Source organism: Falco punctatus (assembly GCF_963210335.1).
Source record: "Falco punctatus genome assembly, chromosome: 19".
Classification (NCBI taxonomy): Eukaryota; Metazoa; Chordata; class Aves; order Falconiformes; family Falconidae; genus Falco; species Falco punctatus.
The window spans coordinates 6,539,926-6,680,282 of NC_137599.1; the positions used below are offsets into that span (position 1 = coordinate 6,539,926).

The window sequence follows — 140,357 nt, forward strand, 5'->3', positions numbered from 1 at the left end:
ATATATATGTATATGATCAGCTCCTTGGGCTGCATCCTGTTTCCCCCGCTTGCAGTCTCAGGGGTGCTTGCTGGGTGATTGGGTCCCTGTTAGCAACAGAGCTGCTGGGCATGCAGATGTACTGATGCAGGGAGGGCTCCAGACATGGGGACATGAACCTGGATTTGGTGTCTCTGACTGATCTTCCAAGGCCTGACCCCACAGCAAGGGTGCTGGGTGCTTGGTGCATGCTCTGGAAGCTGCATCTCTCCCTTGGGCATCAGACTGAGGTGTTTCTAGGAGTAACGTAGCTGCTCTGGTCTCTTTACACTCAATGGAGAGGGACAGGAATCTTTGGGGGGCAACTTATATCTTAGATGGGCTGAATCATCTCCCAGGAAGAAAGAGGCATTTCCACCCCTTTCTCAGGGGTCTTAAGGCAGACAACCACTCAGGGCAGCTTAGGAGGAGGATTTGTCTTGTGCATGCACCCATATTCACTTATATCACTGAGCCAGGATTTTCCAGGGCAGATAGGATGTCAAAAGCCTGCCCTTTGCTGTACAGCCAATGGGAAAGCCCTTGGAAAAGCCACTGCTCAGCTCAGGGTGCTTGAGCCCTGGAGATTAACCTCTCCACAAGTGGTTTCCCTGGAGCAAAGGGCTGCCTGGGAGGCTCCAGGGAAAGAGCAGCTCCTTTCACACTTGTTTTCACCAGGGAAGTGCTTGTGTATCCTGCCAGAGCATCCCTGCTGATGGTGTAATGCATTCCTGGCCCTCATAGGCTGCATACTGGTGGTCCCAGGGGGATCAGTTCTCCAGTTCAGGCCCCAGAGGTGGTTTTGCTCTGGAGGTCTCTGGTTGCTGTCACAGTTTGAAAAGACAGAGCGCTAATGGGCTTCTTCAGAGGAGTCCTCCTGGGAACAGGGCGAGCAGGGTGCAAGCCTGCTGTGTTTGCAATAGGGCAGAATAAAAAAATTGATGGTGCACCAGCATCCCAGGGATCTAAGTAGAGACCAACCTATTCCCTTCCTCCTACCCACTCTGTCACAGCCTCAAAGGCTCTCGGGAGCAGGAGATGTTGGCAGAGGGGCCTCTGGCACCACTGTAACCTGAGCGATGGTGCTGGCTCTGTTGGGGTGGCTGGTTCCCTGGCAGGCAGGAGCAGATACCAACCCCATCCTTGCATGGGGACAGGCTCCTACAGGCTCACTATGTCCCTCATCCAAGCCAGGTCTCTGAGGCTGCACAGGTGGGTTAATGGAAAACAGCTCGTCCCATGACATCCTTTCTCTTCTTAAGAGATTTATTTAAAACAAAAAAAAAAAACACCCAACCCATTGCCCTCTACCCAAACCCATGAATTCAGAGCTTTCAGTTGGTTTTGGCTAGAGGTCTTTGCTAAGGATGGGAATGCGATCCACTGTGTCAGGTCCTGTCTCTGCAGCTTGAGTGCTTGGCTGGATTAGTCTGTATAAACAATTACCCAAAATGTGGCAGCTGTTCCCTGCTCCGGTTTTCTGATATCCCCCTGGGCTGGTTTTCTGTCTGCTGCCGTTGTTTAGCCCTCCAGCTCTCAGAAAGCTTGCAATGATGATTTTCTGCAGGTTACCCTGGGTCAAAGACAGCTGCTGGACTGTGCATTGCTCTCCTGCGTCTTCTGCTTGTGGGAGGTTTCCTTGGGACACCTGGCACAGGGAAATACAGTGTCGAGGCTGAAGGGTACAGATGGGAGAGCTGGTGGTATGGCTGCTTGTCTGCTGCCATGCAGCTTCATCTCTGGGGCTCTGCACCACAGGGCATCCCTCTGTGGTGCCTGTGCATATGCAGCCCCTGCTGCTTCATCTGGCTCTGCTCACCCTGGTAAAAGCACTGTGACTCCTCATGAACAGGGACTTGCTCCCAGTTTGGATGGGGAGGCTGTGATGAGCAGGTTGAGGTGCTGGGGATAAGAGCCATGCCACACGGCTCAGCACCCAGCCTGCTAGTGCCCTCCTGGAAATCCCATTTCCAGCATCAACAACAAACCCTCCTGGATGCTTTTCACCCCCACAATTGTATTTAGTTAAAAAAAAAAAAAAAAGGAATCTGTGTCATACTTCCATCTGTAAGAAGCTTTGGTGAAAGCTTTACTTGCTCTGTATGGAAACCCTTGAGCCCAAAGCACTTTGAGCAGCGAGTTGTTCTCTAACCACATCTGTCGGGCAGAAAGCAGCTCAGACACATTTCCCCTTGAGGGTAGCCTTCCCCAGGCATCTCCTCCAGCCACTGTCCTTGCCCGGGCTCCTCCAAGGATGTGATCACCATTTCCCTCCTGTGATGCCACATAGGACTCACCTTCAACCCCTCCCAGTTTTGCAAGGTCCTGCTTTCTCTGCAGGCATCAGGGCCAGGGGGTGGGGCAGATGGGGGGTTGCAGTAAAACAGAAAACCTTGGGAAAAACTCCCATGAATGCATCCCCAGGCTGAAAGCAGAGCAACCTGAGAGGGCTTGGTGCATGGGGAAGGGCCTCTCAGTCACGGCAGTTAACCCACGCTCCCTGGGGAGCCATGCGGAGCAGGGGGTTTGGGCAATCTGCTGCGTTCCCAAAGATTTTTAAAGCATGGAGGGGCATTTTGGGAAAAGCAGCAGCTTTGCTCCTGGCTCCTCTGGAAAAAGCATCTCCCCCGACAGCTGCTGGCAGCAGGGATCCCTTCCCCAGGCACAGCTATAAAAAGGAGGGTGTGGGGTCCCCTCCAGGGCCAGGCAGGGGTGACAGCTTGGATGAAACGTGTGTTGCCGACACCCTCCCTGCCAGCCCAACCTTGGCCAGCCCTTGGGGTGGCCAGCTGAGCATCACTGGGCTCAGGGAGCTCTGGGCCATCCCAGCCATCACTATCCGCTCCAGCTGGTGGTGAAGCAGGTGGGGCAGGAGCTGCTGCTGGCCATACCAGTGTCACCAAGCTCTGGGGTCACCATCGCAGCAGCAGAAGGGCACTGGGGAAGGATGGGGGGACATACAGGAGGGAGGAAGGTGACCCCTACCCCAATGCCTGTGTGGAGGCAGAGCTGGCAGTAGTGAGGAGGTCCAGAGAGGTTACATGTGTCTACCAAGGCATAAACCTCTGTAACACCCTGTGGCCCAGCAGGACCCACATTATGGCCAGGGGAGACGCTGCCAGCCCCTCCCAGTGAGACTCCCCAGCCCCACTCCCAGCGCAAGGTGCTGGCAAGTGGTGTTTTGAACAGCTACACTCCCGATATTTATTAGCCCTCATAAAACCTCCATTTAAAGCCCTGGGGGGCAAATCTGGTGCAGCACAGGCTTCCAAGTCGTCACCTGGGGAAGTACCCCCCAGCAGGGAGGTCTGGGTGAAGCTGGGGGGACAGGGCAAGCCATTCCTATCAGGCCAAAAATTCCCTCCAGTCTTTTTTGGCTTTTATTATTTATTTAGCAGCTTTTGTTTAAACCTTTTTACTGCCTATATAAAGAGGCTAGGAGCATCACTCTGCTTTGACAGCCACCAGTGTTCCCGGGACAGATCAGCTCCCAGAGCAGCTGCTCCTGGAGGTGTGAAGGCGATTTGAGCAGGGGGAAGGGACTCGGCTTTGGTCTCTCCTCACCCAAACCCACACACAGCAGGTGGATGGCCCAGACACAGCAGTGTTTGTGAGACCCTGCTGCTCCCAAGGCACGTCCCTGCAAGCAACGGGCTGGGAAAGAGCTGGGGCGGGGGGTGGGTGGGTGTGGGAAGGTCGTCGTCGTCGTTGTTGTCGTCCCCCCCCAGGGTCTGCTTGCACCTGGCTCAGGTCCATCCTGCTACAGGTCCCAGCTGATGCCAAGACACTAATGACCCCCTTATGCTGCCCAGCACCTGACCCTCCCGGCAGGATCTGGCCCCCCAGACCCACCTTTCTGGGCATTCAACATCCCCCCCAGCCCCATCTCCTGCAGCCTCAGCCTCCCTCCTGCCAGACCTGGGGAAATGGTTTAATGAAGGTTCAGCTTCAGGACAGGGGAGAGCAGAGGTCCTTGTGATCCATCTATTTAACTGGCAGTGATCACAAGGCTTAATTGAATTAAATGATTTAAGGATTTCCCTTTTGCTGAAGGGGAGGTGGGGAAGAGCTGGTAGTTGCAACTGTGTTCCAGTTTCATGCAGGCTGCTTGGGACCGGAATGGGTGTTTCCCCATGCTGTAGCACCTTCATGGACCATTCCTCCTTCATCCCAGCAGGAAAAAGAGACTTCATCTTTTGCTTCCGCCCCTGCAAAGCAATGGCTGGTGCTGGGAGAAGCTGCTTGGTCCCATGGATCTGGGTTTGCAAGGTGAGGGCTCTGCATTCCCCAGGCTGCCCCCAGTCCCATTGTTGGCTCTGCCACCAGCCTGCCTGCATGCCCGATTAGCAGCAAACTGAGCCCTATCCCCTAATGCAGAGCTGGGCAATACACCTCAGCTGGGACCAGAGCTCCCAGTGCCTGCTCTCCCTCACGGCTGAGCAGTTTTGTCTGTGAAGGTGCGTGGCCCACTCCTGCCCCCTCCCCTGGCCAGGGTCTGGGGGAGCTGCCCCCTGAAGTGCCTCTGCTGCAGGTTGCACAGCAGTGACCCAAGCTGTGGTCCTCTCCCTGTCCAGAGCACCCACCCCAACCCGGTGCTGTGCCCCCCGCCCCTACCCTGCAGCAATGCGGCACTGGGGGCCGTGCGTCACCTCTCTGGTGGTGAAGGTTCAGGATGTGGCTGGGTCCCCAGAGTCACGACATCCCCATGCTGTGGTAGCAAGGGCTGACCCCGGCGGGGATGTGATGTCCAGCCAGAGTGTCTGGAGGAGCGCATGAATCCAGGCTTTCCCCAGGGCCGACCTCCCCTGCTCTCTCCCCGGGACACACAACCCTCAAAGGTCTGACTTCAATAAACTTCAAAGCCTCTTTCACGGGCAGCCATTAGCTGAAGTGTTTTTTCATCTCCATTTCGTGGTTGGACTTGTTAATTCTGTTTGCTGCTGCCGTTGAGATTTGCCCAGAGTGTGTGGGGCAGGGATGCCGGGGTGGCCGGGGGCACCTCCTGCCTTGCCTGTGGTGGCTTGGCAGCTCTGCCCTTTGCGAAGGGGAGGACGGAGCAGGATGTGGCCTCACCCCGCATGGCTGGATTTGGGGACAGCAAGGAGTTATCCCATGGATGAGAGCATCAAGGGAAGTGGGGAACTGGAGCTGGGGGGATGCCTCCTCTGGAGCCCTCCAAGGCCATCCAGACTCAGCAAATGCCCTATGGAGCAGGATCAGGGCCATGCCTTTGCCCTCTTGGCTTTGGGGATGTTTTCAGTAGCAGCTTTCAGTCAACATGAACTTTGCTGCAGGATCTGGGAGCCCAGTGGCTGGACTGAGCCCTGGGGGCTGCCCCAGCAGACCTCTCCTCTGCCCTGGCCAGCCCCCAGCCCACAAAGAACTGGCTTTCTCAGCATCTTTTCCCTAATACTCTGCGATATGTCTGAGTGCAGCTGAGTTAAGGACAGATTTGTATGGCCCCCAAGCTGCCTCCTTCCCAATATCCAGGAATTAAACATTATGTGTGTCAGTGGGGAATTTAGGGAATCAATTGGCAGACAATTAAAGTGCACTGAAATTTGGGTGTAGGGAGAAATAGGCAGCAAAGAGGTTTAATCTCAGAGAGCTCCTGGTTGTTAACAGTTCCAGGGAATGAAAATGCTGGGAGAGAGCCATGGGGGAAGTAATACCTGGGGAGCAATGGAGATGGATTTGGCAGAGAAAGCCCCAGCCTTTTAGAAGCCGGAGGAGTTAAAGGGAAGGGCTGGAGGTGATGAGGCACTCAGCCCACCGACCGGGTGGCTGCCAAACCCTTCCATGGGCTGCCTGGCCAGGCTGCTAAAGCCAGCATTGTGACAGGTTGTGTTGGTGGGCAAAGAGCAGGGGCTGCATAACCCCCCAATGCCTGTGAACCCATGCCCCCCGACGCCCGCAAGCCTCCTGCTTGGCTCTTGCTGCCAGCACTGGTGGTTTCTGCCCTGACTCACAGTGAAGGGGCCCTGCAGTCTGTCCCGTCCCTCCCAGCACTCTGCCTGCAGGACAAAAGGCAGCCTGGGGCTGCCTGACCTCACCAGCGTTTTGGGGTGGTTTCTTTTCACCGCAGCTTCCACAAAGCGCTGGATTGTTTCCCCCCAGCAGCCACCAGCTCCAACAACATTCCTGCCTCCTCCAAGATGGTAGAAAGTGGGGGGAGGCTTTTTTCCCAAGGAGCTGCTCCAGGGATGGCTCCTGCACCCAGCATTATCCATCCAGCTGATGACTCAGCTTGGTCTGTCCCTGGGTGCTCAGCACAGTATTGGTTGGGGTGAGGGTGCTCTGGCTGCTACTGCTTCTCTGGGGGACTGCACTCACCAGGTGCACATCCTGGGAGGCTGCAGCACGGCATCAGCCCCAGCCCATCCCTCCTGCACAGGCACAGGGATGCTGGGGATGAGCTGACCTTGGCAGGAACAGGAGGACCGTGCCAAGGACAAGATCATGGGTGAGGGACGTGGACATGCACACACATCACCGCAGCCTGGCTCAGCAGTGAGAGGGGACTTGACAACCTTCACCAGGAGGTGATCGATCTGGCAGCTCAGAATAGCTGGGCCAGGCTGGAGAAGCATCCGCTGGGGTCACACAGACAAGAGCAAGCACCTGGGACTAATTACACTAAATAAACGAGCAATTAAGGACATTGCAGTAAGACTAAAACATCCCAGACCTCTACCTGACCTCCTCAAAGTTTCCCTGGAAACAGCCGCTGGGCTGGTGGGTCTGGGATGCTCAGCCTGGCTGTTCCCAGTGGGATAGGGGGCATCGAGGTCACCCTGAGAGTGGAAGGACTGTGGGGCACAGCCATGCAGGCAGCTGCTGGTGATGAGGCAAGTCTGAAGTGCTGTTGTCCCAGGGGCGGATGGGCTGGAGAAGGAGAGAGCACGATTCCTTCCACTGAGGGATGCAGCAGGTGCTGAGCCCAGGCCATCCCGCTGGGAGGATTTCAGCTCGAGTCTGGGTAGCCCCATGTCAGGAACAGCAGTGGGGCTGGCAGGACGGGGCCACGTCGGTCAGGCACCGATGGGATGCTTCAACTGTGTCCCCCCAGACTTGACCCCCACCTTGCTCCCAGCTGTGCAAAAACCACCAGGAAGGCTTTTCCTCCCTCTAAGCACCCCAGCAGCAGAGACCCCCACTGAATCCTGGCCACGTGACCCCCAAAACTGTCCATTTTGCTCATTTTTTTTCCCTGCAAACGAGCCAAGATGCACGCAGCAGCAGCAGCAGCACAGGAACACTGTGCCCACCAAAAAAGCAGCTCCCACCAGCCTCACAGGGGTCCCAGGGCTTCCCTCGCCCCCAGCCTCCGCCAGCCTGGGGTGAATCCCCCTAGGGGCCATGCCATGGCTTTGCCCTCCCGTGCTGCTGTACCAGAGAGGGGCCAGATTCTTCCAGTGGTTCCTGTAATGTACCAGCTCAGATGAAAATGCTTTTAGAGCCCCTGGGTGAAGGGGAGCAGGGGTGGGTGCAGCCAGCCATAAATCCTACGTCAACAGCAGCACAGAGCCATTGATCGCCTGGCCCTGGCAGCACGCGTGGCCAGCGCTGCCTTCAGGTGGGTGCAGTGGGCTGGTGTTGGGGAAACCAAGAACAAGCAAGGGAAGTGATGAACCATGCCAGAAAGGGGAGGGGGCAATTGTCAGCCAGGGTGGGCTGGATGCTGTTCTGGTGTCTGCAGGATCCCCTTTTCCCCCGCAAAGCTGGGAGTGAGAAGGTGCTCATTAGAGGATGCTCTCATGGCTCGGGATACAGCAGTGGTGTGGATCCCTGGGTGGGCGCACCCAGACTGTGGGAAGGGGGAAGCCTCTCCTGGAGCTGCTCTTCATCATGTGATGGTGAATTAATGAGCAGTTAATGAGGAGGTGAGTCCAGCCCCCTTAGCCCTCCTGGCTGCTCTGGGGAGCTATAAGGTGGGTGGGGGCTGATGAAGGTGCTGCAGCAGCATGCAAAACTCCTTTGGGGGTTTGTACAGCTCCTAGCACCCCAGATAATTGATTTTAAGCCTTAATTTAATTAAGGTCCTAATTTTTTGCAGCACCACAAAACCTCATCACATCAGAGGAAAGGAGCAAGGGCTAACAGCATGGTTTGTTGGTGTGCTGGGGCTCAAGCTTCAGGTCAGTGCTGGTGCAGGATGGGGTGCATGAGGCTCACCCCTTCCAGGCTGGGCTTTACCTGCCCCCTCCCCGCTCCACCCTGGTCCATCCAGAGCCTTGCTTGCTCCTCCCCCGCAACACACTTGAGAAGCCAATTTGCTGGGAAGGAAATAAAAAGGTATGCAATTAAAAAGCTAGTAGACACAATGACAGAGGGTCAGCAGTTCATGTGCTAATGCAAGCAGATTTTGTTATGATTCATTAAGTCATTAACTCCCTTTTAATTGGAGCTCCTTTATGGACATGCCATTTTACCTTTGCAGAGAAAACATGGGTTGGAAGTGAAGGGAGGGTGGGAGAGACTCCCTTCACAGCATGTGAGGTACCCCTGTGCTCCAGGGGAGACCCAAATCCCCCCAGGGTTGTGTTTTGGTGCCAGAGACGAGAGCAGCCCATTTATTTTGCAAATTTGGTGCAAGCCATAGGAAGGGGATGGGGAGCAGCTGGGGGATGCAGGGAAGGGAAAGGTGCTGTGGGTTTTGGGGGGCTGAGGTCTTCCCTGGCCTAGTCCCAGCTTCCTTGGGACTGCTGGCTGGCAATTACCAGCCATTGCAGCCTTCCTGGGAGCAGTGTGGGGCTTAATGCAGCCGGTTTCAACTGGCTGCTCGCTTACACCAAGGAGGAAATTTTGTTAAGTGGTGATAACCATCGAGGAGAGATGAGAAACCCTGGCCCCGGCGCCCGCCCTGCTTCTGGGACCCCAGGCAGCAGAGAGCTGGGATGCTCCGGTTCCATCTCACTGGGTGCTGGGGAGCCCAGCATGGGTGGTGCAGCTCACTGCTGCACAGAGCTTGACCCCAGATTATTCCCTGATGGGATTAGGGGTAATCCTGGTTTTCTCTAAACCCTCCAGGACTTTCCATCCCCAAACCTATGGCCTAGCCCCATGCCTGCCCAAAGGTCCCAGCCCCCTGCCTCGGTGGGGGCTGTGTTCCTCTCTGGCGTGTCAGGTGAAATTGCCTGAGTGACAGACAAGCTCAATTCTAAAGCAGATTAATTAAACTGCATTACAGGTCTGTGTGGACAGAGTTCAGAAAGAAAACGGCCTTAATTCGATTTCTCTGATTTGCAAATCGTGGCAGAGAAGTCAGCTGAAATCACATTAAGGCTGTTTCCACTCTGAACTGTGTCCTCGAAGGGGTTTAATGTAGTTTAAATAATTTAATTTAAATGCTTATTGAGACTAACTGGGTTACATGCCGGGTGCGGGACTGGAGCTGCCAGGGCTCGTGCTGGGACCCCTGTGCAGGGCTGAGTGGGTGGGAACGGGACAGCAGCATCAGCCCCATCCTATTGTATGTGAGCTAAACCCATGGTTTGGGTTGGAAAAATCTCATTTCTGCCAAAAGCCATTCTCTGCTTGGGTGGATCTGCCACTGTGTCCCTGCAAATCGATGCCTGCTTTCATGGCCCTGCGTTCCTGGGGTCACTGGCCGCTGAGTGCTTGGATTCTCCACAGTTTGCAAACTTCATGCCATAAATTTTTCAGGAGTGGTGCTGGCCAGCGACGGCCGCTTGCGGACAGCTAGAGAAGAGGAGTCTTTTTGTTCCTGCGCTGCAGTGGCCGGAGCTGGGCCAGTCTGCCCAGCCCTGGCTGCACTGCCTGAGGACAATGAGCCACTTCTTGAAGCTGCCATTTCTTTTCCCAGTGGAGGAATGTCCCCTGAAACACAGCGGATGGCAGCAGCCTCACTAAAAGACTCAAGCGAGGGGTGCAGCTCGCTGCCATCACCCAGCAGTGGGGTCTCAGCCCAGTGCTGTTTTGAGGTGTACCTCCACGGCCACATTTCCTAGGGCATAGGATGCTTCTGGCTGCTTCAGGGCTGCTCAGCCCCTTGCCTCCATCTCAAACCCAACAAGTCACCAGCCATCAAGGCTTTGTGCTGCATCCCTCAGCCCACAAAGCTGGGGATAGTCTTGGTGGGTGGCAGGGACACACACTGGGTCCCCCCACACTATCAAGTAGCATGTCAGCCCATATAGCTGGCATCAGCCCCAGCTGAATCATCTGCCATGTATTTCCCCCACATAGGACCCATTTTTCTCTAGTTTTGCCATACATGTGTCACCACCTCCAGCCTGGTGGCTCCTGGGGCTCCCATATCAAAACCTGGGCCCTAGACCAAAAATCCCCATTGCCATGAGCCTTGTTCATTTTTTTGCATGAATGGGAAACACTCATTTTACACAGCAAGAGAAATGGAAGGGGGCTGCATGAACCCAGCAGCAAATGCGCCCATGACGGCTGCTACAAAATGCAAAGCGCAGGGCAATGCTGGGCAGGGGGGTGTAAAGCTCCATCCCCTGGCTCCATAAATTCCAACTTTAATGATTGAATTGTGCCCTGTGTGAATTTCATGTCAAAAAGGAATAAATCTATTGGTGTTTATAGCCATGGCTTTGTCACCAATTAGGATGTTATTATTGGATTAGATGCAAGTAGACAGAAACCTCCTGGGGCAAAGTCATCCTTGGGGGAAAGCCCAGCGGCTGGTGGAGGATCCACTGGGATGGCATTGGGCTATGGGGGCTGATCCTGCTGGCTGGGCTGGAGGTGGATTCTCCCTGGGTTTATCCCTGTGGGGAGGCACGTAACCGAGGGCAGGCACAGGAGCACCCAAAATTTGACTTTACACTTCCTGCTTGCAGCAGCTGGAGCTTACTAGGATCTGGCCCCCAAATCAGTTTGCAGTGACTCAGGGTTTTGGGAACAGTGATCACAAGGAGGGCCAGGTCCTGGCTCAGGGCAGCTTTTAGGGTTTGGCCATGGCTTTCTGGGGCACCCCCATTTCAGCTGGGCTTCAGGGATGTTCCCCAGCAGGTTCAACTGCTGCTGAACACCTTCACCTTGTCCTGGTCCTCTTTGGCATCTGCTTCCTGGTGTTGCCAAAGCACAAGAGCTTTTGTGGCCTTGAAAGGAGCATTGCTAGACACAGGACAGGACACATCTGTTGCATAGCTGTGCCAGGGGACCTAGGAGGAGGTGACTTTCCCAGGCAGGAGTTGCTCCAGCACGGCCACTCAGGGCTGCGTGCATGGGAATGGAGGGGCACACAGACAAGAGCTGGGGATCAGGGACATAAGCTCAGCTGGGATCTGCCCCCACTTTTAGGGGCCCTGTACATCTCCCCACTCAAAGGGCAGTGCAGGCAGCCAGCAGGCTGCAGCACCAGAACCTCCGTTGCTGGGTTGCTGAGCAGCTCCATGCCTCAGTTTCCCCACAGGGAGCAGAGTAGGGAGTAGAGACCCTCTGAGCTCCCAGAGGGGACGGGACACTCCATGGTGGCTCCTGGGGTCTGCTGGGCCCTGAAGGATGGGGTTCAGCACCACTTTCACCCTGAGATGCTATCAGGAGGTCGTGGCCTGGGGGAGTAATGAAGTGCCCAGTGGTGTCACATCAGAGGGAGAATGCATCAGGGAGGGTCCCTCGGCAGGAACAGGAGGGGCTGCCTCGGGGAAAGGCGACTCCTCTGGGGTCTCTCTGGGCAGAGGGTTTATTGTTGTCCGTCAGTCGCCCCTTTTTTAGCGGGATTCCTGGAGCGTATAGGAGGGTGCTACTTCCCTCTAGCGGCACCAGCCCTCCTGTTCATGGGGTTGCTGAGCCAAAGGAGAGGCTCACGGCGAGGGAATAACGGCCTTTGTCTGCAGCTGGACGGGGACGGCCCTAGGGGGCTGTCTGGCTTCTCATGCCAAGGGGGACGAGGAGTCTGGCGGGTGACTGCCTGGTCCGGGGGCAGTGTCACAAGTAGGCAGGATGCGGCCAGACGCCAGGGGTCCTTCCTCAGCATTGATACCGCTTCATCAAAGCCCCTTTCTACGCCGCTGCACCGCCGGGACCTGCCGCCCCGCTGCCTGGGCACTACCGGGAAAGGTCAGGTCCAGGCCCGCTTTGCCTCGTGACAAGCGAGGAGCGAGCACACGCTGGCCCACTCGTCCTGGCTGTCCGTGAAGCATCTCCGGTCCCCGCAAGCCCCTGTACGGCCCCGGGCGCCCCAGTGCAGCGCCCACGTGGCTTCCTTCCGCTAGGCCTACAGCTCCCAGGAGGCCCTGCGCGCAGAAGAAGCTGCAGCCAATGGAAAACGGCCTTGTTCAGCGCCCCGGCCTCCGCGGGGTACGCCGGGAGTTATAGGCCGCCGGGCAAGGGGCAGCGCCGTATAGAACTACGTGTCCCAGAGTGCCGCGGGGAGACGCGGGCCAATGAGCAGTGGGCGTCTTGGTGCAGCGCTCAGGCGCACTGGGGCCGGTGCCTGGGGATTCATGTGGAGGTCAGGGGCGCTCGCGAGGGGAACGGGGCAGGAGGGTGCGGTGGGGCCCGGTAGGTGTCGGGCCCGGTGCCCGAGCCGCGGCCTGCGGGCGAGCGGGGCCTGGGGTTGCCTGTGCAAGGGGCGAGAGGCCTAGGAGGGAGTGGGAAGAGGGCGGCCTGACGGGGGGGAATCAGGGCAGTGGGAGGTGGCCGGAGCGGGTTCGGGGTGCGGAGGGCCCGAAGCGGGGAGCCGCGGCGGTGCAGAAAGGATGGGGCGAGCTGTGATCGAGGGGCGGGTTGGGGCAGGCGGCATGAGCCTGCGGGGTGCTCGTGGGTGGGGGCGCCCACGTACGCGGGGTGCTGCGGGGTCTGGGGCGCCGAGCCCAGGGAGGAGGCCTGCGGGCTGAGGCAGCTGTTGAGGGGAGAGGCAGGGCTGCTGGTGGGGTGCAGCCACTGCAGGGTGGGGTTTTCGGAGAGGGGGGGTAATCCTTGGCCTGTAGGCATCTGCACGCAGGACTTCCCGGACTTCTTACTTCATAGGGTTTTAATGAGCTGGTGGGTTTTTGCAGGAGGGACGTTTTAAAGGGGCTGGAACTGGACGTGTGAAATGGCTGCGAAGGTGTTTGAAAGCCTTGGGAAGCTTGGCCTGGGCTTGGCTGTCGCAGGTGGAGTTGTCAATTCTGCTCTTTACAATGGTGAGTGGAAGAGCTGACCACTTCAGTTCATATCTTTTTTTAAAATTTTTTTTGTTAGTAACTTGGCTACTCTGTGCTTTTATTGCTTATGACATTGGGGGAAGATAGATGTGAAGCCTTGCTGGGCTGTTCTATACCTTGTATACCTTGTGCCTTGCATGAGCAAGAGGATTGTGAGGTTCTTTCTCTAGAAAGCTGTTAATTAGCTGCTGCCACTGTGAGCAGGTGGAGGGCCAGGAGTGATGGCTACATCTTCTCTTTGCCCTGTTGCTCCAGATATTCTAACTAATTTCACTGGTCTCCTGTAGCAAAAGGCTTTAACCATCCTTAACAGACTGCTTCCATTGAGAAGGTTTTGGTGGTGTGTAGATTCAACAGATAGTGAAACAGTGTTTGATGTGCTCTTTTCTTCTCTAGTTGATGCGGGCCACAGAGCTGTCATCTTTGACCGATTCCGTGGGGTCCAGGATACAGTGGTGGGAGAAGGTACCCACTTCCTCATCCCCTGGGTACAGAAACCCATCATTTTTGACTGCCGCTCTCGCCCCCGTAACATTCCCGTGATCACTGGCAGCAAAGGTGAGTGTTTGGACCTGGCAACCATAAGAAAACCAGATGCTCTGATGATTTTTTTTTTCTTCTGGGCGTTGAAATCCCATGTGTCCCAAGTCCAGTTTGGCACAGAGTCAGGAATGATTTGATCTGTTTTTTTAGTTACAGAATAGATTAAAAGATCCTACCTTTGGTCCTGTAAAAAATCCTTTTAAACATAAAGTCTCTGCCTTTACAGTAGGGCAAGTAATTCCCTAGGTCACTAACAAACTGAAGCTGAAATCTTATCTGTAAGGAGGATTTAGATGCCAAGGTGAAAGGCATAGTAAAAATAATTTGTTTTTTCTGGGAAAAAGAAGTCTGAATGTTTATTCTTTCTCATTTAGTTGCCCTAGAGAGGACAGCTTCAGGAAATCTCCTGCCCCTGTGGTTTGCTACTAAACTCATGGCTTTCTTTGAACAGATCTACAGAATGTGAACATCACATTGCGTATCCTGTTTAGACCAGTGACTGCCCAGTTACCACGGATTTTCACCAGTATTGGAGAGGACTATGATGAGCGTGTCCTGCCCTCAATCACAACTGAAATCCTTAAATCTGTTGTGGTAAGGACAGTATAAGAGCTGCTGGGCTCTGCCAGTCATCTTTCCTCTTTTTAGCAGTGAGGGACCCACCAGCGTGTGGAATATGTTGTGCTTCAGAATAAGGCTTCTCTTTCCAACCCCCAGGCTCTCATCAGACATCCAGAAAAGCTAATCGTAGCTTTTTTGTTTCTTGGTCATTCCTGACTGCTTGGGCTGACTTGATTCATGTTGGATGATCTCTGGATGACAAGAGGTTTATTTGTTACCTGCTCTCAGCTGTTAGCTCTGCTCTTCAGGCTGGGAGTCTCGGGCAGGAGACTGGGCTTTTTACTTCTCACATAATCTTAGATTTCAGCTTACAGAAGATCTCTGGTTTTGGAAGCATACCCAGGGAACTGCCAAAGAATGACTAACCAGTTTTAGTCCAGCTTTTACATTAAGTGCTCAACTGGACAACCTCCCCTTCAGCTTACACTTAAATTCCCAGACATTCAGTCTTTCTCTTACTTCAAATGCCTGGGCAGCTTGGTGTTTGCTAGCTTTGGGAGAGCTCTGGGGCTCACAGGTGCAAAGATGGGCAGGGAATGGAGCATCCATCACTTCTGGGAGCTTTTTTCTCACTGTTCTCCATCCTGATTTCAGGCTCGCTTTGATGCTGGAGAATTGATCACTCAGAGAGAGCTGGTCTCAAGACAAGTGAGCGAAGACCTCACGGAGAGAGCAGCAACCTTCGGGCTCATTCTGGATGATGTGTCCTTGGTAAGAGTTTTCCTCTTTCCATTTTTCTCTTTGGAGTGTGCCCAAATAAGAGCAGTGGAGAAGAGAATTGGTAGGTGGCCAGAGACGAGTGAGCTGGAAGTTTGGACATGTGGACAATGTTTGTCTGCAGTTGCATGGGATGTAGTGGTTACTGGTCATGTCAGTACCTCTGGTTTTGTCACTGGCCTTCTGTGACCTTGAGTAAGCCCTTGAAGGCTCTGCTGTGCTGGCCTTTCAACAGACTTCACTGTTGCAGGGCTTTTACAGTTAAAATGAAAAGTGCTTCTGTGGGTGATGGATCAGGCTGCACATCACTTTAGAGAAGGCAGCTGTTCCATGGGTACCCTGAGACACAGGGAGAAAGTGCTAGGCGTGAGGAGGTAGTGAAAATAGCTGCTTTTGATAGCATCCTTTTTCTGCAAAGTACTAGGTTTTCTCCTGGCTGTGTCTTCTAAAAGACTAATCAAGGAGGGAGCTCTCCTCTCCTATCTCCCTATAAGCTTTATAAATTAAATGTGTTGTAATCTGGCGTGTGCGTGCACCTCTCCCTCTCTCTTCTGGGACTTCCCTCGAAAGCCTGCTTAGAGCAAAGGGCCATATAGGAAGTTTCTGCAGGAAGGTGACCGTATTTCTGCAAAATGTGAGTTACGACTGTTTCTGGTGTTCTCCTGAGCATGCTACTGAAGGAAATTCATCTTTCCCCTGTCCCATCCCAGGAGCCTGCAACTGTCCAAACAGCCCAGTCTTGAGTGCACCAGTGCATACTGGAACATACAAGGTGTAGGAAGGCTTGGCAAAGAACAGGCTTCCCTGCTTTGGGAGGGGAGCACTGAGTGAGTGGGCTGCCCCTGCCAGGTGATGCAGCAGGAGCTGGTGGCAGGGGGAGCATGGTGTGTCTCTGGTGTTACTGGTATGCTGGATTGGAGCTACACTTGTGTATCCCTTGAGACTTCAAAACTGGATGGGGAGGTCTGCTTGTCTTAATTTCTGTTCTTTTAGGAATACTGGCTTTCCATCTCCATTCCACTTTCACTGATACAGGCAGGCTGCCTCCCCCTTGGGGCTTGTGTGGGTCACAGCACTGTAAATTGTCAGCATTGTGGACTTAGCTTGATTTGTGCTCTGCAGACCCATCTGACCTTTGGCAAGGAGTTCACAGAGGCGGTGGAGATGAAGCAAGTGGCCCAGCAAGAAGCAGAAAGAGCCAGATTCATTGTGGAAAAGGTACCTTGTCCTGAGAAACATGGAAATGGTTCCTGGTATCTCCTTTCCCACTCTAGCTTGCAGTGAACATCTCTCACCTGCCCATGAAACCAGGCAGCTGAATGCTTAAGTTGCTTAGGGTCATAATGTTGATACGGTTCTTGGCTCTGGCACATGACGGTTGGATAGATAAAGCATAAAGTTGATGTTGGTTTTTTTTTCTTTTAATAATGTGTCTCAGTCTTACTGGAGTGCTAAACAGAAATGTCCGCATGGAGGAGGTAGGAAACAGCCCTCAGGAGGAAGTGTCAGTTAGAAGTGGGGTTCAAGGTGGAGACTTGCAGCTGAAGGGATCCTGCTGTTTGTGAATTTTAGAGGGTGGACAAAGTTTTGCATGGTGTTTGATATCATGGGCGTGGGGGGCTCTGTCATAGGAGTGTTACTGACTGCATGCCCCAGGCCACATAATCTCTGACCAACCCGGGATCTTGGTCAGCATCCACAGACACAGTTTCATGTTGAAGCACCTTGGTACAGCTGAGAAACATGCCTGTTGAGATTGCAAGAACCTGCAACTACACCCAAAATTAATCTAGTGGATGTAGAAAGATGCATGTAATCAGCCAGGATGATTAAACAGTAGAAGTGTTTATTTGTTTTTAACTCCACTGGTGAAGTTCTCAAATCTTTCATAGACAATTTTTCACTAGCAGTGCCTTTAGGTGGGTTAATGTTTCATGAGGTTAAGACTAAGGCAATTTCAAGATAATTTTTCAGCCTTTTTTCCACAGTAGGCAGAAAAACAGTCTTAACAGGATACAGCTTTAAATTAAAATCACCTTCTGTTGTAGCTCTTGTACTGGGGAAAACAACAGTAGGGTGGCGAAGTGGGAATTTATATTTTAAACATGACAACAGCATCTTCCTTCTCTTTTGGTTGTTTTCTCTGTTGGTTATTCCCCTTTTCATCTGCTTACTTTCAGGCTGAGCAGCAGAAGAAAGCAGCTGTCATCTCTGCTGAGGGAGACTCAAAAGCAGCAGAGCTGATTGCCAATTCACTGGCCACTGCAGGCGATGGTCTTATTGAGCTGCGCAAGCTTGAGGCAGCTGAAGACATCGCATACCAGCTCTCGCGGTCCCGCAACATCACCTATCTGCCCTCTGGACAGTCTGTGCTCCTCCAGTTGCCACAGTGAACCTGGCTCTGCAGCCATAGCTAGCCTGGTCACCTCTACTTACTAGATCAGCCCTTACCAAAAGAATCTTTGCAATTTCCTCATTGGTAAAAGCAGAGGAAATTAAAATTCAACCCATTTTGAATTCTTAATCAAATAAAACTGAACACTCTTGACAGCAAACCTGCATTCCTCCCATGTATGGTCAGAGCAGTAGCTTCACTGACCATTAAGCTAAGTTTGAGAATTGCCCCTTTCCAGGCAGTTTGAGCAACAGGAGCAGAATTTTCACCTGTTCACTCCTGGGATGAATGAGTAGCCCAGGTGACTCCCTGACCGCTAGAGTGCTGTATCAATCAGGTATCACAGCAATGCTTCAGTGCCTTTAGGCTGGCTGAGCCAGGGTCAACAGACTTGCAGGTCCTGGACTACAGAACAGGGATGCTCAGGGCTCACTCAGTCAAGCCAGTCTTTTTTTGCGGGTGTCAGCTGAGAGTAAGAGGACATCTCAGCTGTTAGGGCAGTGGCTCTGCTGAGCCTGTGTGAACAGATAGCACTGATGGCTGGAGGCACAGGTCACGAGTGCATTGAGGCTGGGGGTGAAAACTGCAGAGATTTCACTTTTGTAGTAGATGGATTTCAGGTACAGAGAAGATACTTCCCCTGCAGGAAATACTTCTCGCATATATGCTGGAAATGGAACATCTGCACCTCTTCCCCTGCCGCTGCACACTTGACCTCTTTGCTGCCACCTGCCCTGTTGTGCAGCCTTGGTTCTTTCACCAAGGTCAGTAAAAGTGGCAGTCAGCCTATTGCAGGTGGCACCTGGGACAAAGAAGGGATGACTTGGTGCTCTGTGGCTCAGGCAGTTGGAGGTGGGCAGAATTCTCTGTTACATCAACACTTCTTATTTAGGGAACCTGGACTGTGAGGAGGATGTGATGGATGAGATTGTATAAGCAGCCTTCAATAAATGCCACAGTCCCAAATGTAGTAGTGTGGGGTTGGTTTTTTTGGGCGTTAGGTTTTTTTATTATTGATATCTCAGAAGAACAAAGGTTTGGTCGGTGGAGCAAGACACCTCATACTTGTGCTAATTATTTGGATAAAAGTCACTTAGCACAGGCAAATAGGTATTGCTCCTGACACCTTAAAAGCTCAAAACATGATTCTTAAGCTGAATTCCTGCAACAAGGTAAGGCTGACTTTGCTGAGGTTATTGTGAGGGCTTTTAACTGTTTTCCGTGCATGTTTCAGGCTGTTGGTTACTGCATGTACGTAGATTTTCCAGGGTGCTTATTTGATGCAACACCATGCTACTGGAAAGAAAACGGGTGTATTGTACCAGATACAGCCTACAGTGAGCTTCAAACCTGCTGGCAGCTGTCAGAAGGCACAGTACTAGCCTCGCACACCACTATCCCCATCCTGCAGATAATAGGACACTTGTACGGTGTCTGTTATTTCTGAGCAATGCAGTCTTAGGTGGGTGTCATCACTACCCTGAAGATGTTGAGCTCTTGGGAAAGCTGCTGTTAATGGTGGGCCCATTTCATCATTCGATAGCTGCTTTGAGTTGTTGCCCTCCCCTCAAAATGGAAAGATTGCCTGGTTTTTCTGCTGGACAGAATATGCTCTTGCAGTGATGAGGTGCCTGAGATTGCAAACTATTTTCAGCAGCTGAACAGTCAGGTCCATAACTCCCAAATAACTTCCAGGCCTCTTCCCTCTCCAGTGCTCTTGTTCTTTATTCTTCTGGTTTACCACTTCAGACACTTGTAAAGAAGCTTCCACTTTTCTCCCAAGGCTCTTTTGAAAGCTCCCTTAGCGTTTTCTGCATTTCTTTCAGTTAGTATCATGCACCAGGTGTTGGGCTCAAAACAGTGCATCTGAAATCCCTTCTCAGCTTCTGTGGCTCTGCATTGCTTCTACCCCCAGTTCTGCATTTTCAGTGGTGTGTGGAGTGTTTCCTGGTGCTTTTGCTGTTAGCTTCTCCGGAGGTGGCTGAGGCTCTTTAAGAGTGGCCCCTGGGTCTGACAAATCAGTTTTCTTTGCTGTTGGGTGTAATTATTTTTACAAATGTTCCCTGGCTGTTAACTGCTCCTATACCCTTGCTCCGCCTCACTCAATGCCTAAAGCTGCCATGGAGCTTATCAGACTTCAAAGCTGCTGGTGAACCTATAGCTGTCTTGGTGTGTGCTAGCCAAACCCCTTGTTTGTATTGTGCTTATAGCTGCTCTTCAGCCTTGTAGAGTGTGTGGACCGTGGAGCTGTCTAGCTCCAGATGGGAACAGTGACCCTAAAATCAGGACAAAGTTCTGCATGGGCTGCACAGGGGTAGTGGGTGAGGAAACAGCTGCCTGCTTGCTGGATGGGTACTGCTCAGAGCACTGCACGGTAGTGAGTGGGCACTGCCTGGCATCCTCTTTGATGTAAAAACAAAAATAAGTGTTGTCAAGGGCTGGCCTGCCTGGCACTCCTGGCCAAGGCTGGACTCTTGCTTCCGAGGATGCTGGCCCTTCCCTCTCACTGTTCAGAGGGTATTAGCAGGGTGTGAGCACTGGCTTTCAGCACTGTTACTTGTCAGGGCAATAAATAGAGCTCTAGGCTTGGGTAACATAAGGCAGGCCTCTGCTGCTCGAACAAACAAGGTATCCCCACCCTCTCTGGCATTTCTAACTTTGTTGCTCTTAATAATCAGTAACAAAAACTCGCTCCTGAAAGTGGAGCACAACCTGGGGTGGAGAAATAAGAGAGGGTCAAGGCCTGTGGTTTCATGCTGAGGGCAGAGAAAGGAGTTTTGCTGTGCAGGTCCTGGTCTGCCCTCCCAGAGAACCTGTGTAAGGTATGTGATCAGCCTAGTGCTGTGAATGGTCACCTGCCACCCTGCGGGCCTGTGGAGGTAGGCTCCCAGCTGCAAGGCAGAGCTATTGCAAGGGCTGCCAGCTTCACAACTCTTTTGCATACAAAGGTGCTGGAGATGCTCCAGGAATAGCAGATCTCCCCCTTCACCTTATTCTTGGAGAAAGCAAAAGCGGGACGGTCTTGTGACCACACGTGGAGGAGCAACCTCTGTCTCTGAGATAGTATTCCATGACCACTATGTGCCACATCTTTTGGGTAAGACGCTTCAGCCCAAGGTGAGCTGTGATCAGAGGTGGGAGGCAGCTGGATGATGCCACTGGAAGGGAAGTGGAGAAATGCCAGGTTTTCTGTGAACTGAAAAGCCCATGGGCCCCTGGTCTGGCTGTCATGCCTGGATTCCCACTGTCTGAAATTAATGGCAAAGTCTGATTGAAGAATATCCTCCACTGGGTAGTTACACCAGTTTTCTGTTGTGTGGGCCTTCTGCTACTCACTAGGGATTGCAGCCATGCTAAAACTTTTGCTTTGGGGATGGGGATGCTTTATGTGGTCAGGTTTTCTTCACTTTTGCCACCTATTTGCACAAAACACTTTGAATTTAGTATATTTGACAACTTCTAATCCCCCCATCAAATTAGTTTGAAATTGGTTTTCTCTGGAGAAAAAACAGCATGATCGCATAGAGCCAGTGTTCCCCCAGCAAGGCTGGATGTGTTACTGGGCTGAAGAAAGCACGCACTTCTTTAAGGAACTCAGCTAAAATAGCCCAAAAATTTACTTGGAGAAAGGTTCTACCGTAGACCTTTGCCTGGGTGTTTGCTAGCCAGAATTAAACGTCCTTCTGTCAGGCTCTCCATCCCCAGAGCTGACTTACGCCAGCACCACACCATGTACTCCTGGATCCTTCCATTTTCCAATGGTGCCATTGTTACATTTGGCACCAAAGTCACAGGGCCGGGTGTGTTTTGCACGTGAGTGGCGGAGGCTATAGCTTTGCTGCTAACTCTGACAGACCACATTAGCCAGGAAGGACATTTGCAAAGAGGTCACCTTTTTCAGAGGCAAGATGAATCCATGCTGGAGCAGCTGAGGCTGGCAGGTGGGCTGCTCTCCCACCAGATGGCAGCAGCAATTATCTCCACGTGGGAAGGGCAGCAAGGACCCAAGGGTGTCCCTCAGCCTCCCGAAGGGAGGTCATCCTGCCCTGGGCAGAGGATGCAAGGAGTGGCCATGGACAAGGGCAAAAACAATAGCACAGTCTCCAGGCGAGGAAGAAAAAGCACCAGCTGGCACAAGAGCCGTCAGATGGACAGTACTGCTCAGGAGGGCAGGTACAAGGGTTTAGTCCCCGTGCGGGGCTGTCCTGGTGAACTTCTGATGCCCATTTCACTCTGCTGAGTGTTTCCAGCTCCAGTTTTTAACTCCTCTAACCTAATGCAGCACAATGAAAGGTGCAAATGCCTGTTTCCTTTTCTGTCCCAGGCTGGCTTGGCTTTGCAGCCTGTCTCCTTGCAGCCCTTTGAGCATTCCTCCTTTCCCACCTGCCAAAGGTGGTCCCTGGTTTATTGCTAATTCAGGGTGGACAGAAACAACAGAAGTGTCTAGGCATGACTTCAGAGATGCAAGTTCTTTTAGCTGGACATTAGAAGAGCGTTGAGTCTTTGGGTCCAGAACGTTAGTATGATGAATTCATACTGGAGGACCCAGTGTTGGTAAAAGCTTGGCAGTTTTTAAATCTGAAGCCCCGTAGATTTGTGGCTCCAGAGTGATTAATGCCAGCACAGACTCATAACTTGTATTTCTTGTATTTGTCTAAATACAGCCCAAAACCTAAGTAAGCTACAGGGACCAGGTTTTGGGAAAATTCTGCTGGTAATGGGCAATGTAAGACCTCGTGGGGCAACTAAAGGGCCCTGTATGAGGGGGGCTGAATGCACATCTTGCTTGAGATGGAAGAACAGCAGTTGGTTGCCACCTTCACACATCAGAGCCCTGCAAGCCAAGGTGAAATCTCCCTGCCCACTGCTTTGCCTCAGCTCCAAGAAGACCTTTGGTTTTGTTTTTTTTTCCTTCCTGGGAGACTTTGCCTTATTTCTTCCTTTCATGCTAGTCAAAGAGCTCAGCTCTGCACCAGTCACAGCAGCTGGGCTGGCCCACTAGCAACTTTCAGGCAAACAAGCTTTTGTTCATGATAAACAAACAGGAAACTGCCCGATTTCCTCTGTGTATTCACTCTCTCTCTCTCTGTGCTCTCTCCCTATTTAATAGATAACCAGCCTACCTGACTTGTGAAGGGGAGACCAAAAGCAACCACTTGAAGAGGCACTCTGGAGCAGTTGTAATTTGCAGCATGGCTGTTGTATTGAAATGGGCATCTACTCCCAGACAGTCACTGATGCACCAGAGTTGAAGTCTCTCCAGGTAAGGAAGCTCCCCAAGTTTGTGATAATTTGTACCCTGGAGCAAGCTGGCAGTATGTCTGAAGTGGTTAGAGTAAGGGATAGGGAGGAGTTTCCTTATTGCTTCCTTTATGCTGTTTATATCCAAGTGGATCTAGCAGAAAATGCCTCTGTCCTGAAACAGAGGATGTGGTGGGGTGTGTGGGAGAAAGCACTTGTGGAAGCAGGTAGGAAATAATGTCTTAAGTCAGGCTGGAGCTCAAGCTTGGCTGGAAGATGGGGAGCAACTCTTAGGGCCAAATTTCGTTTAGTTATTCCTTGCCTGGCACCAGGCAGCAACTGGAGGTTGAGACATTGCTCACAGGCCTGTTTTCCACCAGCAGAACTGACCTGACTTCCAGCAAGTCCTGACACTAGTGTAATTCTTGGAGGTAGGTCGGGTTTACTTAGGGATGACTTGATGCTTTGTGGTTTGGTTTGCTACTTGGTGAAGCAGGAGAGGACTGTCACAGTTAGGGAGGTATCAGGGTGACTGACAGGGGACATAAAGTGTACTCTAGCTAGTGGATGCAGAACAAACTTTCAGAGAAAGACAAGCATCTGATGTCTTTAGAAAAATATGGTCTGAGTTCACTTTCCCCATCCACAGAACGCAATAAAAAACGTATCTATGGGGAACAGACTTAGTGGAGCAGACATCCAGTTCTTGCTGAACACATCCAGAGAAAGGAGAGGAACTAGAGAGGCTGGGAAGCTCCCACAGGAGGCTGAGCTCAACTGCTGCTGTAAAAACAGAATCTGGGGTTCCCCACACTGGATATGCACATGATGCTGGTCTGGACTGGGTCAGAGACCTGCAATGAGTTGCCCTTGATCTCTGACAAGCCAAAGCTGTGCATAAGCATGGGAAACTGTGTCCCAAACTGAGCTGCAGGAGGGCAGTGCAGAAGGCAGTGTCAGTGGAAGATGCCAGTGTGTTCATGTCCCCCATGCTGGGAAGGGCAGGAAGGGAGGCTAGAGGAGAGTGTGTGCAGGATGCCCCTGAAGTGGTAGGTTAAAAATATTCAACAGAGGCAAGAACAGGAAGGAAGCAGGGGTTAAGCCTGAACAAGGTGAGTCTGTCCCAGAGACATTAACTCAAATGTGACTTTCATGGGTGTAAGTCTTGCAGTGCCTCTTCTACAAAGCTGGTAAATACAGCTCTCTTTCTCTGACATAGTATTTGCTCCCAAGCACAGCTTTCCGTAGGTGCTTCTCAAACCCAGAGATAAGTTTCTACATAAAAAGCTAGGCTGGAAGATTGGGTCTGAATGGAAAGGACTCTAGGTTAAACACATTCATTCCTCACCAGCCAAGGTACACAGATGCTGCTTGTACTGCTTTGGTAGGGGCTGATGCTGATCTGAGCAGAGGTGCTCTTTAACACAAGAACAGAAATGCCTCGAACAGCCTGCTATGGTGATGCTTCCATTTAACAATTTCCCCAGCACATACTTTAGAACTTCCCTTATGTAGACAGTCTGGGAAGACCTCCTGAGATTACAGCATAACACCAAAGTCAATTAAACTGACAATAAAAGCCCAATTCTGAGAGTTTGCCTCACTTCCATCCTGCTCTTGTCCAACCGCCATATTCCAGAATCTGTATTTTACTTTATTAAAAAAAAAAGCAGCACAAAACCAAGGCTACCCAAAGAGAACTTTTTTTTTGTGGCATGATTTTTATGCAGAGGCTAACAGCTTTGATAACACAGTCATGGTACCCTGCCCCAAGTACACCAAAGAAAGTTATTAACCCACACATGAATCAGCCAGGCTTTTATGTATTACATAAGGATGTTATTGCTGCCCTGCCCAGCCTGAGTTCAAGCCTTTCATGAACAAGGCCCTCTAAAAACACACTGAAACCAGCTGGTCATGCTGGGTCCCTGAATGCTGCCCCTCGGCACCCAGGTGCTTGCTTGCAGCATTAAAATACATACAGGGTGGGTTAAATGTGGGCAGAATTAAAGCTACTGGTACCCCCAGCAGGTACCTCAGACTGCAGGTCTGCTTCTCAGGTGTTTTAGCGCATGTCAACTCTGCCTGTACTCTGCTGCTCTCAAGGTCTGATGTTGGGCCCAAGGAGATAACAGTGGGTATTAGCTCTGATGTATTATTTGGAGGCAGTTAAATCTTTAATTGTGGCCTTACACTGAATTACTGAAAGAGAAGGGAGAATGGGAACAAGAATTTTGTCTGCTTGAGCTTCTACTTTGTTCTGGTATGGTCTCAAAGCCCAACATCTCTGCACTCAGTGGTGGTGGTTCCCCCAGACAGTGCAGGGCTTCCTGTGTCAAGAGGTAGCAGGAAACCCCCTTTGTTTTCCTGTTGCTTCCTCTCCCATTGCTTGAGAGGATCCTAAATTCTGCAGGACACAGCAGGATCCCTAAAAGATAAAGCATTAATCTGAGAGTCAACTGGTTGGGTTACAGACACTGTCAGCAAGGTGCCAGTACCCTGTCTGTGCCCCTTCTCACACTTGGCTTGTTTTCCTAGTGGGGCAGGGCCTGTTCTTTACCAGCATCCTTGAGCAGCACCTAGCTCCAAGGGCCTTCGCCCCTTGAGGAAGGGGAAAGTCCCAATTGCAACTGCATTCTGACAAGTGTCAGGTCATGCCCAGTTCAGGCTGTTCCCAAAACAGAACTGTTACAATGTGGAGGTCTCAGCAAAACATCAAGCATGTGGAGAAGGGCTAGTGCTGTTCACTTGACCCTGCTCAGTGCCAACCCTGCCACCAGCACCTAGAAGGCACCAAGAGTCACCTCTCACCATGGGAGGATGCAGGTAGGACAGCAGGAAGGCAGCCCATCTCCCTGTTGGCTGTGGGAAGAAGAAGGGCTAGAAGGCCTGGTTCACTGGCTGCCAAGTTTCCCAAGAAATCATCACAGCAGGAGTTTGGATGAAGCCAAGAGCCATCACTGCCCGAGTAAAGCCAAGAACTCTTGTAAACTAGGCCCCATCTCTCAGAAGCACAGCTCATGTGGGACTGCAGGCCCCAGACCAGGCAGACATCTTGTACAAGAGGATTCCAGCCCTGGTTTGTTGCCTGAAAGCCATATAAAAGAACCAGAGCAGGTGGATCAGGGATTGCTCAGGAACACCCAGCTTTGCAAAGCCATGAAACCACAGGAAAATTATTGACTGATAAAAGCAGGAGTTCACATCTGATTTTTCTCCTTCCCACGCCATTCTGCAGTTGGTACTAGTGGTTATCTCCACCACAGAGGTCGCTGCATCTCAGCAATACTCATACTCATTGTTTGCTTTCTTAGCAGGTCTAGAACATCTAGTCCCCTAGAAAAAAACCACAAGTGAGTAACGCTGTGTTCCAGTGTGTCTGCAGCCCCTGGCCCATCAAATTCTCATACTTTTATTGTACTTTTCACCCTGAAAGGGCCTAAGCTGCTTAGCAGAAAAAAAGATCTGATTTCCAGGGAGGGACAAAGTCACCTACAGCTGTATGGCTGCTACTTCTGAAGTGAGCTGCAAACAGCTGCTTGCTGTAACAGTGCAGCATTTTAGGGAGGAAATGAAGATCTGTATCACCCGTCACTGGCACTGCATGCAATGAGGAGGACACGAAGGCATTTCCCACACTGGTTGTACTGTAGAAATAAGGAAAATGCCAGAGAGAAGGGGCATGGGAGCCACAGCGTCTTACTGAGCAGGAAACAAAGTGCAGAAAGTTGTGTCTAGAAGTTATACACCAGTGTGAAGGGAAAGCAGAGATGACAGCAAGGAAATCAGAGGGCTGATAAGGATCTGTGGCTGAGGCAGGTGTGTGCTAGGGAGCAGATCATGTACAAGCAGAGATGTGGGGCTGTTCCCGCATTTTTTTTTTCCTTTCCCTCTACCTGGCTGACATGTCTTTTCATGTCAAAAGCTAGATCAAAGAGAGGGCCGTAAACAGCTGAAACAGGCTTCCTTGTGGGAACAGGGCTCAGTGCCACAGCCAGTCTCTCAGCTGGATCCCTCCCTGGGAGCAGCACGAGGAGCTGTCACCCTCCATTAACTAAACACCCAGGGAAGAAAGTGTGTGACTGCTGGGTGTCCTGGGAATTCAGGAGCCAAACCATACAGCAAGGCTAGGAAGGGTCACTCTCCTCTGCAGCTCTCTCTTCCCTAAGCCACCACTGATGCTGATGGGACACAAGCAGGGCCATGAGGACAAGCTTTGTTTTCAGCATGTCAGAAGCCCTTCAGAGTCCAAGGATATTTGTATTTAGTCCTCGATTTTTTTTTTTTTTAAACATCCCTCTGAGAGTCATGGTGTCCACAAGAATGAGGGACTTAACACTTCCTTTTAGTCTCAGTGTAGCTTTCATTTCGAGGGAGTGAAATCATTCTCACTGACATCATCTGAGGATACAGAGCACCTTTATCAGGAAAGGCCCCTGCAATCCTTCAGTAGACATTCAACAGGAGGGGACCCTCTTGCTGTAGGCCTAGGGTAAGGAAGCCAGGTTAGAAGACCACAGACTGCATCAGAGAAGAGGGAACAGCAAAACAGAGATTAAACGCTCTTCTTGCACGTTGGAGAGAGATCATCAAGGCCCTGGCCTACTTGTGCCCCATGGATGGACACCAGCAGCAGCTTCGCCTTTGTGGATGTTGAAACAGTTAATGGCTTTACTCGTCATCTGTGTGTCCACTGTCTCCCAGCATCTCCCAGTTGTCCCTCTGCTGAAGTCCCCCATTTGGAAAAGGGGCTCTGTCACTGCTGTCTTGTTCATTTACCTTCCAAGAAAAAGGTCCCCATTTTTCTTGCGGCCCTTTTCAGGGCAGGAGATTTTATGACATGACATCCTTCACATGCATACAGCTAACCAACAGCAGCACCACACCCCCTGACATCCTCTATTTTTCCTCAGGAAGCTGCACTGCACAAGGCTGTTGGGCTAAGATGGAGTGGTGCCCATGCTCTCAAAGCCCAGACTATCCCTTTCCTTGCCAGCTATACACAGGTCCCAGCAGAGATTAGAACAGCCAGGGGCCTGCTCTGAAAGAGACCAGCTGGTAAGAGCTCCCATGGGGCTGGTCAGAGTGAAATGCACCAGGCTCTCTCTGCTCCTTTCCCATGCCCCCACAGCAGGGGTTGCTTGGGCAAGGAAGAGAACTGGCAACATTGTTCCGATTGTGCCATAAGGCTTCCCCAGCCTACCCAGCCGCTTTTATTTCACTGTCGACTTTGAAAGCCCAATCCCTGCTCTGCACAGGGAGCTCAAATATGGGTTTTATGTTCAATAATCAAGAGCAGGTCAAATACACAGGCATGTAACGTTACATTTCAGGGGAGTGACAGTGTATGGACTTTTCACAGAACCTCAAATCAAGTGCCCTACACTTTTAGGGGGGGCATTTGCAGCAAACAAAGCAGATGAGGAAACAAACCACAGGTAGAGATGGGATTGCAGACAAAAGGTTTTAAATAAGGGGACTACAACAGGAACACAGGTCTGAGTGGGCAAGAGGGAGCCAAAGCTAGAGGGCACAAAAGATTCCTGAAGTCCTTGGGAAGCTACCCAAGAGGCTGGCACCCTTCCCCGTTTTCCTGTTTCTGCTACTCTAATTCTTTTACCATCGCCAAACCTAAACCACAGCAGTGCTCTTCCCTCCTACACAGCACTCAGCAGTGGTTTTCAGGGATATGGTGTAAGCTTCGCAGCTTCCTGGGAGAGGTGGTACCACTGCAAAATGCTGTGCCAGCCTGCAAAGCAGCAGCCCTGACCCTCCCCACACCCTTTTAGAAGCCCCATACCTGCCACCAACTGGGAGCTCTACTAGGAAAAAATATTTTTTTCCTTCTTGTCACATCTCTCTCATACACCAGGCCTAGGCCCTGCAGGTGGGTGTAATCAAGAAACCACAGGCCAGAGTTAAGTAGTTATTAGTATTTTAAGGGGAGAGGAGGGTTTGAACGAGTGGGAGCTGGGGTTTGGCATAATAACAGAAGTGACTGACACCTCTGACAACCGTAAATGAGATGGGACCTTGCTGACGAGGCCTTTATTAAGGACTTACCTGGCTCCTGAGGGGCAGCTCTAGCACCACATATGATACGTAGCCCTTTCAAGGTGCTGCCCATCCGGAGGCCACAGCTGCTCCCTCACGGCAGCCGCTGTGTGAGGCATTATCCTTACTCACCCGTGAGGACCGAGACTCGGCAGCAATCCGGTCCCACGACGGCCGTTCTTCCCCCAGCTGCAGAGCTGCAGCCAGGAGCCTTCACCGCACCGACGAGGACACCCACAGAGAAGGCTGAGGCACGGGCCGGGGTTAGCCGCAGCGCGGCGGAGCGCTCGCCACAGTCTCGCCCGGCTCAGTTGACTGCAATTAGGGCGGCTGCTTTAATTACCTCAGCGGAGTAACGGTCGGCCCCGCGCTCCCTCCACGTGCGCCGCCTCACCTGAGCCCCGCGGGGCGCCGGCTGCCGCGCATGCGCAGCGCGCCTGGCCTCACCTGCGCTCCGCGCTGCCCCCGGCCCGCCGCGGCCGGAGGTGCGCAGCGGCTGGGGAGCGCGGCAGCGGCCGAAGGCGCATGCGCCCCGGGGCTCCCCTCAGCCTATGGGTGTCCCGTCTGTGTCCCCCTCCGCCCTAGCCCCGCGCGCGTTCCCCCGCGCACACGCGCGCGCCCCCCCCGCCCGCGCGCAGCAGTCACCTCCTCGGCGCGCGCCCGCAGCGGCGCGCGCGCGCGCGGCGGAGTCGCGAGACTGGCTGCGGCGGCCACGTAGCGCTGCGGCGGCGGCGGCGGAGGGGAGCGGGAGCCGCGTCCGCCGGCCGCGGCGGGGCCTGGGCCTGAGCCCGAACCAGCGGCTACTCGAGCGCCGCGGCGGCGGCTGAGGGGGCCGAGCGGAGGGAGAGAGGGAGGGCCCCGGCCGCCCTGCCCTCCGCCCTCCCGCCTCGCCTCCTCGCCTGTGCCCCCCTCCCCTCGCTGCCCGGCAATGGAAGGCGGCGGGGGCGGCCCTGAGGGGATCGGCCTGGGTGAGTGCGGGCCGGCCGCTCGGCTGGGGATCCCCTTCCCCCTTCCCTTCGGGCCTGGCGGCAGCCGCCAAATAACACTAGGCCCAGCTCGGGGGCGGGTGACGGAGGGAGCAGGGCAGAGCCGCCTCCCGGCCTGCAAGGGAGAGGGGGTGGCAGGGCAGCGCCGTGGCCGGCCTGCAGCCCCCCACCGGGCAGCATGGGGCGGGCAGGGCACCCCCCAGGCGGCAGGGGCGCAGCCAGAGGAGTCCCCCGCCGGGGGAGGGGGGGCGGCGGGCGAGGAATGCTGCCGGAGGGCCGGGGGATCTGCCCTGGCTGCTGCACCCCGCTGAGAGGGGGCTGTGCCACCTGCCTGGGGGAGGGGAGGGAAGGTGAGTTGCACGAAGCCAGCGTGTGTGCGGGGAGTTCTTGCTGCATTTGGCTGTGCTGGACTGCCTGCCCACACCTCCCTTCCCCTTCTGCCTTTGCTTTCCAGCCCCCTCCCGCGGAGCGGCGGCATGGAGGTGTGGGGGCCACCGGCAGCGCTCTCCTTCCTCCTTGTCACTTGCTAATTGTGCAGCCACGACGGTGCACGGTCCGCGATTGTTAGGAGGGAACGCGGTTCTTAAATGCACTCGCTTCTGGGACTGGAGTTGTCATTGAGTAGGTGAGGAAATGAACTGTTACCTCCTGGAGTTGCGGGTTCTGGGTCCAGGTGCGTGGAGGGAAAAATCAGATGTTTTCTCAGTCTTTTGCTTGGATATTTTCCCCTTCTCTTTGCTCTCAGGACATATGTTGTGGTATGTGCGCCCTCGGGTTCTGGTTTTGATTTTGATTTTTAACTGCCTTCTGTGCAACTTTCGGTCCTGTGGATGTCTTGGTATAGGTATTGTTAGAATGAAAAGATAGCCTTCAAGGTAGTGTATCTGTTTGGTCTTCATAGTATTATATAAGTATGTTTAATCACAGCTGAGTTTTGGCATCTTGGGCGGTAGAAGTGATTTAAGTCAAAGCGAGGCAAGTACTGTAGACATAAAGGATGTGAGGAATGCGCTTTTTTATATTTTCAGAGGATGACCTGAGCTGTATTGTTCTGGGAATGGCAACTGGCACATGCTTTGTTGACAGTGGTGTATGCGCGGTGGATCAAGAGAATGATGGTGCGCGGTATGTGTGTACGTGCTGAATTAAGGAGATGTAATGTGTGAGCATGGATTTATGAAGGATGGTCTAGTGCACCTTGATTTGTCATCTTGCTGATTGACTGCAGCTTGATTGTTTGCCTGTGGAAGTTGGGCACTCTTTCTCTTCAGGAGGCAAATAGGCGTTTTATAGATGCAGGACTGTGGACATTGGTGGTGTTCAAGGGGCTGTGGAGTTGCAAAATGTAGTTTTAAAAGGATCTAGTATTTTATGGTAACAGGTGATTCACATCCTTTACATAAGTCCAGTGTTCTCATCAGGTACCTATCTGAAAACCCTTTATCTGTCTTTCTACCTGCACGTAAGATGCTTCCCCCACCCTCCGCCTTCCTTAATAGAGATTAATCAAGCACTTGCAATGTGGTGGTTGTGCTGAATGCATGAAGAGCCCCATACCTGCCCCAGGCAGCCAACACTTAAATTTAGATGTTGATAATAAAGTTGAGATAAACTCACAGTGTAAATGCGTAGTTGAGGGATAGAAATTTTGAAAGCTTTTCCAGAAGGTATGTATTTGAAAGAAAAGTGCAAAACCATGGAGGCTTTTTATTCTTCTAACTAAGCAATTGCATTTTGTAGGATGTCAGAGACTTAAGATTTTATTTATAATTTTGTCTAGTATTTGCTGACTGGTATTTACAGCTACTTCAGATTTCTGGAGAGTAAATTCTTCAGCAGTTTTGTATGAATGGTTAGGTATATATAAGGGCTATATTGTAAAAGTGGTTTGTCAGGTTATGTTGCAAGTGCGAGATACTGGGATGTTCTGTTCTTACTCACTTTGCCAGAATCATAGAATGTGGAAATTTCAGACTGAGGTGCAATTTCATCTAAGGGTGGAAAGTCTTTGTATGTACCAGAAAGTGCTTCTAGCTCAAACGCACTTTTTCTGGTATCATACCACCTACAGGGTGAGATGTCCATGTAAGAATGACTTGGAAAGAGTCCTTTGAGTTTGTACAACTGCATTAAATAGGTATTTTCAGTAAACCAGATCCCATCTTCCAGTCTTGGTCGTATCAGTGTCTAATGGAAGAGTGGTGTACCAATAGCATGTTTGAGATAGACACAGGTATATTTAAGGTGGTTACAAAACTGCATGTCATCAGTGACCTATTTCTCTGTGGCACACTATATAATACACCTTATCAAAGAATATATTTCTTTCTAACCCCACCAAAGAGAGTCATAATTGGAAGTACCAACCAATTGAGAGGATTTATATGTTCTGTAACAACCTGATTTTTCATATTATTATTGTATTAAAATATTTTTTTAACCATTCTTGGTTACAGCACAGAACAGCTGATCTCTTAATGTATTCTGCTGTGAAACAGTGTTCTCCCTACAAGATCCAGATCTTGGCTTCTAAATGGAAGATGAAATAAATTTTAAAGAATATAATTTTGTTTTTCAAAACAATGCTGGTTTAAATTTGGCTAAATATGTGCTATTTGTCTTTTCAGAATCTTACGATACCAAAGTTTGGGGTGTGTGTTCCCCCCAGTTAGATACAAATACGGATTTTTACGCGGAGGTAATTTCATTATCATGAAGTTATATGCTTTAAATATTAATGCAGTCAAATGAGCAGTTAACTGTTTACAGTTGACAGGAGCCTGTAATGTCTTGAGCTTCCTCAAGCTGAGGAAGCATGGTTGAATTATTTCAGTGTTTTCCAAGAAGAGTGTGTAGTTTTTTCTGTGGATCTAAATGCCTAACTTTCAGCTGTTTCCATTATAAGTATGAGGCTTACATAGTTTTAAAACTTTGCAATAATTCCTTTGCGGTATCAAAACTCTAAATAATCAACATTAAAGGATGTTTTATGTTGAAGTGACAAATTTTATACCGTTAAGAACATTTTAATAAAAACATGATTTGTCCTGGAAGCTGCAAACTCTGTTTAAACATATACGTGAGTGTGAGTAAAGTTATATACCATCTTTGGTCTTTGCAGGCTCTTCACTTTCAGTATTTTACAAAGTTGGTGGGGTTTGCTTATAACTCTTAAGTAGAATTAGTGTAGCTCTCATAACTAGGAAAAGCATGAGAGACAGACTTTCCTAGTTCATTAGAACCTAAACTTCTAGTACCAAATTTCCAAATTACCTTTGTAAATGCTTAATTTTCCAAGTGATCTTAAATTGGCGATTTTTAGGTTGCTCCTCCCTACTGGAAAACAATTGCATAGGGAGTGAAACTCGCTGTAGCTCTGGTGCCAGCAGCTTAAACTCATTAACACTAGCAGCTTGCATTAGCTTGACAGTTTCAGACACCCTTCCCTGAGGAGGTTTCAGACTAGTAGTTTTCACTCAAGAGAAACATTTAGCTATGCTAAGCAACAACCAGCACTTTATGCTGTCTTGTTCGTGTGTTTCTAAGTTTTGAAACTTGTTTCAGTGAAAGAAGTGGTCTTGGGAATGTAATATGAAAGGCAAGTGGGCTTGCTTGAAGATAGGTTACTGGAATTAGGATCCATATTAATATTTGAGACAAAATCTGTTAAGCCAATTCCGTTCTGTCCCAGGTACTAAATAAAGGTGAACAGAAAGTTTTTCAGCTGGAATTTTGGAGGCATATTTGTGGTACCCCTGTGAAGACAGATGGCCTGGTAGGATAAAGTAGTAGAGCTTTTATTTTTTTACAAGCAGAAAGTTTTATAGGTGAAAATTTACAGACAACAGAATGTACAGAAAGTTACAAATATTTGAGTTGGAGCATAGCTGAATCTTGCAGGTGCAGAAAGCTTACTAGAACTTTGCTTTTCCTATGGCTGACTAGTCTCATGGAAGTCAGTAAAAATCTGTTCTGAACCCACAGTTGCTCGCAGGTCATGCTTATTTAAGCCTTTTTAGTACTTATGTGATGAAAAGGGAATTATGGAATGCGTCTTAATACTGTTGTCTGAAGACAAATTACATATGGTGAGAACTGCGAATTTTAATGGTAGAAGGCTGATTATTTCTAATGAAAAGTCTGGTTGCTGTTAGTGCCCAGTATCTTAACATGTAGCTGGTACTGTCAACTAGCTGTGTCACTGTAATATTTCTGGACATTTGCTGAACAGGAGTATTTATGTTTTCTGATTGATGCAGATATTTTTTGCTACATGTGTTCTAAAGAAGCAGCTCTTCTTCCTGCTCATACTAATGTTTTGTTGGTTCTAGCCTTCATAACGAATTACACTATTTTGTGCAATAATGATCCGTAAGTCCAGTAACTTTCCCCTTTTTTTCTTTTTCAGCCTAGCAGATTTGAGGTGTTTCTCAAACGGTGTCAGGTGCATTTTCATTCCTCAGTATGTTTTGTATGCTTTCTCACTGTAGTAGATGCGAGTTCCCTGTTAAGTGACATGCACTATGCACTGTGCTTAGATTTCCTGTGTTTTAACTGCATGTCACTTTATGATGGACATGTTGGGATACTGTGACAACAGCAGGCTTGACATTAAGAAAATAGAAGTTGTGACATACAGCTGTGACTTCAGAAGTCTTTAGCAGGGACAGAAACATACCCTAATAAATCTTGATCGCCTGTGTCATGTAATAGTAAAAATGGCTGCTGAGAATCTCTATTTTGCTTTATTGTAATGTGTGTGTCTTGAACCATTCATTTCACACTTACTAGCTGCAGGACAAAATCTTATTAGTCAGAGTGAAATGCCATGCGGACTGCAGTTTAAAGGTCTGAGAAAAATTATTCCCTGAATGTAATTGAAACTTTTTGCCAGGCAGGTTTTTTAAACACATACCTGGTTGCACTTTTCTTCTTCCAATTGTACTTTCTAAATTTGTTATAATACTTCTGTTTTCTGGTTTGGTGTCCCCTCGCCTTACTGTATTACACTTGTTTTCTACTGCCTTTTAAAAATTTGTTTCCTAAATTATTCTGTTTTCTTTTCCCTCTCTCAGATTTTTATAGCTTTTTCTCTAAGCTGCAGATTTCTTGATGAAGGATCCCACCTTCTACTGATCTTTGATGAATTACCTAGCCCACTTGTGGTGCTATGAAATCATTTAACGTGGTATCTCCTGTGCATGACTGACTTATGTTATCCCACACTCCAAGCACTTTAAATTCAGACAATAAGATGGAGTCAGTTATCCCTGTTGTCAGTGGATATTCTTTTTCCCTTCTCACCCAGCCTTTGCACAAATAACCCCAGTCTTACTGAGATGCTATTCCCTGTCTTGCTTAGGAAGTTAAGTAGCCATTGTTCCTTTTTGTGAAGAGGGAAAATAAGTTTTGGGGTTTGGGGTGTGGTGTTTTTGTGTTTTTTTTTTTTTTCTTCTTTTTCCCCCAGGCGTTCTCCCCCTCATACTGAAACTTGCTGGCTGCTGAAAAGCCAATATCTCATTGCTGAGATTTGGAACTCATGTGCCACTGGGTAGGTCCTGTGGTGGTTTCTGGTACTTCATTCAGACCTTTGCCAAGATGTAGGTTTGACTTGAATCCTGTAACTCTGATCCTGCTGTTTCTAAAGACAGATCTGTGGGTTTAAATTATAAACACTCAGTAAGGAGAGAGAACTTGTATCTAAGAGTATTTTCATAATAATTTGATACTTCTTTTGAAATGAAAGCATGGGCTATGCAAAGGCTGAAGTGATTTGAGAAATTTTCCTGTTTGTTAGATGTTCTTGAAAATACATTATTTTTTCAAGTTAAATTCTTAAGTGTCATCCTCAGATTTTCTTCCCCACAAATCCATTATTGTGCTCCTGGTTCTCTTATGTTGCTATTTTGTGGAAGGTGAAAGCCAGATTGCACCTGTAGAACAAATTGGTTATTTCAGGAAGCAAGATCTTGTAATGGACAGAAGTATTTATGAAGTTGCACGGTGAGCTGGTTCAGAGAACTGATCCGGATGAAAATTTATCACAAGGAATGGTTATTTTCCGGGCAGACTGATTTCCCAAGGCATCTCACCTGGCAACCCATGAGAATGCCGGTGTTGGCATATAAACAGGGAAAAAGTATGCTGCCTCCTTGGGCAGCCACACAGATTTAGATCAGATTAAAATGAACAAGTAACTTTGGCTTTACCTGATAATTGTCCTTACTTTGCCCAGAAGGATTTTTAAATACAAAGCAGAGATAATAGCTGCATAATGAATTAGAGGAAAAACTGGAAATAAAATCCGCTGTATCAGTGGGAAGAGTGTGTATGCTTGAGAATTGCAACTGTAGAACCATGTGAAGGTTGAAATGAACTGCTGCTGTGGTACAGTGTCTGTTTTGATCACGCATAGACTTGCTGAACAGCTTTATATCTCTATGTCTGACTGGTAACTTCAGGGAGAGTGCTGAATGTAGCTTCTACTTGCAGAGGTGGAATATGTGCAAGTAGGAGTTCTGTTGAAGTATTGTTATTTGGTTAGCATTTATTGGAAGCTGATAAATTTGTGTTGTTAAATGTGCTCTGTTAAATTATGTAAGTATTATAAAAGCAAGACTGTCTGTCTTCCCAAAAGTTTACATTGTGCATTGAAAACAAACTCAGTGTGTTAATGTTTCAGAAAATACAGTCGCTCAAAACAAGACAGTATTTGGTAGTGGAAGATAACCATACCAAATGGCTATGTTTAGGGTTTACAGGAGTGTTGTGACACAGTGCAAGAAGAAACGCACAATAATATAGTTTTGGTATTGGCACATTAGACTTTATCAACACTAGATTACTTAAATGCATGCTGGTGATTTGTGCTTGCACGAACACACATACCAGCTTTGTATTAACCATGATTAGCTGAGCTTGATCCAAGTAGTGTCTGGCGATTCAGTAGTTAAAATGCTGCTAGAAGTTGTAAAACTGAAACTCTGCAGGAATGGACATGTGTTTTTATGGGCAGTTTGAAAGGAGATAGGAGGAGAAGCCCAGGTAAGGAAAAGAAGGGAAAGCTCCTTTTACTAATTCTCCATCAGCGCAGCATTTGCCAGTACAAGAGTGGGTGAGTCACGCTCCTAGCTAGTGCATCTGCAACTGCGCAGAGGGCAGTTGTGCAGCTGCTGGAAGCTATTTTGTTGCTATGAAGGGTTTTTAAAAACTTGTTGCTGGTTTCAAAGTCAAAATTATCTAGTGTGTAAAGAGCTCTAAATGAAAAATGGAGTGGATTTTAAACCTATGTGTAAGCACATTCCAATGATGTGAAAAGAACAAACTCTATTTTGGAGAGGTCAAATTCACACTTTGTGAAGTCAAAGAAGATTTTGCTATTTAGATCTTTTTTTCTACTACATACCACACTCAGCAAAGTTCCAAAATATTTAACAGAGTTTTGGTTTTGGTTGTTTTTTTTTTTTTTAGGATAAACTGGTAGACTGGAAATGAATTAAAAATCTTTTTTACAATTACATTGTAATTGTAAATTTGAGGGACCCTGTGAAGTGTGTGTGTAACATCGTGCTCTAAGCTCAGATGAGATTATTTTAAACATTCAGTTATTACAGTGTAAAAGAAAACGGTACAGGAGCACGTTACATGCTGCGATGTGTAGTACAGGCTGGTCAACAAAAAGCTGTAAGCAAGTAAGTGAACCTATCTGAGTTTTCTTAAACTGAACCCTTCTGTAAAAAAATCCAAAACTTGATTTTTGCTTGTATTCTGCGTATTGCAGAGGTCTCTTAGGGTTTGCAAGGAGAGGACGTTAAATCTATTCTGGATATAAAAGTTTATTATTTCTTGCCAAGTTAGTGCTGTCTGAGGAAAACCACCTTTCCTCCAGAATAAATGTCCAGGTGGAAGTCTACCTGTCAACTTTACAGACCATTTGCATTTTTTGAGCTCTCTTAACTGTTCCCTATCTACATATTCAAAGACACAGATGCATATCTATTGCATCTTTCTACACTCTTTATCTCTGGGAGGAAAAATGCTAACTTTGGGAAACAAAAGTACAGATCTTGATGATAGATTTCCTTTTTGTTTTCATACGGCTTTATGTGTAGCCTGTGTTGTTAGTGCAATTACTTGCAATCTTAGAATAAGTTAGTGATGTTTGAAAAGAAGTGCACTTACTTGTATCTGTGAATAGAAATGGATGGTTTAAAGTCTTGGTGTAGTTTTTACTAGCCTTCAAGAAGATACCTGAGCAGATAGTGATGAAAGCAAGAGTTTTTAAAGCAAAAAGGAATCTTGCCACCAAACAAAGAGAAAACTAGGCAATAAAAAGTGATTTGGAGCAAAGTAGCTTAATGGGATGAACAGTTACTCTACAGTATCATAGCAGTGGGTAGTTTTGAACGTCTGGCACATATTTTGATGAGTATATGAATTTGAAGGGACAGATAATCTGTTAATGTGGTCATATAAAGCTTTTTGTTTTGTATATGTGTCTTCAAGTAACCAATTACAGAAAAGTAATAGATGTGAAAGGCGTGTACATCTGTTGACTGGCAACTACCTAGTTTTGTTTTCATCTTGCTTTGAAATACACAGATGGGACACAACAATAGATTTGAATACAAGGAAGTTGCCAATTCAGTCACAAGTGTTTAATTTTTATATATTTAAGGTAGTAGTAAGGTCTTAGACTTTCGAGAGTATATCATGGTGTACTAGAACTTTTCAAGATGTTGCCTTGTAAAAGAGAAATGTTGAGGTTTATGGCTGTCATATCTAAAACTCGTTCACAGGCAATAGAAAGCCTTCAGTTTACTGCAAAAGATGAGGGATTATAATGCTGCTGAATTCTGAAATGGCAACCTCTTAAACTATCTTCTGTGGAGACAGTGCTTGAGAAAAATCCAGATTCACAGTTCTGGAAATCACTGGTTTGAAAGCCTTTGTCCTTCAAACCAGATTTCTAGATACAGCCAAATAATTAATCTTAAGAAATGGAAAAAGCCTGAAGGTTTTTTTATTGTAGTTTATATGTTTTAGCTGCAGGATATTAGTAGAAGGCGTTTTTCTGGAATTGGAAATATGTTCTGCTTCATTTTCCATTAGACTGTTAAATACTTACAGGCAAATAGCCAGCTTCATACAGTGAAAATATGTTGCCTGCTGAGGTAGCAAGATACCTATGATAGATTATTTTTTTTTGACCGTTCCTTTAATAACTGGAAGATGGGACAGGCTAGATGCTGTATTGCATCTTCAGGCTTTCATATACCGCCCCATTAAACGTACTTCTGCCCAGACCTTTACTTCAAGAATTGGACAGTATTTATTTGCTCTCCAGTCTTTTGTTTCCCTGCCAGGACTCGCTGCGGTACTTCCAGCTACTGCCAGCGTTGCTGATTTTTTTTATGATGTGCATGTTGGTTTGCTTAGTTGTACCAAGACTAATCCATTTGAGACAGAGATGCCCAAATATATGGCATAGCTTTAATTTCACCAAAACCCAAGCCCCACAGTGCCACACGCCATTTTAGGTCTTATGAGTTGATGGGAAAATCATCAATCTTTTATGAGTTGATGGGAAGATGTGTTTCAAGTGAATTTTGAACTTGCAGTGAAGAGTTATTATTTTTCTGTTTTTTACAGAAGAGTCCCAGAATCGTGAATGCAGTTTCCAAACATCCTCTTGCTCTGTTATACCATATTCCCAAAGGCTGTGTCAGCTGCCAAAATTCTCCTGATCTAGGAGACAGGATCACTCTTCCCTCCTTCCCTTTGTAGCTCTACTAAGCGGGAACCTATTACAGATACCATCTCTTAGGTGGGTGTTGCAAGCTGTCCCTTGACGTCTAGCAGATGACAGAATAGATCGTTAGTAGCAGTCAGTCTTTATTTTGCATTTACATGGACAAAAGCAGGCTTGAGTACTTGCCCATAGAAATGCAAAAACTGAGGATGTGCTGACTGTGGCTCTGTCTTGAGATAAAACCTACCACTTAAGAACATATTTTCAGGTTTTTTGCATATAAAGCAGCTGAGATGCACAAGAAAGGAGTGATTGTACAATGATATAAATAATTCCCTCTTGTGTTATAGTCCTGATTACTATCCGCTGACATGATGTAACTTGTACCAGATGTGTTTTCCCACTAACTGGGAATTGCTGTGTCTGTGCACTATTCTGTTTCATGCACCTGTTCTTCAGACTGTGCGAGTATATTGAAACTTTTTTTCATGTGCTCTGAAATACTGCTAATGTGTTGAACTGTAGGTGACTGGACCGTTTTCGTTAAACACTGTTTTTTCACGTTTTGGTCTCTGGTTATTTTTTGGTAATATGCTTTTCAGAATTCACTTTATGTAAGGATTTCATGGAGCAGAGTTGTAGTGAGAAAGCATTAATGTTTTCTTATTTTTACGAAAAATACAGCAGAACTGTCTGTTGGGCAGTATACTTCAAGCTAAGTTGTATCTGCAATGCAAATTATGTTTTCCTGATGCATTTTCTTGTATTTCTGTCCTGTTTGCTGATGAAATTGATGACTTGAAATTCATTGATGGGTAACACTGATTAATATTAAACAGAAGCAAAGTAAAAAATCACACTCTTACTTACCTCTGCATTTATCCTTACCAGAACGATGCATTGTCTTTTATCAGCCTTTCAAAATAAACACATGCAAATTTGTCATAGTCCTACTTATGTAGTAATACTACTTATGTATCCAAATAATGTGACTAGTGGGTGTAGATGTGTTTAACTTAATGATAACTTCTCCCTTGGAAAAGGTTGAGCTACACTTGGGCTATGAATTCATGTAGGTTTTAGCTGTACTAGAAGTTTCTACCTGATGAGTAGAGAGGAAGAAGGGAAGCTGGTGTTCCAGTTTTGGTTAGAAATTTGGGTGGTAGCCAGACTCTTAACATGTCCCAGGTTTGGTGTAATGTTGGAACTGTATCTAATTAATCCCCTCAACCAGCAACCATTGCCCTTACTCCTGTTCTGAGTGTAGTTTCTTCCAGAACTACTTGACTAATTTGAAATTGGGACATTATCTTAAATAACGTAAATTAAGTATTTATGCACATGGTTGTTTCACCACTTGTAAACTGTGTGCAAATCTGATTGCCCCAGGACTTAGTGGAGCTGTTGGACTGTAGCTTCCAACCAAAAGGTGTACAGAATCCTTAAAAACTTTAGATTGTTAATGCATATGCAAAATGACATTGCTGACATTGCCTTTAATTATAACAGTTATTTTTTTGTTAACTTTTTCTAACTGTAGTCTGAGCCAAAGTCTTGTTTTATGGAAAAGAAAATTTCAAATGTCAAGATGCTCAAGCTTTGTTTTGGAATATGATTTTATGTATAGCAGTCGATACACCTACATGGCAGAGTGGAAAACCTGTTTATACCTTGCAGTGCCTCTTGACTGTGTCCATTTAAGAGCTGCTGTTAAACTGTGATCTGTCTGCTCTTAAATTGAAGAGAGGAAGAAGAAGTTTTGAGGGTTGTCTGCTGTGAAGTTAAGAGGTCTTGTGTTGTAAAGGAAGTACAAATACTCTGTGATGCTTGTATAAGGTGTGTGGTATTTCAGTGCTGCAGTTAGCCGTGGCTTAGATTATTCCTCTGTGTGTTAGGTGCTGTGTACTTTTGGATAAATAATTTTGTTTTGGTGTCTTGTGAGATATGTTAAGGTTGAGAGCACTTCTTACTGTACCAAGTTGGAAGTGAAATCTAGTACAGATGGCTAGGAAAAATTATATTCTGTGCCTGTCTTGAAAGGCTGTCTTATAGGAAAGCAAGAAAATAGTGGATGGCTAATAAATTAATACATTTTTAATGTTGGACATTGGCAATTGCAATGCAATATCTTCTTTCATAATATTAACTTTTCATGTAAGAAGTAGGTGAGCTGCAGGAAAGCCCCAAGGTTTTAGCCTTCCTTCTCTTTTTCTTTACAGTGTGTGTAAAACTTACTCAAGCAGATGCCTCTGATTTGTGAATTGAAGCATGGGTGTGTTTTTAAAAGGAATTTTCTGGTCCTTACGACTATCTGGGAAGAGTAAGGGAACTTCCAGATGGTAATGAAGTAAAAAATTGATTCAATGCCATCTTTGTGTCAGTAGACAAATCACTGTTGTGCCTGCAGTGCTTCTGGACTTGCCAACCTACAGTGAGATGTGAATTAGACCAGCGTCTGACAATTTTTCAGAGCTAATATAACTTTTATATGGGCAGCATTTAAACTGGTTAAAAATAAAAAAAATTAGGCCACTGTCACATTGACCAGGAGTGGCAGGGTCATCGCTGGTTGTGGAGGGCCCCAGAGTGCCTCTTCTGTGCTTTTATGGGAGCCACTGGAAACATCCAGGCGTAAAGGAAGAGTAGTTAAATGCACAGCTGCGGAGCTGGCAGGCTGTCGGTGATAGCAGGCACACAGCTGTAGGCCATGCAGGGGTCAGGAGCTCATAGGGAACCTTGATATGCAGAAATGACTGTGCAACCATTTCATTTACTGCAAAAGCTGGAAGAAGCAGTGTTTTTCTTTACATCAGTGTTGGTGTCTGGTGGATGCTTGTGAGAAGTCCAGTTGTATGTCCTTGGCACGAAAATAGGAGATAGCAAGACTGTCAATCTGGTCCCTCTCTGAGGGCAAACTGAGGACATGTTGTTTAAAGTCGTTAACTTCTGAGTATATTGCACTTGGTCTGTGCTGATTTCAAGGCATCTGTTGAGTCAAAGTTGGGGCAGGTAATTGTGCTAACACTCTCTGCTCTTAAGTTGTTCTATTTTTAGTACAGTTAATGTGAAGAAATGCGGTTTTTCTTCAGAAGTAGCGAAAGCATTGTATGAAGTGTTGCTCCCACATACGCATGCTTCCTTTGCCAACACATTTGTCTGCAAGTTTGTACTTTTTTCTGGGTTTGAGCCTTCAATATTTGTAGGCTTGCAAACTTTTCTTGTATGATCTTTGATTTCTAAGTGTTGCATATACCTCAGGTTCATTCTGTGCTCATAATAGTTATTCCTAAGGTTTATGTCTTGATAAGCGTCCTCAAAAATTGCTTTGAAATTGTGTATCCTTTTTACATTTTAATCAGAACCTGTATTTCTTAGTTTTGTAGTATGGCTGAAATTCTGTGAGCCCAGGCTGTTTAGCAACTTTGAAAAAAGTGAATTCACCTTTAAAAAAATAGGGGGTGGGGGGTGGCAAAAATAAAACCATCCATATGCTGCTTTCTTACGTTTGGGTTTAGAAATGTAAGGAAAAAAAATCTTGCACTAAAATATTTTGGGCAGCATTAAACTGCTGTCTCTCAGAACTGTTAGTAGTCTAATAGTGTGTTTGTACTAAATGTATAAGGAGGGCTTTGCTTTACCAGCTGTTTGACTGTTAAATAACGTTGTTCGAAAGTTGTCGGTCCCTTGAGGGTAGCAGGCAGTGTATTCAAAGTGAAAGTAGGTTACTGATTCTGCGGAGTGAAGTGGTTTTAAGACCAAATAGCTTTGATAACTGAGAATAAGCCCCTTTGTTGTTTTTATTTGAAGTGGTAGTGTGTTCATACAAAGTGGTTTATTATACAGAATATTTCTTAAATGACTACAGGTGAAATGATGACAGGGTATGTAGAGAATATTTTGAAATTCAGTAAATGGTGGGTGGAGGTAAAGCCCCCTTTTTCTGACAAGTTTTGCTTTTTCTGGCTATCTAGCCGCAGCATTCTGATAGCCTTCCTGATTTACTCGTGTGACTTGTGAGAGATGTTTAATATGCTGAGGAAATAATCGGGTATCATTTTCTACATGACATAGTGATTTTTCTGAGCTGAATATTTAAATAAATTTTGTTGAAGGAAAGCTAAACTGGATTTCATCATGCCTACTGCTTCCTAAGGGCCTTCCTGGGTACCGAGTTGTTTGGCTTGCAATCACAACCAGTTTATTTTATAATATACATTTTTTTTCAATCTGAATATTACTGTGATCACAAGCCAATGTTAACAGCCCATCTCCACTTATCTCCCAGCCCAGCTGGGTCTTGGCACTGCTCTTCCTGCCTAACCTCTGGAGCTGGAGAAATGGGACCCTGCTGTGGATGGAGTGAGTGTGCAGCAGTGGGAATAGACCCTGCTGTTGCAGTGCTGTGAGTCTGTCTGCAGGTCACACTGTCAGGCACTTTCAGGGCGCTTTTTGAGTGTATTTGGAAAGAACTGGAGACCTGTTCAAGAATCTGTTTTAATTAACTTTAAGCTGGTAATCAGATGACTGGTTATCGGTCTGTTGCTTTCCCCAGTGTGTCACTTCACAAAGATTGTAGGGCACAGTTAAGTCATCTTTATTATTCAGGCCTCTGAGACCATTGGTAGGTTCATCTTCTGTTCAGTTAAATTCACTTTGAAGGGGGAAATTTCTGGTGGAAGAGAAAATAGAAACTATTACAATTAAATTGTTTCAAAACACACTTTGATGGAAGTTACAGCATTTGTGGTGTGGAGAGTATTTTAGTTCGGTACGATATGGAAGGAAATTTGTAATAATAATCCATGTCTGTAGTACTGCTTTAGGTTGGTGTTTTTTTTATTGTTGCTCCAAGAATATGAATAACAAAAATGGCTACCAGGTTCTGCAAAATCCAAGTGTTTTATACCTGTCTGCTGGACTTAGCCCAAGCTTATAGCCTCAAGGAATTGTTCAGATTCCAATAGTGGGAATCCAGTTTTCTTTGTATATAGCTGCTTGATCCATCCATTTTCTGTTAGGACCCTTCTCTGTCCTCTAGTCATGGGATGTCTCTTAGGTTCTGTCCTTCATTCTTTTCTGCACCCTCTAGTCACAGGTTTAGCTCTGAATATGCTGTTTGAGTGGGATCCAATGTATTACTGATTTGATCTGCACAGCCAAAAATCTTGGCTTGATGTTGCAATACTGTGCTACCAAAAGGTAATTGTCCTGGTGAAAAATAGATGTGAGAGATTGATTGCTTGTATTCATTAGGGATCATGTGGCATTTTTTGCAAGAGGAAGTAACAGCGACCTGGTCAAATTCCAACTTGGATAACTGCAAATGAAATTTAGATGGGCAAACGTTAGATTGTTTGGCTACTGCATAGAGGAATAAGTAGCTGGGGGAAGGGAGAATGAGACAAAAGAATAAGTGCCTTAAACCAAGAGGCTGTATGAGGGATCTCTGAGGTGGAAACAGGCAGGGGACATGGTGTTCTTAATCTGATTTAGTACTGGACGTTGAAAATGTCTCCATTGAAATTATTCATGCATATCTACATTAATGGAATGTTGTTCGGTATATGTCCCCTTTCTGAGTAAGGATGGGCTCCCTTTGGGAGATAGAGAAGAGCTATTTCTGTGTAGGTGTGCACCTTGTTTGATGGAGATGCCTATGGGAGTAGAGCAGAGTTTTGTGGCTGTTGGTGCTCCAAAGAGTCCAAGAGAAGCACAGATCAGTATCTTGGCCCAGCACCAAGGCTGGTGGCAGTGATCTTTGGTGGGTGGAGGATATCCATTACCTGGATTTCCATATCTCAGGAGTCTAGTACCAGTTCTGATCCCTACAAAAGGTACATGTATTTGTACCTAACTGCTGGTTTTGCTTGAGACAGTGCTATAGGACAGTCCCACCCTAGCAGATATACCTCATAGGTGATGCACCCTGTGCTTTACCTCAGCTGTACACATGCAGAATTTGTTGTCAATTCTAGTGATTTTCTTAATTGATTTTTGTTTTCTCTGTTGTCTTTTGTAGATAAAATGTTCAGCAGTTTGTTGGCAACTTTTCCCAGAAGAATAATAACTACTGCTCTGCTCTTGCCATAATACCAGAATTCTGTGACGTCCGCATCAGTGCTAAACACCAGCAGAGAGTCTTACTTTGTTCATTCTGTGTAGATGGCACAGGCGTCAGTCTTGAAAGTCCATCCTGATTTAAAGCTGCTTACTTGGTTTTCTGGGATTAAAGGTGCTCAATGAGTCAGGGCCCCCCAAATGAGTCAAACAGCCAATTCTTGCCAACAGTTGGTTGAAAACTGTGCTGCACATGTAGCAGGGATGGCGCAAGAGGACAGTCGCCGTGGTCAAGTGCCACCTACATTTTATCATGGTGCCAGCCAGGAACTTGATCTGTCCACCAAGGTATACAAGAGAGAGTCAGGAAGTCCTTACTCTGTGTTGGTGGACAGCAAAATGAGTAAACCACATCTCCATGAAAGAGAGGAGCAGCCGTATTTCAGGGAGAACAGATCGGTAGGAGAGGTCCGGGCTGTGAAGGAAGATAGAGAAAACTCTGACGACTCTGAGGAGGAAGAAGAGGAGGAAGATGAAGTGACTTACAAAAGGGAGCAGATTATAGTAGAGGTAAACCTTAACAACCAAACATTAAATGTATCAAAAGGGGAGAAGGGTGTCCCCTCCCAGTCCAAAGAGACTGCTGTTCTTAAGACCAGCAGTGAGGAAGAGGAGGGTGACAGTGGGGAAGAGGCCACTGAAGACAGTAATGATGATGAGGAAAATGAGAGGCAGAAGAAAAAAGAGAAAAGTGTGGAAAAAGTTAGTGTTGCACAAAGGAGAACAAGGAGAGCTGCATCTGCTGCAGCAGCCACAACTTCCCCATCACCCAGAACTACAAGGGGTCGTAGAAAGAGTTTGGAGCCCCCCAAGCGTAAGAAGAAAACTGCAAAGGAGCCCAAGGCACCTGTGCAGAAATCAAAGTGTGAAGAGAAGGAGACTTTAACCTGTGAGAAGTGCCCCAGGGTGTTTAACACACGCTGGTACCTGGAGAAGCACATGAACGTCACTCACAGGCGCATGCAGATCTGCGACAAATGTGGGAAGAAATTTGTTCTAGAAAGTGAGCTGTCCCTTCACCAGCAAACAGACTGTGAAAAAAATATCCAGGTAGGTTTGCTCACCTGCTTGCCAGATTTCCATACCTTCTGTCGTGCCCTGGATACAGCTAGTGGACACTTCAGAGGGGGAAATCTTTTATGCAGATCAGGTTCTGACCGAGACCTTGTCTCTACGTATCAACACTTCGGTGTCTTCCAACAGAATTAAATTGCAGGGAACAGAGTGTACAACTGACATATGCTTTAGCAGAGTTACTGTAGTATTAAACTATGAGTTGGGGAAAACACAAAGCTACTTTAACAAATGTCAGACTCAAGAGTAACTGGCCTGCAAACAAGCACATCTGCAGTGAAGTACTTTGACAGGTCAAACCATCCTTCTTCAGGTGCTGAGCACCTGCAGCTATCGCTACCTTTAAAGCTTAAAGTTCAAACTCAGTCACAGAGCATGTCCAGGTAAGGTTTCCAGGGAGAACAGAACTATGGCACTTTGCTGGTATTGGAATCAAAAATTTGTAAAATACCAGAGAGGCAAGCAGGTGAGAAAGAAACTAGTGAAGTCAAGATTTGAAGTTGTGTTAAAGTTTAAAGTGAAGTTAGTTTTTAAAATCCTACGGAGGTATTTATATACAGGTAATTTTCAGTAAGCATTCATGTATGCATATGGAAGCATATGGAAGCATATGAATTCAGAGACTAACTCTGTTTGTGAGTCTACCCTTTTCCCACTGTTTAAAGCTGAGTAAATCTCACTGATAATATAAAGATCTCTGGTGTTTCTCACCAGAAGATTTAGAGCTTTTAATTTTATACAACAATGGAAGCCTGTGTTGTAATAGAACCATTTTAAAGTTTAAGTTGTGGAAAGCCTTTCAGAGTTTCTGATTCATCTGTGGTTTGTATTTTGCTCGTAGGCATCTATGTTCTCATGTAACTGGGGGCACTGTTGTTTTATCTGACGATTTGAATGTGCTTTTTTTTGCCTTGTTAAACTAGGCACAGCATTGCCACCTACTTCTGAAATAATCCCACTGCCAGCATGAAGCAGCTTAGGTTCAGCTTTTGTGCAGCTGAAATGTTGAGAGTTTGTAGGGCCACAAGTTTTTTTCTGTCCAGTGAGTTTTCCAGAAAGATTTAAGATCTTTTGTTTATTTGTTTAAATGCTAAACTGAATTGGTATTCAGTTCCCACTGTGTGTGGGACAAGTTGAAATATTTATTGCAATTTCATTTTCCTGTAAGACTCAAATGCAGCTCTGTATAACACTATGCTATTTTTCCTTATGTTTCAGCTCATAGGAGGAAGACTGAAGGAAGGAGTATAATATAAGATAATGAGTCTTGAGCATAGTTATTAAAATACATAAACATGACAGTTTTTGAAATAAAAGCTTCACAAGTTTAGTGTAGGAGAGAACATTTAAATGTAAATCTAAGGAACGTCCTGTCATCCAGGTGGCTCATTCACAGCATAAACCGTTGCGACTTTAAACATGAATTCATGAACAGTTTGAATGTGTGGTATGGAATGGAAAAGTATACTGTAATCCATGCACACACCTGCTTCTAAGGGGTTACATTCCTCTGTCCAAAAGTGATAGAAAAAGAGCTTGTAGAAATTGTGGTTTATTATATCCAGTATGAGAAGAATTAGGTCCAGAAACTTGCTCAAATATTTCTAGTGCCAGAAGCACTGCTAGTCATCTTCAAGTTTTCTGTATAAGCATCTATTCAACAATTATTTTCGTCTGTCCTGACGTTTGGAATGTTTCACCACAGCCTGCTAATTTTTTTTTATTATTATTATTACACTTGGCAAAAGGAGTAAGGGGATATGGAAGTTTTACATTAATGTAGGGTTGAATATATCAAGGGGGATAAGGAGCTTTGTCTAGGGAAAAAAATGGTTTCATTATGCAAGTGGTACTTGAACATGGCTGGCTTCTCTATATTTTTCATCTAAGTGATGGAATATATCTGGTTTTCCAGGTAATTTTCTCTTTTTCATACTTTCAAAGTTAGCACCTTCACAGAATTTCTGTCACCGTAGATTCTCTCTTTAGTAGCTCTCAGTAGTAGTTTTCTAAATTACTTGCTTCTGATTGTCAGTTAAATTGTAGGCTGACCACTTAAAGGACTTGCTTAACCTTAAATCAAAGGATTTTTGATAATTTCATAGCATTGCTTTACTCTCTAGGGTTCCCCCCCTGCCCCCCGAGGGCTATAGTTTGTTCCTCACATGCCTTCAAGTAGGTACTTCTGGAGGCAGGGGCTCTCCTTGGAGTCAGCATGGTGGGCAGTGTACCAGTTTCCAAGCCTGCAGAGATTCAAGCACTGTGGAAGCAGCGTAATTTGTCTGTGCAGAGAACAACTCCATCTTGGCAGAAGTATTTGCTAGTTCTGCAGTGAACAGCTTACAGTCCTTTGAGCGAAGGAGGGTAATCAATAGGCAGAAAAATGGAGATGTACCAGAAACCCCAACAGCTAACAAAATTCACAAGCCACAATTCCTTCCTCTTCACTGCAAAGATGAAAATGACTTGGTATCCTCACATATGTGTCTGTTGTCAGGTTCTGGAATTTTCAAAGTTTTTCAAGGATTTTTTTAATCAAGTCTGTAGCAAGACCTAACTACTGGGGGAGGAAAGACATGTGTGAAGGGCTGTGGATTCTGCTCATCGCTGACTTCTGGACATCTCACTGTAGTTGGGAGAGTTTAAAACATTGTTTGCATGTTGTCATTTTAGACCTACAGTGCTACTGATACGTATAATTGAAGAGTCAGAACACAAAAGACGGAGGTGACAACTTGCTTTGCTGTATGAGCTGGGTACCAGACTCTCCGCATGATCAAGAGCTGCAAGACGGAAGCTGTCTTCTGTGTAGAGCTAAAAGGATGAGAGAGCTTCGAATAGCTCATGGGCTGTTAGACCTGGAGTTTGAGTAGTCACAGTGCTCCTGTGAAAGACAGGGCTGGATGTGCAGATGGGTTTAGGGCAACTTGGTGGTGTTGGCCTCCACCACCTCTGTTGACTTCCCACACCAGCAGCATCAGTGCCTGTGAACCTGTCTTCTTTGTGTTAGCTCCTTGAGGGCTGCGTCCAGCTATGTATGTATGCTGCTGTGTTTTGGAAATAAGTTAGTTCAGTGGCTGTGGTGCTCTTCAGGTGGCACCAAAATACAGTGTATTAACATCCTCTCTAATCTTGCTTGATCTGGGTTTTCTTAGTGTAATTGTTTCACTTGTGAAAGAGTGAATGTAAGCTGAAGTACAGTATACAGCGTTTTGACTTGTTTTGGGCTTCTTTTTTGTCATGCAAGAGGAAGATACCTGGCTTAACTCCACTAACTTGAATCACTGAATCTTTCTAATTTAAACTTCTTTCTATTTATCCCATTCATTCAGTGTGTTTCCTGTAATAAATCATTCAAGAAACTCTGGTCCCTCCATGAACATATCAAGATTGTCCACGGATACGCAGAAAAGAAATTCTCTTGTGAGATTTGTGAAAAAAAGTTCTACACCATGGCCCACGTGCGGAAACATATGGTTGGTGAGTTAGTGATCGGTGCTTCTGTTGGCTCTGCTTCATAATGTGCCTTTGTGGTTCTTAACTCATAATTGGTATTTTGAGCAGGAAAATGATTAGGCAAATTCAGTTGTCTGAGCTTTATCCTTAGCAAAAAGTTTGTCTGTAGTGCTGGGCAGTAAGCAAAATATGCATATATGTACATATATGTATATACTTATAAGCTGTTCAGTAGTAATCATTTTCCTGCTCAGAGTTGCAGGGGAAAATTGGTTGAACTGTTTGCATTTGAATGACCTTCTCTAATGTACTGTTGTGTTGCAGCACACACAAAGGACATGCCATTTACATGTGAAACCTGTGGAAAATCATTCAAACGCAGTATGTCTCTCAAAGTACATTCCCTACAGCATTCTGGAGAGAAACCTTTCAGATGTGAGGTGAGGTGGCAACTGTTAATATGTTTAGATATGGTAGCACAAGATACAAAATTAGTAACACTGTCAGCAGGGAATGTAGGTGGAAACTGAATTGACTGACTTGTAAATGAGGTGCAGTTTCAGAAACATTTGGGGAAAATTCTTCTTTGTGTGGAGAGCACAGCAGGAGTGCAGCTAGCAGCAGTTCAGATAGAAATGTATTTGGTTGCTTTTACTGCTGGCTGTTGTATTTTTCTCAATGAGTACACACTACAGCAGGATTTGAATCTAGTTTTCAGTCAGTGCTCATAGCAAAGCCTAATGCAAATTATGTTAATCCTTCCTGTCCTGCTCAGTAACTTGAAACAGATAAAAGTGGTGACAGTGAAAATAAACAAATTACTGCTTGATTTTCACTTGTGGGAAAAACTGTTGTCCTTGCTGCAAACTATTATCGCCTTGAGATCTAAGACAGTGCTCTGAATTTGCATTTTTTTAAACCATCTGTGTGTGGGAATGGAGGAGAGTATCACTCTGGTGTGATTGTGATTGTAATTTTACGTCTGCCCTCAGGAAGGAGACTGTACGGGACAGACTTACCCGGTCATACATCTGGGGCAGATGATGTCTCAGTCATCTGATAGGGATGCTTGTGGGTATCACATGATGGAGGCAGAGGGGGTGCAGAGCCTTCCTGTTTCCAGGGCAGGTCTGTGGCTCAGCCTGTCCATGAAGTGGGGCACAGCTCTGGCCAGACACATAGTAGTAATGGCAGTAGTGCAGCCAGAGTAGTGTTGGGGATAAGACTTGTAGAGAAAGAAATTACCTCATACTAATAAATCATAGCTGGAAAGCAGACTGGCTTGCTTAAAAACAAGCCTGCCATAGAGCTGTGGTTGGTTTTGCTGTGTGAGTGGAGTCCTCTAGTGGTGGAGGCATGCCGTGGTCCAGGAGAGATCGCTGGCAAAGCTGCAAAACCTCCAAATGATAACTTAAGCCAACAGAACTTTTGTGTTGGCATAACCGTGTCTCTGCCGGGCTTTTGCCAACAGATGTGTCAACTGAAGGCTGTGGCTGTTCCATGCTCCTTGCCGAGGCTTCTGTGCCAGCAGACCTTTTAGTACAGGCCAAATTCAGCTCTCACCAAATAATTCAAATTCTGCATTTGTGTGAGGGTCTCTGTGTGTTCTAATTCAGGTATTCTTTACCCCTCCTTCACATAGTACATTGGAGTGCTGTCTCATGACTGCCTTGATTCCAGATGTGTGATGCCCGAGTATCATGGATTGCTGTTTTTATGTTGCAGAACTGTGATGAGAGGTTTCAGTACAAGTACCAGCTGCGTTCCCACATGAGCATCCACATTGGGCACAAACAGTTCATGTGCCAGTGGTGTGGCAAAGACTTCAACATGAAGCAGTACTTTGATGAGCACATGAAAACACACACTGGTAAGAACTTACCAAAGAAACGAACAAATACCTCCAGGACAAAAACTTTCGTGTACTTCCAGCTTTGTTCCCTTCCTTCGAATTTGGGATCAAAACTGTGATCCTACCTAGAAAATCCAACAGGAAAGGTTATTACATTACTTACCTTATTGTTAAATCTAACTATATGTAGTCCTGTGATTCACTGTGCGGGAAAATGAGAGGTTAGGCTTACTTCCTTGTTATTTTGATCTGAAGGAACTCCTTGCCAAAGCCTTACAAAAGATTGTCTTGTGCATCAAAATCCAAAGGCAAGAAAGCATTTTGTAAAGACTGAGGACTTCTGTGGAACAGCTGTATTTTATTTGCTGAAGGTAGCAGTCACAGTAGCTTTTGTAGGATGCAGTTTGTTTGCATAAGTATGCCGAAGTAAGTATTAGCAGTTGTTCTGTGCCAAACTGATTGACATATCTGTGTTTGGCAGGAGAGAAGCCCTTCATCTGTGAAATCTGTGGGAAGAGCTTCACCAGCCGCCCAAACATGAAAAGACATCGCAGAACTCACACAGGCGAGAAGCCCTACCCGTGTGATGTGTGTGGCCAGCGATTTCGCTTCTCCAACATGCTCAAGGCACACAAGGAGAAGTGCTTCCGTGTTACCAGCCCTGTCAATGTGTCAACTGCTGTCCAGATCCCACTGTCCACGACTTCTCCTGCCACCACAGTCCCTGCTGTAGTGAACACACCCACCACCCCAGCTCCACCTATCAACCTGAATCCAGTGAGCACACTTCCTCCACGGCCCATTCCCCACCCATACTCACACCTTCACCTACATCCTCATCCTCACCATGCACATCATCTCCCGGTCCCACCGGTTCCTCATTTACCCCCTCCTCCAGCTCTTTTTAAGAGTGAGCCTTTAAATCACAGAGGCCAGGGTGAGGACAACTTTCTGCGACACCTGGCAGAAAAAAACAGTTCAGCACAGCACCACTAACATCTTTGCTTCCTGCCAGCTATTTTCCCATTTTATGCACATGGAAACATGCCCTCATGGAAGTACAGAGGGTTAGTTGGTGAGGATCTTTTGTCTTTCTCTTAGCCCCAGCAGATGGTCCTAATTTTTCCCTTGAATCAGTTAACAAACAAGCAAATTCTGTTTTGGATCAGCAGTGCTCATTTGAACCTGGGAACCAGCAGGACTTAAACCCAATTTGCTTGCATTTTACTGGTGGCTTTTATAAATTTCAGATACTGAGACTTGTGGAATTTTATAATTTCATATCAGCTGATGAGGTATGCTTGCTTTTATATCCTGGACTTCTCCTCAAAGAGGAGATAGGCCTGGTTTCCTTTGTACTAATCGGAAAGGCTGTGAGATTAATAATACAGAGCATTAATTGTATCACTGTGTATGGTAATGGATTCTTTTCAGCTTTTGGTGCTGGCTGTGGAGTGAGCCAGCCACGTATCACAGTATATTTGAGCATTATAAAGGAAGACAAAAAAATTTCTTGTTTGTGTAGCTCTCCTAACACACTCTTTATTTTACTACAGAAATTATTTTAGAGTTTTTTGTATAGACCTATTTAGTAGTCTGTTTCTAAAATGAAATGTATTTCAATAAGCGGTGTAATTTTTTCAGTGTAGCTGGACCTATGTTGTACAATAGATAAATTTTTATAATCATCAAAATGTGATTCTTAAAAGATGCATATACTTCTATAGTTAAAGTTATTCTTACAACCATACAACTTAAAAGGTGCTTCAGAGAAGAAAGGAACTCAAGAGGTCTTTGGAAAGGTTGCCTCAAAAGTGATGTTGATTTCAGAACTTTATGTAATTTATTTTAGTTGGGTTTTGGGTGGTTTTTTTGGTTTTGGTTTTATTTTTCCTTTCCTTTTTTAAAATCCTGTGTTTCCCTTTTCACAGTTTCTCTTAAGCTTTTTGGACAAGGATGTTGGGATACCATATTCCTGCTCCACAGGTTTTCTTTAGTTCAGTTGGAATGAGGTATGAAATGGGTTAGAAAGGGAGCCCCTTACATGTAGGGACCCGCCAGTCTGGGAATAGAGAGTCACAAGAGAATAAGAGGTCTGGCAGCAGAGAGGAAGTCAAGTATCTAAAGTCAGCCAAGCATCTTTTCTTTTTGGGTAGGAGAGCCAATTTTAGTGGCTTTTCATGGTATGATTTTAAGTTGGGGATCATATCAGATGCTGCTCTTTGGATTGCTTTTCAGAATTCCTGGAGTTGTTAGGAGAGGGGAATTAAGTGAAATCATAGATGTGGTGTTTCTGACTGGTTGGTGTAAGAGTGAGAACAGAAGTTTGAATGAGAACATGGTGTTTCAGTTGCATTGTTAAGAACATGCTGATAGGACTGTATGTACCATGTGAATCTCTCCCATAAATGTAATGCACATAAAATTATGGGATGATTTCTAGGCATTGTAGTCATACTTTTGGCAAATCTAAGTTTTACAGTTGTATGATAGGAAAATTTGAATTGTAAGCATGTCACTGTTTCATAATCCTGGGAGGCAATGAGGGGGAAGTGACAAGTTTAGTGCAGGGATAATGGGCTGGAATGCCAAATGTATCTGTTTTAATCAGTGAGTAGCTGTTGCTTTTTCAGGTTTGTATTTCTCTTCAACTAAAACTAAATATAGCAGCATTATGCAATCTAGGAACTTGTTGCCCACCTTCAGTGAAGACAGAGGCCCAAGGCAATGTACTGTAAGTCCTCTTTTCCTTAAAATTCCTCTTGTGTGCTGCTTTCTAAATTAAATCCCACCAAACTATACATCCATAGATCCTCATAGGCAGATGTCAAACTTACTGGTAACCGCTTGGTAATGAACTGAGGGTTTGTGGCTAACGGGATTAATTTTTTTTTTCAAGATAGCAAAAATGGTGGAAGTTCGTCCTAGCTCAACTTCCTCAAGATTAATGCTTTTAAGCACTGTGTTTTGAAACACCACGTCCTCTGTTGAGAATTAGCTTCTTAGCTGATGTTTTTCACCATTTTCTACCACCTAATCATTAATGTTGTTTGGTTTTGGTGGGGTTTTTTGGGGTGGTTTTTTTTTTTTCATAACAAGCATAGAAAACTTTAAGAACCAGAAAGGGCAATTTTGGCCCACCAAACCTACTCATTTTTGACTGAGCTGAAACCTCTTCCAGCATTTCTGAAAAATAAACCAATGTTTTTTAAGAATTTTCTCTATAATATTTATATACATCCTCTGACCTTCTAGAAGAAAAAGCCGGTTATAAAAGTGAATTTACACTCATGATTATGACTGTTGTATTTACTGTGGCTGGTCCGCCCCAAAGATTCTATGCATTCCACGTCAAATTTGCAACCTACATTTCTCTTGTGCCACTATTTTATGGTCAGGCCTGTTATTAAATGATTTTTAAATGCTAAAAAATTCTTGGTAAATCAATTGTATTCCAGTTTTGCAAAATGATTTTCTTCTCAATAAATTTACAGTATTAGGCTGCTATTCAGAATTCTAAAATTTGGGACAGTTTTTTTCTATTACTTAATTCATAGCAATGATACACCTTGTATTTTTTCCTTCTAAAACTTACGAACTTCCTTTCTGTGGAAGATTAAACTATCTTACCTGCTTAACAGTCTGTCATAATGTGACATGATGTCAACAGATTCTCCTTATTATCTGGGACAAACATACCAAAAGCTGACATGGTGGTCTAAAGGTGTTGCAGTGTGATATCTTATAAAGTATGTATTTCAGCAAAAGAAGGAAAACGGGCTTTACAAAAGGCAGGAAATTCAAGGCTGAGATTTGCTGTGGCTTCTCACTTCTGCTTAAATTTGCATTGCTATGCACAGCTACATTTTGTGCGACACTAAGGAATATATTCAAGTGTGTTTACTGCTTTCTGCTTATGTTGATAAGCTAAGCGTAATGTTTTGTATTAGCTTTACTGTATTTAGTTAAGGGGTTGGTTTGTGTTGCTGAAGTGCTTCATTCAAGAAAAGCAAAACCAAATTACACCAACTTTGGGTTTGGTTTGAATGTTTCTGGAAAGTGGGACTAAAACATCCTACAGCCCAAGGCAAAGTTCTACTGAATTTTTAACATTACATTTTTTTTTTTTTTGGGGGGGGGGGGGGGGGGCGAGATTCAACAGATTTAACACACAATTGGGAGGTCAGCATTCTAAGAGGAGCAGTTGAAAGGACAGCATCTTTTCTGGAGGAGTTTAAAATGCTAGTCCACTGGACAGTACCTTACCCTTACTAAAGGCATTAGTTGTGTGAGCTTGTTTATTTGTTCAGTGTATTATCTCAGACTAACTTATTTTTCTGGATAAAGGTGTGGTGATTATTGTTTTGTATTTTCATGCCTGCCTGAATTATTACCTGTCCTATTTACATAGCTCAGATACTTCTTAGATGGCCGTATTCGTATTGCTGCACACATCAAAACTTACTGTTGACCACCTTGTATTCCCAACCAAATCTTAAATTATGGACTTCTGAAAGAGTCCTTTAAGTGGAATTCAGACTGGGAAATTAGTTTGTATCTCAACAACGCAGTCCATCTGTATGTTTTTGCTTTGCCCTGTTTGGTCTCTTAAGCATGTAAGTAGCTATTTTCTATTTACTGAAGAGAGGAGCGGTAGAGCTCAGGGCATGCAGTTTAAAAGAGAATGCTTCCCTTTGACAATTTCAGTCAGTTTTAGCCAAGTGAGTGACAGACCAAGTTTACCTCTAAGCGGAAAAGATACAAAATACAAAAAAAAAAGGAAGAGCATTTTTTGTAAATATATTTAATTTTTTGCCTATTTCTTTGCATTGTAACAACCAATGGTGTGACCATCAGTGGGGTTGGGTACCTTTTTTTTTTAAAAAAAATAATTTTGAGAGATACATTATTGTGCAGGGCTGTTTCTATTTGTGCAAAGATAGTGTTGTGTTGACAGTTTTGGGTTTTATTATTACTTGCAGAGTATGTAAGTAAATATGCCTCTGAGAATATGATAAAACAATATGCAACTTACAGTGAGGCACTCAAGAACATTAATAATGTCAAACTTTTTTCACTCTTGGGCCTTCAACTCAGGGTTGTAAAATGTTTAAATCATTATTTTATTGATTCATACTTCTACTGACTAACAGTATTTAAAAACCAAACCAAACATAATGTATAGCTCCACAAGTTTTTACCCATTAGTGAGGGACATCTCGCTTGTAAATAGAAGATGGATCAAGTTTCTGGTTTTAGTGTTTGTCTTTAAACCTGGGAGACATGGCTACCTGAGAGATGATGGAGATGAATTAAATAAATGCTTGCCCATTTTCATGACATAATGAACTGGCAGCTTTTCCAGCCTATTATGTACTACACTGTGATTAAGATACCATAGAATATCTTAAGTTGAAAGTGACCCATAAGGATCATCAAGTCCAACTACCTAAAACTAAACCCTGTGACTAAGAGCATTGTATCTGGCGGCTCCTTGAACTCTGACATGCTTGGTGCCCTGACTGCTTCCCCGGGAGCCTGTTCCAGTGACCAGCCACCTTCTCAGTGCAGAACCTTTTGCTAATGTCCAATGCGAGTGATTGTTAATGGAAAACATTACTTCATTCTTAGGTCTTATCTGCCTCTGAACTTTGAGCTGTACTGTTTTGCAGGAGTGACCATAAAGTTTCTTCAGATCTTTGTCTTTACAGTCTGATCATATTATTTTTTTAACTGGTACAGTTTTTTTGTGCAGTTTCTTTAGTTGGCACAGCATATACTGCTGAGCAGAAGACTTGTGTAGTGTTAGAGCTTGGATGTGATCTTCGGCATCCTGGTTAGAAAAGAACAGAATGGAGTTATGTGTACTTGTTAGAACCAATAGCCACATGTCTTTGAAGGATGGTATTTTTATGTTAAAAACAGTGAGACTGGCAGTACATAGTCTATGAGTAATTATAGATAACCTTATCATGCACCACTATAACAAGTTGGAATTGCCATTTGACCTTTCAGAAGTGAACGTTGTTGGCTACAACCTCATCAGTTTGGAATGGATACCTCTCTAGACTATATAGTAAATATTCAAGTGTTTCAAAAGTAGCAGAAAGGTACATTGAAAATTAACGACTATGAGATGGATTCACTCTTCTGCAGTTTAAATTTGAAAACAGAAATGTCACTGTGTGTGTTTTGACATGGGCATTAAAATTTAAAGTCTTTCGTCGTGCATCACTTGCCATTTGATGGAAGCTGACGTTGCCTTGTACCACAATAGTTATTTTACTTATATGTTGAAAATTATTTTTGTACTATTTCACCATTTGTTCTCTTTTGTAGAATGCTCTTTCCTGTCACTTCACAAGGAGTGTTCTCTTCAAAGGGTGCGGTGAGGAAGAAGGGAGCACTCACTAGCCCAGGAGCTTATGTGTGTGTGAATGAAACTTGGTAATTTTTCTTTTGATATTTAAGGGTGTTAAAATATGGAACTAAATTCAAATTAGTAACTTTCACTGTTTTAGCAGACAGAAGTCAGTTTAAGTAATCCACCACTAGTAAGTGGTGTTGACTTGATGGCTTTAAAAGGTATAAATTAACTTTTATATTTCTATTTTAGCATACTGGTTGTGCTACAAATAAATTGCATGCTGTATGGTACATATATTGGAGATGTGGCCAAATAGTTAAAATCCACCCTTAAAGAGAGAGAAGTTCAACAGAATGGCAAGCATTTGCATTTCTTGTGGACGCTACAGAAAAGGTCTGCCTTAGTGTTCACAGATGTCCTTAATAAAGATTTTTGTCCTGGCAGTGACAAGATAGTTTTGCAGGTTTTAAGCTTCTAATATAATTCTGAATAAGAAATGAGAATTACATTAATTTCATAAATTAAGTACATAAATTGCTGCTTTCCAGTCCACCAAGATACTTTCTGCCTGAGTTGACAGTTGACGTTCAAGTTTATTCTATTGCCTCAAAAGTTTATTGTGGCTCACAAGGGGCACTCACTGATCTCAGAAATAATCAGGGCTTTTTTTGGACAATGCCGCATTCTTCTGTCTCCTTAGCTGTGCCTTTTTAAATGGGGTAAAGGTTTGAGAGGGATTCAGTGGTTTGGGTTTTGGGGTTGTTTTTTCTTTCCTCAATTTTTAAAAACTGGCCTGTCCCTGTATTTTTTTTTTAAATAAAGCCTCTTCTTGAGCTGTTGCTGCTTTTACAGATTGGAATTGGCAAATAACCTTCTGATGAAATGTCTTTGAATATTGGGAATAGCTGCCTTTCTGCTGAGTCATGCCCTACATATATAGTGGATGTATTTTGCAATGCAGGCCATCTCTGTGTACTGAGAACTTAAGTACACAAGCACTGTAGTCAAAGGAGGCTCCCTGAGAACAGCAGCTGGTCTAGATGTTTGCACTCCGTCCTTTTATTTCATCGTATTGCTAAGTATTTTTTTCACCCATGTCTTACCGATCCCTCTAATTAGCATGAAAATGGGTATGTGTGGTATGTGCTTACATTTATACTTCTTATGCTGTTTTCCATGGTCTAAGGCTCTTCACTGTGTACTGCAGCATAAGAGCCTTATAATGCACAGTTGACACACATTTGAAAGTGAGAAATTACATAAAATTTTCCACCAAAACGGTGACACAGCTTTTGTTATAACTCCCTTTCCTGAGAGTGCGGAAGCAGACTAGAAGTTCCCTGTTGAAGTGATCTATTATTATCTTTTAGTTGGAGAACTCTGAACAGGGTAATTACTGTTTTATTTTAGTTGACCTCTACAGCAGTAGCATAGTTCCTTTAGATATTTTTAATCTTGTTTCTGCACAAAGGAGAAATTTGTAGTAACACTGACATGGATCAGTTGAGGATGTCTTTCCAAGAAACTAGGTATCTTTTCCTGAACTGGGTGTCTGGTTTCCTGAAGGGTATTGAAGCCTTTTAAGCTGAAGTGACCAGCTATGGTGTCTTGGTTTAAAGGTTAGTGGAGAAATACCCCTACCCTTTCAGGGACAGTAGGATTGACTGATTTTTCTGATACACTGCAGAACTAAGGTGCTTTTCTAGGATAAGATGATGCGCTGAGTTTAAAGGTACGCACACACGTAGTCTGTTCAGAGGTAATGCTGTAAAAATTACTACCCCTGAAGAGAAGCCAGATATCGATCCTGTTGGACGGGTATACCAAGTTTGTTGAAGTACAGGAATAAATGGTGGTATGGCACTGAGTAATACAGAAGGCTACTGCTTTGGAGGCATGTTTTTGTTTGCATATCACTTAAAACCAGAAGAAATATACAAGATTTGGTGGGAATTCTTGGCTGTAGAAAAGCAGGAGGTTCTTCAAGGGAGCTGCAAGAGAATTACATTTTCTTACCGGTTTACAGTGGAAGGTATATAGGAATGAAACCGTTGTAAGAACAGAGATTTTGTTTCTCCTTGCTGTGTATGATGATCCAGCTGGAAAAAAAGGCTAGCAGAGTGTGTCCAGAAAGCCACTTGGTGTTTCCAGACACATGCAGGCTGTCTTGTTTTTTTTTTTTTTTTTTTCCCCTAATACAACTGGAATTTGAAACCTAAACTTAATTTGTTAAAATAAGAGTTCTAAGAAGTGCTGTTTTCACTCTGGCTGACTTGCTGCTAACATTGAGGGTTACAGCCCTCATGCCGAGAGGGATTTTGTGATGTTGTACCTTTTATTCTTCAGCCTGTAATTCCAAGGTCAGTTGTGGAAAAAACGTTATAGATTTGTTTGTTGTGGGTGGTTTAGGGAGTGGTTTGGTTTTTTTTTGTTTTAAATACAGCAATAACTAGTTAGCAAAATTTCTTGAGTAGTATGGGAAGGTTAAGAAAGTGAGTTGTTGCTCCATTCAAAAGTTGTAATGTAGCATGCTTATGCATAGTAATGATTTTTCCCTATGTGAAACGTACTAAAAGAAGGGGGAAGGATGGGCATGTAGGGAGCTAAAATTTTCCAACTTTCTGCTTTCTCTTGAACCCCCATTGGAATTAATGCATTTAGATTTCTAATGGCAGCTGATACTAGCAAGTAGTAAAAGGAATTAACAAAGTGAAGTCAGGAGAGACCTGCAGCATTGACTTGAAGTAGCCAAAGTGCTGACAGCCCCCCTGCCACAAGTAACATTGATGTGAAAAAAACCAGCAAGGATCTGGAATTGTTGCTTGTATAAGACTTCTTCCTTATTTGAACTGAAAAAAAGTGTTATGGCTAAGTGCTGTTTCTGTTTGCAGTCTTAATTTTGCAATTTAATCTTCAGATTGCCTCAATTCTGTTTTGCCTGTAGTCTGAGAATAATGATCAAGAGGCAATTGATAGTGGAATGTAACTTCGGCCTTCTCAGTCATTCACTTGTGCTGCACGTTCGAGGGGGATGTGTGAGTTAAAACAAAAATGGGTTCTTGTCCATGAATTGTGAGCTGCAGAATTATTCTGCAACCGTGCATTGGCACATCAGAGAGCTTGCTAAATAAAAGACTGAGACAGCATATTACAAAATAGTTTTCAGTTTTGCTTTTCAAACAGGAATTCAGCCCTCCTCCTTCCCTGAGTGGCCTGATGCAGGGCAATGAATCAAAGTGTTGTTTGCATACTTTCCCTGTAAAATACTGGTATGCTTTCATCACTGTGCTTAAAACTCTCAGCCTTCCTCCTGCACCCTGTGAGAATTACTTAATACCTTTACCAGGAAATGGCTTTCTCAATAAGTATCCATGAGCCTAGGAAGTTTATTAGAACAATTCTTTTCTAAAGGAGAACTTACTGTTGCCAGTGGTGGTTACTTGTGGGTCTACTTGAGCAGACCCTGTGATTAAATTTAGTGTCTCACTGTCAGATGAGTAAATATCCCTGTTGTGCAGACGTGGAGCTGAGGGACCTACCTGGCATGATGTAACAGAGTGGCAGCTGAGGTCATAGCGCTCTGTTACTTCTGATCCAGGCTACTGCCCTAACCACAGGATCACCATTTCCCTTTTCAGTTCCTTTTTAGATCTTCTACGTAGTTTCCTCCAAGGTCTTGCAGACAGTAGATCTATATATTATAATAAAGGAGATAAGAATCAGTTGCCTCATTGTGGGTTTATTGAAGCTACTATGTACAGACAAAAAGCTATGAATGCAAAAAATAGCAATTGGGAAATCTTGCTCATCTCACAATGTGCTTCTCATCACTTAAGCTAAGCAGAGAACAGAACATAGACAGTGTTTCAACTGGAGATGTCTCAGAATCATGATACATAAAAGTAGTTCAGACTGAAGAATGATTCCTTCTAAGGCAGCCCAAGCATGAAGGTATCAGCCTTCTGTTAAGCCTGAGATAGCTATCGTTAATAGTCCAAAGCACTTACAACACTTAAAATTAAAGCCTGTATCTTACTCAAACTCTGGTTTGGTAACTATGCTCTGATTCTTACGTAACCTGTGATTCCAGCAGGTTAAGATATCCTGCACCTCCCTTTCACAGACCAGTTTCTGAGGGGTGCTACAAGAAAATGCATTGTGTGTCAACAGAGGTTGAATTTGATATTAGCTGCATAATGACCTGGCTCCCAGGGGCCAGAAGGAGAACTGGAGCACTGAGAAATGATAGCATCTTAAGAAGCATGTTATCTAACTGTTCATTCTAGTTGCAGGTTTGTGATGGAAAATGGTTCATCTGCCATCATCAAGGAGACTGGGGAGTGTGTCAGAATACACTACCTAGAGTCTGTGCCCCTTTCTTTTAGAAATCATATATTCTGTAGAATTGTTAATTCATAGGAAAATTCCTCCTTGACCTGAAATGATGTCTCATGTTCTGTGAAAATTTAAGCTTTTTGTTACTACCAGAAAACAAGTGGATTTTATTATACGATGTCTCGTGGATTTTAATTTACTTGTTTAGGCATGTATTTTCATTCGAGTAATCCATCTGCCTACTGTTTAAAAAAATACAGAAATGAGAGATTGTCACAAAAGAAATTCAGTGGTTTAAATTAATTTAAGCTAATTTAACTTGTGAAGTGTTATGTTACTGCCATAGCTCTTGGCTTTCCCGTCCCACACAGAAATCCTTCCCCTGGGGGCTGCTGTATTGGAGACATCTCCAGACAGACCTGCAGGAGGAAGAGTTTGTGGAGGATGTCATAATACGCATACGTAGCCACAAACCCCGCCCCTAGGCATCAGGTGGAACCTGCGCATGTGGTGCCCGTAGTTTGGGCGGAACACTGCTGCCGCCTAGCGAAAAAGATTGGGTACTGCAACCGCCCGGTGGTAGCGTGCTGCTGCTGTCACCTGGCGGCCAAAACACGGCATGCGCGGCGCCCCCCCCCCCCCCCGGCGTTGCTTGCCGTATATAACGGCATCGCGATCCCGCGCTGCCTGCGGTGTGGTGTTGTGGTGCCCTCTGCTGCCTCCTGGTAAGAGGTGCCGCTGCCATCCCTCCAGGACGTTGCCACTGCGCACTGGGCATGGGAGTACGGAATTACAGCATCGCTGCAGTCCCGGGACAAATGCGGCCGTATTTCGTAATACGCATACGTAGCCACACACCCCGCCCCGAGGCGTCAAGCCGATTCTGCGCATGCACTGCCCTTACTTTGGATGGAGCGCTGCTACCGCCTTGCGGGGAAAAAAAAAAAAAAAATGGGTACTGCAGCCAATCTATCGACCAGACTGCACCGTTGATTACAGGAATGGAATCAATAGGGGAATTCTTCCCAAGGCCCATTAGGAAGTTGTCTAGCTTCACATCTCGGTGGATGAAGTTCTTAGAGTGAATGTATTCAATTCAACTAGTCTAGATATAAGAAGAAAAATTAAAAAATATCACTCGAGAGTCTAGGCATACACTTTTTTCCTTATAAAAACACTAGCAGCATTGTCTTTAACGATAAAAGAGGCAATGAAACTTTTTACTGTAAAATGTAAGGGCATTAAAGAGAACATAATTCGATAGACAATACATAAACCTCTCCAGCTCTTTCCCCGTGTCTATTTTACATTTGTTTCCAAAAACCTTCTCAGGCAATTTTCTTTTGTCTTTGAGCAGTACAACAGACTGTTTGCAAACGGCACAAGTCTGGTTTTTAAAAATCAATTACGACTTTGTAATCACTTTAGGACGGGGCACTTTGTATTTAAAAGAAACAAAACCAACGTTGAGTCTGTTGAGTCTTTCCTTGAACGACACAGGCCTATTCACCTTTAAATTAGAGAAACAACATATTTGGTTCTGATCTCTCAAGGAATCTTTATTTTCCAACAGACTGCACCATCAAGATCAACAAAGCAGTTTCCTACCATCTGGCCAACGAGTAATAGGACTGTCTTGAGACTAAATTTCCTTGAACAAAAACTGAAGAGATCTTCAAGACTCGGTCCAAACGGCTCCATCACCATTACATCGTAGTGTCCTTCAGCTCCACACCACTTAATTGTGGGAACACCCACTAGAAAAAAAGAAACCATTTATTCAGTATAACAATTTGATTTATATAAAAATCTTCAAGGCTCCCAAGATGAATTCTAAGAGGGTCATGACTGTGAATGTTTGTACTCACAGGGAAGCTCAATATTTTATGCAACCTTCAGCCAAGAAAAAGGTGAAGAACTCACCATCGCCAAACACTTCCTCATCTGTAAGCTGCCCATCCTTAGCATAAAGGACTCCAAATTTAAAATTCACAGGTCCCTGAGAAATAAACCCAAATATTACAGGATAGACAATCATCATGCAAAAGACCTAAAATAATGTTTTCTCTAAGGACTTGTACATACATCTTTTGTATACATCCTACACATGGGAATATACACTTCATACCAGCTCCATTACATGCACAAGTAGCAGATACCTAATAATTTACTTTTGATCATAGGTTATGAATTTTATGATATAACTAAGTTGGTCATCTATTAATATGATGTATTATGCTGGTGCTTAAAATGGTTTTCGATCTCATATGTTGCACAGAAATACTACATTTTTTTACTGCAATAAGCAATTGCTATCTAAGTCGTTATACGCCACCAAGTGAGTGCTAGGAGCGAAAAGTTTACATTTACCTCTTGCTCTTCAAGAGCCAATAAATCCTGTAAATATAAATAAAACAGTATCTTTAGCACACTGGTACTGAAGACAGCACAAACCCCCTTGTAACATACTCATATATTTGTTTAATTTCAAAGTAGCCAGTTCAACTGACAAAGACAGCTTCTTTTGTAACTGTAACCCTACTCATCATTATTATCCTGCTACCGAAAGAAACAAACCACTAGCATTTATACGTTAACGACTTATTTTTCCAGAAAAGTAATAAAAAGCCACAACCAAACAAAAAAAAAAAGAAGTCACCTCCTACCTTCTGTATCTCAGGATGAAAAGTTTCCCTAAGGCTCTTCCCAAATTTATCAGGAACTCACAGCACTGAAATGCAAATGAAATACGGCTTTATAGGAGAGCAAGTATAGATTTCAACATTAAACCACTGACTGGCTGTAGTTTGAACAATTCTTTTTGAAATCTGTTCTAAGAGCCTTGCTTACGTGGAATTTTTTGTGGAAAAGCCATTTACTTCCCACAATACTAAACTCTAAGACTTCCTAAACTTCTTTTGAATCTTTAAAAACAGAAATAACTAGGACCCTGCACGGAGATCAGGTTTAAGTGTAGTGTATTTACATATAAAGCACAGAATTTTATTCCATCATCCTTCACTTTGGCTTTGTACATAATCGTGAGCATTTTAGGAAGACTCAATAACCTATTCTATTTCATAAGCTTCTCTTCTATCTCTTTGAAAATAATTCAAGGCATGTCAAATGAAAGATGAGCCGTTCAGCATCAAGCTCACACCCCAAAGATCCACAAGCAAGATCAACTGCCTCAATCAACAGAAATACCTAATCTATAGCATTTCTTCCTAACTCATGTTTCTACATGACTATTATTTTTGCCCATTTTTTCCCTAGCATTAATTTCTGGAGCTGTGCAGCATGCCACGGAGTGCCAAATGCAGTCTGAGGCACACTGAGCTGACACGGAGGTCACATCTGATGCACCTTTCCATCACTAAGCCACCATGCGGACAGGATTTCCCATAGTTCCCTTTGAAAGCAATTAAAACGCTAAAATTAATTTACAAAAAAGCAGGGTTATTGTGTAACTGAAATTCTTTGAGACAGTCTGTACCAGACTCACGCTGGCTGTGAACAGGGTGAAATGGCAAAGGACTATCAGCCAGGCCCAAGGGAAGGCTCAAAGGCTGTAAAAGCTAAAGAATAGTCAGGGAAGGGATTTCAGTCCAAGCCCAAGCGGGCAAAAGGACTTGACATTAGTCCTGCTGCCTGCAGGTGTGTGGGAAAATCACCTTGGGGGGCAGGGGGGGTGGGGAATTCAAGAAAATTGCGTCCTAACAGAAGCGTAGTATTACGGAAAGCTTTTTTAGGGTAAAATACAGCTATGGCCTTCAGGATGGTTGGCATGCACAGAATCTGTATCACCACAGTTCCCTAAGCAGCAGCTCAGCGCAAACGGACAGCAGTGACGGAGGACGCGCTTAAGGCAAAAAGCCAAAAGCAAACCCCTCAAAGACCAGAACCATTTTCAGGAACACAGGAGTTAAGCCTAAAAGTGGCTGAAAGCTGCCTCCTACCTCTTCCCCCGCCACCTTTCCCCCTTCAACATCAGCACATTTCCTTGTGATCCCTTTTCACAAAAAGTTGGAGGCCTGCAGTATCAGCTTGGTACCGAAGCACAATGTGCTTGGTGGCTACATGCTCTCTTAGTAGGCTGACAGCTTCTCCGCACACAACAGCCGAGGCTTCCAGTCTCTCTGGCCTTCCCATGCCCTGTGAAACGTGAGGAAGGCAAAGACCGGTAACATCTCGGGGAGGGTCAGGAGGAAGTCAAGATGCACTACATTTAGAGCCCAACGCGTTACCCAAAGGAATTACCACAGCAGAACAAGAGGCAGGAACGACCGGTAAACAGGCAGACAACATGCACGGCTGCAATACCCGGTCAGACTTGCAGGGCTTCCAGTCACTTCATCCCGCAACTTTGTTTTGAATTTAGTTAAAAGGTAATCAGATTCTTAATGCTCATTCTGCTTTTGTAACTGCTGCAGAAAGGCTAACACGTGGCATTGGCATTACAGTCAGAATTCAAGTACAAAAATCACAGCAAAGCTGTGCCTTGTCAAGTGACTTCCAAAGCAGGCTCTGGAGCCTTTCAACAAGACAGTCAAATCTGGAGTCACAAGAGAGCTGTGCCAGCTCCGCCAGTGTGACTGAGCTCTCTGACAAGTACACCGCCATACAGAAATGTAAGTGGGTTTATGCCTCAGGCTCATTTACAATCTAGAAAAATAATACTGCCTGACTGGATGCGCTGGTTTAAGCGCCCGGCAGGCCTGGCTGCGTAAGCACGAGGGACCAATTCCTCCCCGGCTGTTGCCCAAGCAGCAGCGCAGCACTCGGAAGCAGCGGGCACACGGAGCCTCGCGGGCCCTCGGCAAATACAACAGTTATCCCTCCACAGTCAGCAGTCCGACTCGCAAGCACAACGCAGATGTGGAAAAGAAACATCTTGACTGACCTTCAGCGTAGCTCCCCTTGATTTGTCAATGTACAATTCTGGACGAACCTAGGTTCAAAAACAACAACCACCAAAAGACCCCCGTTTCACTGGGAAGCAAATCCAAAGGCCTCTTCCCCTCGGCTGCTCCGGCCCAGGAGCTGACTGTCACGACACAGGATCAGCGAGACCCCTGAGCTGCTGCCTCCCGACCCTCCCCGGCAGTTAAACGCTTGCCCTTTGCAATACTACTTAGAGACATCAGCAGTCAGGGGCGAGGGGTGGGGATTCCACCGCCGGCTTGCTTTTCCTCCCCTTGCCCGCTCGCAGGGGCTGAAGAGGCTCCCGAGCCGCCCCCCCGCGACAGCGTTACCGCAGCCCCAAGGCAGCCCCAGCCCGCTGCCGCGGCTCAGGCCGGCGGCTGGGGGAAAGACAAAGCCCCGCGCAGAGCTGCGGCGGCTGCGGCGGCTGCCCGGGCACCCGGAGGCGGCGGGGGGGCGGCAGGGCGCCGCGGGCCGACCGCCCTCCCGGGCCCCGCCGCCACAAGGGAGCACCGGGGCCGCCCCGCCGCCGCTCCTCGCCCCCTCGCTGAGGTAGCGGCGCAGCTCCGAGAAAAAAAAAAAGGCAGCACCGCGAGCAGCCCGCTGACCGCCGTCACTGCCGGGGAGACGAGAACCGCCGGCAGCCCCGCCGCGCCCGGGCCGCCCGCCTCAGCCCGCCCGCCTCAGCCCGCCCGCCGCCGGCACCAGGCGCTCCCTGCGCGGCCGAGCGCCGGCCCGCCACGTCCCCCCCCGGCCGGCCGCTGCCCGACGGCCACGCCCGGGCTCGCCCGCCGGCCCCCGGCCGCCCTCAGCCCGACCGCTCACCCAGCGCCGCCGCACGTCCCGGCCCGAAAGGCTCCCGGGCTCCCGGCGAAGGCTCCGCACCGCCACAGCTGCCCCAGGGTGCCGCGCGGGCCGGCGATGAACCCGCCTCCCGGGGCCGCGTGCGCAGTCGGAAACCCCGCCCCGAGGCGTCAAGCAGATTCTGCGCATGCGCTGCCCTTAGTTTGGCTGGAGTTATGGTGCCGTCTAGCGAAAAGAATTGGGTACTGCAGCCGCCCGGTTGGTAGCGTGCTTCTGCTGCAATAAGTATTAATGCCTGGGTTGCGAGTGGGAAAAGGGCAGAGCAATGTGAACCCTGCAGCCTTGGGGCTGCGGTAACGCTGTCGCGGGGGGGCGGCTCGGGAGCCTCTTCAGCCCCTGCGAGCGGGCAAGGGGAGGAAAAGCAAGCCGGCGGTGGAATCCCCACCCCTCGCCCCTGACTGCTGATGTCTCTAAGTAGTATTGCAAAGGGCAAGCGTTTAACTACTGGGGAGGGCTGTTAATCCCAGATGTATCTTTCATGAGCTATCATTTTAAAAGGAGTTCTCAGTGCTGGGGAGATCAGCCAGGAAACAAGTTTCCAAAGAAGGTTGGAAATTTCTGTCTTCTAGTCCTAGGGAAATGAAACTGAAGCCATCTTCTGGTGTGCAGCCCAGCAAGTTCCTGTGAGCCTGTCTGGGAGAAATTAGCACCTAGTTAAAAAGGTGGGAGCGGCAGCCAGGGAGGAGGGTTACAAGAAGGCATCTGCCTTGAGGCTGTGCTAAAGGGAAACTGTAGGTACTTGTTTCTCAGCAGTTCAGCTGAGGGCTGCCTCTAGGAAGAAGGTCCTGGTGCCAGGGCATAATTGTCCTTGGCCTGTTCTTTTTTTTCTTTAGTGACAGAGGGTGCCGAGGGCTGAAGGTACCGGCTGGATGCTCAGTGCCCTTCCATTTCCCTCTGCAAGGGTTTTGGGTGGGTGAGAGAGGCAGGCAGCTGTGACCCGGCTGCAGATGTGCTGGGCATGTCAGCCCGCAGCAAATGTGGAGTCTGACACCTTGTGCCTCGTATGGGACAAGACCCTGCTTGTAAGCAGTTGCTGGAGAAAAGCTGGTGCATAATCAACTTCTACCTTAATTGTCCTGTGCAATGTCATCTGCATCTGGGTTCTATCCGCAGAGCTGAGATGCTGTTTTCCCTGCCTTTCAGAACTGCTACAGGTGCGTGTTTTCAAGATCTGTTGGTCTAGCCAGCATGCTGTAAGGGTGCGGGTAACAAGGTTTGTCAGTAATGCTTCTTGTGCCTTTTACAAGACTAACTTGGTATCATTTTCTACTAAGAAAGCTTATTCTGTGTGCTGCTCAAAATACTGGGCTGCTCAGGCATTAGAGAGAGGAGGGAGAAGCCTCTCCATAGTATTCGCAGCACTGTTGAATGGGAGCTGATTGCTGGCCCTTGTGACTTTGTCTTTTCCCGAGGAAGTATTGCTGGCGGGTAGAAAAGTTGAGTCCCTGTGAGATCAAACAGCTTGCTGCCTGGACCCTGGCAGAGCTGTAATTAGATGAGTGCAAATTTTTGACCTTCAGTGTCATCCTTGGTCTGTCTTATGTGCTGCTTCTGGCTTGGGGGGTGGGGCAGGGGGGGAAGTACTTATTTCTGTCTGTAGGATAGAGGAAAAGGTGGTGGCTTGGTTAAGGCAATTGGGAAGGCTAGTGCTATGTTTATGGATAGTTGGGTAGTGGGAGTGAATGTGTATGGTAGTAGGCCTAGGAGGTTGATTGTAAGGAGTAGTATTATTAGGGATGTGAGGATTAGCGCTCATTTGTGGCCCTTTTTATCTAGGGGTGTTATTAGTTGTTTTGTGATTAGGTGAATTACTCACGATTGAAGGGTGGTGAGGTGGTTGTTGATTCATCGGGTGTTGGGGGAGGGGAATAATAGAGTGGGAAAGAGAATAGAGAGGAGGGCTAAGGGTATGCCTATTAAATAGGGGCTTGAGAATTGGTCAAAGAAGATTAGGTTCATGGTCAGGTTCAGGGGGTGGATTTGTCAGGGATTTGTTTGGGGGGTGGTTGATGGGGGTGAATGGTAGGAGTTTAGGTTGGATGATTAGTGAGAAGATCGTTCAGGTGGCAAGCATGGTTAGGAATCATGGATTTGGGTTTAGTTGGGGCATGTCATTAAGGAGGGGTGGGTTGTCCTCTTTCTCTAGCTTAAAAGGCTAGTGCTGGTACATAGCTTGTCAATGATTAGGATGATAGGAGTGTGGATCAGCGTTCGAAATGGGCTAGGGGGGTTGATTCTACCACGATTGGTATGTAGCTATGGTTGGCTCCACAGATCTCTGAGCATTGGCCGTAGAAGATGCCCGGTCAGGTTGTGATGAAGGATGTTTGGTTAAGTCATCCTGGGATTGCGTCAGTCTTTACCCCCAGGGATGGGACAGCCCATGAGTGGAGTACGTCGTTGGCGGCGATGATAATACGGATGGGGGATTCCGTTGGGATTACAATGCGATGGTCTACTTCTAGTAGTCAGAAGTGCCCTGGAGGGAGTTCTGTGGTTGGGATTATGTAGGAGTCGAATATTAGGTCTTTGAAGTCTGTGTGTTCATAGGCTCAATACCATTGGTGTCCGATGGCTTTCAGAGTTAAATCGGGCTTGTCAATTTCGTCTATTATGTATAGAATTTGTAGAGATGGTAGGGCGAGTAGGATGAGGATGATGGCGGGTAGGATTGTTCAGATGAGTTCTACTTCTTGTGCATCTACGGTGTTGGAGGATAATTTTTCTGCTAGTATAAGTGTCAGCAAACAGAGAACTAGGCTGCAGATTGCAAGTGCAACTATTAGGGCGTGGTCGTGGAATTCTACGTGTTCTTCTATGATCGGTGAAGAGGCATCTTGGAATCCGAGTTGGGATTGGTTGGCCATGGTAGGGGTGTACAGGGGTTTCACCTTTGACAAAGCTGTGTAATGGGTTTACTAACATTTACTAACACTCCATAAGAAAGAAGCATAAGTGGTTTGATGCAGTTGGCTTGAAACCAGCGTGTGAGGGTTCGATTCCTTCCTTTCTTGGGTTTGGACAAAGGTTGGTTCTTCAAAGGTGTGATAGGGGGGTGGGCAGCCATAGATTCACTCAATGTTGGTAGCGGTTAATTCTGTTTGGAGGACTTTTCGTTTTGCTGCAAATGCCTCTCAGATGATGAATATTAGTAAGATTACGGCTGTTATTGAAATTCGGGAGCCAATAGAGGATAGGGTGTTTCATAGGGTGTAGGCGTCGGGGTAGTCTGAGTAACGTCGTGGTATGCCGGCTAGACCTAGGAAGTGTTGGGGGAAGAATGTTAGGTTTGCGCCTGTGAATATAATTCTGAAGTGGGTTTTAGATCATGTGGGGTGGAGGGTGTATCCAGTAAATAGCGGGAATCAGTGGGTAAATCCAGCTAGGATGGCAAATACAGCTCCTATTGAGAGGACGTAACGAAAGTGGGCAACTACATAGTATGTGTCGTGTAAGGCAATGTCTAATGAGGAGTTTGCTAGTACAATACCTGTTAGTCCTCCAATTGTGAAGAGGAAGATGAAGCCCAAGGCTCACAGTATCAGTGGACCTCATTTGATGGTGCCTCCGTGTAGTGTGGCCAGTCAGCTGAATACCTTAATGCCGGTTGGGATGGCGATGATTATAGTGGCGGAGGTGAAGTATGCTCGGGTGTCTACGTCTATTCCTACAGTGAATATGTGGTGGGCTCGTACGATAAAGCCCAGGAATCCAATCGATAGTATAGCTCAGACTATTCCTATGTAGCCGAATGGTTCTTTTTTGCCTGCGTAATACGTTACAACGTGTGAGATGATTCCAAAGCCGGGAAGGATTAAGATGTAAACTTCTGGGTGGCCAAAGAATCAGAACAGGTGCTGGTAGAGAATGGGGTCTCCTCCTCCAGCGGGGTCAAAGAATGTAGTGTTTAGGTTTCGGTCGGTCAGTAGTATGGTGATGCTGGCGGCCAGGACTGGAAGTGAGAGCAATAGGAGTACGGCGGTGATGAGTACGGATCATACGAATAGGGAGTTTTATATTGCGATAAGGCAGGGGGTTTTATGTTAATGGCTGTTCTGATAAAGTTGATGGCCCCTAAGATGGAAGGCACACCTGCGAGGTGTAGGGAGAAGATGGCTAGGTCTACTGAGGCGCCAGCATGGGCTAGGTTGCCTGCTAGGGGCGGGTATACGGTTCATCCTGTTCCGACTCCAGCTTCTACTGTGGAGGACGCTAGGAGCAGTAGGAAGGACGGAGGAAGTAGTCAGAAACTTATGTTGTTTATGCGGGGGAATGCTATGTCTGGGGCTCCAATTATAAGGGGGACTAGTCAGTTTCCAAACCCTCCGATTATAATGGGTATAACTATGAAGAAGATTATTACGAAGGCATGGGTGGTGACGATGACATTGTAGATTAGGTCGTCTCCTAGGAGAGTTCCTGGTTGGCCAAGTTCTGCTCGAATAAGGAGGCTGAGGGCGGTACCGGCTATGCCTGCCTATGCTCCGAAGAGTAGGTATAGGGTGCCAATGTCGTTGTGGTTTGTTGAAAATAGTCATCGGTTGATGAAGGTCACGGGTAAGATGGCTGAGTGTTTAGGCGTTAGGCTGTAGTCCTTTTTACAGAGGTTTATTTCCTCTTCTTATTGACTCTGTGGTGAAGTTCATGTTGAGTTGCAAACTCATTGATGTACACTGAGAGTGTGCCAGAGTCCGGTAGACAGAAGCTTGTTGGTTTGAGCATCTAGCTGTTAATTAGAAGTTTATGGGATCGAGGCCCGTCTGTCTAGGCTTATCGCGGAGGCCCTAGCTTAATTAGTGTATCTGAGTTGCATTTAGATGGTGCAGGTTTAGTGTCCTGCGGGCCTTAGTGGTGTGGGCAGAAACTAAGAGGATTTAACTCTTATTTAAGGCTTTGAAGGCCTTCGGTTTGGTAGGCAGGTTATCCTAAGTTTCTTAGGTAATGGTCAAGATCGCGGGAGAAAGGGGGAGAAGGAGGACTGACAGGGAAATTAAGGTAGCAATTGGTGTGCCTGTGGATTTGTTATTGTATCATTGTTTTATGAAGTTTGTAGTGTTTGGTGGGAGTGTGATTGTGGAGCAATATGCAAGGCGTAGGTAGAAAAATAAACCTAGTAGGGAGAGTATTGAAATAACTACGGCTGCGGTTGATATCTCTTGCTTAGTTAGTTCCTGGATAATGAGTCATTTTGGTAAAAAGCCAGTGAGTGGGGGTAGGCCGGCTAGGGATAGTAGTGCTAGCATCAAGGATGCGTTTAGTGATGGTATTTTTGTTCAGGACATTATTATTATGGATAGTTTTGATGAGTTGGTTGTGTTGAGGGCTAAGAAAATGGAGGCGGTTATTATGGAGTATAGGTAGAAGGTTATTATTGTTAGCTTGGGGTTGTATATGAGGATGATGGTTATTCAGCCTAGGTGGGCGACTGATGAGAAAGCTAAGACTTTTCGGATTTGTGTTTGGTTAAGTCCTATTCACCCTCCGATGGCTGCGGATGCAATGGCCATGGTTGTCAGTAGGAGTGGGTTCAGTGAGGGGGGCAGTTAAGAAAAGAATAGTGATGGGGGGGAGTTTTATTAATGTAGAGAGGAGTAGGGCAGTGGTTATGGGTGAGCCTTGTATGACCTCTGGAAATCAGAAGTGAAAGGGTACTAGGCCTAGTTTTATTGCGATTGCTGTAGTTAGTAGTAGGGAGGCTGTTGGGTGGGTTAGTCGGGTAATGTCTCATTGTCCGGTGAATTGTGTGTTGATTGTGCTTGAGAAGAGGATTAATGCAGAGGCGGTTGCTTGGATGAGAAAGTATTTGATTGCAGCTTCGATAGCTCGAGGGTGGTGTGATTTTGAAATGAAGGCGATAATGGCAAGGGTGTTGATTTCTAGTCCAGTCCAGACTAGTATTCAGTGGTTGCTTGAAATTGTGATGGTTGTTCCTAGTAGAAGGCTTAAGGAGAATGTTAGTTTTGTGAGGGGGTCATTTAGTGGAGGAAGGGGTTAAACCATCAATTTCGGGGTATGGGCCCGATAGCTTTTGTTTAGCTGACCCTACTAGGAAGTAATATAAGGGGAGTATGGAGGGCTTTGATCTCTTCTGTGCAGGTTCAATTCCTGTCTTCCTAAGGTTTTGCAAGGAAATGAGAGGGTTGGTAGACCTCTGTGTTCACTTTATCGTAGTGACCCTTAGACATTCAGGCACATTTCCTTATGTGGGGGTGTTTTTAAGTGGGGGGGAGACCTGCGTAGCAGATTGGTATGCTAGTGTGTCAGAGACATAGGGCTAATGTTAGTGGTAGGAAGTTTTTTCAGAGAAGGTGTATGAGTTGGTCATAACGAAATCGTGGGTACGAGGCGTGGACTCAGAGGAAGCCAGAGGAGAGGAGGAGGGTTTTTGTGGCAAGGATTATTGGGAATAGTTCTAAGGGGAAGCCTAAGGAGCTGGGGTTGATGAATAGAATGGTGGTGAGTGCGTTTATTAGTATAATGTTTGCGTACTCAGCTAGGAAGAATAAGGCAAATGGACCTGCGGCGTATTCTACATTGAAGCCCGAAACCAGTTCGGATTCTCCCTCTGTCAGATCGAATGGGGCGCGGTTGGTTTCGGCAAGGGTAGAAATGTATCCTATTATCGTGAGAGGTCAGGTGGAGAAGATTAGGTATAAGGGCTCTTGGGTGGTAGCAAGGGTGTTTAGGGTGTAGTTTCCGCTTAGTATGATTACGGAGAGGAGGAGGATGGGCAGTGATGATGCATATGAGATGGTCTGTGCGACTGCTCGGAGGGCGCCGATCAGGGCGTGTTTCGAGTTTGAAGCTCAGCCTGATCACAAGATTGAATATACTGCTAAGCTTGATATGGCTAAAAGGAATAGTAGGCCTAAATTCAAGTCTGCGAGGGAGAAGGGCAGGGGGAGGGGAGTTCAGATGGAGATTGCAAGAAGGAGGGCTAGTACTGGGGTCAGGGTGAAGAGCAGGGGGGGGAGGTTGATGGTTGGATGTGTTCTTTGGTAAATAGTTTTACGCCGTCTGCTACGGGCTGTAGAAGTCCAAAGGGGCCGACAATGTTTGGGCCCTTTCGGGCCTGTATATAGCTTAGGATTTTTCCTTCTACTAATGTTAGGAAGGCTACGGCGATTAGGACTGGAAGAGCATAGGCTGAAAACATGATAAGGTGTATTAGAGGTGTTGGCTGGGTCATGGTTGAGTTGTGGGGAGCTAGGGAGAGGATTTGAACCTCTAGTTAAAGGGCTTAAGCCTTTTGCATTTGCAAGGCTTTGCTACACTAGTGGCCCTTCTTTAGGGGTTTGAGGTAGGTAGTCCCTTGAGCAATTTAGTTGAGGTCATTGCTTGGGGAGAGGGGGCGTGCCTGGAAGTATTGGCCCCACTTTCCGGTCCTTTCGTACTGGGAAGGGTTTGTCATAGATAGAAACCGACCTGGATTACTCCGGTCTGAACTCAGATCACGTAGGACTGTTAATCGTTGAACAAACGAACCCTTAATAGCGGCTGCACCATTGGGATGTCCTGATCCAACATCGAGGTTGTAAACCTCTCCGTCGATGGGGGCTCTTGGGAGAGATTGCGCTGTTATCCCTGGGGTAGCTTGGTCCATTGTTCAACTGTATTGGGTCTGGTTGCTGTTTGCATGTTGATGGAGGGTTCTTGGTTAAGATAGGTGGTCTTATTTTTGGAGGGTGTGTTTTACTCCAAGGTTGCCCCAACCGAAAAATTATAGGCCAGTGTTGTGGGCGTAGTGTGCCTGATAGGTTTGGTGCGTGGTGGCCATTGATTTTTAAGTTCCACGGGGTCTTCTTGTCTTATGGTTTTATTCCTGCTTTTGCACAGGAAGATGAATTTCGCTGATTATCTGTAAGAGACAGTTAAGACCTCGTTTAGCCATTCATACAGGTCTCGATTTATGGGACAATTGTTTGCGCTACCTTTGCACGGTTAGGATACTGCGGCCATTGAATGTAGTGTCACTGGGCAGGCATCACCTCCGATACTTGTCGGGCTGGAGGCTATGTTTTTGGTAAACAGTCGGGCCTTGTGTTTGCTGAGTTCCTTTTACAGATTTTAATCTTTCTAGTGGGCGCACCTGGGTTGGGTTAACAGCCTGCTAGAATGCTTGATCTTGTTGTAGTTGGGACATTAATTTTTCTGTTAATGGTATTTGGTATTAAGTTTGCGCTTGAGAGGTAGTAGATTACCTAGTTACTCATTTTAGCATTAGCTTTTCTATTGTTGATAGATTGACCTGCTAGTTTTGAAGGGAGTCGTGTTGGTTTTGGATTTTTTTACATGGAGCTTTGACACATTCTTTGTTGGTGGCTGCTTGAAGGCCTACAATTTTGAAAAAGTTTTTGAGTTATCCACTAGTGAAGGCTGTATTCTTTTTTAAAGGAGCTGTACCCCCTTTAAATGGCTCTTAGCTCACTTTGGGCTGTTGGGAGTCGCTAGGGGAGAGGCTAAGGGTGAACTTAGATTCGCTTCACAGGTAACCAGCTATCACCCAGCTCGGCTGGCTTTTCACCTCTACTGCCAAGTCATCCCACTCTTTTGCAACAGAGATGGGTTCGCTCAGGGGCAGCTGCTTGTAAGTAGCTTGCATCGGTTTCGGGGGGGCAAGCTTAAGTTCACTTTGCTTGGTTGTCCTTGCTAAACCATGATGCAGAAGGTAAAAGGGCGTATCTTTGCTGTTTATTGCTTGAGGTTTCACTTTTATTTCACCTATCCCTTGCGGTACAGAGCTCTATTGTGCCTGTGGGCCTTTTCTATCGCCTATACTAAGGTAAGAAAATGTTTTAGTTTAGTGATGGAGGGGTGAATTTTTAATTAATTTTTTGGGTGTTGTGGTTGGGCTAGAGGAGGCTCAGGGCGATCTGGTTGGTGACAGACATCTTTCAGGTGTAAGCTGAGTGCTTTAGTCTTATAGCTACGCCCGCCCCGGTATACTAAGTACACCTTCCAGTACACTTCCCTTGTTACGACTTACCTCATCTTTGGCTGTAGTGGTGGATTAGTTATTTGGGGTTGGTAGCTTGTGAGGAGGGTGACGGGCGGTATGTACGTGCCTCAGGGCCAACTTAAAGTAGGCTTATGTTATCCATCCTGCTTTACTGCTAAATCCGCCTTCCGGAAACAATTTCATGCTTCCTTCTGTTGAAGTGTTCTGTCTTAGAAAATGTAGCCCATTACTTCCACTCCGTGGGCTATACCTTGACCTGTCGTGTTAACGGGGTGGTTATTGTGCTCACTGTGCATCCCTCAATTAGGGTGAGCTGGTGACGGTGGTATGTAGGCTGTTTCTGGCGAGGAGTGGTAGGGTGTAGAGTGGGGTGTCGTTTACAGAACAGGCTCCTCTAGGTGGGTTTGGGGCACCGTCAAGTCCTTAGAGTTTCAAGCGTTTGTGCTTGTAATTCTCGGGCGGATGTGTTTTGGTACGGTGTACATCAGGATTTAGGGCTAGGCATAGTGGGGTATCTAATCCCAGTTTGAGCCCTAGCTTTCGTGGGGCCTGGTCCGTCAGGTTTACTAGGATCATCTTTAGGTTGGCCTTAGGGGTATCTTGGGCTTATGACAGCTTAGTTGTGTTTCGGTTTCCTAGTTATTATGACAGGCTCTAGTCATCTATATATAATCTATATATGATTGTTTTTTCAGTATCCCATTGCATCCAGATGATGTCCCAAAATTTGCCTTTTCATTTCCAAGCATCACCATGCAAGCTCCATTGCAGAGATATCAGTGGGTTGGGCTGCCACAAGGTATGAAAAATAGCCCTACAACGTGTCAATGGTACGTTGCAAAAATACTCGGTCCTGTCCGAAATGCTATGCCTGCTGTGTTATTGTATCATTATATGGATGACCTTTTAGTGGCAGCACAACATCACGAAGTCATGGAGAAAGCTGTAGCCCTTGTCACAGATGCCATGAATTCGGCAGGTCTCTCTATAGCACCAGAAAAGGTCCAAAAGTTTCCCCCTTGGAAATATCTGGGCTGGCGAATAAGAGCACACACTATTGTTCCTCAACCATTGCAGATCAATACCAATGTAAGAAACCTGCATGATGCACAAAAATTACTGGGAACAATAAATTGGGTTTGACCACTATTGGGAATTTCTAATACAGACTTGGGTCCTCTGTTTGACCTACTAAAAGGGGACACCAATCTTTGTTCTCCACGTAATCTTAACTCTGAAGCAGATACATCTTTACAAAAGGTTGCCTCAGCTATCGCTTCTCGACAGGCCCACCCACCGATGGGCCCCTGAACTACCTTTTTACTTGATTATTTTAAACCCTGCTCGACAGCCTCATGCCCTGATATTTCAATGGGACCAGAACTCAAACCCCCTGTTGATTATTGAATGGATCTTTTTACCTAACCAGCCTACAAAAACTATTTTGACACAACATGAAATGTTTGCCTCTCTGATTGTTAACGCTAGATCACGCCTGTTAACCTTATCAGGGAAGGATTTTGTCTCTATTTGTCTACCAATAACAACAGTATACTTAAAATGGCTTTATTGGCAATCAGACACCTTTGTTATGGCACTTGCCGACTATACGGGTCAAATAACTTCCCATCCACCTTCACACAAACTGTTTAACATTGATTTTCGTCTGATGTTAAAACCCAGAAGAAGCGAACAACCCTTACAGGTACTTACTGTGTTTACAGGTGGATCAGGCAAATCACATAAATCTGTTCTCCTATGGTGGGATGATCAACGGAGACAATGGGACTCGGACATAGAGACAGTCTCCGGTTCACCTCAAATAGTACAACTGAATGCAGTTGTTCGTGTTTTCCGAAAATGGAACGTACCACTCAACCTTGTTACTGATTCCACTTACGTTGCAGTTGTTGTTACACGAGCCGAAGCTTCTGTGCTGCGGAATGTTTCACATTCACAACTTTTTACCCTGTTACAGGAACTTATTTTCCTTTTGGACTCTCGATCTGCACCTTATTTTGTTATGCATATTAGGTCTCACACCTCACTACCTGGTTTTCTTGCAGAAGGCAATCGACGAGCTGATCTATTGACGTTACCAGTCCAAGTATTGCCAGACCGGATTGCACAAGCTAAACTAAGTCACTCTTTTTTCCATCAAAATGCTGGAGCTCTTAAGCGACAGTTTGACCTTACTTCTCAACAAGCGTCAAATATTATTGCTGTCTGTCCTGATTGTCAAAAACATTCTTTCCCATCAATTGCTACAGGAGTTAATCCTAGAGGATTACAAAGCCTACAATTATGGCAAACAGATGTCACACATTATTCTGAATTTGGTAACCTTAAATATATCCACTCTTCCATTGATACATTTTCAGGTGCCTTGTTTGCCCCTTGTTGCACAGGAGAAAAGGCACGAGATGTTCGTAGACATTTAATGCGTGCTTTTGCTACTTTAGGTATTCCCTTAAAGATAAAGACAGATAATGGTCCAGCTTATGTTTCAACAACTATAAAAACCTTTTTTGCCCTATGGGGTATAACTCATATTACTGGCATTCCTCATTCCCCCCCCGGTCAATCTCTCATTGAACGGTCTCATCAGTCTCTAAAACGTTTATTACAACAACAAAAAGGGGGAATGGGAATGGCTATTCCGGAGGAACAGTTACAGAAAGCATTGTATGTTTTTAATTTTTTGAATTGTTCTTTAATAGATAACAACCCACCAATAGTTCGACATTTCACTGCAAATACCTCCTTCGAGGCACGGGTTAAAGCCCCAGTATTGGTTCGAGATCCAGAAAAAGGTAAAATTATGGGACCATATCCTCTTGTTACATGGGGAAAAGGTTATGCTTGCGTCTCTACAGAAAAAGGACCCAGATGGATCCCAGCGAAGAATGTAAGACCTTTCCGTGAACCTTTACTGCAGGCAACTGATACCGACACCGACCCTACAGAATGAAATAAAAACTGTGTGAGGATTACTGTTTTGCATTAATGTTAGATACCCCAAATCAGGACATAGAATATAGATTTCGCTTTTTACAGCGCCTAGAACGAACACTATCACCCTGGATCAAACCACTTAACAAAGGTAATACTCTTGGACCAAGCAGGGGAACAGGACAACTCATTGTACATGGAACAATGATTCCATTGACACTGATAAGGGGAAGGGAGGATTCATAATGAGAGAACAGCTAAGTATTGTGAAGGAGAATAGGAAAGATAAACATGGTTATTTAGTGTTTAATAGGTGTCTGCACGCTTGTAGAGATATATAGTTATGTAACTACAGGAATGGTTTCTGCCCTGAGCCTGGTGGCGCACACAGCTGCGGTTTGTGTCCTGGCTCAGAGATGTAAATAGGGGCTTCTCTGTTATGGTAAAGTGTCTCTCTTTGCATAAAGAAGAGGGAACGAAGAGAATGACCCCAGAGGTATGTTCAGAGAAGGCATGCGATGTTTCGAACTTTTTGACTGAACCAGTTCTTGTTTGGTGTGCCCTTCCACCTATGTATAATGTTAATCCAAAAGAAGATGATATTGTTTACACTTTGAATGTCGATAATTGTCTTTCTGTAGATGCTAATGTAGTAGGAGGCTATGATGGGAACGTGTCGCAGCGGTTCTTCTCTTATCCAGAGTAACAGCAGGGAAAGCATTAAAGAGTTAAATCACCTTGTTTGGTAGGCAGTTAAGCATGTGAGTCAAAATTGCCACTGCTTTTTGTTGTTGGTTCAAGGACGTGGCTGTGAGGATTTGGATGGTATGTGCTGCGTGGATTTTAGGCGCCCCATTGCAGCAACATGTTATCAAAATCTGAGAAAATGTCAGCCTTTTTGGCATCCATTCACTCAATTGGCAGTATTGTTTGTTTGCTGTTACCTTGGTTGCTGTCATGTTTGCAAGGGCCCTGCAGAACATGGCAAACCTGGTGCTAGCTGTTCAAAAACAAAAAGGGGAAATTGTAAAATTGTACGGAACAAAGACAGTGGGTTATTTTGACATTGATAATATGTCTTAGTTGCTTTCTTATTTGTTCTATTACTTATACCTTGTTTTTACTCGTTCGGTTTCAAAGGTTCTTTTGTGCAACAGGAAGGGGGAGATGCAGGAGCGGTCTGCAAACTAGGACCATGCGTGGCAATCAGTTAGCTGAGGGGAATGTGCTCGAGCTTGTCTGGACAACAATTAACATGATGAGGCATGTTTGCAGAGCACAGGGGAGTGGGAGACAGATGGCGCCAAGGAAAGGTAACACCTTGCCGTTAATTGCTGGTAGTTAACCACCAATCAGGGATTGCCTAGTATGCAAGGCTTAGCTTCAAGAACCAATTAGTTCAAAACGCCCAGCTTCTGAAAGTGTATAAAAACTCGTGCTTCTGTACAATAAATTGACATCTGCTTGCATCAAGCTGCGTCCCGTCTCTTCATTTGCCGCATGACAGGAAGGAATTCTGTTGGTAGTTCTCATACTGCCACGGTAGCCAGTGTAAAGACACAAAAAAAGTTGGGCTACCTGCTTTCTGGGCTGAGATGGGGAACCGCTGACTTTTGGACTCGGCTGGAGACAAAATGTTCCAAGGCACACCCCATGCACAACTTTACCGGGGAAGGTGCCAGAAAGGAGTTCTGTTGGTAGTTCTCACACTGCCCCCCCGGTAGACAGATGAAAGGCACCACAAAAGATGTTCTCCCTCCTTTCTGGCCTGAGATGGGGAATCACTGACTTTTGGACTCTGCTGGAGACAAACAGTTCCAAGGCACACCCCATGCACAGCTCCACCGGGGAAGGTGCCAGAAAGGAGTTCTGTTGGCAGTTCTGACACTGCCCCTGTAGGCAGATGAAAGACACCACAAAAGTAGGGCTACCCTCCTTCTGGGCTGAGATGGGGAATGTTATAAATTGAGACCGCAACGGATCATAATCCAATTAAAATTTTATTAATTATAGCAAGTAGAATATGAGCAAAACAGCGCTGGATGACAGGGGAGTCTGCGCTCCGCCCACTGCTGTCCTGAGCAGTTCAAACAGTCCCTTTTTATACATCTTTACTTCCGTGTTCATGAGGTAGTGGAGTCATGCTTCAGTTGTTGTTAGGGGGTCGTTTTCTGCCTCCTGGTGGTCTTCCTCCTTTGTCCCATAGTTGACCCCTCACTCATATGTCCTTATATGGGGTTGTTTGCCCTGTTTCTGTCGGTTCCTGGACACCTGGTGGTTATCTTATCTTGCATCAGCGGTGTCTGGTTTAGTTTGTGTATTGCGGTTATCTTATCTTACAGAAGTGGTGTCTGGTAGCTGTTTGCATAAGAGTTTTTATATCTTTTGTTGCCTAAACTTTACATTGAGCTTAACATAAATCTTAATAAACAATACCCTAGTCCATAGTTTCTCACAATCCCCCTTTGGGGAATCGCTGACTTTTGGACTCTGCTGGAGACACACTGTTCCAAGGCACACCCCATGCACAACTCCACTGGGGAAGGTGCCAGAAAGGAGTTCTGTTGGTAGTCCTTACACTGCCCCGGTAGCCAGATGAAAGACACCACAAAAGTGGTTCTACCTGCTTTCTGGGCTGAGATGGGGAATCGCTGACTTTTGGAGTCGGCTGGTGACAAAATGTTCCAAACACCTGACGTGCGGAATTAAGACTCTATAACTCGAAAGTTATAAAGTAGGTATGTTTATTGCGCGCAGATGCACGGGGGATCGCTCCTCCACAAGCGTGCATACCCGAAGTGACGAACCATCCCACATTTATACAATGAAACAAATGAATATTCAATTAGCGCCTATACATATTTGTTACCTAAACCCCGCTTTGTATGTTAATTAGCTTATCAGTCCGTTTCCTGGAATGTGGTGGTCTTGCAGGTTTGTAGGTGATTCATGTTCTTGTGACCATCTGATCTTCTTCAGCAAGGAAAGGTGATTCATGTCCTTGTGACCATCCAATCTTCTTAGCACTCCCTCCCTCTAGATAGCATTTGAATGTCTCTCATCTTCTCTCATTCTCTTTTAAATAGCCCCTTTGTTAGAGAAAGAAGGGCAGGCGTCTCCCCGTCTCCCCTTTGTTAGAGGAAGAGGGGCAGGCGTCTCCTCAAAACTGTAGTTGTCTCCTCAGAGCTGTGTGCCTATGTGATCAGACACCGCACCCATGACTAGTCACCATACCTACATTTCTGAGTAGACATATACAATCACAGTCGGTGTTAAGCGTCCCCATTTCACACTATTTCTCCATATCAATCCCCCCTTTTTATTAAATTAAGTAAATTCTTTTACTTAAGCAGTCTTCCCGAATGATATAAAGCATCATACATAAGTGTTACCCTTTTAAACATTCTCCAAACCCACAAATATAACATAATGGTTAGTATTAAGGAAATTCCTCAACTGATCAATAAGATCACAATGGGGTGTACCATAGTGTTAAGAATTCCTGTTGCAGAAGGTGACCAGCCAAAGAGAGTATCCCACCAATTATGGTTTCCATCCTGTTCTACCTTTTTTTTTTTTTTTTTACATCATGGATCATAAGAAGAGTTTCATGTCCCTTTTCTTTGGTTTCTTCCAGTATACGTTGTAAAATCTACATGTTTTAATAGTTCTTTTATACTGCTTATATTTAGTCCTATGGGGGTAGGAATTATCATCTGTGATAGGGTAAAGTTGGATTTTAAGAATTGATGAGACACTACTGGGGCTGAGTAACTAAAATCGCATCCTGTGATAGTAGTAAAATTACAAATACAATAATTTGAATATTGTGCAGTCTCCTTTACCTCCCCATCTACGGTTATTGTGTTACACTTGGTTCTCAAACACGCACATCCCTTCCCTGCATATATAATTACTGTTTTCAAGTTTGCGTTTGGTTGGGCCTCGAAATGACATATATTCTGATCTGTATCTAAACAAGTATCCTGAGCCATTATAGTATTGCTTTCACAGAGGAAGCCCTGCTGTTCTCGCATAATACAAGATTCTTAATCTACTGTTTGCCACTTGTCGCCTATCTTTCTGGCCCATGTTCTATGTTCAAAAGGATATTTTCCTAGGCATATTATAAAGATGGGCTCGGTTAAGGTAAAATTGTGGCAACATTCCCGTGAATTAAAGCACATGGTTGTATTTAGAAGGGTAAATTCCTTATCTACCTTTCTGACATTAATCAGGGTGTCTCCTGAAATCTTGGTGTTATCTTTTTCATTATATGTTTGACACCCTACTTTTATCCTATCTCCTAATTTTCCCCATAATTGGTCGACTTTGTGTACATCCTCCTAATCCCATTGATTCCTTTGGTACACCTCATTTTCAGAAAAAAACACCATAGCTAGTTTCGTCTTTGAGTCCACCTTTCCCATTATTCCAGTGTGTTTTTTCTGGGCATGATTCCAAGGCCAGTTATCAGGCTCTTGGTTGTAGGCAAGAGAGAGGGTACAAAAAACCACAAATGGTTTAAACCCACTACTGATCATTTTAAGAATCTAAACGTTCCTCATATATACATATAAAATCTGTTTTGATCAAAAATATCTTTGTTTGAGTTGGGGCTTACTGATAACAAGTTGGGCAAGACTGGCCACTGGCTCAGTCCCAGACTCTTTTGTTCTATGTTGTTTGTTGTGGTGCCCTTCCCATATGGTGGATCCACAACCGCTCAGGTTCACTTACTTGCCACCCACATTATTCCCATTTGTCCGAGTAAATTTGAGTTTCAGTTCTTTTTTATCTGGGGTTACTCTCCACGAAGTTGCAGGGGCTTTCTTGATCCGGGTATGGTGAATCCAAGAATTCTGTCCCTCAACCTTGATTGCAGTATAGGTGGTGAGTAGGACTTGAAAAGGTCCGGTCCACTGTGGTTCCAGGGTTTTATCTGCAAAACACTTAACGTATACATAGTCCCCTGGTGGTATATCGTGAACAGGTCCATCCAGACCCCTACTGCGTGTTCCCATCACATGCTTCTCAATTCTTATTAATTGTTTGTTTAGTGCCATCATATAGGAAGTCATTGTTTCTTCACCAATCTGTGAAGACGTCCCCTTTTGTACCCCATAGGGTCGTCCATACAAAATTTCAAATGGGCTAAGCCCCTCTTTTGCTCTTGGTCTAGTTCGAATTCGTGTAAGAGCTAATGGCAAATATTGGGGCCAAGTTAGATTTGTTTCTTGACCTAGCTTGACAATCTGTTGTTTGATTAGATGATTCATCTTTTCCACCTGGCCACTCGATTGTGGTCGGTATGGGGTATGTAATTGCCAATCTATTCCTAGATGGTGGCTGATCTGTTGCACTATTCTGGACACAAAATGTGGTCCTCTATCCGAGGACATTACTGCTGGGACTCCAAACCTAGGTATTATCTCTTGGAGCAGTATTTTGGTCACTTCCCGGGCTTTAGCAGTTCTGCACGGGAAGGCTTCTGGCCAACCTGAAAAGGTATCTGTTAGTACCAATAAATATCGATACCCCCCTTTTTTAGGAAGTTCCGAGAAATCAATCTGCCAATGTTGCCCTGGAACATTTCCTTTCCCAATTTTTCCCAACTTTGGCCCCTTGGTAATCTTAGGATTAGTCTGGAGACAAAGATCACATTGTTGGGTTACTTGTCTAATAGTAGTATACGAGTTTCGTGCTATTATGTTTTAGTGAGATCCTTATATAGAGCTTCTGCCCCCCAGTGCCTTTTTCTATGTTCTTCCCGAACTACTGACCATGCCATGTAGGAAGGAATCACTATTCTCCCATGTGAGATTACAGCCCACCCTTCCTCATTATATGATCCCTCTAGGTCAGAAATCAGTTTGCGATCTTCTTTAGTATAGTCTGGTTTACCTTCTAGAGATATTTGTCCATCGGGTATTAGCGCACCCTCTACCTTGATTGCTTTTCTGGCTGCCTGTTTTGCTTCCCTGTCCGCCAGTTCATTTCCTCTTTCTAATTCTGTGCTCACTTTCTGGTGTGCCTTGATGTGCATAATTGCCACCCTTTCAGGAAGCTGGACCGCATTTAGGAGTTTCAAAATTTCTTCCGCATGTTTGATGATTTTTCCTTGGGAGTTTAACAGTCCCCTTTCTTTCCATATTGCTCCATGAGCATGTACCACTCCAAAGGCATATTTAGAATCAGTCCAAATATTTATAGGTTTTCCCTGAGCTCTCTCCAGAGCTCGAGTAAGGGCTATGATTTCAGCCTTCTGTGCCGAAGTGTCAGCTGGTAGCGGTCCCGATTCTATCACTTCTTCAGAGGTTGTAACAGCATATCCGGAATGTCGTTTTCCGTTCAGCATATAGCTGCTCCCATCCGTGAACCAATGTTCAGCTCCATTAATAGGAACATCCTTGAGATCTGTCCTACTAGAATAAGTGGCTTCGATTGTTTCTAGACAGTCATGATCGACTGATTCGCCAACATTCCCATTAAGAAACGAGGCCGGATTGACGATGTTTGTAGTCACGATCTCAACATCATCTTGTTCCACCATTATGGCCTGGTATTTTAGGAATCTCTGTGGGGAGAGCCAATGCCCCCCTTTTGTTTCAAGGACTGCAGACCCTGTGTGGGATACTAAGACAGTCATTTTCTGGCCCAAGGTAAACTTCCGGGCCTCCTGGATGTTTAGGATGACAGCTGCTACTGCTCTCAGGCAACCAGGCCACCCTTTTGCAGTGGCATCCAGCTGTTCAGAGAAGTATGCCACTGCCCGTCTGTATGGTCCCAAATCTTGTGCCAGTATTCCTAATGCCATTCCCTGTTTCTCATGGGAAAATAGGAAAAATGGCTTACTCACATCAGGAAGTCCTAGTGCTGGTGCCGACATTAAGGCTTTCTTCAGTTCATGGAAAGCTCTGTCTGATTCAGCATCCCACTGAAGATCCTTCTGATTAGCTGCTATCAGGGAATATAATGGTTTAACAAGCAAGCCATAATTACATATCCAAAGCCTGCACCATCCTGTCATTCCCAGAAATGTCTGCAGTTCCTTTACAGTTCGTGGTCGGGGGGCTTGGCATATGGCTTCTTTTCGGGCCTTCCCTAGGACCCGTTGTCCGGCACTGATCTCGTACCCTAGGTATGTGACTTGTTGTAACACCACCTGTGCCTTCTTCTTAGAAACCCGATATCCTTGTAGTCCCAGAACGTTCAGCAGGCTCACAGTCCAAATAATACAAGATTCTTCGGTTCTGGTTGCAATAAGAAGATCGTCTACATATTGTAACACTTTCCCTTCTCCTGACGGTGGTTCCCATAACTCCAAATCCTTTGCTAATTGGTTTCCAAAAATTGTGGGGCTATTTTTAAACCCCTGTGGCAACACCGTCCATGTGAGCTGGGTCTTTCGACCGCTTCTGGGATTTTCCCATTCAAAAGCAAAAATTCTTTGGCTGGCTTCGTGGAGAGGGAGGCAAAAGAAGGCATCTTTTAAGTCTAAAACTGTGAACCAAGCTAGGTCAGGTGTCAGGGTGGTTAGTAAGGTATAGGGGTTAGCTACTACAGGATACAGATCCTCTGTTATTTTGTTAATGGCCCTTAAATCTTGAACTATCCTATAAGACCCATCAGGTTTTTTAACTGGGAGGATAGGTGTGTTAAATTCTGACTCACATTCTTTTAGTAGTTTTAATTCTATGAATCGCTCTATGTTTGGACGAATTCCTTCCCTATCTTCCCTTTTCAGTGGGTATTGTTTAATTCTTATCGCACTCTGTCCTTCCTTTAATTTTACTATAACAGGTGATGCATTCTTGGCACGTCCCGGTATGTCAATTGCCCATACTCCGGGATATACCTGATCAATAATTCTGGTATCAATTTCCCTTTTTATAGGAGCACTGGCCAAAGATAGGCTCATAACCTGTATGTATTGGTGATCATTTACTTCCAGAGTAACTTCCCCTTTTTTAAATTTGATTGTTGCCTCCAATTGTTCTAATAAGTCCCTACCAAGAAGGGCCTTTGGGGAATTTGGCATTCTTGTTTGTTTTCTTAGTTTGTACTTTAAAGGTTTCAGGATGTTTTCCTGGTGGCCAGCAGCTCCCACAACTGTAACAAATAATTATTTTTTTACTGAAGTTCAACAAATAAGTTGGTTTCGTATTCACTAAAATTCCACCTCATACCCATTCCCTGCCCTAAAGGGCAGTTATGGGTCCTGTTGTACTGCAAATGCTGCAGCAATTGGGGTGACATTGTCAGGTCCTTCTGCTCAATTGTCAGCAACAGCAACCCCTCCTCCCCACCATCAGGAGGATTCGGGGCAGGAGATGCTGTTCCTGCTCTGCAGGTTACACAGGCCTGCCTCTGCAGCAGCATTTCTGTTTTAACCCTTTCTTACCCTGAATGCAAATCTGCTACTTGTTGCTTTAAGTCTGTGTTATTACATATCAGCCTTCGCAGGCAAACAGCAAACACCCTGCCGTGCGTCCAGCGTGACTCAGCCGCACCTTCGAGGGGGTACGGGGGTTTGTACAAACTCACCCCAATACTTTAACACTTTCACAAGGTCTTTGATTCTCCACCCACCCCCGCCTCAGGTTTTACATACATTAGTACAAGTTTTTATCTTACAACGTGTTTCATTCTAGTTGCTCCACAGAAGGAACCGCAACCTGAGCTTTTAACACAAAAATTTCAACAAGAACATCTTTCTAGTTTAGGTCTTAGGGGTTTTTCCTATCCTTTTCTAGAGCCATAATCAAAGATCAGGTGATGTTAATCCCTCACTCTTTCTAGTGCTAGTACCATAGGATCCCGAGGGGGTACTAATCCACAGTCCTTTTGCCACTCAGGTTTGTCCTGGAGGACGAAGAACATGTCTGTATACGATACTTCGTCCCATTTTCCCTCTCTCCTCAGAAACAACATTAATCACAGGAGAGTGTTATAATCTAACGTTCCTCCCTCCTGAGGCCATTTCGCATCACTCCAATTTATACAAAAGCCACCACTGATTACAATATTTAATCAATTTCCTTCTATTTTCGGTACCACCATGTCCTACGATATCACTCCAATGTTTTAATATACAACCCAAGGGCGATTTTTCACAGGGCTTACTCCTTCCATTTCCCATTTTACAATTTTAATTACTTTGTTTTTCTCCGGCCGCCTTAGCCACCCAAGGTCGGAAACGCGGATAGAGCTCCTTACTCGTATTGCACTCAAACGCGTGTCTCAAGCACTCTTGCACTCACACTCAGTCAAAATAATTAAGCCATACACGGAAAATCAAAATGTGCATCTCAATCGCACCATTCACACTCTCCGGGCAGCCCTCAGTCACACAAGCAGTATGTTATACGGTACCGTGCACTTATGTACAACTTTTAGGAACACTGACAGTTCACAAAGTATGCATTTCAATGAACAATTGCCAAAAAAACAAACAACAAACAAAAAACCACATTTTTCCTGATCTTAAGCAGAGTGTTAAGTTTTCCGCTATTTGCCATTAATTACCAGAATATTATTATTTTTCAACATACATTTCATAACTCCAAGTTTTGAACATGTAACAAGACAACACACAGAACAAACAAGACACAGAGCGCTATTTCAGTTGTTATATTCTAGGAATTCCCCAATTCTTAAGACAACCCAATGGAAGTTTTTAGCTTCCCCCTTTTTTCCTACGCAAAAGTTTCCCTTTTACTTTTGCTAAGAGGTCCCTCTTGTTCCTGTGAGATTCCGCCTTATTTCGTCCTGCCCCCCGCTTTCTGTCACGAGGTCTCCGGGCTTTTAGGAATGGCAGTAACCTCGGGTTTGCTCGATCTGCCCTCAAGATCGCTAGCAGCCACCCCTTGGTCAGCAAACCCCCTCCCAAGGTACCTTTCCTCCTGGGGACTACGCTGCGCGCCGGACGTCTCCGTGCGTCTCACCAGCCGCCCCGTTACTAAACATACCGTTTTATCCGCGGATCCAGGGGTTCTCTTCTGCTCCCCGGTGAACAGCTGAGAAGAGGAGGCTCCTCCGAGGAAATCTCCCGGGGCGTGCCTAGGAGCGTCCGCTCCGCAGCTGGTCCCTCAGCCGAGCAGAAATCCTCCTGGCTGGCTCGCCAAAACTGACGTGCGGAATTAGACTCTATAACTCGAAAGTTATAAAGTAGGTATGTTTATTGCGCGCAGATGCACGGGGGATCGCTCCTCCACAAGCGTGCATGCCCGAAGTGACGAACCATCCCACATTTATACAATGAAACAAATGAATATTCAATTAGCGCCTATACATATTTGTTACCTAAACCCCGCTTCGTATGTTAATTAGCTTATCAGTCCGTTTCCTGGAATGTGGTGGTCTTGCAGGTTTGTAGGTGATTCATGTTCTTGTGACCATCTGATCTTCTTCAGCAAGGAAAGGTGATTCATGTCCTTGTGACCATCCAATCTTCTCCAGCAAGGAGACTTAGCACTCCCTCCCTCTAGATAGCATTGGAATGTCTCTCATCTTCTCTCATTCTCTTTTAAATAGCCCCTTTTGTTAGAGAAAGAAGGGCAGGCGTCTCCCCGTCTCCCCTTTGTTAGAGGAAGAGGAGCAGGCGTCTCCTCAAAACTGTAGTTGTCTCCTCAGAGCTGTGTGCCTATGTGACCAGACACCGCACCCATGACTAGTCACCATACCCACATTTCTGAGTAGACATATACAATCACAGTCGGTGTTAAGCGTCCCCATTTCACACTATTTCTCCATATCACCGGGGAGAATGTTTTCACTACATCCGTGCTCAGACTGTTCCCCTTTTCACTGCAGGCTCTCTCAGGAGCGCATCTCTCCTTTCTAGGGCTACCCTGGGTATGGCGGGTGAGGAAGCTACACGCAGGCAGGCTCCAATGGCTGACTCATCTCCCGCTGGCTCTGGAGAGGTGGGTGAAAGAATCAGAGTGAGAATCTGGGCTGTAGAGACCAGAAAGGCTTTGCTGCTCCAAGGGGTCAACAATGGACTCTTTTTTTGGAGATCAGGGAGCCCAACCCAAGCCCATCTGATGTGGAGAAAAGCTGAATTTCTTCAGGATTTTTTTTTTTTTTAACTTCCACCTGTGCAGCACAGCCTCCCTGGCTAGTTCGAGTCCACTGGCCAGCTGTCGTGTGAAGGCTGGCACTGCTGCACAACGATCCTGTCTGTCTTGCAGGCTGTGAGATTTTGGCCCAGTGCAGCAGGAGGAACTGAAGGGGGTCAGCGCTCTCTGGCTACAAGCCAGGCCGACTGAGCATGAAATCTCTGAATGCTGCAGCAACATGTTTACTCCTTGGTTAATGGTGTCTGACAGGCTGAACAGAACTTTGCTTCTCCACATGGAGATGCAATGCCTTTTGAAATGAGTAATCACAACCACATCTCTAAATCAAGCGCATTGTTAATTACTACTGTTGCACAGGATGTTTGAGATCGTGTCTTTCAACAGACACAGGCTTGAACGTCCTCTGCCACAGCAGCAGCTCTAGAAGGAATCTAATGGTTTCTAGCCTGTATGGTGCAGATGTGCTGCTCTGCGTGGCACAGCTATGGTGTCACAGACACTGCAAAACCTGCTCTTGTCCTGCGCACAGTTCTAGTGCCTCTAAAATTCAGTCAGACAGTGTATGTTTTAGCCAGAGCTCATTTGAGCTGCATCACAGGGCATTTCACTTGTGAAGTTCTCATCTCTCACTAGTATCTCAAAAAACCCAGCCATCCACAACCAAAAACCAAAGGCCAATCCAGCATCCAGCTGCTTTGGCAGGTGGCGGGAGCAGCTGACGGGGCTGGAGAGCATTTGCCAGCCGTCAGTGATGCCCTTGCCCTAAGCTGGAGTGGCGAATTTTGATCTAAGTCTGACGTGGTGGCAGTGTGAGGTCAGCAGCTCTGTTGGTACCAGCGCATTGTTGGGGTTGCTAGATGAGGAATGCAGGGCGCTCAGCTCCGCCCCGGTCAGCTCCGGGGCACATTGGTCTGGCCCTAAAGCCAGCAGAAGGACGTGGGTACATGTTCTCTGGACCCTCGTTTCTGTTTCCTGCCAGGAAGAGGAAATCCATCCCTTTTCACCCTGCAGGTTAGGAATAATCCCTCTGTCCCGATGGGGACCATCCCAAAGTGATGCTGCGTTGTCAGGAGGGAGGGGGCTGGCACCAGCTGTGCTGGGATGGAGCCGGCTGAGGCCGCTGAAATCCCAAACGACCGGGATGGACCTGGGGTAGCGATGCCTGTAGTATCAGCTGGGATCTCGCGCGGTGCCCTGGTGTAGAAAGTTGGTCCTGCCAGGGGAGGCTGGTTCCAGCTGGCGTTGGCAGCCTGCCCGCCTGCCGGCTCTCTGCTGCTTTGTCTGGGATGCTTGGCGAGGCGGGCAGGGAGAGCTGGGCTGCTGATTGAAACAGCCCTCAACAACCCCCCTGGGGGCTGGAGACGACGTTTCCATTGCACTGTCACCCCCTGGCTGCACCAGTGCAGATTCGGCTGTGAGTGAGTTCGCCGCTGTCGGCTGTGAGAAAGGGAAAGGCTCTGAGGTCTCTCCCTGTGAGCACTGAGGTTTTGAAAAGATGCTGATCTCCTTAGTTTTATTCTTATTTTTGCCTCCTCCCTTTCCAGCCACTCCCTCCGTCCCCAGCCCACAACCTCTTAAAGAGGAAATTCAATGATGTTTACAGTTAAGCGCAGGGATGGGAACTTCTGATAGCCGAGAGCTTGATGCATTGATCACGAGAAAGCGCAGCCTGGCACCTCCTGGGGAGTGCCCCTGCGCAGATGAACTGCCTGACTGCAGCATCGGGGGGGTTGTGAGCCACGTGGAGGTGATGCCCATGGGGGAAACGCACGAGTGGGACAGCGGGGAAGACTGGCTTCCAGACTCGGGACGGGGTTCGGTTAGTGATTAAGAAGAGTGGAGGCAGCAGCATCTTCGTCCGCGTGGGGTTGCACCCTGCCTGCCAGGTCTCAGACCAGGCAGTACAGTCTCCGTTGTGGCTCTGTGTGTTATGGGTGGAGAACCTGAGCGTGGAGAGGAGGGTGGGAACGGATGCCCGCCAGTTAACAGCAGAGGTGGAAAGAGAAGCACCACATCCAGTGCTCCCTTTGCAAGTCTTGTTTCTTCCTGTGGGCATCTGCTGGGGAAATGAGATGGTTAATGACCATGCTTTTGCTTTTTTTTGGCTTGAACTTAGGCCTTTTCCTGGTGTTTGCATTGCAAGGAGATGGTAGCGTCTTGGTTCTCTGTGTGGCGTCTGTAGCATCATTGCTGGGGTGGTTCTCATCACTGGAGGCTGGGAGCAGCGACCCAGTGGGATGTGGTCACTGTGTGTCCTCCCTGCCAGGCTGGGCAGAGGCCAGCAGTGCTGCAGGGTGCGGGTGGCAAAGGGAGGCGGCCAGGGCTGTTGCAAAGTTGGGGAAAGCTCTCCCGTGCATGCTTTCCCCTTCCAGGGGGGTGTTTTATTCCAAAGCTGAGACCCTGGATGCACTTCCACCTGCGCCTGGGTGCAGAGATAAGGCAGGTGGCCCAGGGAGAGCCCAGGTCTTGGCCAAACTGCACCAGGCAGTCTGGAAACGGGCTCTCTTACTGCCGCAGGGCTGCAGGTATTGCCCAGGGTCGTGCAAAAGCGTCCCATTGGACATGTCATGGGCACTTTGCATATGGCTGTCTCTGATTGCATCCCTGTTTTTTTCTTCCCCCTCTTTGGTTCTTCTGGAGCTTGCTGCAGCCAGTGCAAGCAGCCCCTGCGGTGTGGCTGGAGCACCGTGCGCAGGCAGCGCAGCGGAGGAGCGCAAACCTGGGAGGGGGCGGGGGGTGTCAGCAGGTTGCCCACACAACACAGATGGACATGGGAAACTCGCTGCTCACAGAGAGGCCGTTGCGCCTCTTTGTTTTCCCCACTAACTGTTGTTCTGGTGTCTTGCAGGCACAGAAGAATAAGGCAGGATGGATGTCTATGACCCTCAGATGCTGAATGTTGCGCTCTTTGGAGGTTTGATGGTGGTATCGGCCATCGGGATCTTCCTGGTGTTCACCTTCGTGGAGAAGGTCCTCCGTCCTTCTGAGGAAGCCTTGGCCAAGCAAGGCAAAGGGCTTAAGAAGACTCAGCAGAAGGAAAAAGAGAAAAAGAAGAAAGAGGAAGCTGTTGAGAAAAAAGGAAAAGGAAAGAAAAATCAAGAGAAACCTAATGGACAGGTCCCAGAGGCGCACCAAAGTGCTCCAGTGGTCAGCTCTGTCACCATAAAGAAAAGCAATGTTCTTCCAGCCCATGAGGAGCAGAAGCATAATGGACCTGTCAAGAAGGTGGCTGCATCCAAGAAGAAGAGTGAGCCAGGTAAGGCCAAGTTCCTCTGCATATATCCCCGTCGGGTAAGCCGGCAGAGGGATCGGAGAAGGGCTGGAGTCATCTCGTTCCCTTAGCAAAGAGCTGGAATGAACCTGCCTGGTGAAAGGCAGGAGATGACCTTGCTGCTCTGCATCACTGGCACCGCTGCGTGGAGCAACAGTCCCCCAGCGAGGCTGTGTCATGATGGAGTCCAGTTTCTGATGCCCACCATGTCTCAGCTCCCTGGCATTAGCAAAGCGTGCCCAGCTCCGTCTGGAATCGCTCAGTGTGATGGAGGGTGGTGGCAGGGCGGCAGGAGCAGTAGCAGAGCCAGGCAGAGGTGGCAGCTGGCTCAGGGAACGCTTGTCTGTGGTGAGCGCCGTCCCCAGCGCTTGTCACATTGCTTTCAGTTAGAGAGGTATCAAACTTGGCTGTGGAAATCTGGGCGGTTGCTGGCGTGAAATGGCAGTTATGGGGTTGAAGTCAACTGAGGTGATGCTACTCAGCCCTGCCCATGGCTCGAGCGCTCCCAACCCCTCCTCTCTCCTCCCCAGCACCTGCGGACTCGGATGGGCCCCTCTACCTGCCCTACAAGACGCTTGTGTCCACAGTCAGCAGCATGGTGTTCAGTGAGGGGGAGGCCCAGCAGCTCATCGAGATCCTGACGGAGAAAGCGGGCATCGTCCAGGACACCTGGCACGCGGTAGGGCTGCCAGCAGCGTCGTGTCCACCAGGGCTGGGCCAAGCCTCCGGGGGTGCGGAGGGGCGAAGGCAGCCCGTTTTCGGGCAGGCTGTCCCCCGAGGGTCAGCCTTAGAGACGGGAGCTGAATTTTCCCTGCAGCAGAGGGCAGGACCCTGTGCGTGTGGGGTGGAGGGGTTGGATGCGTGGTGATGCAGGAGGTGGTGGTCCCCGCTGATGTGCCACCCTGTGCCGGCAGGCCAAGCAGAAGGGTGACCCTGTCACTGTCCTGGAACGCCAGCTGGAGGAGAAGGAGAAGCAGCTCACCACTAAGCAGGAGGCTGCAGCCGCTGCCAGAAACAAGGTGGAGGAGCTGAGTCAGGTAAGTGCCGCGCAGCCCTCCCGGCACCCCTGGCACAGGCTCTGCGCCTCACGGCTCGCCGTGTGCCTCCCTCTCCCCGCGTCTTACCTGCCCTTGGAGGTGAAGCCCAGGGGTTCTCTGGGCCCTTCATCCATTTGCTGTTTTCTCCCCAAAAAGGGGAGGAGATGCCCACCTGAGCTCCTCTCCTGGGCCTGATCCAGCCCGGGGAGGCACGTGCCCTGTTGGCAGCCGCAGCAGGAGCGGGCTAAAGCCGTGCCCGTAAGAGACTGCAGCTTTGTGCTGCTCTACGGAGGACAGTAAAGCCCTTCTCATCTCTTGGCAGAGCCCCTGAGCTGAGAAGGTGTTGAACAGTCCCTTTTTAAGGAGCCTGGTGCTATTTACAGCCCCCTTGCCTGACTCAGCCCCTTGCCTCCACCTCTCGTTGGGTGTTGAAGTCAGAACAGACCCTCGGCGCGTCGTGCTCAGCACCTCCTGCCCCGCAGCCGCCAGGACCCTGCTGCAGCAGGTCCATCTGCCTGCAGGCAGGAGAGGAGAGGGCGAAGCCACCCTGTGCACTGAGTGCTGCGCTAAACCCCGGCCTGTGCAGGCAGCCCAGGGCAGCGGCACGGCATCACCCAGCCGGCCAAGAGAGCACCCCTGCCTTGGCAGGGGGCGGAGGGGGAGTCTGTGTTGGATTTGTGGGGGTGTTTTCTTTTTTTAGTTTTCCTGCTTTGACGCAAACTTGATGTGATGATACTGATCCTGGGGCCGGGGAGGGGAATAAAATTCCAGGCCCTCACTCCTGTCTCTTAGCTGGCCCAATGTGGAACAACAGTGGCATCCAGTGGCCACTGAGCCCAAAGCTTAATGCAGGAGGAAATGTAAGTGCGGACGGTGTAGCTGGGCCTGGGGGCAGCGCCGAAAGGGTTACACTTCTTAAAGTCTTCTGAGCTAGGAGGCCACTTGGTTCGAGTCCCCTTAAAGCAGGGAAGTTCCTACGCTGAAACTGACCGGGTGGCTTCTCTCCTCGAAGGAGCTGGCGGCCGAGCGGGCCAAGGCGACAACCCTGGAGGGCAAGCTGAAGGAGCAGCTGCTGGCCCGCGAGCAGGAGATGGCAGCGGTGCAGGCACGCATGCAGGCCAGCTACCAGGACCATGTCAGCGAAACGCAGCAGCTGCAGGGCAAGGTGAGCCCCACGCGGTGCTCTGCAGCTTCCTCCGCTGGCTGCCGGCTGGCCCTCGGTGGCAGCTGCCTGGTCTTTTGGAGAAGACCGAGGTGGACGAGGGGACCAGAGCCTTGGGGAGGGGCGAGAGCCCCGCAGTGCTCCTGAGCCGTGGTGCTCACGCTAGAAGAGGGATGTGGGAGCATCCTCACGGGATGCAGCAGCCGCAGGGGCTGTCAGCATCAGCAGACACCTCGCTGTGGCTTCCTTGCCAGTCCCTCTTGCCCATGGAGTGGGCTCCTCAGGGGAGAGCTGAGGGGCTGGCAGCGGCGGCATTAACCCCTGTTAGTCTCTCCCTAGATCCGCACCCTGCAGGAGCAGCTGGAGAATGGCCCCGACACGCAGCTGGCTCGCCTGCAGCAGGAGAACTCCATCCTGAGCGATGCCTTCTGCCAGATCAGAAGTCAGATGGAGAGCAAGTAAGACTAGGGGTGGGGGTGGGGGGCAGAGCCTGGGGCCACCCTCTGGCAAGCCCTGGGGGTGGCTGTCCATCATGATTGGCCACCCCCTTTCTTGAGGGTGCTTCTACAGACGCCCCAGCTAGCTGGAGGTAGAGGAGGGAGTGAGGAAGAGATTGCCAAATGGCTTTTGTGGGCCTGGCAGGGGAAACAAGGATGCTTTTCCCAAGTGGAAGGGCAGGGGAAGCCCTCTCTGCTTTGGAGTCACCTGTGCTGATGCTAGCGGAGGGGGCAGAGGGAACCAGAAGGCACTGCAGCATTTCTCCACACTTCGGAGAGCTTGTGCTCACCAACTTCAGAAGAAATGTCGCTGGCTCTTTGATGGGAGCGGTGCTGCAGAGAACCGAGACCTGCCTGGTGCATACAGAACAACCAGGAGCTAGGGGGAAGAGTTTGGCGCTCCTTTTTGTAGAAAGTCTGAAATGGCTGGTGATTAACAGTGGTCAATTAATTACAGAGCAGAATCCAGCTGCTTAGAGTGCTTTCTCCTGTGTCTGGGAACACAGATCCTTGCATCTTCTATTTCATGAGAAAGGAATGTCTCCTGTGATTGAAACAGAGCTTTTGAAATTGATGTGTCAGCTCCTTCCACCCCATCCCTGAAGGACCAGGCATGTCCGAGAAGCAGGCCAACACAACCGTTGAGATGTTTCAAGCCCTGTTATCAGGCCCACAGGAGGATGTGTTCCCCCTGGGTAACGCCAGGGATGCTTGACTGGCCTGCGGGCTGGAATAACGCTGCTTCTGTTGGTGCAGGCAAAACGCTGAGGTGGCCAGGTTACAGGAGTGGTGCGGCAAGCTGATGAACGAGCTCTCTGAGAAGTCAGAGGTGCTGCAGCAAGAGAAGCAGCTGAGGAAGAGCTGGAAGATGAAAGTGGCAGCCTTGGAGAGGCAGATGGAGCAGCTGCAGGTCAGGCAAGCGCCTGCAAACCTGCTCCCCCCGGGTGTGAGGGTGGGGGGGAAGCCTAGATGGTGCACCGTGCTGGGTGGTAGCCTCAGGTGAGAGAGGAAACCCAGTGGCCCCTGCCAGCGGGTGCTCACGAGGACGTGGGTGCTCCCTCTCGACTCTGAAGCCCTTGGTGCAGGAGGTAGAGCTTGTGGCTTTGTTACTGTCACCGGGGTGTGGCTGGATTTGGGTTTTTTAGGGGTGTTTAAAGGACACCTCCCAGGTAGAGCCTCTGAGCACACCGCTGGAGCAGTGGTGCATCGCTGGCTTGTGGCCACCGAGGCAGCTCAGTGGAGACCTGAGGTGACCCGAGATGTTTTGGAGGGGGGAGTGTCGCCAGATGGCCAAGGGAGACTCAGGCAGATGCCTTCTTTTGACTCACATGTAGGAAAAACTAGGAAAAAAAAAAAGAAAGAACCGGGGCCAGGCAGCAAGCGAACTACAGGAGCGACTGAAGGTTACCCAGGACCAACTGGCCAAAGGGAGAATGAAGAAGTGTAAAGAACAGCTTCAGGAAACGGTACTGGTGGTGGCCACAGCCATCCCTCCCCTTGGTGCTGGTGGAGGGCAGGGGGAAGCGCGTGTCAGGCAGTGGTTGAAAACCGGAGACAAGGTGGCACTTGCTGCCAGAAACCATCTGGGTGGCTTTTGGGAAGCTCTGGGAGCACAGGAGATGGTGGTCATGGTTCTCCCTGCTCAAAAGGCAGGACCTGGCCCATCTGTGAAAGGCTTTGATGCTTGAGCTGCCACGAGAATAAGGTTGAGACCCAGTTGAGTAACCCACCTCTCTTTTCCTTCTCCAGGGGGAAGAGGACAGTTTGAAGGAAGGGACTTCAGCTTGATGAGTCTGTGACCTAGACCTTACTGTCAGCTTACCAAAATGCCTTACACATTCCTAAAACTAAAACTAAAAATATATGCCTGATTTACTGTAGAAAAAAGTTGCAAGCCATTCGTGACCTAAAACCTAGTTTTGAAACTTAAAAAAAACCCCAAACACAAAAACCCAACCAGTAAACACTGCAGGCATATGTTTGTAAGAAAATCTTCATACTGTTTTGTACAACTACCGTTTGTTCCCAAGGGCACCGCACCGACCACATCGGGGCAGGCAGAACCCACAGATCTGTGAAAAGGGAAGACTCTGTTTGTACATCAACTGGTGAAATTATTTTTTTTCTTTCTTTTTTACTTTTTTTGGTTTGTTTTGGGTTTTTTTTGTTTGTTGGAGTGCAAGAAGTGTGAAAGTGAGACCCAGCATGGAAGGAAGCCTCTCTTTGATGGGTGGCTCTTGGCACGTATCTTTTTGTGTATTTCTGGGTGTCGATGCATTTACAATGATGTAGTGAAAAGAGCTTATCCTTGCTTCATTTTCCCGGTTATTATTTACTAATTTTTTATTAAGTTTGCAAGCCAGCCAGGTGTTTGGGGTCACTGAAGAAGGACCCTGCTGTGGCCGGGAGCGGATCCTTTATTCCCCGCCTTGCTTGCTGTGCTGCAAACAGCCATCCCCTCTGTTTTTTCTCCAAGATACGCAAAGGAGAGAACCCTTCCCTTCCAGCCACGAGTGTCCTCACACTGGCTGCACCCCGAGGTCCCCTGCCATGGGGTCAGGCTGAGCGTGGGGACAGGGCACAGCAGCGTGAGCGTGGGGACAGGGCACAGCAGCACAGCCTCGCCAGCCCAGCGCAGGCTGCTCCTGCTCTCTTAAGCCTCAGCGCACCCCTGAAATTCTGTCCCTGCAGGTGCTGTGTGGTGGTGGTCCTTGGGCACTGCCAGGCTCTTCAGCCTTCTCTCTCCTCTTCTTGTGGCTTTCCTTTTGAAACTCCACACAAACCCACCCTTTTTTCCCCAGGTTTTCTTCTTTTTAAATAATTTTTCTTTTTTTTTTTTTTTAATTTCAAGTTGGTTTATTGGGAAATGGCAGAGACGACGTCACAGCTCGGTGCCTGCCTCCTCACAATAAAGCTGCTGAGCCTGGCGCTGACATCAGTGGGATTTGAGGAGCTGGTGGGGGGAAAAGGCCCCCAGAGTACTTGGTACCTCTGGGGTGTGTGAAGAACCAAGGCCAGGAAGGGGGATGAAGGCCAGACCCGCCTCCATTTTGTTCCCAGAGAAGTCTGCGTGTGCTCAGCCTCTATATTAGACACACCAGAGATTCCACGCAGGCAGGACTAGGTAGACACGTGTCCTGTCCCCCCAGCACTGCAGCTTTGGGGGTCATGATGGAGAAGGGATGTGCAAATCACACTTGGGCTGTGCGGTATGTGCATGACCTGTCTCTGGTCAGGCAAGAAAAAGGGGTCCTGCTGAATTCTGGCTGAGGGAATGGCAAGCTGAGAGCCCACCACCCACCACCACCCCTACTGCCTGGTGATTAACAGTGGTCAATTAATTACAGAGCAGACTCCAGCTGCTTAGAGTGCTCTCTCCTGTGTCTGGGAACACAGATCCTTGCGTCTTCTATTTCATGAGAAAGGAATGTCTCCTGTGATGGAAACGGAGCTTTTGAAATTGATGTGTCAGCTCCTTCCACCCCATCCCTGAAGGACCAGGCATGTCCGAGAAGCAGGCGAACACAACCGTTGAGATGTTTCAAGCCCTGTTATCAGGCCCACAGGAGGATGTGTTCCCCTTGGGTAACGCCAGGGATGCTTGACTGGCCTGCGGGCTGGAATAACGCTGCTTCTGTTGGTGCAGGCAAAACGCTGAGGTGGCCAGGTTACAGGAGTGGTGCGGCAAGCTGATGAACGAGCTCTCTGAGAAGTCAGAGGTGCTGCAGCAAGAGAAGCAGCTGAGGAAGAGCTGGAAGATGAAAGTGGCAGCCTTGGAGAGGCAGATGGAGCAGCTGCAGGTCAGGCAAGCGCCTGCAAACCTGCTCCCCTCAGGGAGATGGGGCGGGTGGCTGAATTGTGTGGGATCCGTGGGGCTGGCCATGGGGAAAGCTCGGGGGGAGATGAGCGTCCGCATTTGGAAAGCGAGCTGCCTGGCGGACCTCTTCATTGCCTCCTGCCCCCTGTCAGTTTGTCACATGCAACGAGCTCTATTGCACATCCCCGGCAAAGCCAAGGGGCACGCTGCCCTGGTGGGAGCCGTTCTCGCTCACCTGTGAAGCTCCCCAGCTGGCTGTGAGGGTGGGGGGGAAGCCTAGATGGTGCACTGTGCTGGGTGGTAGCCTCAGGTGAGAGAGGAAACCCAGTGGCCCCTGCCAGCAGGTGCTCACGAGGACGTGGGTGCTCCCTCTCGACTCTGAAGCCCTTGGTGCAGGAGGTAGAGCTTGTGGCTTTGTTACTGTCACCGGGGTGTGGCTGGATTTGGGTTTTTTAGGGGTGTTTAAAGGACACCTCCCAGGTAGAGCCTCTGAGCACGCCGCTGGAGCAGTGGCGCATCGCTGGCTTGTGGCCACCGAGGCTGGTAAGATGCACGGAGACGTCCGGTGCGCAGCGTAGTCCCCAGGAGGAAAAGGTACCTTGGGAAGGGGGTTTGCTGACCAAAGGGTGGTCGCTAGCGATCTTGAAGGCAGATCGAGCAAACCAAGGTTACTGCCAAATCCTATGAAAAGCCCGGAGGCCTCGCAATGGAAAGCGGGGGGTGGGATGGAATAAGGCAGAATCTCACAGTAATAAGTTAAAAAAAGAGGGACCTCATAGCAGAAAGTAAGGGAAACTTTGCGTCGGGAGAAAGGAAAACAGGGGAGTAACAAAATCTTAAATAATTCATTACCAATAGTCGTTTTTATTATCTGTTACATATTCTGCACAAGGCACTCCAGAAGCAGCCATGGCCCTCACGGAGCCTCCTGGCCAAAAGACTTCAGTCTTGAGGGCAAAGGCTGAAGAGTGCATGAAAGTGAGAGAGACACAGGGGCAAGCACTTGTCCCACCTTGTAACATCACTTGTCGGCATCTTCTCATCTGACCCCAGGCTGCAAAGGGTTGCAGCTCCGCTTGTAAATGACTGGGTACCATTACAGCGGTATTATCAAGCAAGGAACAACGTTCGAGTAGCAAAAAGACACGGCTCTGCCCTCGGCTGGGGAGGCACACTGGGACAGCCTCCAGTGCCAGACCATTTTTAGCAAAACAATCACAAATACAATTAACTTCTTAGCTGACTTGTCTACAAAGAGGGAAAGGCTCCATACGATAAGCAGCACTCACTATTACTCTGCTGCAGAATTTAGTTCTTCCAGAGGTAATACACTCTGTTTTGCCAGCATCTAACAGCAAACCATGTAACGTGAAGATGCAGAGTTAAGGTACCTGTAAATGCACTGGTTTTGTTTCCCGGCTTTTGTGCTTCCCAGGGCTGTCCTTTGTTGTGCAGCTCTGATATTTTCCAATTTTTTTATATTTGGATATAGTAATTGCTAACACAGAGCCTAAGGCTAGCAATCATAACATCTACTTACAACACGCACACTGGCTGTGTGCACCTGTTCCACCAGCCTCCCGTTTGCTTCAAACATGTCAGTCTCCCTGAGGACACGTTCAATGAGAAACCACCCCCCTACCCTGCAGAGCCCTGCTTTACTTGCTGCCAAGCCTCCTGCATCCCCCTGGGCAGATTACTTTTGGAAGGCTGGCCAGGGAATATTTACCAGCTATTGAATCAACAGAGTTCAGCCACATGCCAACATTTCATGCTGTTACCTAAACGGTGTCGGAACTCTCAGAACTCCATCAAAACAGAAGTGGTTTGCACTTTGGTATTAAAAGTTATGTCCAGTCCTGAACACCTCGTTGGGAGCTGGGCCACACAGCACGCTCCTCTGGGCAAAGATTTCTTTTCTAAGCAGCCATTACGCAAGTACCAATCTGTGAAAAAATTTTGAAACTCAAAGAGAGAGAACCTTGATTTGACATAGTGCTCTTGCTGCACGTTCCGTAGAAGGGAAGTCACCCACATCTCTAGATCTAATGGAAAGTAGGAAAGAAGCACCAAGTGCCAGGTTCTGCATGTGGGCTGGGGCAATACCAAGCACAGGCACACGCTGGGCAGAGAATGGATGGAGAGCAGCCCTGAGGAGAAGGACTGTGGGGTGTTGGTGGATGAGAAGCTCAACTTGGCCCAGCAACGTGTGCTTGCAGCACAGAAAGCCAACCATGCCGTGGGCTACATCCCCAGCAGGGTGAGGGAGGGGATTCTCCCCCTCTGCTCTGCTCTCGTGAGACCCTCCCCGTGCAGTGCTGTGTCTTCTCTGAGGCCCTCAACATAAGAAAGACATGAAGCTGTTGGAGCAAGTCCAGAGGAGACTGTGGAGATGCTCAGAGGGCTGGAGCCCCTCTGCTGTGCAGACAGGCTGAGGGAGTTGGGGTTGTTCAGCCTGGAGAAGAAATGGCTCCAGGGAGACCTTAGAGCAGCTCCCAGTACCTGAAGGGACTGACAGGAAAGCTGGAGGGGTGTAGAGGGATTTTTAAAGGACCGAGGACATATGTTACCGTTGTCCAGGTTGGACAACCAAGGCCTGTTAGCTGAAGCTGCAGAGCAACTTTAAATTGTCCTTGGAACAAGCAGTGTGAGAAATAAAACAAGCTATGCATGAACAAGAAGCCAGGTGCAGAGCAAGTCCTGGGAACCGCAGAATCGACACAGTCATTGGCACACTCTGATCAGGTGCCTGCAGCATGTGACACGGGTGCCCGCATGGCCAGAGTCTTTTATCCAATCACCTGTGTGTAAAGTCGGGTGGACGGCCGGTTTAAGTTATAAATATGACCTGTTTGTTTAATAAAGTGAGCACGGCATGTAGCCATATTGGTGTGATTGTCGTGAATTGGCTGACTCTCCACGGGGGACCTTCTTCGCCTGGTGTCACCCGTCTGGAGATGCACCAGGATCCCTGGAGCTCCTGACCCCCCCCAACCCTCCCATCTGTTGCCCTCATCCCCACTCCCAAGCAGTGCAAGTATGTCCCAAAAGGCGTTGCCTCCAGTTAATGGCGAGAGGAGAAAAGAGACCGCTATAAACTTGTAGGATGTGTCAGGGCAGCGACTGTTACAGGCAGGTTTAAAGAAACATGCATGGAGGGGCCCTTGGTACTCTGGAGGCAGAGGGGACTGCACATGCAGGTGGGGAGGCCGGGGGAAAATGCTAATGAGTGAGAGGTGGTTAGCAGCAGTCAGAAGCTGCTGATTATCCCACGCTCCAGCTTGTTCTCAGGAGAGCTGGGAAACTCTCTCTTTGATCCTCCTGCATTTCATCTGATAATTGGATGGGGGTTCCAGATGTTACTGCTGAGCATTTCAGAGAGCTGATGGAAAGACATATCTTGAATCAAGGGGCCTTGGACAATCCCAGAGGTATTTTCAGTGCTTTGCTAAAGGAGTGGGACACCATTCACCTTCTTGTCCCTGTTGAGTTATTGCTAGGGTTCATTTGTATTGTCCCCTGAATGGCCTTTTCTTTACCATATACATCCATAAGCTTCCACCCTTTTTTACTCAAGTTTCACAGAGAACAGCGCTGAATCTTTATTTCCTTCTGCTTAGAAGAGCTTTGAATTGGATTGAGTTTGTGTGTCATTGCTGCAGCTCTGTATGACTATTTCAATAAATGGATTTACTGATTTAGTGGCATTTAGTGGTAGCGACTGCAGCAGCAAGTCTGAAGATGCCTCCAAGAACATCAATGGAAAGGGAATTTTGAATTTGTCATTGCAAATATGCATGTTGAAAGCCTGATTCTGGCACCTAGATCTTTTCATGAACAGTACATCCAACCAAAGCAAAACACCTTGAAATACAAAGATGTAGGTTTTGTAATAAGTTGCTCATTGATGGGCCACAGATTAAGGTATTAGCAGAAATCAGCTGGGGAAGATTTTTCCTGTCTAGTCCAGGAGGAGACAAATCCAATCCCAAAACGCCTGGTCTCACAGAAGCTCAGATTACAGACTGTCATTGAAGGTTTCTTTGGATTTCCAGAATTTCTCCTGTGGCACAGTACTGGATGAATGGAGAATGACAGACTGAGAAAGGTCTGTTGGCTTGAAAAAAAGTTACAACAGTTATCAGCGTAGTTAAAGTACTGTAGGTGTAACAGCATGATCTCTATTATTATTCCAAAGAATAATGCCTTTCCCCAGTTGAGTAACACAAATAAGATCAGAAAAGTGCCTCTTTTGGAAAAGCATCCCGAGTGGGAGTTATGCAGTACGAAATGGCTGTATAATTTTAATGGTAAATTTCTTAGTGCAGACAAGCCCCGCTCTTGTAACAGTCCCGGGGCATGTCACAAAAGAGGGCATTAGTGTTACTAAAGGGCCAACAGTCTTCTAGGGAAATGTTTTCCATAATCAGCTATAATGTGAAATTATACAGTGCCTAGATACCATAGTGACATAGATAGATAGATGGGATGTGTCAGCTACTCCCTGTAACAACGTCTTGAAGATCTCTTTATGGATGAAAACACCCAGTCACACACTTATCGTCAAGGCTTGTAGCTCCAGATGGAAGAAAAAGCTGCATTCACCCAGGCATGCCCATTCTTGTCTGTTTTACTTGGCGGTTGACCACGGGCACTGCATGGAGCCGTGTCCACTTCCAGGACTGCTGATAAACAGGAGACTGGGACCCATCATCCCTGTGTTCTCATGAGGCAGAACAAGAGCACAGAGGGGAGAGAGTGTCTCTGTCCTCTGTAAAATGTTGTGTTTGCCTCCTGAGATAAAGGTTAAAATGCACAGAAGAATCCTCAGCAAGGGGTACCAAAGGTAACATCTCTGGTGGTGCTGAGACACCCAGGGAACAGGGATGGGAACCTCTCAGCCCTGAGCCACTCCAGAGTTACAGTTGAGGAGGCAAGTGGTGGAATCTAAAACTGGTTCACACTGCAGAGTCTGTGAACGCACTATGGGTACCACAGTCCTTGACTTCTTGAATACGAGCTCTGCTCTGCAAAGAATATGACAGGAAGCAAATACTGAGGAATTTTCAGTATGGATGGCTGGAGGTTAAACAGACTTCTGTGCTGATCTCCATAATCAAGGGCAGGCTGTCTTGCTCCTGCAGCTGAGATTTGGGGCTGGTTTTATGCATTTTTTGGGGGAATCTTTTTTTCTTAGATGATGTGAATCTTCATGTCTGGGCACTGGAGCACAAGCTGTTTCTAGTAGGTCATGCAGATCTCTTTCCCTGCTTTGTCTTGATACAGGCGTTCCAGCTGCTGAAGCCATTTTGGGGCTTTCATGCAGCAGTGGCTGCCATCAGCTCAAAGTGAAGATAAAACTGCACTGCTGAACGGGTCTAAAATGTGCAAAAAGGTGTGGGGCATGCACAAAACTGTATCTTAGTTTGAACGATGCGCTTGCTTGCTTATTTTCCTGCCACCACAATAAGCAGGATGGGGCCTATGCCTGTGCTTGATGAGACTCCTCCAAAGAAACCCCCTTGGTGATTCATTTAGTTTAAACCCCTTTTTCTCTCAGTAGAATTAAGGATCTGGACAGATGTCAGCCGTTTTGGAAAGGACTCCTGAGTTGCTGTCCCAGAGTTGGCCTTACGACTTCTAGTATCTAGAACCTCCTCCTACTGTACCACACCAGACGTCCTGACAGCAACAGCATAGGGTGTTTCTTCTGTGAGGATGGAAGCAAACGGTAGGGGCATATGCAGACTATGAGCATTAGCCATGGGGACCAGGAAACTAAGGGAGTGAAGGGAGGAGAAAGAATGGAGGCTCAGCCCAGAATAAAGTGGATATAACATCCCTAACCAAGCCCATTTACCTGGATTTGCACTGTGTCCTGGACTTCTCAAGGTTGACGCTAATAGGGTCACATTCATGTTACAGAGAGAAATGAGTGGCCTGGTTTGCATTACTGTATTTCATGAAGCAAACTACAAATCTGACCAGAATGAGGTATAAAATTGCAGATGTATATAGCCTCTGTGTGTGTTTATGTGCACGTGTGTACAAACACACAGATTACTTCCAAGAAGCACAATGTATTTGTGGTAGTCTGAAGGTTAATCCAGACTGGGACTTGATTTCCATATTCATTCACTGAGAACCAATACAATCTTTGTAGTAAACAACAAAACCCCCAAATATATTGGAACAATGAGCATTCCTGCAGTCAAATACAGCAAATTCCCTGATGAGTTATGCTAGGTCTACTCTCTCAGGTATTAGCAGGAGAGAGAGGGAGAATCTTGCACTCAAAAACTTAAAGATCCATAAAGATTTTCTTTTTTTTAGCAAGTAATAATTCTTTGGAAATTAAGGCTATTTAAAAGCAATACCATCCCAATAAATGCATTCAGTTACTTTGTCAAGACAATTTTATATTTGTTTCCTATGATGTTGCCATGTGCATCCTAATCAGTGTTTTGCTGTAATTGTAATTAGAGACCATACCTCAGAGGCAGACTCCTTAAAAACTGAATGAAAGTAGCAAGCAGTGGGTGGTAATAGAACTGAGTGTCTTCTGCATATTTACAATGGATTAGGCTTTTTTATTTGAGGGTCAGTGCAGCCTTAACCTATATGCAGTGGTTTATGGCTAATGCCAGCATTGCTTCTGGGTGCAAAGCATGTGTGAGAAATTTCTGCATGCTTGATGTACTTAAAAGGGAAGACAGGAACTTAAGAAGATCTCTTTCCTGCCCTACTCATTTTCCATAATTGGCCCCAACTTCCTCCTAAGTCTTTTCCAGGTAGTGAAAAATGAAATGTGCGTTGGAACCCAGCTTTTTGCCCCTTCAGCTGTTGGCACATCTGTTCATCTGCTGAGGATGAGATGCACGTTACCATATGGCTGAAATGTTAGCGACTGAATTTCTGATGACTGCTTCCATAAAGCCAAACTAATGTTTCAGCAGCATGTCTCTTACCAATTGATATGCACAGAACCTCAGGTTTGATATTTTAGCTCTTCCTCTCTTTTTCAGGGCACAAAAAAAAGAAAAATTAGCCTTCTTGTTTACCCAGAATCTATTCTCTGAGTGCACATGCCCGTGCATCTCTGTGTGTCTGTGTCTAACACGGGATGGCCCTTGGTGCCAGGCTGTCACTACTACTGCGTGTGTCAAGTGCTACAGGACTGTAGCTGTTCCCCTCATTTTATCCGCAGCTATGGCTAACTCTGTGCTACAGACAACAGACGAAAGGAATAGTTTTTGCAAACAGCACAATGTTCAAAATGCCTTTTTATCCTTTTCTTTTGGTGCAAAACTTTAAAGTTTTTGACTATGTACAGAGTAGTTTTCTAAGTGTGTGCTGACAACGTATTTATTTGCATGTGTGCCTTTTGAGTGTGAAGAGTGAGTGAAAATGCTTTGTGCCATGTCTGGATGCAGATTAGTTTTGGCTAAGAAAAGGAAGATGTATGACAAACAAAATCTTTTTCTCCTGCTGTGAACAAAATAGTTATTTCTAAGTATTATCCAAAGAGTTTAGATGAACAATTTTAGGCATCAGGCATGAAAATTATGCACAAACTGCATGCTCTGACATTTCTGCATTTGCTGCTTGTGGTGCATTGTGGCTCATAATTACTTGGTTTTGCTCAGTGACTGAGCTATTGAACTTGAGAGAAACAGAGCTATAGAAATCTATAGTATGAGATGGAGATGAATGAAGAGTGTGAGCACCTGAAGAGCAGTACTTCCCCACTCTGCTTTACAGAGATGTTTTCTCTCTGTTTCATGAGTGAAGAACCTGAGTTTGGAGTCACTAGGTGAATTGCTGCCGTCACACAGTGATGCAAAATAGGCAGAAATAGAAATGGGAATGCCTGACTCCACATGTAGAAAAGTTCAGGTTTGGAAGTCTGACAAACAAATAAAAGTTGGTGCTAACTAGTTGCAGCAGGCAGCTTCTCTTGTCCACAAGCATGCTGCATTTGCTATGAAGCAATGCAAAGGAAGGAGCAGAAAAGTTGCTCATCTTCCAAGGAACTCAAATCCCCATGAGAAGATTCAAACGTGTAAATGCCTGCTTACATATTTTTTTTTGAAATTCCCTTTATTTAGTTTTTGTTATTCTATTCTTAATCTCATCTAAGTTTTTGTTTGATTTAAGCACTCTGTTGCAGTGTAGTCACAGCAACAAGTTTACTTCATTGAGTCTCTTTTTTAGGAATGTAAGATTTAAAAGAAAAACAAATTCAGACAAGACAAGCCTTCATGTGGTCCTGACCCAGCATTTATTCATAGTCATGGAGGAGATGTGAGTGAGGAGTGAGTACAAAGTTGTTCATATGCATTTGTCTCCTTGAGTTCACTGGAGGCTCTGCTTGTGCCTGTGACTGTTTGTAGGTATGCCTTTGAGTATGTTGTGTCCAAATACGATGTACATGGTAGAAGAGACCATGTAAGAGTTCTGGTCACAGTGACGCTGAAGTTACAGTTGCCTGCCTGTACCGGCGTTGATCTAGGTAGTCCATGAAACAATCACAGAGAAAGCACAGCAGCACAAACTTCAGTGAGAATTCCCTACACAAACGTAGGTCCACGTTGATGGAGCTCCTACGTGATGTCTTCTCAGAGTACCAGTGTTAATTTAGGAACATTGAACTATGGCAGACGGGCACTTGCAGTCATATCTGAAACTGCAGGTTAGACACAGCTCTGACTAGGGCCTATCTGTACACAGTTTCACATTGCTGTAACAGTAATTGTTCAGAAACATTCCTAGCGGCATTTGCACAGCTCTCTCCTGGGGTGCAGTTTTACTAGTGAAGAGGTGATGCATGCTCATCCCACCATTAGTAGGGCAGTGACTACACTACATCAATTTCTAGAAGAGGAGAATAAGAACAATACAAAACCTGTCTGCAGAGATGCCCAGTGAACGATTTAAAGACTTTTGAACGTGTCAGCTCTAATTAATGTGTTTGACAGCTGTAAGCCAGCTCAGGTGGTGTGTACTTTAGCACCCCCTAAACTGGTCAAGGCAGGTTCTACCTAGTGTTTAATTTGATCTTTCTAGCATGTATTAAAAGCAGTCACACCTTGATTGCACTAGACTCTTCTGAAACACTACTTCCAAAGGAGTAGTTAACAAGGTTCACCTGCCTATCCTAAAAAAAGTGCTGTTTGTCCACATTTGTATATGCATGTGAATTAAGGGAGAGACCCATGGCTTATTTGTCTGTGGCACTGTTTGATGTTGGGATGGCATGCCTAATGTTATCTTCTTTCCAACGGTCACAATTTTTTAATTGTTTTAACCCAGCAATAGATTCCAACCATACCCAGATTCTTGGATAACCAGTTTTTCAGTGTATCTTTTTGTTACTGTGATTGTAGGAGGGAAGGCAGGCGGGAAGTTAGGGAAGTGGAGTAGCACAGAGTATATACACAAGTGTTGGGACACAGCCAAGCTTTAGATTAATACGTGACTGTCGTTTCATCATCTTTTGATACACGGAGTTTTTCTGAGCAGTGGTGCAGAGTGGAGTAACACAAACAAAGGCTTTAAGGGAAAGAGAGAATCTGGTGGAGGCTTTCTTCTGCATTACATCTCTGGTATCTCAAGTCTTTCACAACAGTTATGAATTAGCAATAAATAACCTCTGAGGACAGAGGAATAGAGAAGGATGCATTTTTAATTGCAGGATGCACAAAGAAGTATAGTAAATGCAGAGAGAAGTACAGGGAAGCTGTCCAGCAACTGGGACTCCAAAGGTGGCAGCTCTTGCCTTACAATGGTCAGAGAGAACAGTTACTATACAGCAGCTTTGATACTTAAAGCCCTATTCCATTAGTGATTTCTGTAAATGTGTTTTTTACATCATAGAGACATCACTTGAGTGTAGCTAAACTTGTTGTTTCCCAAAACCTTTGCAGAGAAGGGCAATCTCTTGCTCTGTTGTGGAGGACTAGAACACTGAAGTGTCAAGTCAGTAAAAATTTGCTGTTGGTTTTAAGGGAAATCGGATTGTGCCCTTTAAACTTCTTGTACAGATCTCAAGGTTGATTCTGATCTACATAACCCCAAGACAGCTGAACTTCAACCAGTAAGGAAGAGCGGCGCATCAGTCCTCCTACCATCTCATAGGTTTTCCAGTGCCATGTCCTTTGACAGCACATCACAAAGCAAAATGGTCACTTGGCGCACAGCCAGCCTCCCAGGGCAGTTGCAGGGTGATTCTTGCTGTGCAGTATGTGCAGCAGTGTACAAAGGTCTCCGAGCTGTGGGCCAGGTGACTGTTTACAGTGTAACCAGTATACCAAGTCAGAGAGAGAACAGAAAACACGTTCCCTGCATGTGAAGTTATTCATGATTTAGAAGAATGGAGCAGCTAGTTTAGAGTTAGTCCTTGTCTCCCAGATAAAACTTCCTTCACTTCTCCCCAACATTTAATTCCTCTAGGGTTAGAGTACTGATCTACTGAGACTGGTCACAGAGCTATACAGGGCACTTGTAGGGAAGGTGGTTTGGAGAAGACATTTTGTGAAAATAGTTTGATGAGGAGAGAGTTCCTTAAAGCACCATTGACCACCCCCAACCCTAACCACGCCCAACGTCTGACCCTAAACCCGACCCCGACGTCTAACCCTAACCCTAACCGGCGCCTAACCCTAACCAAGCGCTCCAAGCGCGCGGCTGCAGTACCCAATTTCTGGCCGCCAGGTGGCAGCAGCGCCCCACCAGCCCCGTGGTGAGCACTGGCCGCGCGAGCACTGGGCGGGGTCTCAGCCCAGTTTACGCCACCGGAGCCCGGGAGTGCCCGCTGCGGCTGCGGGGTGCCCTGCGCTCTGCCCTTCGCCCACTCGCAGCCCAGCCGCTATTACCCCTTGCCTCCGTACTAAAAAGCACCCGCGTGGTTCGAGTGGCTAAATCCTTTGCATCTGACAGCTTTACAGTTGGGTGGCTCTTTCTGCCCGTGCCCCCGGCCCACCAGGAGGGAGCAGCAGCAGCATGGGGAACCCCTGGCACAAGGTGCAGGGGGGGCGGTGCATGGTGGGGTCCTACGGATAAGCCCCAGCGATTGCTGTTGTTCCAGGAGAAATTTAAACAGATGCGGGTACCACTGGGCTTGCTTTAGTCACAACTCAGAGCCGGGCTGCCACCCCAGCGAGTGGCAGGAGCAAAGGGATACAGCACGGCTTAGATATGCTTCTCAAACTGTTGGTCAACGTCTGAAGTTTTTAGGAGTTTCCTTTGGTCCTGTCAGTTCTGCAAATCCATCACCTGACTGTCCCAGTTGATTCATCTCCTCAGTTCCAGGCTGCTCCTCAGATCTTGATCTTCTTTCTGCCTGCTTTAACTCACACACTCCTTCGAGTACACTTAAGTCTTTGAACAAGCAATTACTATTCCAGTACACAAATTTTTCCAAAAACACCTGAATTTGAGAACACCTGTGTACACAACTTGATCATCTGTTGTTTCTCTGTTCTCCCACTGATTAACTGGACTGGGCTTTAAACCAGCCTTGGATTAGGGCTACACTAGGGACAAGGCGTGGTTCTGCCACTTAGCTGCTTCAGCACTTTACATTTCCTAATTCAAAATACTTTTTCTCTAACAGACAACACAGAACAAAATGCTAAGACTCCAGGTTTTACAACAAACAAAAAAGCCCCAAACCCTAAACAGTGCCTCTGAACTGTTTCCCTTTCCATCCAACGAGTGGAAACTTCCTCAGTAAATGACAAGTGTCCATGACCACCCAAGTGACCTGTGCTTGCTGAGCAGGAAAGCAAACAATACCTTTTCAGCTGGCACATGTATCCAAATATATACCCAAAGAAACTCCGTCAGCGTAACTTGCAAAGAGCTCTGCGATCTTACAGCCTTACCTGTAGTGAGTGCCCCTCTAGGGAACTGCAGAGCTGTGGACTCTCAGATGTACTGGAGCACATCTCTTGCCTGCCTGAAACGTTCAGGAGGCTCTCGGATATCCAGGCAGCAGCAGAAAGTTCTGATTTTACAGCAAGGCTGACCACACTGGCAAGTTTTCTTTTGCATGCTCACACCTGGAAGCCAAACCAGAACAGCTGCACACACAGCAGAGCAATTACTCAGCACACCTACACCAACAGAGCTCTCCTAAAGCACACCTGGAGCCATTCATACCCCAAGTCAATATCTACAGCAGAACTTGGCCACAAGCTTTGACACAATGTCATTTTGGGGTCAAACTGATGCACACCAAAAAATTAGTAAAACGCACCTCCTCCTCTGCCACGTCAGGTATCGTGCTCCTTCAGTTGAGCTGTAACTGTTACATTATTTCCCAAATGCAAAGCCAAACAGAGAAAATATAACCACAGCATGCTCCTTAAAAAGCAACTCTGCACAGGCAACCGTTCATTGTGTGTGACCAAGGGAAGATGTGACCACGGCCCTTCAAACTTTCGGGATGCCTAGGCGGGACTAAACGGTGCTTGCAAACAAAGAACATGCCTGCTCGTTAAGACAGGCTGGTCAAGTTTACCACCAAAACTCTACATCAGCGTTTGCCACCCCTGTCCAGCTTTGGGTAGCCAGAGCTGCACTCGGATCACTTGAAAGCGTCTCCCAGTAGCGGCCAGTACTAAGCTCAGAACTGTACCTCCCTGACACCTGCATGGAGGAAAACTCAGACTGTGCCCCCTTCTCCTTAAGGTGCCTTAGAGCTTGTGACAGGAATTTCATCCACTGCTTGGAAAAGCTCCAAGGTTGCAGCTTAAGGGAACCAGAGTTCCCTGGGTCTCAGAGTAATTCCAGAGCTAAAGCGGTGACAGACATCAGCTCTAGGTCAGATGATACATGCCAGCACTCACCACTGACCCAGGGTGGCAACCTGCTCCCATCCGCTACCTCCTGACCTAGGAAGCCCCTTAGGGAATTACAGCAGCAGTTTGCCAATGGAAAAACCACAACAGCACGACACGGTGACTCAAAGATCTAAAATAGACCCCTTGCGCCTACAGAAACTGGTGCTAAAAACACAACAGGTGAACGAGAGAACATTAACTGCCATGACTGATACTAGAGCAAACCTCACTGGGCACTTAAGGAGAACAGCAAAACCAGAATAGTAGCAAAAGCCTGCATGCCCAGGACTGTAATAAAAGAAAAAACCCTGCCTGGAGATTGTTATGAGCACAAGTAATACACATCCTCTTCAGTTGCGATCTGAGTTAAGACAGACAACAAATATCACAATACACCCATATTGATTAGTTGCAACAGCTCGCCTCTCACCGTGTCTGTTATGGGTCACAGGTTCTCCCGCTTGTCTCAGCTACGTTGGGCACCAGTTGCTGTAGCCCAACTCAGGCAGCCTCACACAGGGCACCCGCTGCTGCAGCACAAGCAAGCTATCAGGCTGCAACAAGGCTTTTACCATCAGTCAGATTCTACTGTCTGTGCTGTTTCTCCTTCCTCCAGAGATCAGATCCAATCCGATCCATCCAACCCCCCCTCCCACACTCCTCAGGGCTATTTAACTACTTAGTGGGAACGAGCTACAGCTGCTCATCATCCATGTCCCTCAACCCACTGCCTTGGAGGCAAGGTCACAGCTGCATGTTATCAATACTCATCAACCCTCTGCCTTCACTCCTCTGCACTCCAAGAAATTGCAGGGAAGACAGTGACAGAAACCTGTGTTGGAACTAAGTGCCTGGTCAATGCCTCCAAGTAACAGCAGCTGTGACATCCAGACAGACTGTGAAGGGACAGATGGATCCAAGAATTAAATTAGGGAATGAGGTAAGTAAAAGGCACAGAGAAACAGAGACCTCTGAGTTCTGGAGAGTATATTTTGATGTACCCAATTTCTGGTTTTGTGGCTCAGAAAGAACAGAGCCCAGTTTTTGTCGCAGCAGTTATATGGCTGCAAAGGGAAGGCGAGAGCCAGCAACAGAACTCCTTCCTGGCACCTTCTGTGTAGGAGCAGCAGCCAGACGTTTTCAGTTTCGGAGCAGGGCTCCGTGGGAGTGACAAAGTGAGGGGACTGTTTTGTGGCCAAGAAGGAAAACCATGACACCACCATACAGGAAGCAATTCCATTTTAATAGTCTCCAAAGTGTCACGGTTCGAAAGGAAGAACAATAGGGTAAGAGCACGAATATGCAGCCAATACCGACAGAAGCAGCTTCTCAATATTGCTTTTTGGTATTTCACAGGGAAAAACATTGAGCCTAATATTTCTCATCTGTAGAGTTCTTGGGGGCTTTGGGGAGAAGGAAACTGACACTCTTACTAGGTTGTCTGAGAATCACAGTTTACGGTTACTCAATGTCTTCTGGTCTCACAGGATGAGGCAGAGGTATAATTGATTTCTTCTCTGTAACTCTGCAAAGAGCTTTCCTCGTACCTATGGCAAAAGAAAATAATGCTATTATGAAAGACAGTCATTGCACAAAGCCACATTAAGTGACTTCTCTATTACGTTAAGATCATTTTTCAAGAAGATTTCCTAGAATATCTTGAGTTGCAAGTGACCCATAAGGATTCATCAAGTCCAACTCCATGCTCCTTGCGGGACTACCTGAAACTAAACCATATGACTAAAAACATCATCTAGATGCTCCCTAAGCTCTTGACAGGTTTGGTGCCCTGACTGAACGCCCTTTCAGTGGATAAGATTTTCCTAATGTCCAACCTGAACTTCCCCTGACGCAGCTTCATTCCGTTTCCTGCAATCAAGTTTCCTAACTGATGTACTCTTCAGTAGGAAAAGCTATCTAAAGCAGAATACAGAATCCCATTCATCAACGACTATCTGAACTTGTACAGGCCCAGGAACCCTCAACACAAGAACCTTTCCATTCAACTTAAGGCACAACAACCACTTACCGTAAGCATCTTCATCCGGCTCTCCACTGCTAGCAGAGTAGTGCTCCGATACTGTCCGGTACACACGGTAGCCGAGCTGCTTATACATATTTACTGCAACCCGATTTGATACTCTCACAAAGAGATCGACGAAAAATCCACCCTTTCTTTGGAAACATAAAACCAAAGAAAAACCACAGTAAGGAACAGCAGGTGAATGTATTGCTAAATAACCCATAACTTGTAATCTGACCAAGAGCAGGTCTGACGATGTCATATGCTAATCAAACACCTTTCACACTGCAGTAACAGATGCACTCCTTTCCCAAGGGACAAATCTGGTATAAGTTCAGATTTTATTCTATTTTTGTCATATAACCATTCTTTTATACCAGCCCGTAGGTTCAAAGTTATGAACAGGAAGAACAGGGCAAGCTAAGCACTCGCACAGGTCTCATATACACATAAGAAATCTTTCATTTAAAAAAAAATAAATCATCTAAAAATCCACATTTTCAATTGCATTGGCTTAGGGACTGCCTCCTTCCATGTGTGTGGCAGGGGGCAGTGGCGGAACGGGTCACAAAGTTCAGTCACCTAACACAAGGCAGCCCTTCTCCTCACAAGGCAGATTCCTCAATGTGCAATTTTCCCATTTTACCGATTACAATGGGGTTGCCCTACCACCATGAGTTCAGGACATTTCCCTGTGGGTTCATTTGATGCTCAATTAAATCTTCAGCAAGTACAAGCAGCCAAGCATGACAAAAAGTAAGCTAAGGTACTGTCTGCCATACAGAATTGGTTCCAAGGCTGCCTGCAGGAACTGCAAAAATCTCACGATCACTGAACAAGCACGCTGGAGACCCTACGGGAAAGTGTTGACCCTCCATGAAACTCTCTTGCTGTCAAGACAAGGACCTTTTTCTATACAGTATCTCTATTAGAATTCAGGCTACACCCTACTCATTCTGGCAAGTTAGCTTTCATAGAAACCCTGAGATCTTACACCGCCACATGACAGTTTTAGTCTTGTTCTCTAATTACAGGGAATCCTCAGCGAATCAGAACACTACTTAAAGCAAAATTCCCGGTCTCTTTCATGCAAGTCAAATACCTAAGCCATGTCAGTTGAGAGGTTACTTTTAGAAGATTAAAGATAAGCATGGTACTCACACTTCTGAAATTTCTCCCAGTAGTTCCATCGATTTAGCAGCCAAACCCAGCTGTTGAAATTCCGGTGCGACAGAGAGAGCAGTAACATGTCCGTGCCACTCTTCCCCAGCCACAAAGCCTTCCGCTTTACCCAGTACTGCGAACGTACAGAGCATCAGAGCAGTAAGGAGCACCTTGGGAATAATGCACCACACGCAGCCACACGACTTTACAAAAAACCAAGCAGTCTACAAACAAACATTGCAATGATTGTGGTAAAGGCTTAAGCAGCGATTCTATGCTATTACTGAGTGATTCAGCAGCCACTAAGTTTCATTTTGATGCAGTATTACAGTTTTTTCTTTGTTAGTGTAAATAAATAAATGGATCTCCACAAATTCATTGTTTGAGGCGTGACTTCCAAATGCAAGTTTTAAGCAATTCTCTTGAGTCTTTAACTGAGCGGAATTCACGACTGAAGGAATGGAGGGCTAGAAGCCCAAAACTCACTCACCATCCCAGCAATTACTGAAGACTTTTTTTGACTATGGGGCAATAGAGCTTGGGACGCTTTGCCAATGTGGCAAGAGAAAGCAAAGGCCCTGGAAACACTGGACGTTTAAGGAAAAATAAAAAATAAAAGCAGGGATGGGTGTGTGTTCTTCATAGTTCCTCTCCTTTCTACACAGAGCCAAGCTACTGTTAGCTCATTAATGAATATGCAGACTTCCACAGGGCACTCTTATAAACATCAGGCACTGCTAAATAAGCAACTGATGTGGTGGGTACAGAGAAACCTTCCGTACAGCAAACGCTTTAAGCTTTACTGTTAAACACTTCATTTCCTGGGTCCCTACAAAGACTCCCATTCTGTGCCCACCTTCTCAAACCTGCCAAAAGAAAGGGAATAAAAACAACTGGAAGGAACAAATACATATATATACACATATATACATATATATATATATATATATATATACACACACATGTAAAAACACGGCGAATCTCTGTAATTAAAAAAATTAGGAAAGGATGCAATCATCCAAGTAATGAGGAGTTAACTGATGCGCTGCATCGGACAGTCTTGTCAAACTCATGCTGATGAAACTAAGCTCATACCAGTTGGTTTACTGAAACACTTGTCATTTTGATTCAAGTATATGTATGCTAAGACATTCGGCTATAGAGTGAGTGCAAGAAAATACATTTTTGCACACTACAGCAAGAGACCTGCAAAGGGCCACGGTATAATATGCTTCAAAAGAGTCTGTGGTACAAGAAATTCAGCCTCATGGGCTGCTGGCTCAAACACACTGGTGGAACACTCTGTATAACTGGCCATACGCACGGTTTACACAGAGTGTTGTATGCAATGCACATGTTTAACTAGGTATTTATGGTTTAAGACTTGTTTTAGCTCCTAAGGCAGGCAGCCAGCAAAGATGTTTTCAAGAGTTAACAAGGAACAGAAATTAAAGGAGTTGCTGGTTTTAAGAAGCTGACTCATCATTGTTTTGAAAAATGGCACCATATGGATCACTGTTAATGCGCTTGTAGACAAAGCGAAAGACCTTGGGTTGCGGGCAGCTGTGCAGCTTTGTCTTAATCTTCTGAGGGTAGGTATCTTCTGTCAGTTGCTGCCGGGTGTCATCAACAAAAAGAAACAGGCTATAGTCTTCTGGATTGTCCACTCTAAACTTTTCAGCACAAAGCTGACATACATCTGCGGTAGTGATATAGGGTCTTACTAGTAAGGTCTTTCCTGTACACGCACTGTTAACTTCCTGGAATGCAACACGAAGGTAGTTCTGTAGAATGAGAAAACAGACATCAGAAACAAAACCTCCAAACCTCATCCTCTGAAAACAGGAAGCTCAGCAACAAACAGCAATCCTCTCTATGTTCTAGTTGTGAAACGCACACCAGTGATTCCTGTACATTACAGCCACCTTGTGAATTGACGTTGGTGATAAGACTGTGGCAGGCATAACAAATTCATAAGTTGACATCCTCCTTTCCTTGGCTCACATTCTAACCCTGCAATTACAAACGAACAGATAGCAGTCTTAAAGCCCCATTGAAAACATCAGTGGTTTTAACGGGACTGGGTGTTTGGCCTTACTAGGAAACTAAATGCTGTGAAGCAAAATAAACATCAGAGGCTGTAGGACAAGGCCTCAAGAACAAGAGTCCAAGTACTGATAGCCTGATGCATAGAGACTTGTTAGAACTCATAGGGCACAAGCCCTGGGAACCAAGGAACAAGCTAACTGCAGACCCCTGAGCCGCTACAGCTGAGGAGGCAGCCAGACGGACAGAGAAACAAGTAGCCAGATAAGGGAACGGATGGCGCCGATATGTAACTTTGTTAATCAAGAAAGCCGCGTAGAAAGAAACCCCCTAATCTTAGAATAGGAATTGTTGCTATAAGGTAAACTAATTGGTTCCTATTGTTTAAACGGTGTGTCTTAAATGTCAACCAATCAGTGTGTAATATGTAGAAGGTAGAGACGTACATAATTGTAAGAAAATCACTAATAAACTGACATCTTGCTTGCATCAAGCTGTGTCCCGTCTCCTCATTTGCCGCAAATTGGTGACCCTGACGTGATCCAGTGAAGGATCCGACGTGGAGGGGCTCTTGAATCACCTGAGCGACTTGCAGCAAATCCCACAGAACTTTGAATGAACCGCTGAAAGGAAGCGGGAGCCGGCCGGCCTGAAATCCCTCCGGAGTTGAGAGGTGAGCTGTGGGAAATCCGTAATGGGGAATCAGGCTTCGTCCCCAGAAAGAGACGATTATGAGCTTATGAAAGGTCTCCCTAACAAACATGAGAAAAGTCTTTCTGGGCATGACCTTAAAGCAATGCTCAAGTGGGTGCAAGTAGATATGCCCGCAGTGACTGCATCTACAATTTTTACACGGGAACTTCAGGACAACACAGGGGTGAAATTGTGGGATTCTGCGACAAAAGGCAATACTGAGTCCCACCATCTGCTCTCTTCATGGAGAGTTATTTTTGAAACTATGAAAGCACAAGAAGAAAAGGCAGAGGAAGGAGAGGAAGAGGAGTCGCATGCTCTTTACCAGCCTCTAAGTCACAGTGCTCTAAACCCCTGGGTGTCAATGCAGTTGAGTATCCGTCAGAGGAAGATCCCTTTGACCCAGGACTGGCAGACCCTGAAAAAGGACCTGATTTATACTCTCCTGATCCACGCGATCTGTGGGCAAAAATAAAGAAACAAGCTTTAAGGGAGGTGGATTTAGAAATGGCTAAGACTATAGTTGCTCCGGTCTTGTACACTCAGGGTCGGGCAGGGGGACCACGATGGGAGGCTCTTTTTCGGTTGTTAAGGAACTGCGCCGCAAGAGGCAGCATGCCCAAGAGATGATGCTGCAACTGCTGGTCAATACTATTGAAGAGAAGCTTCACGCAATATGTTCATCATAAGGAAAAAGAAAAAAACCCAACCCTCTGCCAGCAACACACAAGGGTGTTGATCCACAGGTTGCTGCACGATAAACCATTCACACTCTTTATGCTGCAGCATGCAAAAGGCAATCCATTTTCATGCAGGACATTTCCATCACATTAACCGATGGCAACTTAGTGTCTGAGCCTGATGTAACCAAATTTCATCTAACAGGCTTAGAGGGAGGCAGAAAGAAAATTTACTCTGCAACATTAAAGTAAATCCGTATGATCACGAGGCAAAAGCTGGATCTTTTTTCTCTGCTGAAATTCACACATGTGCACAACTGGTAACATAGATTAATTCTAAACAAGTCCTACAAGCAAACGCAGTTCTACCTTTCAAAAAGTATTTAAAAAGTAAAATAAAAAGCAACTGGAAAAAAACACACCCAACCACAAAACACTTTTGGACACATGAGCAAAGCAGCCTGCCATCACGTGCTTTTTTGCAAAAAACTAACTGCAATTAGAAACTAAAAGCAGTAAAATGAAAGGAGATGGAAAAAATGACAGTAAGAAAGACCTGTTTATTTACTGAGCTGATACTTACGTTTGTACGCTGAATAAATTAAGCATGCTAAATCACAATGGCAAAAATTCACGTTTCCTAAGAACAAGCTGTTAAAAGCTAAGACTGAGAAGAATGCTCATATGACTTCAGTTCCAAAGAGCACTCTGGGTTTTTAATAAACTTTTGATAGCTTGCAGACTGAAACACTGGAACTTTGCAACAGCTTTTAAACCATTAGGACTGAGCAGAACTAATCTATTCTTGTTAGCCGGTGTGAAGAAAAAATAAATAAAAAAAATCAAATCAGCTCTAAATAAGGCAAAGCACACTACAGTTTCAATTTCTAAAGTAGCTAACACAGAGAAGACCTGTTTTTCGATGCTTCTAGATGGACAGGATTGCTTCAAGGAGAGGCTGAGGTTTGTGCAAATGCCTGTAACTCATATAGTAAGTATCAAAATTCTTTATGCAGTATCAGCAAGTTGTATTTCATCATCATCAAAATACCGGATTTTTTGCTTTTCCATCCTTTTGAAGGAGGGAGGATGAAGGCCTTTCCAGGACCCAAAAGCTGGTGGTAAGGCTGTGAGACAGCACCACAGACATGTAGTGACCACATCCTGGTTCAATGTGGGAAAGATGAGTTGAGCTGAAGCTGTGTTACACATACCTTGTAGGGAAGGTGCTTCATTTCAGGACTGCAGATGTGGAGAAGGGAGATGGAAAACTGGCATTCTGGGCAGGCAGCAAAGTGCTTGAATTTGTGCCAAGCATAGCCTGGAAGCGGAGCGACCTTACTGATTTGAGGCTCTCTTTCAAAGAGTCAAAGGAGCAGCCCTGGACACACCTGGTGCCAGCTTTTCCTGTGCTCCCCTGCATCTTCCAGCATCCAGCACGGCGTCCAGCTGTACAGGTCGCTTGGCTGAAGTTCAGTTGCTGAGGAAGAGAAGGTGAAACTGAATACAAGATCCTGCTGAAAAAAATCTTCTGTCATTTAGTCATCCAGCAGAAATACAAAGGTGATAAATTTTCCTATTAAGCGTAATATTTTGCTAGAAAGAACAAAGACTCAAGCTACTTGAATGTGACACCTAACTACAGGTAAGCAGAATATAAAATGGACCCCAGTAAGATGGACTAGCTTTGTGCGCTTGCCACAGTTTGGAATTTCTGTTTGTCAGTTCTCCTGTTCCTAAGAGAGGCATATTGTGGGAGACTGCTGCTTTTCCCAGCTCCTTCCTGTTCAGTGATGTGCTGTGGTTGTTTGCATGGACACTGATAAAGCAGAAGGAGCCGCAAGTGAAAGGTTTAATTACCTCCTGATGACCCCATGCCTTCATTTATCAAGCTCTTAGCTACATCATAACTTATTGACGGTTATTGTTAGCCTCTCCAGCAGCTTTGCACTGTGGTATGAACTGTAAACAACCAGACACAAAGGAGTAAATCCTTTCTTCTCGATTCCAACATCCTCCTTGCTTCAGTTCGCAAACTGATGCATCTGGACAGACAACAGCACGCCTATCTACGTAACAATCTTTTCCTATATGAAAGGCATGCAGACTTGGTTTTAAAAGATAAAGTAATCCCGACTGTTTTGTTATTCTTCAGTTGGAGTTACTGCCCTACTCCGAAAGAGCAGTAAGAAATGGGAGGGGGGAGAAAAAAAACCCACAAAACAAACTACAAACATGAAGACATCCACAATACAGAACTCTACTCCTTGCTTAAACTTTCAAATTGTAGGCAAGCTTTTCTGCCAAGTCTCCTCTCTATTACCCACGGTAAGCCACCAGTCGCTACTGGGGAGTTGTGATGATTTATACCACTGGAAATCTGGGTTTGTTCTTTTTAACAGCAAAGCGTACAAAGAAGCTGAATCTAAAATACTATTTGGTCTGTCCTCGCTCTGCACGACTTAAATACAAAGGACAGTGGGAAAGCTCCATTATTTAGTGTTTCCTTTATACCATCATAACCACACTCTGTTATGAAGTGGAAAGACTTTGAAACAGAGGCAAATTTGCCAGCCATCTTCTCAGCACTGCTTCACACCACTTGTGGCCCCAAGGAAATCATTATGAATCATACTTCTCAGATGGAGATTTCCAACAAAACAACCATCCCCTGGGCTTTTTTTCTCTTCAGCCTAAAGCTCTACCTGAAAATCATCAACTGAAGGCATTGTTCTGTTAGTTGTCCTCCTCTTGTGCCATTGCCGGAGAGTATCTCTAGCTTCTGAACTCAGCAGCTGGGCAGCCTGGTCTTCCTGGAAGTTCTTGATCAGCAAAAGTGCTCCATAAGCACTTGCCAAGGAATATCCTCCTGTGAAGGACAGCAGGGGAAGAACAATTCACAGTGGTTGCAAACACCATGCCAGTTCCAACGGGTCACAGTCAAAAGTACAAACGATTTCGGGGTTTTTTTTTTTAATAAACAGACGCACACATACACGAAAGTCACTGCATTCTATGGCCAAAATATTTATACGTAAAGAAAAACAGCTTACTTGCCTGCAAAACACTGGACAGTGTGTTCTCAGCTGCTAAGAGCCGTGCAGTGGTTGCCTGGGCTCCATATTATCAAAGTGGTGCAACAGTATCCATCTCTGGGTCCGCTAGTGCTGGGGGTGGCCGGTTATTTAAATGAGCAGTGCCGCTCCTTTACTCCTGAGTGTTTTTACAAAGGTGGAACATGAGTTTTCTTCTAAACAGTTTCCAAACAGCGATTTGTTTTCTTCCTGAGCTTCAAGCGGGGATCAAACAAACACAGCTGTTTAAACGACATAAAAGACCATCTACCACTGTTCAGGAACTTAAAAGTGACCCCCTTAGTGGCAACAAAGCAATGACCGAGCGTGTGATTTGTACCTGGAAGCATCCCAAAGGTTTTGCTTTTGTTTTTAAAAGGCAGGCTGTGTTTGTTCACCTATGTCCAACACTACATCCAACTAGTTCAGGAGGCAGCGTGTACAGCTCTCCAGACTTCACCTTTATTACATGAGTGGAGAACAAAGTACAGCCACAACAGAGTTGCCGATGTACAAAAGGAGCTGCAGGTCACAAAGGAAAAGGACTCTCAGCAGGAGGCAACAGTCCTCAGCAACCAGGAGAAACAGAAGACAGGCTATCATATATTTCTCTTGCTCTTTAAGTAAACTATTTGAGTGGGAGCGTTCAATTAAGAGGCAGCACGGTCTATTTGTGGAGTCATTCAGAGATGCAGTCTATGCTCACAGTAGTGCTTTCTGTATTACCGACAGCATCCTCTCGCTTTCAGCTCTGTGATGAGTTCAATACGTGGAAGACACGCAAGACCCACCAGACAAACTGGAAAATACATTTACATTTGAACCGCACAACCCCAAAGCACTAAACAATTTTTCCTGCACCGTACAGTTTAACTAGTGCACAGACAGGGCCAGCCAATAGATGAATGACTTTTGCTACATTAAAAACGACACGACTTAACAGCCCAGTAAATATTTCTGCCTTTCAAGCGTGTTAATGATCTCCAGCTTCACATCTCAAGTATTTTCTGTCCTAAGATTCCTGAACAATGCACCCTGCACACAAAGCAGGGAACAGACTAGTACTGAACCAGAGGAAACCCGACACAGTTCTGTCATGCATATCGGCATGTAAAAGGATACAGCAATTTCAGCAACCCAAGAGATAGCAGAAATGGGATGTATACACATATACTTAACTCACAGCTGAGCTTGGTCACAAGAACCTTTGAAACTTCCTCATAAACTGATAGATTCTGGGGCCTACCCAGGGCTGGCAGAATACCTCTTTGTTAAAACCACCACCGTGAAAACAAAGGAGGGAGATTTCCTTGCCTCTAGCAGACTTCAGCCATTGTTCAAGAGTGCCTTAAGAAACATATTCCTAGGCCTCATAAAAATACTCTGTGAGAAGCAAGTATCGGGCATAAACCAGGATCATTAAGGGGGGCAACATTCTCAAAAGCACTCTCCCCAGAGGGGCAGAGAATTCCCCCGAAGATTTTACAAAGCACCTAACCCGGGTCCCAATTCAGGTCTCACAACTCAATTGAATGCTGCAGACCCATACATACTCTCGGGACATTTTCAGGCACAGAAGGATAACCACAGTTGGCACCTGCACAGCCTATGTTTGCTTGCTAAGTCAGGACGCCTCCTCCTTCTTAGCAGAAAACAACATACTCCCTCCTAAGACGTCAGTAGATTCCCAGGTCACTTGGGGCTGTAACTCTGCAAGCTAACCAGCCTTCTCTTATTTTAAGGTGGAAATAATTACAAGGTTCTCTTGTTACACTACCGCCATCACCGACTGACTACATGACTCCGTCAAAAGGGTTTCTACTCAAACGAGGTGAGGAAGAATCCCCCTTCCCCAGCCCTCCACTCAGTTCTAATAGCAGTTGATTACCTTCTCCATGCAGCAAAGATGGGTCCAGCAATTCCACCATGTATTCAGTTTCAGTATCCAGCTCCAGCGTATCACCCTGGGCCAGCCCATATGCCAACACAGGCAAGAAGTCATCAGCTCCAAACAGCCTCCCTGGGTCAAAGAGAACACAGGCAGCGATAGACAAATCACACCCTTTTACCAGTTTCGGTGTTTGAAAGGAAAGTGTTATTTTGCTGTCTTTACTGACCGGGTTTGTATTACTCTAGAGCCTCTCGTTACGGATGTGCAGCAAAGAGAACATCATCGGACACTTGGTGGGCAGCGTCCAGCTTCATCTTGTACTTCTAACGAGCACAAACTGGATGACGCAGACCTTGAAGCACACAAGGGAATTTAAAGACTGGGCTCACCTTGGTGTCAGCTCAACTGGTGAACTCACAAGAGGTAGCCATGCCAGTCTGGCCTGACCTCCACCCGCACTTCTGTCAGTGGCTAAAAGAAAATCAATGGGCATTTTCTTTATACGTGCACGGACGACGTCCCCTTTCTGGAAGGATCCAGCCACAAGTATCAGTTCCTGAGTCCGAAACCCAGCAGAGAAGCCTGTATATAAAAGCCTATTAGATTTTACATGAAAACTCTGCACATTTCCTTGATGGATCATGGTTAGAAACACCAGTGAGCAAAGCCTCACGTAACTCCCACCTAGCTGGTGAAGCATCATCAGTAACAACAGCACGCAACACACAGAGGCTCTGCTGTACCTAGGTCTGTATGTGTTCCTCTTACCGCATTTAAACTTTCTCTTTAGAAAACGCTATGTGGCTAGATCTCTGGGTCTGGCCAAACTGTGCTCATTGCAGAAGCGGCGTGATAGTCACTTGAAACATCAAGATCGGGAGCCAGTTTAAACTATGGCAAAACTCCAGAGGACTGAAGGGCTGATATTGAAAGTCAGACCAGCTAAGACATACCCTCCAGGTATTACACTATTATATGGCTGAGATTACAGGACAAAGCAGGTACTGGAAACAGGTGCTGGCTCGATGCCACATTTTAAAACTTTACACGACAAAGCAAGACAACCCCAAGGAGCATTTGCTGCATCTTAGCCCAAGCCCCTCAGTACAATGGTTCACCAGAAGCCTCTCAGTACTTTTCTTTTGCATGTTGGGAATACCTTACTCAATGTGATAATACAATATGGAGAAAAAAACAAAGTTTACATCACTTTGGGCAAAGATTCCTATATACATTTTAAAATGCAGGATTTTGCACAGAAATAAGCCAGGTCTAAGCTCCTGCCCAAATCTTGCCAAAGTGCCTGGGGGTCTTTTACAGCCTCAAGCTTTCACCATTCACCTCAAGTCTCAAAAGAAAGCAAGCATCCTGATCGGCACAGAGCCCAGCTGCAGATTCAGCGCTCGAAAGAAAACTGCCAACCACCTGCAGCAGCTTATACTTTCTTAAGAGAAAAAAATCTTCCACTACCACCAGCATTGCTTCACCTTAGCTCGTGACCTACCACGGCAGCGTATGATAAGATGTCAGGCAATAGAGCTGCACCTATGAATTCATGCTGTCCAGCACAGCGTTTTAACTGTGCCACTGACTAATCAAGCGGGTCTTAACTGGTCTGTGGTTCCATTTCACCATCTAGGTTTCAAGTCACTTTGGGACTCCTGCTACAGCGTAAAAATAGATGTTATTTCTCTTGCAAAAACACAAAGAAATTGTCCAAATGAGAACATTCAGAGGCACAGCAAACCCAAAACACTGGATCAGGGGCTGCTTTCCTCCAGCCATTAACACAGAGCCCTTGTAATTGTCATATTGCATACACACTGCTGAATTACTACAGCTAGATACTGGGTGCATCCTTTATTACGATTTCCAGGAAAATACTAATTTAGAACCAGTGTCAAATTCTAGGCTTACAGGACAGCCTTTCTGACAGCCAAATTCAAATGCCTACAGTCAAGCAAAGCTGGTGGTTGGGTTTTTTTTTTTTTAAGCTGCTTCATAACTCTGCTTCACACTGAATTTCTAAGATGTGCTGCCAGATGCAGAGAGATCAGGAAGGAAGCAGAGGAAGAATCCCTCTCAAAAGGGCAAGGAGATGCTACAAGAGCTCCAGGAGGAGGAGACAAAGCTGCAGAATCAGGTGGTCTCATCTCCTCCACCAAAACACAACCCCAGGTTTAGAAAAACAATGACCTTGAACCACAAGAAGCACCATACCTGAGTTACTCTCCATAACAGTATAAATCAATTTGCAAACTCTCAGCAGCAGCATGACTTTCTTTTCAGGTGAATACATCTTCTGCGTGGTCACAGACTTTCAACATCCACATAGTCTGGTGTTGGAATAAACACGCCCAGTTCCTGAGGATTCCTCTGCTGCACCACCTGAAGGTTTTCCTTCAGTTGTTTCCAAAAACCATCTGCAGTATGAAACACTTTCAACATTGCTTCATTATGGCTCTTCAACGGCTTCAGAATGCGCTTATGCATGGCCTTCTCCAGGACAACATCTGAAACGGGAAAACACAAGTTGAGCTGTCTTCCTCCTCTAGAGCAGAGCCAGTAGTAACAACCACTCCCAAGAGACACTGTAGAGCAAGACCTACTTGCTAAGGCTTAGTTATTACAGAAGCTGAGTCTCCAGATGTTTGTCAACAAGAAAATAAAAGGCAGAACAGAATCTGTATTCCATTTTCATTTCTGACAACGTGGGAAGTACAAAGAAAACCACAAAGGCAGACTACAGATTGTCACAACAACAAAAAAACAACAAAAAAAGAAATAAACCCCAAAACAAAGCAGCAAGCAAGCAGCAGCTCTAGTTAACTTTTTCTTTTGTTGGCCAGAAGTGTCCCGGTTTTATTTTACTTTGAGCTTAGACTTTAATTCTGAAACTTGAAGCATAACACAGTCAAAACCCTAACTTTTGTCTGCTTTGGCATGAAAGCCCATCTTTTTTTGCATGGTTTCCATCAGAAACTATAACTCACCCAGGGTCTCCTAAAACTTGGCTCAGCTTTAAGATCTTTATGATGCTGGACAGATGACGGGCACTAAACTATAAATGAAAACCAAGCTGCATTTATCCAGCTTCAGATTTCATCATGCAAGCTTATATACAGCTTTGTCATCAAGTCTGAAGTTCTTTGTTTGGCAATAGTGTGCACATGGCACAGTAACCTCTCAGTTATTTTTCTTTTATTCTTGTTTTACTCAAGGTTTTCTTTAACAGTCAGTCTCCATTTCCAAGGTACAGAACACATCAACAGAGAAAGCTCTTTGGTAAATATTTTCTTTGAAAACCTTTACTTTGTAAGTGAATTTTCTCTCCCACTCAGCCTCCCTATGACAACATAGCTTACATTAATAATTAGCTTATATCCATTATTTGTACTACAGTGAACCGCCACAAGCACAATAGAAACTAAGGACCCTTCAGCCTGGCCACAGCACAAACACCCTGGCGATGGGGCAGGACACGAGCCCAGACTAGGCAGATGTATTAGGGGAGCACAGGGACCGAGAAGAGAAAGAGGAGAGGCCGTGTCACCACTAGATCACACATTTATACAGGCTAACAGTGGACATCCCTGCTGCTAGTGGCAACTCAAATGTTTCGTTAAACCTCATGCCCTTTCCAGGTTCTTTCCCTGTTCTTACATGTTTCTCCTAGACCAGTCTCTTTTTTTCTCCCCCTGGCCTGCCCTTTTTGGGGGTGGTTTTTTTTTTTTGAAATTGCAGGCTATTCCTAAGGCTTGGGATTTACACACACACACACTCCCCTCCAAATAAACATTACCTACTACTTTTGTTTTCTTGCTTTTGCTTTATGTTTTCATTTATTTTATCTCTGTGTTCAACCAATTTTCCTTTTGTGCCTTCAGACTGCTCTTTCTCATACAAACACACCCTTCACACACTCCTCACCTTGCGGTGTCTTTGCTTCACATGTAGCATTTATTCTGTACTTGTCTGGCACACAATTCCCAAATGTCCAACCCTATTGGGAGCTCCCATCTCCCCTGTCCCAATTCTGCTGGGGCTTTGGTAGCTTCTCTTACTATTTTCCCCTTCCGAGATCCTGATGGAGGTGGCAAAGCCATGTCTGCTTCATTCCCAGACGCTTCAAACACATCTAGGTGCTCTCTCACGGAGCCTGCAAAAAGGTGGAAAGAGTGAATGTGAGGAGCAGCACTTGCCCTCTGATTTTCTATAGCCACCAGTAAAGGCATAACCAGTCTGACACATGGTCTTGATGGCCTGTCACACACCGTGAAGGGCAGATCTAGCTTCCCACCAGACCAAAGCCACCAATTATACATAACAAGCGGCAACATTTCAGATGACTGATCTGGTAGAGCCACACAATCACCATTGACAGCACTACCAAACCCACCCAGGAAAGCAGAAGCATCACCCTTCTGCACAGTGATAGAAACTGCCTCTCCCTGCTATCAGAGCCATCCTCAGGGCTCACAGGGCAGAAATATTTTTCCACCAAGAAAAATGCACAAATCTCACCCACTGGTATGTTAGCTAGCTGAATTTCTAGAGCAGGAGTCCTCAAACTACGGCCCGCAGGCCAGATACAGCCCCCCAGGGTCCTCAATCCGGCCCCCAGTATCTACAGACCCCCCCTGCCCCTGCCAGGGGTTGGGGGGGGAGGGGGCGGGGAAGGGAACCAAGCAACTGCAGATGACTGCCTGCCACTTCATCTGCACGCCGCCCCCCTGTTTAAAAAGTTTCAGGACCCCTGTTCTAGAGGGTACACATAGTTCCTTGATAGCTTCACTGATTTTTATTTTATTTTTTTTACAGTTCAGCTTGCTTCCTTTGTTTATACTGCCTGTTCAGTTTTCTAAAAAAAGTGAAACCGTCAAATGCTTTGCTTGTAAGTGGAACATCTCTGCAGTTTGCATTCCAAGTGCCTATCTCATTTAAGTCAAAATTAAAGCAGTCTGTGCCACCAAGCACTGGATTAAAGAACTCTCTATGCCCACGTTAACTCCCACAGGCTTCCACTGGACATGACTAGTTAACATCAGACATCCTTCCCCTCAATAAAGCGGGGTCATCACCACATCTGGTCACAGGAGGCTCAATAAACTGTAAAGAGTTCAGCACAGATCCCCAGAGCCCTTGGTCCAAAAACGAGGGAGCACCTAGCTTAGGATGGGACATCGGAAAACTCAGTACACTTCTCCGATCCTCTTTATAGGCTCCAGCCCGGCTGGTTCAGCTGCTGCCTGCAGCATCAGCACAGAGGGAGCTGCAGAAACCGTCCCTCCCCAGAGGCTACGGGAACTGGACGTGGCAGGCAGGGAAAACTCCTCCATAGAGCCCCAGTCCCTGGTCGGGGCCAGGCTTGTTACCTGTAGGCAAGAAGTAGAAGCCTCAAGCCTTCTGCCCTCAACCCTCGCTTAGTGCTGCTCCCACAGCTTCCCGTGCAGATGAGCGTCGCAGGAGGCGTTATTTCACATTGGCAGTTTGTCACGGGCTCCAAAAGCAGTGCCTGCAAATTGCTCCGAAATGTACTTGATCACACTCCACATTTACTCTAAAAACTTAAATCTGAAGCAGCACAGAGAAACAGAGCAGATAACTCACATGGCTGTGCTCAAAGCTCTGAACAGGGTCTAAATACTTATTGCTGAAGGCTGTTCCTAATGGTTTCTGTGCCGTTAAGGCAATCGGGTAAATAAAAACAGGACAGAACATTGAGTGAAGCATCCTTCAGTGCTGTCCAGTGACTCTGTTACAGCTAATAGGAATCAAATGAAATAAAGGACATAGCCTCTCTTTGGAATCGCAGCCGTAACTGCCTTGGCTCCGTAAGGGCAGACCGAGAGAGACTGTCATTTTAATGCAGCACGTTTGCACAGAACTAGAAAATGAGGAGGTGACTAAGACATGACAGTGTGTCTGAGGCGGTTGTTGTTCTAAAAAACAAAACAAAAAATCACAACCAAAAAAGCCCACCAAACCAAACAAAAAAACCCACCCCAAAACAACACACAGCCTTTTATTCTCCCTCGTGAATTCTTGGAATAGGCATAAGAACCACAGAGTTCTGCCCTCAAATTAAAAGTGGCAAATTCCAGCAAGTTGAAGCGGCCAACAACACAGCAAGATTGATAAACACTGGAATTATTTCTCAATGGTCAATAAACACCCCTACGTATCCTAATTAATAGAAAACCTATAGAAACGTTTAGATTATTATGAAAGCCTGGAAGGACAGCATTTCTAGTAATCTGGGTCCTAGACCAATATTCAGTGTCAGAAGACACCTATATTTAAGCTGTTTATCCTTTCTACTGAACTGCTGTTACTGCTGCCTTTCAGAGAAAGGTGTTTCTGGATCCGATCCCCCAAATCAATTCCCAGCTAGCAGTTTTCACTGATTAAATAAAAAAAAAGTATAGGAGGGTCATCCCCCCCAGGCAAATGAGCATCTAAGTTCTGAACTGGGGACTGATTCGTTGCATATGAACATCTCTGTATACTCCCCAAATCCAAACTGGCAACAAAAATTCTTGTTTGCTTCGGCATATGCAAAGTGTTTTCAGCTGTCCTCCCAGGTTGCTTAATACTCTTCAAGCCAAAACAGACACTCTTCGGGTTTTGTGGGGGTGGGGGTTTTTGTTTGTTTTGCTTTTTAACTGAACATCATTTGAGCTGAGCACCATGTAGTCTTCCTGAAGTGATACTTATCAATCATTAGCCTCTAGCCTCAAAATGGGAACAGGAAGTGATTTGATAAATGAATTGTAAAGGCAAACCAGCTCGTTTCGTCATGACTTGTGGATGCATCTGTATCCTGTGCTGACGTGCTATTTTGTTTTGCCACAAACCCCACAAGTCTGCATCTGGAAAGGACAACGTATTAGTCATCACCACTGTCCTTACACAGCCTCTTTACAGCCTCACTGCCTGAAACTGCAGGCGTGCTCTTGCCTTTTCCTGGCTTCAGTTTACCTGTTACCCACTACTGTTGCTCCACGGAGATTACCTGTCAAACTTCAGATTTACATACAAGCCCTGATCATCACCTACGACAGAAAAACCATCCATCCATAAAAGAAGGCTCAGTAAGAGACTGAACGAGCCTGGGAACCACCACAAAAAGGCACAGTCCTGTAAAGTAACGTTGCCTGGGAGGCTGAAAGCAGAAGACTGCTTTAGAACACCATGGTGTGTGGTGTGTATGTGCAGAATACACGACTACGCTGCATTTGCTTTCTTATAGCTCTTCCTAATATCTTGCACATGTATAGACTGGCATGACTGATACAGATCTATTTCAAGACACCTCATGTCAGGATGGCCAGGTGTCCAGCTCTTGGTGGACACATGCCTCACCCCTTGTGCAGACAAGGGCATCTCCTCCAAAGAAGCAAGGCTCGAAAATCAAGACCTCACACAACCTATATGCCTTGATAATCTGCACAACCCTGAAAAGAAAGGTAGGACTGAGGCAGGTGATGGATAGGTGGTGGTGCCAGGAGCTAAACAACTAGGGAAGACAGGTCTCCGGGTAAACCTCCTCCCATTTTACCCGCCTAAAGCATGCCAATGAATGACAGAACTATCTGTGCTAGGTCTGGTTTGCTTTGTTCAGCTGTGGGTTAATTAAAGCTCACGTTATGGCAGTGTGGTAAATACCTATCTTTTCTTAAAGAAGAGGTAATAAAGGACCATGGAATAAGTCACAAAGCAAATCAAAGGGATGCCTGGGAAAGGGAGAACCAAATCCTCTGCTCGGCACTTTTACCGCTTGTTTCTTACTTGCCCTATCTGCCTGCTCCTATAGCGAAAGGAGCAGTGGTGGGGGACACAGTGGTTGGCCTCGACTCAATATGAAAAGATACTAGGATGAACCACAGGGTAAGGGAATGGGACACCAAAACAAATGTACAAGCACCTAAAAAGTAACGCAGCACTAGAAAACAGTCACAATTTTTTTTTTCCCCAAGAGCCAGTAGTGTCATACCATTCTAATTCCTTTAAGAGGATAACTGGATCAGTGAAGTAGAGGGAAGTAGGGGATGGGCTGTATCCTAACCTTTTTAAAGCCTAAAACCCTATTCCATGCAACTGTCCTATAAGCAAACAAGGGAAATACTGTCATGCTGTAATTACCATAAGGTGGGTGGCTTGAACGGGTGTATAAAATACTGCACTTGGAGCCCAAGACAGGTATTTGCACAGGGGTCAGCCATGATGTCAGAGCAGAGACTTTACATACAAAATCTGCACATGACATCACAGCACGGGTGGAAGAAGGGCAGCCCCAGTCCTTCGCAGACCAGGTTTAATTAATAAGTGAGAAACGGGCCTAAAGCTAACGTGACAAAATCTCATGAGAACAAAAGTAAAACATTGCCTCTCAGCAAGAGGAATACAAAAGCAAAAGCGCTGCTCAAAGCAGCCTCCCCGGAGCAGCCGGCAGAGTGACTCAGCGGGTGACGGGCTGCGCCCCTGCACACCGCAGCTCTGCCCGCCCGCAGACCCCAGCCCCTGCCACAGGGCATGGCCTGCCGGCCAGGGACCAGCCCAGCCTCTCCAAGCCTCCTGCAACACCCAGCGTTTAAGAATCCATTACAGATGAGACATACCGAAGCAAAGAACAGACAGTATTGTTTAGGCACCTTCCCACACAACCAGTTAATACCTTATGGCCAAATTACTGAAGCAGACAGTCGTTTCTTGGGCTGGGCCCAGGCTTGGGCATTGAGACCGAAGCTGTTCGGGTGTCCACCCTGCCTGGTAGAACAGCGACAGTCGGCTTGATTCCCTTCTCTTCACAGACAAGATGATGCAGTATTACCGTTAGATTGCAACACTACCAGAATCATTCCCGGTTTGTATTGAAGTACAACAGTAAGTGTTATGACACACAACATGTTAAAAAAGCAGAGGAGAGGTTTACGTATAGCCAAGGACCACTTACTCCAACTTGTAACTAAACTGATAAATCAACTGAAATATATTTATCAGGTAAGCATTAACACACACAAAGTAAACGCAGTAAGGTGATAGTTTAGGCTTAAAGTTCAAGTCAGTGGAGCTTTCCCTGGAAAGAGGCTCATTCCTCTAACCAGCTTGTCCCATTTGTCAGCCTACCAGGATTTAAAGATTGGGCAGCAAACTCAAAAACAGATAAGCCAGCATTGTAGCCAATTACAATTAGTTTAATACAATGACTACTGCAAACAATTTAATCTAACACAGTCTGTTGCCTTCACAGGCACGCGGTGACCTGGCTCAGGAACGGCACGGCGGCCGACCCCTGGCCGCGCGGTCCATCAGCTCACAGACACCAATGTGGTGGATGGCAAATGGCGTTTATTGCTGAACGACGTGACACTATATAGCCTAGGTTTACAATGTCACTTCCGTCTGCTTACATCATAAACTAAAAGCTGTTGGCTACCTGGAGGGGGGCCCTGTGTTTCTGTACAGCGCGAGATCTTCTGGCCGCCAGGCCCTACCTAGCAACAAGGCTCTTAGCCCTTGGTGCCTGTTTTCTAGTGGAAACATAGAAAGCACCCCAGATTTATCGCCTGTTGCAGTGGCTCTATGGTTTCAGGCCTCACAAAATTAAAAAGTCTCCCTACCACAAACCCTAGGAAAAAAAGGGTGGGCAGGGAATGCAAACAGTAGTAATGCCTGAACTACCATACAAAACTGCAGCTAAAATTTTCTTAGGAGGTATCTAGGACCTAATCTCCCTTGCAATACTCCTTTTTGAGTCAAAAGGGCCAGCTCAATGGGCCAGCATACATAAAAATGTGCAGTCCCTACAGACTACACCTTTGTAAAACGACTGCAGCAAGGACACTCCCAGTAAGTTGAACAATGGTTTACATTTTAGCACTGTTTATGCTCTGAACAGTCAGAAATGTTCAGAATTCAGGCAGGAGCTCACTAGGTTCCTTCTCAGTCAAAGGAAAGATTGGACAAGATAGATATATATATATATCTTGTCTAATCACACACACATAAAGTCTGAAAGTCAGAGCACTGGTAATTCACTGTCCTTCCAGCCAAATCCATCAGGCACAGGTCACCTACTATCCTATCCTGCTACTCCAGGATAGGAATAAAATAGCAAACTTAAGTTCTGACTATGACCCAAGAATCTTTCTTTCTGTTCTTTCTAGACAGCAGGCCACGAAAACACTTGGCCCAATCCAAAAAAATGCAACAAATCAGCAAAAGGTAGTTAGAAGCAAATAAAAATCATGCCCATCTCTTTAGAGAAATAGCCTGCCAGGGGAAGAAGCTTTAAATATACTTAACAGTTGTCCAGCAGAACAATAGAGATGTGAACTGAAAATACATTCCAGTAGGCACATCTTCCTTTCTGCTTCCAGTGTAATCCCACTAGAATACAGATTATTCCACACTGCAGCATCTAACACAGTTTATCAAAGGAACATTTGAATCCAGCCTCTCAGAGATACCAGCTTAGTGTTAATGAGAGCCCATTTAGATAAAGAGCAGCAATACCGGCTGAGACAAGAGGTCTCCTCAATACTTCAAACCACATAAATTCCCTCTGTCACTGGCGGAGTTATCTCTCCCCACAGGGACACCAGCTGTCACAGGCTTTACCGAAGCCAAGAGACAATATGCCACTCAGGCAGAGGGGTTATTAACTGCTGATGTGGTCAGATCTGTTGTGAGGATGTAACAGCTCTGGTACACTTACATCTACCACTGTAAGCATTTAGATTTGCTTAAGAAGGGAATTAAGTGCAATAGTTAGTGAAGGATACAATTCCTTTACAGATTTGCAGGAGCTCCTCACAAGCATACCAAACTCCATAGTAACCTGCATCCTGTCACCTCAGCATTTCCCAGACTACTCAAGGCTGCCTTCCCTTTCATTGCATCTGTTGATTCTTCTACCTTTACCTTGTGGGATATCACGCTCCAGAGAGTCTAGAAAGTCAGTGGATGGGTCGAGGTCAGCCTTTTCCAGCAGGGTTTTATTCTTCAGGTTAACAGGCTCAGTGAAATGGAAATAGGAACTTAACTGTTTTGCCTCCATCAAAGAAAGACCTGCAAACAGCCACTGATGACCATTAACAGAGTGAGCTAGGCTAACGTTCGTCACACCATAGAGTATCATATCGTTTCTCTAATGCCCACAACATAGGAAAGAATCACAATCTTTCTTCAGTGGACTCCACAGAAGACCAAAGACTTGCCGGAAATGGGTGACATCAGTCATCAATGATGTGCATTGCACGCCATGCTAACTGCGGTCCTAGATGAGCAATGGGCACTGAGTTGAGACCAACCTCTGTGCCCGTTTGGTTACACCCTATATCTAGAGAACTCGCTGCAGCTATAAGTGCTAACCGCTGACATAAACTATGCACGGCAATGGCGGGTCCCACCTTCCCGGTGGCGCCGGCGGGCGCAGGCGGCCGGTGTGCTGGGGCTGAGGGCCCGGGCGCGCCGGGAGCCGCGCGGGGCCGGTGTACCTCAGTGCCTGGCACGAGGCGGCGGCTGTTCCCGCGCGGTGCGGGGCTGAGGGGAGCGGGGTGGCCGCGGCCCGAAGGCCGTGCGCAGGCCTGGGGCACCGCGGGCTTCGGGGCAACGGCGGAGAAAGCAGGGCCCTGGAGAGCCTGGGCAGGCAGGGCAGGCTGTGCTGGGCCTGTGGGGAGCCAGCCCCGGCCCTGAGGGGCAGCAGCCCGCTCGGAATGCGGTTAGGGGTGGCTGCCCTGCCTAGGTCAATGGCCTCCATTTCAAGAGGCCCAAATCCAAATGTACGTCCAAAAGCAGGAGGGCATACGATTACACCACAAAGGGCTCCACCTTCCTCATTTGTTACATGAACGGCAGCAAAAAAAAAAATAAATTAAAAAAATCCAATTACTTGCAGTGTCTTTTTTACAGTTCTTACCTAGCTCGTGTACATCTATAATCAATTGGCTCGTTTATAAACGACAGCACTCTTTGTGCTTTCACTCTTTGTGCAAGTCACTCTTTGGGAGCTCTTTTTGCTGAATCCCATACAGACAGCCATGAAACAGTCCCTGCCCTTGCAACCTGACTTAATACAAAATGCAATAAATAATGAGATTGTGTGGCTGTTTAAACAAACAGAATTTGTTTGACATCTTCAGGAAGTTGAAGCTTTTATATGTGTGCATTATATAAATAAATATATGTGTATGCACTTACATTTAAATCCATTGCCACATCATAAATTCTTGGGTTTCTTTTTCATATGTTTCCTGTTCATTTCTAAGGAAAACAGTGATCCTGGAACTGCTGCCTGTAACAATCGTCACCTGCTGATCTGTCACGTGAAATCTTTAAGGAGCTGTGCAGCACACAATCTGACCCATTAGTTTTATGCACGCCACACAAAAAGCGACTCAGATTCCTGAAGATTAACCACCTCTCCTAGACACGAATCAGGCAGAACATGTAGGAGTGACTGCAAACTTTCTGTCCATGCTGTCACCTACCACTGTGCCATAGTCTGATTTTCTCTATGGGAATAGGCATTTTCAGGCTTTGTGAGCTCATTTAATCACTGATGTCTCTAGAATCACATGTTAATATGCTATGGCTCTCTGGCTAGTAAACAGAACTGCAAACCAGTCAGAGTCAACCTGAGATCTGAAGTGAATTTCTGCCACTGTCAACCACAGCTGGATTCAAACCAGATGCTAACAGCTGAGAGGCTCTTTAGCCTGTTATGGATCTTCTAAGCCACCCAGTGTCTAGTTTTTGCCAGTCCTGATTGAAGATTATCAAAAAGGAAATCTATAGCTTAAGGAAATTCTTCCTGGTTCAGTGAAGTCTGGTGGGTAACTGTACTCTGCTTTGCTTTGTCTTGACCCCAATTACTGAACACTGATAAGGATCGGGAAGTAAGTGGTTGCATTATTTAACAAATGAAAGGTCAAAAGCGCTGCTGTTCACTAAGGTCAGAGGTTACCATCACTGTTATTAAACAGTTTGAAAGCAGTTTCTCCCACCCGTTGCCATCCCAGGCTGGAGCAGCACTCGGGCAGCCAGGAGGGGAGAGAGGCACCAGGCATCATTCAGCCGGCTGCTGGCTAGGCGGCTTTGCGTGGACACCTGCTTCAGGGAGGGAAGGTGCCATGCTCCAGCAATGCCCAGCAGCTCCAGTCAGAGGACTGAGCTCTCCTGCCTTTGCACAGAACGTGTGTGTACCTGTGTGCCAAACAGCTTTAGCTCCTCCCAGCTCCACTCATTTAGAGCTGGCATCATTTTGGGTGAGAAATCAAACTCGGGTTCCCTTCCGCTCATCTTGAGCAAGGTACTGAATGAAGCTCACAGAACTGTTTACAGCATCAGAGTTAAAAATCCTGAAGTACCTGTAAGTTAATGCTGAGTGCACAGTGACTCCTGTATGCTTGCACAGCTTTATAAAACATTTGAAAAAACTTTCAGTGATTTAGGAGGAAGCTAGCTCACCTTCCTTTGCATTCTGTAGTACACCTGATCTCAAGAGAAAGAAAAATAGTTATTAATCCATGTCAGCATTTCTGCTGGTACAGATTAAGAAGGCTACCCTCAAAATACTCTTGCAGGACAAACTGTTTCACTGTCCTGGGCACCCATTAGACTGACACTGCTCACGAGTTATACTGGTATCCATCATCCAGGTCACTTCAGTGTGGTGGGGACAGGCTGCAGTTGGTTCTGATGCACCAAGAAATAGATTGGGGTTATTCCTCCCAGGTGTGTTGAATATAAGGTCTGGTTTTCCTTCCAGTTATCTCAAAAGTTCGGGCTGTCTGGCTTCAAAAACAGTGTGGTTTTGAATCATTTTCCTGCGTGTAAGTCATTACTGTGTAAGGATAGTAAAAGATAGGAAACAAGAAAGAAGAGTACAGTTTTTCTCAATAAGGAAGGCATGATAGGTGGCTGCTTGACAGAAGGGGAGGAGGTTGTGGGTGACGAACAGTTGGACAAACTTCAAGAGCTGCAAAATGAAGCCTTGAGCTGTGCTGAGCATGAAGTAAGGAACTGCAGCCAAGTAACAGTTTAACAGGAATGGAAGGGACCAGGGGTGTCCTGACCTGGTATAATATAGACGCTTTCCTCTGGTTTGGAGATCGTACTGAATACAGCAAAACTCTGGGAATACTTTGACTGCAAGCTGTCCAAAGAATGTGGGTCTTTTGGCTTGTCTGGGACCAGTGCCATTGTCTCCATTACTGAGACCGGAGCTAGCTGTGTGCAGTCACTGGGAGACTCGGAAAGGAAGGGGTGAAGGTACAATGTGTGCTGTGGGCTGGGTTCCTCCACATCTGGAATCGAATCCCTGCAGTAGCATTCTCAGTAAGAAGGCAGCAAGAAATCAGGCTAGTAGGTCAGGATGGGAACAGCTGTGCTGAGATAAAAGAGGAATCTGTGGGATGACTGTGACAAGTCTTCCCTGGAGATTCTCTTTGGCGTAATCCGGGGCAGACATTATGTGTTATACTGCCCTACTCAGGAAGAAGGCACAAGAGCCAAAGAGCTTTGTCATTTTGTGACATGAAGTTTTCTATGTCTTTAAGGTTCATTTCGTATTTTTCATCCCTCCCCTAATAGCCTCTGTCTTCCTGACTGCTCTTGGCACAGGGGACAGGTAAAGAGTTTACTGGGGTAAGAAGTACTAATGTGCTGATTATATCATCTTGCCCAGGCATCACATGAGCAGCTGTG

At 46.4% G+C, this 140,357-nt stretch overlaps 5 protein-coding genes and 1 long non-coding RNA gene across 18 annotated transcripts; 3 read left to right on the top strand and 3 right to left on the bottom strand.

Annotated features, from left to right (window-relative positions):
* Positions 1–12,318: 12,318 nt before the first annotated feature.
* PHB1 (prohibitin 1) lies at positions 12,319–18,396 on the top strand. 2 transcript variants are annotated; one of them, XM_080369679.1, is made up of 7 exons: positions 12,319–12,460; positions 13,008–13,133; positions 13,551–13,712; positions 14,149–14,291; positions 14,913–15,029; positions 16,158–16,253; positions 17,216–18,396. In XM_080369679.1, exons 2-7 carry the CDS (start codon positions 13,046–13,048, stop codon positions 17,426–17,428), a joined length of 819 nt encoding a protein of 272 aa, XP_080225805.1. In that variant the 5' UTR covers positions 12,319–12,460; positions 13,008–13,045; the 3' UTR covers positions 17,429–18,396. The 2 variants fall into 2 exon arrangements, with proteins under 2 accessions (XP_080225805.1, XP_080225806.1); XM_080369680.1 differs by lacking the exon at positions 12,319–12,460 and adding an exon at positions 12,490–12,510.
* An 8-nt stretch (positions 18,397–18,404) lies between these two features.
* LOC308055565 lies at positions 18,405–29,140 on the bottom strand. 2 transcript variants are annotated; one of them, XR_013924564.1, is made up of 2 exons: positions 28,858–29,140; positions 18,405–20,588 (listed from the first exon to the last, which is right to left on the bottom strand). It is a non-coding gene; the product is annotated as an uncharacterized lncRNA (long non-coding RNA). The 2 variants fall into 2 exon arrangements; XR_013924565.1 differs by lacking the exon at positions 18,405–20,588 and adding an exon at positions 27,072–27,450.
* Positions 29,141–29,403: 263 nt separating this feature from the next.
* On the top strand, positions 29,404–53,365 carry ZNF652 (zinc finger protein 652). 3 transcript variants are annotated; one of them, XM_080369677.1, is made up of 7 exons: positions 29,404–29,693; positions 30,166–30,336; positions 45,482–46,629; positions 49,986–50,133; positions 50,434–50,549; positions 51,835–51,979; positions 52,443–53,365. In XM_080369677.1, exons 3-7 carry the CDS (start codon positions 45,721–45,723, stop codon positions 52,955–52,957), a joined length of 1,833 nt encoding a protein of 610 aa, XP_080225803.1. In that variant the 5' UTR covers positions 29,404–29,693; positions 30,166–30,336; positions 45,482–45,720; the 3' UTR covers positions 52,958–53,365. The 3 variants fall into 3 exon arrangements, with proteins under 3 accessions (XP_080225803.1, XP_080225802.1, XP_080225804.1); XM_080369676.1 differs by lacking the exon at positions 30,166–30,336; XM_080369678.1 differs by lacking the exons at positions 29,404–29,693; positions 30,166–30,336 and adding an exon at positions 32,339–32,409.
* LOC308055564 (uncharacterized protein) lies at positions 52,893–68,582 on the bottom strand. Of its 8 annotated transcripts, none has more exons than XR_013924561.1 (7): positions 68,412–68,532; positions 67,567–67,614; positions 66,623–66,818; positions 65,330–65,394; positions 65,034–65,060; positions 64,272–64,662; positions 52,893–63,768 (listed from the first exon to the last, which is right to left on the bottom strand). XR_013924561.1 is itself a non-coding variant. In XM_080369682.1 (7 exons), the coding sequence occupies exons 1-5, from the start codon at positions 68,577–68,579 to the stop codon at positions 64,653–64,655; spliced, it is 318 nt and encodes a 105-aa protein (XP_080225808.1). In that variant the 5' UTR covers positions 68,580–68,582; the 3' UTR covers positions 52,893–63,768; positions 64,272–64,420; positions 64,587–64,652. The 8 variants fall into 8 exon arrangements, 5 of the variants coding, with proteins under 5 accessions (XP_080225808.1, XP_080225810.1, XP_080225807.1 ...); XM_080369682.1 differs by lacking the exon at positions 66,623–66,818 and having other exon boundaries at positions 64,272–64,420; positions 64,587–64,662; positions 68,412–68,582; XR_013924562.1 differs by lacking the exon at positions 65,034–65,060 and having other exon boundaries at positions 68,412–68,527.
* A 27,625-nt stretch (positions 68,583–96,207) lies between these two features.
* Positions 96,208–98,752, top strand: LOC308055529 (ribosome-binding protein 1-like). Its single transcript, XM_080369549.1, has 3 exons — positions 96,208–96,918; positions 97,255–97,373; positions 98,169–98,752. The coding sequence occupies exons 1-3, from the start codon at positions 96,844–96,846 to the stop codon at positions 98,413–98,415; spliced, it is 441 nt and encodes a 146-aa protein (XP_080225675.1). The 5' UTR covers positions 96,208–96,843; the 3' UTR covers positions 98,416–98,752.
* A 19,443-nt stretch (positions 98,753–118,195) lies between these two features.
* Positions 118,196–125,700, bottom strand: LOC308055403 (ras and Rab interactor 2-like). 2 transcript variants are annotated; one of them, XM_080369299.1, is made up of 3 exons: positions 125,643–125,700; positions 123,386–123,549; positions 118,196–119,045 (listed from the first exon to the last, which is right to left on the bottom strand). In XM_080369299.1, exons 1-3 carry the CDS (start codon positions 125,680–125,682, stop codon positions 118,728–118,730), a joined length of 522 nt encoding a protein of 173 aa, XP_080225425.1. In that variant the 5' UTR covers positions 125,683–125,700; the 3' UTR covers positions 118,196–118,727. The 2 variants fall into 2 exon arrangements, 1 of the variants encoding a protein (XP_080225425.1); XR_013924523.1 differs by lacking the exons at positions 123,386–123,549; positions 125,643–125,700 and adding an exon at positions 121,895–122,064 and having other exon boundaries at positions 118,196–119,274.
* Between the last annotated feature and the right edge of the window lie 14,657 nt (positions 125,701–140,357).

Coding starts and splice junctions, on each gene's coding strand:
- LOC308055529 (XM_080369549.1), top strand. CDS start 96,844: ATGGCAGCGGTGCAGGCACGCATGCAGGCCAGCTACCAGGACCATGTC. Junction 96,919..97,254: donor CGCAGCAGCTGCAGGGCAAG/GTGAGCCCCACG, acceptor GTCTCTCCCTAG/ATCCGCACCCTGCAGGAGCA. Junction 97,374..98,168: donor AGAAGTCAGATGGAGAGCAA/GTAAGACTAGGG, acceptor CTGTTGGTGCAG/GCAAAACGCTGAGGTGGCCA.
- ZNF652 (XM_080369677.1), top strand. CDS start 45,721: ATGAGTCAAACAGCCAATTCTTGCCAACAGTTGGTTGAAAACTGTGCT. Junction 46,630..49,985: donor ACTGTGAAAAAAATATCCAG/GTAGGTTTGCTC, acceptor CCATTCATTCAG/TGTGTTTCCTGTAATAAATC. Junction 50,134..50,433: donor CGTGCGGAAACATATGGTTG/GTGAGTTAGTGA, acceptor GTTGTGTTGCAG/CACACACAAAGGACATGCCA.
- LOC308055564 (XM_080369682.1), bottom strand. CDS start 68,579: ATGCGCAGAATCTGCTTGACGCCTCGGGGCGGGGTTTCCGACTGCGCA. Junction 67,615..68,411: donor GGGACGTGCGGCGGCGCTGG/GTGAGCGGTCGG, acceptor TTTTGAACCTAG/GTTCGTCCAGAATTGTACAT. Junction 65,061..65,329: donor TTCATCCTGAGATACAGAAG/GTAGGAGGTGAC, acceptor TTATATTTACAG/GATTTATTGGCTCTTGAAGA.
- PHB1 (XM_080369679.1), top strand. CDS start 13,046: ATGGCTGCGAAGGTGTTTGAAAGCCTTGGGAAGCTTGGCCTGGGCTTG. Junction 13,134..13,550: donor CAATTCTGCTCTTTACAATG/GTGAGTGGAAGA, acceptor TTTCTTCTCTAG/TTGATGCGGGCCACAGAGCT. Junction 13,713..14,148: donor CGTGATCACTGGCAGCAAAG/GTGAGTGTTTGG, acceptor TTCTTTGAACAG/ATCTACAGAATGTGAACATC.
- LOC308055403 (XM_080369299.1), bottom strand. CDS start 125,682: ATGGTGGAATTGCTGGACCCATCTTTGCTGCATGGAGAAG. Junction 123,550..125,642: donor ATCTTTGCTGCATGGAGAAG/GTAATCAACTGC, acceptor TGTCCTTCACAG/GAGGATATTCCTTGGCAAGT. Junction 119,046..123,385: donor CTTCAGTTGATGATTTTCAG/GTAGAGCTTTAG, acceptor CTCATTCTACAG/AACTACCTTCGTGTTGCATT.